Here is a 121,896-nt window from a genome sequence, read left to right as displayed (position 1 = left end):
GATTAAACTACAGGTATGACCAGCAGCATGTGTACATAACAACAAAACCTTCTCTAAAGATATGCCACTGGGCTATAAGAGCTTGAGGATTTATCTAATCTAGCAACTATTTTCAGCTTGCTCAACTAAGGCAACAAGGAAGTCTAAATGAGCTTTCAAACCCCAGACTTTTTCTGACCATACTTTCTCAGTATACCCCTCCAAAGACTGTATCTGCAAAATGCATTGAAATATTTTCCTGGGCTTCTCTACATATTTTACAGCTCTTTATACATTGCTTTCTTTGTGTGAGGATGAACCTTGCTGTTTAGTGAAATGTTGATCTACCCAGAACAAATATAATAGACATTTAAGGAGTCACAAACAATCTCTAATACTGTTGATGAAAAACTGTTAGATCTCTAAATGAAATCTCTTTACTTTTACTCAGGCCACAGTGAACTTCAAGTTTCCCTTAAAGAGATTTTACTTCTTTTTTTTCTCTCTTTTAATAAACTACTGAGATCTGTAGCTGCATAAATTTCTATTTTTACCAAAAAACCCTGCCTGTGTTGTGGGAGATGTTTCAAAAAGGGGAGTTTGCCACTGTTGGAATAATCCTTTTTTAATATAAAGGTGTTATACATGTTTCCTTTACATAAGAAGTTAGAAGAGAAATCAAACAAACCAACCCCAGTATGTGACTCTCCTCTCTCCCCAACAGGATGGCTTCATATTTACTTCTCCCTCATTTCCCCCCCTTATTTGTTTAGTAATATTTAAAGTCCTAATCTTCTAGCTGTTTCTGCCTCTTGCTATCCAGATCCATCTCTTGATTGACCCTCTTTTCTCTCTTTGCTGTAGGCATTAGCCCCACTTCTACTCCTGTAAGCTCTGCTTTCTATTCCTCTTTCCTTCAGCCACTTCCTTCTTGTGCCCTTGAACTCCATCTCAATTCTTGCTTTTTCTCTCTTTCCTGGTATTCTGCAAGATTCCCATCTGAGTCATTACAGCAGCTTTCCTTATAACCCAGCAGAGGCAGGATGGTCACTGTGACGAAGACGAGTGCCATTACCACCCACACTTCAGAACCACTGGCCATCAGGGAGCACCTGGAATTATCTGACTCAGCGGGTCTCGGAAGGAAACAGGCACCCTTCTCTGATCAATGTGAAAAACATGGAGGCAAAAATAAAGTAACACAATTTCCACCATCTTGAGTCATCCTCTTAGAAAAAGATTACACACTGGAAATACTTACACAATAATTATTCCCTAAATTAGCTGGCAAGAGACACCCAGTCCTGTCTATTGATTTTAGTTACCTAAGTAATTTTAGATTTTGTAGGTTTTTTGCTATGTCCCCTGCAGTGCTCACACTGAGTGATCTAGATTCTTGGTGCCACGTAAATGAATTGTTTTCCAGTAGATTATAGCTATGTAATCCTGCTATGAACAGACACTAATAGAACCAAAGAAAGAATCTGTGCCATTCTACCATTCCTGTCAATGCAGCTGTAAAAATGAGAAAGTGCAACTTCATAACACTTTCTGGAAAGATTTCTTGGCAGTGTAAAACTGTTTAGATCCATGGCTTTTAAAATTCATATTTTTCGTCAAAATTTGTTTTGAATAAAAATTAATTTTTAATTCATTGCAGAGTCTTGTGGTGTCACTTATTTCCCCATAGGTGTACATTGGTATAGATGGAACACTGTTGATATTTCACTTCTAACATTGCAACAAGTGCAGCATCCGTGTAAACCCGCACGGTGACATGGGTCTGCACAGTCAGGCTGACAGAGGAGCGCGAAGCTCTCGCCATGGCAGCTGTGGAAATCACGGATTTAGAACTTAATGAGCTTGCAGCCATCTCTGCAAGCTGAATCTCCAGCTGCAGATGTGACATTTGGCTTGGCGGGGTGGTTGTCACTTTTCCTTTGGGTAGGTGTGTGTGTCATCACCAATACATGCCTTCTAATATACTAATTGAAAACCATTTTAATCCTTACTAAAGCGCTGTTAGCTTTATTAGAGGAATGCCAATACCGATCAGGACGTTCAACCTCTTGCTTCATTCAAAGATATTTTAGAGGGAAAATGAGGATGTTTACGAGAAGATGGTGTTAGTATTTAATCTGCTCGTAGCAGCCGATCTCCGAGCGAGAGCAGCGGTCCCGGGACACACCGCCGTGTCCATGGCGCCCGCACCGCTCGGCCGCCATTACGGATCCCGCCCGTCTCCCCGGCAACGCTCCCAGCGTGCCCCGCGCGCCGCCGACCCCGGCGGGCCCCACCGCCGGCGGGAGGTGAGAGGCGCCATTTTTAAATCGCTCGGGCCAGCGGCAGCCACGCCTGTCTGGGCTGTGGGCGGGGGTTCCGCTGTGCGAGGGGGAGCCGGGGTGTGCGGAGGACCAGGCTGTAAGGGGGGAGCCGGGCTGTGAGCGGGGCCGGGATGTGATGGGGGCTGGGCTGACCGCGGCCTTTCTGCGTGCGTGGGGCTGCACCTCTTGGCGAACGGGGCGGGGACGCCCCTTGGCCTTTGCTCGGGCCTTTGCCCGGGCCCGGGCCGTTGTTCACCGCGCAGTCGGGACGGGGGAGCCCAGCGCTCCGCTGTGCCCGCTGCTCCGCCTCCGGGAGCAGCTGCTGCGGCCTCTGTGGCCTGCTGGGTTCGGCATCGCCTGGCACAGTTAAGGGGCAGGAGGAGCCCCCTCACTGCGGGCTTTCAAATGTTTGTACGCTTGTCTTCTCTGCTTTCCTCCAGCGATCCTCAGTCACGTTCGCTATGAGGGAAATTACTGGTTTTCTGTGCTTCTGGATATGTGTCAGCCGTGTTACTTTTGTTCCTCTCACCAAGCTCCTATGTGCATAAGTCAAAAAATTTAACAGTAAAAAGGTCATGATGACTTAAGCAGCTTGCTTGGCCTCTCACTCGATCTTCATCCACATACTGTAGAGCGTATATAAAATCACGTTTCTGCCTACGGGAGGTGTGGGATATGTATGCCAGTGTAAACCTGTGCCTTCCCTGAACATCTCGATTTTTGAGTCATTGTGAAAGGGAAGTGATTTCTCAGAAGAATTTTGGTTGTGGACTATAGCTGTGTTTGCAAAAAGCATCCATTTATATGCCTGAGTAGAACTTTGAATGGGATTTTAGTGAGCGAAAATTTATGTGTATTTGAAGGTTTCTTGCCATGAAAAAACAGTGGAAAACATACATGGCATGTGTAGACTGGCTACTCCTGAGTACAGCTCAATTTACTAGCTGTAGCTCTCATTCAAAATTTTCAAAATTTAGTTTGATCCGTAACTACTGTCAGTTTGACTTGGTAGTGTATGTGGCTAAAGCACAAATTTTAACCCTGAATTAAGAGAGAACCTTGGTTGTTGTTTTTCACCTAGTAAGTCATTGGATCTGTAGTAAAAGATAGAAACTGAAAGGGTTGTAACGTGTCGTGTGTAGGGATGGACACTGCAGTAATATATATATAATATATATAATATAGTATAATATAATTGTTGTTGAAACTTTTACCTTGAACAGTGTTGTGGAGGGAGTGCTAGTAGCTTGCATGAGGCTGATGTCTTCTTTTATGCAGCTGGCATACAGATATTCTTCAGTATTTCTGCACATAGATGCACAAAAGTGTTAAGTGTTTGTTTTCACTGGATTCTCTGCAGTAACATCTGAGCAGTGTCTAGGTTATGGAACTTTATATAACAAAAGTTTCCTGTTTCTCTTTGGTTTTGCTTCCCTATATTTTTTTTAAGGTGATTGCTTAGACTTTTGCGAGTTGCTGATGGCAGATCAGTAGAATATGGACTTTTAAGGTAAAATGCTGTGTGCTGTCACATTTCTCAAATTACATTGAAGGGAGTTTGAAGTTTTTTTGTTACACACCTGGTACTCATGGGAAGTCTGATCTCTTATGAGTGTGTTGCATGTTTGCTTAAGATAAGATTTGTTTCACTGAATCGTGACTGTCTAAAATCTGGATATCTAGTCCAAGGCTGTGATTTTTGTGAACATCTGAGCTCTGTGTTGTGCCAGCTCTCTGCTCCTGAAAGGAGAAAGGCTTGCTCCTCCTCCTGTCTGTTTACTTGGCTCTTTGTTCCTTTCCCCTAGTCCGTACCAGCTGCCCACTTTCACTGATGATGTCGCTTGCTGGATTTTTCCATGAGCTCGTGTGACTCACTGACCTCACAGAAAAACTATTGAGTGTCTTCTGCTTGTTTGAGTGTGTTGGCTTCTTGAGTTAAAACAGTTCATGAAGGGGTCTGATGAATGACAAACACAGGAACGGGGATAAAGAAACAAAGAGTGGAACCCTCCCGTTCCTGGGGACAGTGAGCTCTTGTGTTGGATTACACTTTTGCATTAGTTCATTATCTGGTCTTAGTGTAGAGTTTTGAGCAGGGATGAGAAGGGTTGCTTTCATGAGGCTGTGCTTTCCTTGAGTTTTTCACTCTTTCAGGCAAATTGTTCGTTTCAGAAGATCTTGGCTAATTCAATTAGAAAAAAAGAGCAAATAAAGAGGTCTGGAGTTGTTATAGAAGCAGGCAGAGGAATTAGACCATGAGTTGTGTGAAGAAGCTCTTTGACTTCCACAGATTTTACTGAGATTTTTACTGCTTGAGCAAAACCTGGCACAAGGCTGAATACTGTCAGTTTTTTATTGTTAGTTGCAAGATTATATTCATTGTATCATCTAGCTGTTCAAAACTGTGCACAAACACAACAAATTTAAGTGTTTTAAGTGTGGCTGTGGTATAGAAAAGAGAGCCATGAGTGACTTATGTATGGCACTCAGAGGAATTACCAGTACATGGTGCAGTCATGTAATTTGGTATGCCAGGTGAATATGAAAGACGCCTTGCTGTTGCAAACAAAATGCCATAAAAACTCATATAAAGAAAAAATTCATATTGATATAGCATATTTTTCTCTGAATGCAAGTATTCTCACTTTTAAGAGCTTGTAGCGAAGAAAAAGTTTAAATAATATAGCTGAAAAATCTTGCAAAAGAAGAGCCCTCTCATGATGTGCAGCTATAAACAGGAGAGATGTATAGTAGGTCATTCAGCAGTGTGAGGAGAAATAATTGCAGAAGAAAGGCAAAACAAAGGTGATTCTTGGAAACGTGATTTATTTACTTCACTTAGCTATTCTACAGTAAGTATTGCCATTTTACCTATAGAGTGTGCATTTCTTAGGTTTCAGGGCTCTGTACCAATGCCTTTATATTTACACCTGTGGAAATGATGGTAAGATTTATAGTATGAATTTGGGGTGACTGATGCAAGTTTGCGGTTTGGTAGCTTGATAAATTTAGCAATAGATGTAGAATTAAGCTTAGATGTGATGGTGGGTTCAGTTTCTTTAAGTATGTTTTATGTTTCTCCACTTCTTGAACACATCTCCAAGACAGGAAGGACCTAATGTTCTTTTAAAGTATTTCTCAAAAATTATGGGTGTAGTCTTTGTGTAATTTTGAAGATTCTTTAAGGCCTGTTCACTGACTGTGATCAACTACTCTTAGCCATTAGCATTAGAAGAGTTGTTGGTAATATACTTGAAGCATTTGTATCCCTAAATGTTGTTGACTATTGAGAGTTTACTGCCAGAAATTATTTTGTGATGTGGGGAGAAGAACCCCAAAGCAGCAAAAAACTTTTTTGCATGTGAATAGGTTAAATATTGAAAATTGCTCTCTGTGTTTTCGTGGAAAGAGCTCTCATGAAGTAATGAAATCTTGTCTGTTTCAGTTGTCGCCAGGAATGCAAATCATGTCATTTGCCGCTAGATGTCCCTGCAAGCCAAAAGAGTTTTGTTTCCTTAAATACAACAGGTTTTTGCAGTCTGGAGCATTGTTCTGTCAGCTGCAATTATCTCCCTCTCTTTTCTCCTTTTATCTTTTCCATGCAATCTTCATGCATATGAATACGTGGCCAGGTGTGTGTCTTGCTTTGTAATTTGTGCACTTTTTGATGGTAGCAAAAGCTGTGAGGAGAGAATGTACTTCTCACCTGCAGCAGCTTGGAAGAGTACAAAAGGCTGTGTTTCAGCTTATCTTTTGGCTGATGTGCTCTCAGAAAATGTAGTGTTTTCTTGGTGTCTTTGCCTTTATCTCCATTATGCCACTTCAGGAATGTTTCTTACTCAAGTAAGCAGCAGGATTCAGACCCGACTTTTAATGCTGTGTTCCTGATTCTGAGCTTTGGCTTACAGTTTGATAGTTATGTTTAGTATCTATAGCATATGAAAGCAAAGTACTATTGCCTGGTTGTTGGGGTATTTTTGTTGTTGTTTTTGTTTGTTGGTTTGTTCTTTTTGTTTCTGTGGGGTTTTTGTTTGTTTTTAATAGTGACCATGTTAATCCTGTTGATATGCTTAGAAATTCTTAGGAACATGCTGCCTTGAATTTTCTCTGTGTCCCAGAGCTTTCCTCTCACATGATTTATTGTCTTTAGCATCACTGACCTGTTCTCCTCATCCAGCTGTTGGTTTAACAATTGAAATTGTCTTTATATTGAGTTTGAAAATTGCTGTTGTCCTTTGTTTCTCAACAGCCAACAAAATTCAGGGATGAAAAAGAGATTGTATTGATTAGAAGGGTCTTCAGAACCCATGTCATTAATGTTTGAAACTGGCTGTGCATTTAGGACAGGCGCAGAGGAGAATGTTCTTTATTCTGATTTCTTTCTCTTCATTCTCTCAGCAAATTTGGGTAAAGCAGAATACAAACTTGCTGTTGTTGCTTTGCCTAGACTAATGTTATAAGTGGTAGATTTTTCTCTAACCTTTTCTCATTTTAGCAATGAAGGAAGAAAAAATGGGAAAGAAAGTCTTTTATTTACGTTTTCTTGTCATTATCATATCTTAGTGGAATGGGTGTTTTTTTCCCATATGGAAGACAGATTTTCATCTTGCTTATAGTTCAGGGGTTTATAAAATCAATTTGTAAGTGTTTAAGATACATCCATGAAAGAGTGCAGTGGTAGAAAACATCCATGCAAGTGGTATTTGTAGTGATGATAGAGATTTATCATTGTTTCTGTTTGATTTTTACTTTGTACAAAGCTACACTTTGCACACTGCAGACATGGACTTCTTAGGCATCAGTCCACCTATGCAAAACGCTAAAATGACAGAGTAGTTATTTTTAAAGCTTTCTAACTTCTCTAAAATTCAGTTACAGTCCTCCCTCCCCCAGATCCTGTAAAAGTGTCAGTAGTGATCAGATCGCTAATACCTGTTGCTTCAACTATCAAAAAGCACTACTGAGGCATATTAGAATACTTCCTTATTTCTCAGGAACTCTTGATTTTCAGCTTTCCTCACACTAATCTGATATCACATTTTGCAAAAGTCTTTCTGAAAGGGTCTCAAGAAACCACAAGAGAAGCTTTGAAAATAAGGAAGTGATATATTTCAGGACTGAACTGTGGGCAGGTGATTCCAGGCTGTCTCTGACTCTTAACTGTTCTCCAGAGATGGCTTGATAGGGATTCAAGAGAATTATCTGCTTTTCTTCCAGCTGAAATACTGGTGTATTGATTAATTCAACGTGTTAGGATAGTGTGGCAGACTTTCACTTGAATAAGGAGTAAGAAAAACTGTGTGTCTGCTGTGACCTCTGCTAGAACTCTGATTAAAAAGGCATAATTAGGGCATTGTAGTTGGAGTCTCAGTGTATAGCATAAGTAAAAATAACATTTCATGTAATCTTTCAGATAGTAGTGCTTGTTCTTATTTTGTACTGACTCAAATGACCTTCATGTTTAAGTGTATTCTATGCCCCAGAAGGGCTATTACTTCTCAGGGCAGGCTGCATGAACAAAGAGTTGCACTTTCAGTAAAAGTTTGTAACCCGTGTTACAGCAGAACCAGGATTCTTCTGCACTTAAAGCAAAAGCAGTGTGTGAAACCTTTGAACTGTGAATGTACTTGAATGCTAATTACATGTCCTTGTATTTGTTCAGGTGTCTTGATCTTCTGAGATGTCAGTGGAAGGAGTGGATTGTCTTGTAGATTAGTTATACATTAATCTTGTCTTCTCCATACTCATCGTGAACAGCCATCATAAAATGGATGGTTTGGGCAACCTCCTTCCTTCTGTGGGTGAAAATGGTGATGCAGCTAATTCACAAGAAATACTAAAACTTTTGATGGATGAAAAAATGCGAAGTGAACACCATAAAGCAAATTATCAAACTCTAAGGGCAGAACATCTAAGGTACATCAATTTAAATAAGTTTCTCTCTTTGAGTTGTTAAAAGGTGAAGCTAAATGTCAGAAGGGATTTATTTGTATATGTGAGATGTGTGTTAGCTATTTCTCTGTGTAAGGACAGATTTGAGTGTTGTTCATATTAGAAAATAAAAAATTCAAAGTACCTTAAGACATTGCAGATGATATTTCTGCAGTACTTTTTATGCTTGTAAGTATCGGGTCACTTTTCACTATATTACACGAAGAGGTTATTAATAACTTAATTCTTATTTGGTGTTTGGATGTTTGCTTCTGTGTGTGAGTATTTTGAGCCTTAAGGTCTAATTTTAAAAGGTGAATATAAAGTAAGTATGTATTTTACCCTTCAGATTACAAGAGGATTATACCAAATCACAAGATGAACTGAAACGGTTGTTAGTTGAAAAACAGACTGTACATGACAAATTTCAGCAGCTTCTTGCTGACTTTCAAGAGCAGTTGCTGGCTAAAACACAAGAACTGGAACAACTGAAGCTGCAGGTGAGATAATTTACTGGCAGGACTGAGTATGTATTTTTAACCTGTAGTAGGGCTATGTATATTTTTCTGGTAATGCAGCATGCATATACTCAGCTTGGATATATTTCAGATATCTTGAAATTCACCCAATACAAGTAATGGCTCTTCTCTAGAGTGACTATGGGTTGAAATTACTGCTTCCTTGTTTAACTGAATCATCCAAATCCTGTTGTTAGGTGCTGTGTAAGACTCTCAGTCTCCATTTATGCTTGCTCTGCTGTTAAGGGGAGAATCACCTGCCTTGGAGGGTAACTTAGTTGCTTAAACCTGTTAGGATAAGTGACTAGAAAAATAGATATTTGTTTCTTTTCATGATGATAGCTTTCTTCTCTCTTTTTCTTAAAAAATCCCAAACCAAAATCAAACAAAAAAACCTCCTCAACATTTAAGATAACTTGGGTGACATTTTATGTAGCTGCTTGTTTCCTTAAAGTAATGCAGAACATATTCTTAGGAAACAAATATAATCTCTAACCAAAGGCTCCCAGACTCCGAATGGAGAAGATGCACCTCAGTATCATAACTAGAACTAGTTTCCAGGGACTTCAGGGAACAGATAAGTGAAAAAAAAGTAGAAACTGTGACATATTCTTATTCTTAGAAATAAGAATATGTCACAGTTGTGGATGATTTTTTTTTTTTTTTGTTTTAAACTATGTTTCTTGATAGTTTGCTGCGTGAACCATACCAAGAAATTGTAACAAAATACCATACAGAATGGAACTTAAGGCTAGGAATCTTTCCTGATTTTTTTTTTTTTTTTCATTCAAACCAGTACCCATGTATCCGTTGGAGAACACCAATGTGTTTTGCAAATAATTGTTTGGTGTTGCTCATTTTTGATCTTTCTGGGTTGGTTCACTTACTGTTTAAGTTAGACACTAATTCTTTGTCTTTTTTATGAGACTGCTTTTCCTTCCCACATCTCCCACAAAGGGTTTAAATCTCTTGGCAATTCAGCCTGAAATTTGTGTTGCTTCTACTGATAAATGCTTATCCAAATATTTCTGGTATATTCCCAGAATATTTTTAGTTCACTAATATTTTATTTGCTTCTGTAACTACTATTGAAATTTCTTTAGAAAAATGTAGAAAATTAAGTAGAATTCCTAACATCATATTTGAAATACTTTATTCCCAGCTATATGATCTATCACAGTGTAAATAACTGAATATGACTAATTATTTGTGATACTTTTCTGTTTTAAGGTGCTCACTCCTCAAAATTTAGAACGGTTAAAAGCAAAAATGTATGAGGAATTGGCGTCTCCTATGAGAGAACGTTATCAGAAGTTAGAAAATGTAAGTCATAAGTATTGAAATTTTATTTAATTTACAGTAGTGATTGCTATTTTATAGTTGACTTAATACCTTAGGAAGTTAAAGCTGAAAGGGGAGCAAAGTATGACATTTGTCTGGTACTGTTGTCCCAGGCAGGGAAGGTTGAAATCATGGAAGAGGGAGGAGGTGGCATTCAGTTCATCAAAGATACCTTGTGAAACAATAGGAACATTGCATGGACATTTAAAGGAAATAAATTTGAAAACTTTTAATTGATTGATTTTGGTTTTTTTGGTTTAACTTAGGAAGTAGAAAAATACAGAACACTATATAACAAACTTCGTTATGACCATACTTTTCTGAAATCAGAATTTGAGCATCAAAAGGAAGAACATGCACATATTTTAGAAGAGAAGAAAATAAAATATGAGGATGAGGTACGTGGAATATTATAGCAGCTTAGAAAGTATCTCTGACAAAGCTGCTTGAAAACTGTTGAGCTGTTGGTACTTGAAGGGTTGTCAGTTTGACTCCATTTCATGTTTGTTTCTATTCTCTTAATTCTTGAAGCACTTCTATGACTTAGCCTAAGGCTGCCTCTGTATATTTGTTCAGTGATGGGTTGCAATATTATTTGTGCTATTGAAAGTAAAAATAACTTGCTTTCTGGTAAATGACTGCTAGTATGTTTGCTTAATGCTGGTTTTAATCACATTTGTGATGCAATTTGTGACATTATGCTAATTTGAAATTAATAAATTATCTGAGTAACCAATTTAAGTTTAGAATTCAAATCACTTATGTGGCAACTTATTGAGGAAGATATTTTTAACAGCAGATAAGGGTACATCTTGCAATGTACCTGTCATGATCTTAGTTTAGATGAAGATGATGATAATCAAAAGGATACTGAAAACTTTCATAACTTTATTTCAATTGTATTAGCTCTTGAAGAAAACCATTCATTCATTTATTTGGACTTTCAAAAGTGTGTGTAGCTAAATAAATTGCCAGCTTATTTATGTTTTAAATATATACAGCATTGTAAATGAGTTGCAGATGTTATTTGCATATCCATTTAAGTATTTGTCTGGAAGCATACATTCTAAGATGCCAGATTTGAATGTATTACTCCAAACATCAGACACAATTCAAAGCAATCATCACTTTCAAAATCAATCCAAGTTTGCAAATGCAATGCATTAAAAACAGAACAGTTGTCCTTCCTGGAGCTAAACCCACATGCTGCTTTACAGCCTGCCTCTCTCATGGGCTTGTTGAGTTTTTGCTAGTCCTACAGCTAATTAGCACACTTAGACAGAATGAAACTACCTTGAGCCCAGGGCACAGTGTGATCTGGTTTCTCTCAAAGGCTTTTTAACATTCCATGTCATTTTGCACAAGGAGGTTATAAAAACATCCTAATTCTTAAATGATAGCTTGGGCATATCATGCAATTGAATCTCCTCATAAGAGGCATTTGGAAAGCTTTTGCTGCAGAAATCAGGTTTGTTCATAGAGAAAACTGGTGAAACTTTTAAAAGGACTGTTGAAGATCAGCATTTGGACTAGTTTCTAAATATGGAGAGAGTTCTTACATACCTTTCTTTCTTGCTTTTTCGCCTCCACTATTCTATTCAGTCCATGTAACCTATTTTGAAATATAACAATCTATGTATCTATAGGTTTGTTAATTACATTCTCCAGATTGGTTTGTACCTTTTGTACTACCTTGTAAGAGAGAGCTGGGTTTTTTGTTGTTGTTACTGAGTTTTTGGTTTGGATTTTTTGGGATGTTTGGGTTTTTTGGTTGTTTTTTGTTTATTGTCTGTCGGGGTCCAGTCATGTTGGCTCTCTGGAGTTCTTAGCAGATTTGAGTTCTGGTGTAATTATAAAATAGTGGAATCATAAGGTACGTTGAAAGAGATTCTTTCTAGTCTAAAATCCTGCTTAAAATATTGAAATGTAATGAGATCAGGTTGCTCAGGTCCATGTCCAGCCAAGTCTTGAACATCTGCAAGGATGGGGATTCCATAATTTTTCTGGCCAGACTCTTTCAGCATTTAATAATCTTTGTGGTAAACTGTTTTTATAATACGTAATTGGAACTTCACATGTTCCAAATTGTGCCTGTTGCCTCTCTTCCCATCACTATGCATTTTCTCTTCTCTGAGCTGAGGCTTAGTTCTCTCAGCTTCTCCCTATGTGTCATGTTCCCCAACCCTCTGAACTCTTAGTGGCCATCTGGACTTGACACAAACTCCAGATACACCTTTACCAGTACTGGAAGGGGGACAAAGGATTGCTTTCCTGGATCTGCTAGTTATCCTTCTGCCAATCTGCCAGGATTGAATTGCATGCTCTGCTGACTAATGTTTAGCTTGTTGTCCACTAGGACCCCCAGATCCTTCTCCATGGAGATGCTTCCTAGACAGTTGCTATGGGCTGGTACTGTTGCATTGGGTTACTCCATCTCAGATGCATGACTTGCCCTTCTTGTTTGAAGAGGACCCAGTTCTGTCCATTCCTTCAGCTTGTCCAAATTCTTCTGGATAGCAGTTCTGCCTTCCAACAGATTGACCATTTCCCCCCTGTTTGGTGTCACACAAGTTTGCTGAAAGTGACTCCATGACATCATCCAGCTTGCTAATGAGGACATCAAACAGTATTGCACTCTGTAGTGTTCTCAAAAAGACCACACTAATTAGAGGCATCAGGTGGTCTTGCTTTGAATTTCCTACTCCAAGCAAATGACAATTTAAATGTCCACTGCTGCTCTTTTCTGAATTGTTAACTGCTGTAATTGTTGCTGCCTGACACCGACCCAATTTTATTTTTCTGATTAACAACTATTAGATTGCAAGACTGGATAAAGATAAGGAAGAACTTCATAATCAGCTGCTTAGCATTGATCCCACAAGGGACAGTAAACGTGTGGAGGCACTTTCTAGAGAGAAGGCACAACTGTGTCAGAAATTAAAAGCATTAGAAGCAGAAGTAGAAGAACTAAGAGCAGAAAGACACAATTGTGTTGTGCAAGCAGAAAATGTTCAAAGAGTACAAGCACGACAGTTAGCTGAGATGCAGACCATGATGCGGTCTCTAGAGGTAAGACTTTCTTTTATTATTTTGCCTCCCTGTAGAGTGTAGTAAGAATAACACTTGGCCTGACACAGTTGTCACTGAAATCACTGATAAATTTGCCATTGACTCCACAATTAATTGGAATTTGTACATTTCAGATTTAAAATCAAATTGTAGTTGACTGGGAGTCATGCACTGCCAGTTCAACTTTGGAAAGTCTCAGCTGAGAGATTCTGCTGAATGATCTCCTTTCCAAACAAGCGAGTCATATCCATATTCATAGTCAGTAAGAAGGTCATGTCAGCACTTGCCATGTAGCTGGAGTTAGAAACCAATATGTTAATAATCTGCTGCAGTAAATTCTTTATTCTTTTCAAAAATGTCACACGATGCTCCTCTCTTTGATCCTTTCATCTGTCATCTTTTTTGCTTACCTATGCCTCTTCTTTCTCCAACACATTACTGCAGTTTTTTAGTACTTAGCTGTTGCTCTCCCTTACTCTCCCTGATATTTCTGGTGTGTTGCACTTTTCCCAGGATTCCACTGTATTCCTCATCTGTGGTCCTCAGACCTTCTGTCAGTTCTCGCTACTTCTTTAGGTAGTGAGCCTTTTAATCTAGATTCTTTGCACAGTTGCAGCAGGCAGATAGATGGTTCATTTTCATTTTTACTATTATCAGTGCTGTATAAGAATGCTCTGATCTCAACTTAAAAAGTGTTGTAATCTTCTTAGACAGCCTTAAAGAGAGCCCTGCCAAAAATAGAAGTGTTCAGAAAAAGGAAGGTGAAATCATATATTAAATTACCTTTTTGATATTCAGTAAAGATCAGGGTCTTGTCTTGTAAAGATCAGAGTCTATAATACAGTAATTGCATTTTATTTCCTCTCCAGGGTGTTTTCTTCTGTTAGTATAACTGCATAGGCCAGCATATTACACCTTTTTGAGCACCATTTGTAGTTACACTGTTTACAGCCCTGTAATTTACTGGTAAGCACACCTGCTGCCTCCTAACCAAGTCAGATTACCACCACCCCTTATCAAGGAGGATTGAAAATGGGATTGATTCTCTGTAGGAAGTGTTAGTAAAAATTGTTGTGACTTTTGAGTAAAATTTAAGATCCTTGTTGTACTGGAATATATGGTTGAGCAAAGATGAATATTTATATATTATATTATACATTATAACGAGTCATTAATAGCTGAAAGCCCAGATCAAACATTTCAAATGAGTAACAAGAGGCAACCCAGCTCCAAAAATCTTAAAAATACTTCCTTCATTCAAGGCAGAAAAGAAGTCTGCTGAACTACAGGTTGATCGAATTGAGAAAGAACTGCAGGCGAGTCATGAGCAAAACATTCTCTTAACAAGCAAACTTCACAAATCTGAACGAGAAGTCAGTTCCTTAGCTGCTCAAGTAAGTACTTTTATGATATGTGAAATATATTTTTTCACATACTGTTATGTTTTTCTGCTTATATTTTACATTAAGAATAAAGTAACAATGTCTTCTGCTGTGACTTAAAATAGGTATGGAATTTTCTCCTCAGTTTCAGTTGAAAGATAAAGAATACATGACTTTACAGGAGAAATGTCATACCTAAGAGTATCTCTAAAGATTGAGGTTATGGTCTTACTATTCCATCTTCTAGATATTTTTCTTGAATGTTTTTAATGTTCATGAGAACAGCCAGCCTTTAGAGCTTTAAACTAATGTTTCTTCCTTTTTTTTTTTTTTTTTTTTTTTTTTTTTTTTTTTTTTTTTTTTGATGGAACTATGGCTTCTGGAGCTCTTAAGTGTCCTTGAATGGGCTGTGTTAGCTACAGGAAGCAAGCTGCATTGGAGTTACTTGTGGAGATTTAGAAGTAGGGTAGTCATGTGAGCATAGCCTTTTTCTTGGGCTAATGTCAGCATAGCTTGTACAGAAACATTTCAGTACAGAATTGCATCACAGCATTTTAAGTCGACCATTGTCTTAAAACATATTTGAGTAGCTTTGTTGGGTTGGCACCAGATCCTAGAGGTTTTGTTCTATGTTTGTATGCATTTCTTTTTTTTTTAGCATTTTTACAGTGCATATTTATGAGTTCTAAGTATTAAATTTTGGTCATTCATTTAAAAAGTTGTAATTTACCATAGGAATAAGATATAGCTATATCACTATTTAAAACCTCTTTGTATATAATAGGCCATACTTGGCTCCCATGAATGCTAAAGAGGAGGGGAAATCTTCTGTTAAACGTTTTTTAGTCTTCTCCCAGAATACATAGAAGATTGTTACAGTCTTTATTTTTTGTATCAACTGGTCTTCTCTGCTCTCCTCCAGAAGCAGGACAAAATAAAATGTTCCAGTGATGTTTCTCAAAGGGAGGAAAATAAGAAGCTTTACTATACTAACCTCCACCTGCTTCTGCTCCCACTCAAACCTATTCCTGAGCACAGGTGCATGTGTTTGTCTTCTGGATTTTCTGCCTTAAAAAAGCCACCTTAAATCTTTTCAAGTGGTCCTGAATTGTTACAACTTAATATATAAGCAACTAAATCTTCTGTGTAGTTACTTAATAAGCTACTGTGTCATTCTTAACCTTTTGCCACTTGTATATGCTAGCAGGTTGTAATTACATTTGTCATTGTGAGTGGATTTTCATTATAAGTGCTTTCCTCCAGATATTTAATTCGCATTGACCGTGTAATTACCGCATTCAAATGCCTAAACTATAGAAAATTTTCATGCAAGCAGTAATTTTCTTTGATTTGATGTTCTTAAAGCTCCTACTTTTATGAGGCCATTTGATGTGTCTGTAGAGCAGTATTACATTTAAAATGCACTTTAAAACTATGAAAACCTGGATTTTGAGAAAGTAATGTAGCAGTCCAGGAGTAAGTAGTTACCAAATTGAAGTTACTTGGGAAAGCAGTTGATATCCTGGCTTTGGATATCACTGTTTTGATTTGCTTACAGAGATCAAATTTAATTTTATTTTAGCTTGACTCTGAGGTATCTTTAGTCAGAAGTGAAGTGTATATATATACAAATTTATTGTAGTTAATTTGATGACGGTTTCTACTAATTCATAGGTAAAAGAACTTAAACATTCACATAAGTTGGAAGTAACAAATGTCAAACTGGAGGCAGCAAGAACAAAGAGTGAAATAGAAAGAGAGAGAAACAAGATTCAAAGTGAAATGGATGGTAAAGTATGAAATTATTTTGTAATTATTTCATCTGTTTACTTCTAGTTAGAATAATACAATTATTTTCTCTGAACACTCTCTAGCAGCTTTCACCTTCTACTTCTAGGTCATAGATCTGACAATTCGTTTGGAATTTGAAATAATTATATTGTTTCACTTGCTCTACTAGGCAAAGAACAATCAAAAGCAGTTTTTCATTTATGTAAATTACTGCATTTGTAACACAACTTGAGCATAATCTGTTTCAAATTATATACTTCATATAGTTGGTTTTTTTTTCTATTATTGTTAAATTTTTGAGTCTTTCATACTCTGCTTGAAACCTTATTGTGCCACAGAGCTTCAGTGGTTGGAGGTTTTCTGATTCTGTGTCTGTGGAATTGATACAAATTCCATAAGGCTGCCACATGAAACAAAATACAGTACCTAGCTCATTCTTTGAAGGAAACAGGCATTGCTCTAAAATACCTGATGCAGCTGAGTATTTAGGCAACTTGAAATAGCTTTCTTGAGTGAAAAGGCCAAAACTTTCTAGTACTAGTTGTGTTTAAACCACTACACAGCTTCAAAGAGAACTGTCCTCACTGATTGACCATAGCCCCAAAAGAATACCTTTATCTTCCTGAAATAATTGTTTCTGTTTACTTGCTTTAAGTTTGCTAAGAGCAACGAAAAAGTGGTATTTTCTGTATTGATACTATACTTACAGTGTATTGCAAACTAAAAATGTTGGGCCCTGTGAAATATGAAACTGAATACAGACAAGATTCAAGTTATCCTGAACTTCCTGTGGAATTTCATTTGCATCACTGTGTTAGCTAAATAACCAGAAGTCACTGTTAGAGCAGGTTGGCTTATTTGCCAGAGAACACAGGTGTCAGTCACAAGATTTTAGTTTGTATCATTTGTCCGTGCCTATAGAGTCATAGTTTTAGAAATGCCTTATTTGGTGGATTAAAATGTGAAATTTGTTGTAGCCCAGTTACTGGTTTCACTGATAACCAGTTACTGTCTACTGTAAACTTTTCCAGAAAATGAAAATTTTCTTGCTTGACTCTTGCATAGCTATTGTGGAACACTTTTTAAAATTTTTAAATTCAGACACAAGTGCTTTGTATAAATTGCTCTAGAGTTTAAATCTGTAATAATATCAACTGTTTAATTACTTTTGTTTATTAAAGAAACTCTTGTAGAGAATGATTACAGTGTAATGGTTACTTTTCAGAAGTCTTGGAGATATAACTGTTATACTAAGAAAGATCTCTTCTGGTCTTCTTGTTTTGATTTTTTCCACTTCCCCCATTCCTTCTGTCATTTGAACTGAGATTTTTAGTTCCCCTTTATGAATTTATAAAGTTATTTGAATATAGGATTCTAGCAGGTTCTTATCAATAATGACATGATTAACTTTTTTAATGTATAATGCAGGACTGCTGTCCGACAAGGAAATCCTTACTGCAGCTGTTGAACGTCATAAAGTGCTGTTAGTAGAAAAGGATCGGGAGCTAATTCGTAAAGTGCAAGCTGCCAAAGAGGAAGTTTTTGACAATATTGCAGCCTTACAGAATGAAAAGTATGTCTATTGATTTCCTCCTCAGCTTCTAAAAGAGGACTGTTTTGTGTTACTTTTAAAAATGTCACTCTTAACTCTTCTGGCATTTTGTAATGATTCTTTTGTGCATGTTGAATAATGTCTTAGGTTAGAACTTGAGAACAAATTGGCTGATCTAGAAAAGATGAAAGCAGAACAAGATTCTTGGAGACAATCTGAAAAGGATCAGTATGAAGAGAAACTACGTGCTGTGCAGATGGCAGAAGAATCTAGCAAAAAGGAACTTCAGCGTTTACGGTAGCGTGGCTTTTCTAATCTTAGCACAAATTTCTCATTTTCCCCCCTTAATGTCTTTACCGTAGACAGTATAAAAACTTACTATTCATAGACACAGAAATCTTCATTATGAAATGTTCATTATAGTAGATTAAACAAAATTATCTTTTGCACTATGTAAAACAGAGCGCAGAATTAAAAATCAGCTGTTCGAGAAGATAACACTTTTATCTGAACCTTTAAGCGTTATTTTCAGTGACCGTTTTGAAGTAATAATTGGCAATACACGTTTGTTAAAACTGGTTCAGTGCTAGCTGCTGGCATAGCCCCAGTGTTAGAGTAAACCATTTCTCTTTCCACAATGGTACTACAGCAGCGACTGGCAAGCTGGGATCCTAACATGATGTCTCTGAGTTGGTTATTATGGTTGGGAGTTTACTTGGCTTATTCTAATTTTTGTATGAAGGTCAGCATGATAAAATGAATCATACTCCAAGAGTCTTATTCCTATGCGAATTCTAAGAATAAATAGAAATATATTTTAAGTACTTTTTTAGTTAACTATTTATCAGCCTTTCAAATATGCTATTTATTTGTCAGGCTGATTTGTCCTAATTTATAGTATCCGTATTTTGATTAGATAAAAATAAGGATGTCTTACACAATTTTAGATTAAAAATTCAACAGCAAGCTATGCAGACAGAAGAGCTGGAAGAAAAGAAATGTGAAAATGCTAATCTTAAACAGGTAAGGTTTTATTGCATTGTAATATTTTATAGAGAAATACATTCTTTCCTGTAGTTTCCATGTCCTGTGTTTGAAGATTAGATTGAATTTTTAAGTTGGCTTTTTTCCCCCTGAGGGACAAAATGTGTACTTCAGATATTTAAAGGAGAAATGTTCAGGAATCAATCGTGCTTTCCTGGACCTCTATAAATGGATTACAGCTTTTTGCTTCATGTGTTTTGTGGCTACCAGAATTTCAAAGCTGAATGTTTATAGACTGGTTTATTGAATATGGTTATGCACTATTTAACTGGAGATTCAGTTGCCATGGAGACTTATAAATTGTTTCTAGGTAATGCTTTGCATTTACACTGCATCTCTCATCTGAGGTTCTTCAAGTGTTTAACAGATGTTTCATAAATGAACAAACTAGTGTAAAGAGATATATTTCTATTGCAGAGTCAATTGATGGCAGTGTTGAAAATCAAACCTATTCTTTTTAACTCTTGCTTGCCTGTGATGTTATTTAGTAGATAATAAAAATAGCTGTGCATCAAAGTATTCTGCAAGCTGTGTGCACTTGAAGTTCAAGACAATTATTTTTTTCCTCCAGAAATCAGAAATTGAGGGATCTAAGTGTCCATGTGGGGGAAAGAAAAAGAAAGGGAAATGATAATTTCTATATGCTGGCTGCAGAGGTTGGACTTTTCAGTGCTTCCTTGTTTTGTGAACTGATTGGTACAGTCACTATTGGTTGTAACACATGGTGGTGTATTATGAGACAGAAGAGCCTGGATAACTCCACAGCTCTGCTACTAAGTATTTCATGGTCTTCGAGTTCTGTTCAGCCCTGCAGCTGAAGCATTGGGTTTCTGAAGTTCTGGGGGACACTTCAGTGACAGAAGAGTCCTGCCTAGCTTTCTCATTTTAGCTACAATAGAAACCCTTTGTATCATAGTGGTTTCCTCTAAAGCTTCTGGGGAAACTGTTGAGTAAAGAGAAAAGAAACAAATAAAAAAGGCTAATGAAAAGCTCAAGCTAGTTGGTGTCTCCATTTTGCATTGTCTCAGTATCTCAAAATCAATTGCTGGTTATTTGCATACCTTCTGAAATGGAAAAAAAATCTTTTTTGTTTTGGTAGCAAATAAATGATATCCAACTACAGCTTGCCTCACTTTCTCAATCAGAAAATGATTTGTTGGAATCTAATCAGAAGTTGAAGGAAATAATAGAGAGATTGAAACAAGAATGTCAACATGCAAGGGCTCAGGCAGAGAAAGCTCAACTGGAAACAGAGAAGTAATTTTTTTCTTTTGGCTTTACTTTTCATACGGCTTGTGTTCTCACGTAGATTACTTAACTGTGGACTGTAGATTCTGAATAAAGTCAAAGTTAAAATGAACAGGAAATAATGGACAGTTGTAAAAAACGGCTGAACATTCTGTGGAATGGTGTATATGAAAGCTTTCTTCATGTCAGCTTTAAAAATAGGAGTTAGTTTCCATTCCATTCCACTGTTAAAATTAATTATTGATTTGTGTGATACACTACTGGCATAAAATGAAATTCTACTTATACTGAAGTGAGTGTCAAACTTCTATAGGTATAAATGGATCTAGAGTTTCAGACAGTTCTTTTAAGAGTGTTCAAGCTGTATGGTGAAAAGAGCATTCAAGCATTGTATTATACATGATAAGGTTCCATGGTCTCAGTCAGCATATGTGTGAATACTTCTTTCCCTTTCCCACTAGCTACTTTTAGCCAATATTAGGTAAGTAAAAGCTTATAGAATATCTTCTAGTTCCTCTCCTCAAAATTAAAAATCCTCACTGTCCTTTTTTTGCACACCATCAAAATATGACAATAAATGATGAAGGAAGCCAAATTTTATTCAGATCCCATATAGAAATGAAGACTTTCCTGCAATTTGAAGATTGATTTGTTAGTCTGAAATGGCTTTTCAGAATTTCCTCGTTCAGTAACCAAATATTTGTCCAACTTGTGTTGGATTATTGTGTGGTGGATGCTTTAAAAATCAGTGTCCCAGATTAAATATAAAATTACCAAAGGGTATAATGTAACTTAATTTTGTTTTAACATCTCTTTTGCTGCAAATTGGTACTGCAATTGCTACGTTGTCATTAGTTTAAGTAGTGCTTTTCAGTTTAACATTTGAAGAGATTGTTGCATTTGAACTGCAGAGTAAGTCACTAGCACATTAAATACTTTGCATGTTTGCTTTAAGGAGGTGTACTCGCATGTTGAGTGAGATCGTTGCTGTTATTTGAATGAGACTGTCATTGTTATTTACATATTTATGGATCACAAAACAGTCAGGAGTAGGTTTTTCTAGAAAGACAGTGGAAGGAACTTGTCAGTCCTCAGAGATCATTGTACAAGTATGTAGGTACTGAGAAATGCACTAAGGCTGATACAATCAGGCTACAAACCTGCTTCATTTCTACGTCCTGCAGCTCTGTGCCATTGCTACCCTGGGAGCTTTGGGTCATGTTTCCATTGTTTTTATGTGAATCTGTGAGTGATAGGACATCTTTCTCCAGTTCAGTAAATTCTTATGAACTTGAACACCAAAGAGTTAAGTTGCACCAAAGCAAGAGGAAGTGAAATAGGGACCAAAAGATGAGAAAACATAAGATAAAAAGTTTCAGATAAATAAAGTTGTACCAGTTCAGCACTGAGCAGCAGCTGCATGTCTGGCTGTGTCAATCTTAAACTTGGAAATGAAAATGTGAAAGGAGAAAAAGAGCTGAAGGCAAACTATAAGATTGATACAGATCAGAGATGAGCTCAAACAGTTATTTGTTTCACATTTTGGGAACAATGTTACTGACATTTAAACAAAATAAACAACAACAACCCCCAAAATACCTCAAGAAACCCTCACACCCACCTCAAGCATTTTCAACCACTGCCTCAGCTGAAATCCTTTTACTGCTAAGCAGTGCTTGCCCAGAGTGTTTTGGTTCTTGGGTGCTAGTGGTTATTTACAATCAAGAGTGAGGTACAAGCCATGCTACGTCTACTAAAAGAGCCATGACAGGTGACACATGGGCCAGAACTCTGTTTCCCAAATGAGAGTAGATGATGCCCAGCACTTCTACTGTGGGGAAGGGAGAGGTGGTTTGGTGAGAAATTTATGGAGATGCATTCAGAGTCCCTGTAGGGAAACTGCATCTGCCCAGAACTGGAGTACTGTGGATGTGCTGATACCAAGCCTTAATTTTCTTATAATCTGCTACATAGAATCTCACCATTTTATTTTAATTTTTATCAGTAATGTAATTAAATATGCCACTAGTTCCTCTCTGCTTTGACTTACAATGCAAGTCGCCCAAACAAATAAGGCAGCACAGAGAAACTGGCTCCTTTCCTGTACACTGCTAGAGAACACAGCCTTATTTTAGTGTTGTAACCATGCAAAAGTCTAAACAGGTAATATATGCCATTGGTGATGTGTGTTCAGCTGGAATGTTGTCTAGAAACCATATTTCTGCGAGTTTCCTGTTGAACTGGTGTTTGATCTGGTTGGGAACATGTCCTAAGCAAGTCTGTTACGAAGACTTAGTAGATCCCATAGGGCAGCACTTATGTCAACTATTATGACAACTGATATTGGGAATAGGCATCTGCTCTTGTGTTCACTGTGATGGATTGACTTGAATTGAAGAATTTTCTCTAGGTGGTTTGGCAGCATGCCAATCCAACAAGGCACCAACAATTAGCTTCTTGGAATCAGTTTTCAAAATTTATGTCATGGTTGAAGAAATCCTAGGATAATGTACAGGTTCAAATGTTGTCATCACAATTAAATTGTTAACATAATCAATTTTACATCAGATCCTTTAAGTGTATAAAATTAGGAGTTGTGAAAAGATGTATCTGTTTTAAGAGCCTTAAGGCATTAACTTGTGCTGCTTTGTATAACCTCTTAATCTTTTAACCTGATTTTTCCACAGGACTTCAGAATACCAACGTATGGAATGGCTGCAGGAGAAGCATATGCTTACTCAGCACATCACAGAGTATGAAGAGAAATACAAGCAAATGAAGAACAAGCTATGTCGAGCTGCCGTTGCTCAGAAAAAGGCATGTTGTCTCTTCCTTTCTGAATGGTCCAGACTGTGTAAAGTTCAACTTTATGTTGGCCAGCTAGAATTGTTTCAATGTTGAGTTTATTTGCCCTCTACTATATATAATAATTAAATAGATTGGGTTCTTCAAGATCAGCATAGAAATAGGTTGAAGTGACATGCAAAAGAATATTACAGCTGACAACTTAGTTATAATGCCATCAAAGATTTTGTGAGACTTTGTTTGCACATGTGTGCATTGATGGTTATTTAAGAGGTGAACCCCTTGATGAGGGAGGATGATGCTTCAGATACTAGACAAATGATGTTCTACTTTTCCTTGATGGTGTATTAAAATTTTATTTCTTCTCCTAAGCTTACTTTTTATGAAATAATTTGAAAGGAAAGGCAAGTTGTTTGTAAAACTTCAGGATTAATTAGTGGTGTTATACATTGAACATAAGTTATTAAACCTACCAGTATCTCTTAAGGTCATGAAAAGTTAAGATTAAGATGAGGAGAAAAAAAAAAAAAAAAAAGGAAGCATACTTTTTTGGTTATGCTTATACTCATTTATACGTGGTCATTTAAAGGATGACTATTGTGATTCTCAGATACTGTGAACGTTTGTTAGTACAGCTGGTCACTGACCAGTGAGTGACTGGCAGCTCTGCCTCTTTCATTCACAACTATGGATCATTTCCCATCTCTTCTTCTTCCCAGCGTGGCAATCTAAGCACCTTCAAACAACACAACATCTCTCCTTAAGGAAGGAAAATCCTATAGTGTCACAGCTTAAAACTACATACTGTTTAGATTAAATTTTTACAGGATCTAATCTACTGAGGTATTACTCAGCTGTTTGAAACATCTGTTTGACAGAGAAAGACTCTCAATGACAATAAACAAAGGAGGATGAGTGAGAAAATAGAACTTTTGGAAGCCAAGATGGAAGAACTAGAAAAAGAAAATCAAGTGTTAAATAGGTAATAAACTTTGCTTTTTCTTACCTTGAAAAATTATATATGCTCAAGATATGACTTAGGAATATGAAGTATTTTTGAAGATACAGGTTACCTAGATTAGTGACCAGCGTCCAGTCTAATGGCTTTTACAGCACTAGAATTCTTTGAATAGATTCTGTTTAGGATGGGCAGCTGCGAGCTTATGAGACAACTGCAGGGCTGTCTCTTCAAGAAGAAAAAGAGGCAAAATATCTGATAGGAACATTTGCAGGAATCCCTTTAAAAGAAGAAAGTGAACAAAACTTCATAATTGCAAGAGAAACAGACATGGCGTCCTCTTTGAAAGATGAAGTCCTGGTTTTTCTCTCTTCACTGAGCCTTTGTGGAGGGCTTGATTTGAATAACTAATTTAATGTGTCTTTTCTGACTCACTACTGTCAATGATATTGAAAGGTTAATTTATTTTATAAATGAACTCTAATCTGTAATAGAGCAGAGAGCTAAATATGTAGAGGGACATTTAGACAGACATGTAGGCAAAAGAACATACACAGATCTACATTCCAATTCTTCTAGGTAAGGATAGGTAGAAACTCGGGGGGTGTTTAAACAGCAGAGAAACATGGAGAGCTGTGCTGCTGTGTTGGGATAACAAGGATCTTGAGCAATAAGAAATCTGTTATTTCTTAGACAGAATGTTTCCTCTGAAGAATATGCTCGCCTCCAGAAGAGGCTAAAGGACTTGCAACGTCGGCACAATGAATTCCGGAGTATAATTCTGAATCCTGACATACCGTCACTCAATCCAGTCGGTATTGCGCCATTGTCTGCCTTGCCTCCTGGGCCTGCAGCGTCCTTCTCCTTTCTTCAGGTGGTGATATATTGCAAGTTGTGAAAATAATACAGCAAAAGAGGGTCCTTTTTTACTGACCTTAGTCTTAAGGAAGGTGTTTTTCATCTTTGAACAGAAGTAAGAAATTTTGAGTTATCTAGAGATGTTCCCTTCCTCGAAATAGGAAGGAGTACTTGAAAGACAAAGAATATGTTACAGAATGGAACAACCAAGTAGTTTAAAGCCAGTTCTCCATACTTTATCCTTCCTCTCAGAGGCTTTAAGTGGCTCCTTCTGAGCAAGAAATGCTAATGTTGTTCTCGCACCATGGTTTCATTATTACAAAGCAGTATTGCTGCTTTTGATTTCTTGTGTGGTTAAAAGTGCCTTAGGCTGAGCTGCTGAGGGTGAAAATCTCTCTTGAGGTTGACCAAGTTGACTTTACAGATCCAAGGTTACTGAGACCTCAGATGTGTGTGCTCCTTCATCTGAGAGGAAGAACAGCTGCAAATGTATTTCTTCCTGATGCTGTTTATCAAGGCTGTCAGAACAATACCCACGAAACACTGACAAGTAAAATTTAACAAATAAGGATGTTTTGGACTTTACAGTTTTTATTTTCCTTTAAAGAAAAGGAATGTATTGCTCATTTTGGTCCCTTGTAAGTGTGCAAAATGTAATAGAGCCACTTTTTTTTTCCTTTTAATTTCAAGGAGGAGCAGCATCAAAGAGAGCTTGCCCTGCTTGGCAAACGGTTGGAAGAACTAGAAACCAGACAAAGAAAACAGCTAGAAGATCTTGGACCATCTAGGGACCGGGTAATGGTGGAGTACAGGGACTTGGCAAGAAATAATATCACTGGAGAAGATGAAGCACAAAGTGAGGACTCCAAATAAAATCTGCACACTCGATGCTGTTAGCTTTCAATAACTTATCCTTTGTACATGCTTTTCATATCTTGCCAAAAACATGGTTGTATGTGCCTGAATAGCATAAAATATATTCTGCATAGTTACCCATTTGTGGCTCAATTGTTGAACTGCTGGGTCTAAGGACAAAAGTACCTTTTTGCATTGGGAATCATAAAAAGAATAAGCAGAGTTGCCATTCATGAGAGGGCTCCACCCTGAATTTATGTTACCAGTGCTGTGATATTTAGCATAGCAGCAGTTACAGGCTCAGTATTGTGATTCAATTGTGGACAGTTTGTTTCTGGTCCGCTAGACTTCCCACTTCTCCCAAGTGTCCGCTCCTCTGGGCATGTGTGGGGGAAGTTAAGTCCCTTCCACTCTAAGCCAAGAGCAGGTTTGGGATGATTTGGTGAAGCTGAATAGCCACAAATATGTAGGACCTGATGCTGTGCATCTCAGGGTCCTGAGGGAACTGGCTGATGTTGCTGGGTTTGGAAGTCATAGCAATCAGGTGCTGTCCTCAGTGACTGGAAAAAGGGAAACATCGCTCCCATTTTTAAAAAGAGGAGAAATGATGAACCATGAAACTACAGACCAGTGTGCCTGACCTCTGTGTCTGGGATGATTATGGAGCAGATCCTTCTAGAAGATGTGCTGAGGCAAATAAAAGACAGGAAAGGCAGCCAAGGTGGCCATCATGGCTTTACTATGGGCAAATTGTGCCTGAGCAATATGGCCACCTATAATGGAGTCACAGCAATGGTCGACAGGGGAACACCAACAAATGTCATCATTTAGATTTCTGTAAGGCCTTTGATATGGTCCCACATGACATGCTGATCTCCAGATTGAAGAGAGATGGATGTGATGGATGAATAGCCATTCAGTGGATAAGGAATCAGCTGGATGGACACAGCCAGAGTTGTAGTCCATGGCTCTGTGTCCAGGTAGTGGATGGTGATGAGTGGGGTCCCTCAGAGCTCACTCTTGGGACTCCTGCTCTTCAGTACCTGCACTGATGACAGACAGTGAGATTGAGAGCAGCCTCAGCAGGTTTGGTGATTGGAAGCTGAGCTCTGCAGTTGACACAACAGAAGGAAAGGATGTCATCAAGAAGTGAGCCCATGGGGACATTATGTAGTTCAGCAAGTCCAAGTGCAAGGTGCTACATCTGGGTAGGGAAAATTCCAGATGTGAGTATAGATGGAAAAGTAGTCACTGAGAGCAGCCCTGTGGAGAAGGAGTTCTCATGGATGAAGGGCTGGTCATGAGCCAGCAGTGTGTATTCACAGCCCAGAAGGCCAACCACATCCTGGGCTGCAGCAAAAGCAGCATGGCCAGCTGGGCAAAGGAAGCTTCCAGGAGACATTATTCTTCCAGTACCTAAAGGGGGCTATAAAGAGGAGAGGGACCTTTTCTATGTCCAACGAGTGTCAGGATAAGGGGCAATGGGTTTAAACTGAAAAAAAGCAGGTTTAGATAGTAGTAAGAAATCCCTGTGGGCGTGGTGAGGCACTGGAACAGGTTCTCCAGAGAAGCTGTGGATGCCCCATTCCTGGAAGTGTTCAAGGCCAGGTTGGATGGGGCTTTGAGCAACCTGTACTGGTGGAAGGTGGGTCTGGCCATGGCAGGGAGATTGGAACCGGACGATCTTTGATCCCTTCCAGCACAAACCATTCTGTGATTCTGTGAACCATTGCCAAGACTCCTTCCTGATAAGGTTTGTTTTTCAGTATTTTTCCATAAAGTCAAAACATTAAATAATCTCAGCACAAGAAATTTTTGAAAATTGTTCTTCAAGGTTTGGGTTGTTTAAAATGAAATTGACATTTAATATAAAAATTTAAAACAATTTTTTATAAATCCTTTTACACTTACTTGATAATATTGTCTTATTCCTTCAATCTGAAAGTTAATGTATCCTACTCTGGGTTGCAGTTTTGATCACTAACAATGCTGTAATCCACATCTAGGTTGGTATTTTGATGCACATAAAAAGCATAGAATGAAATTTTAAAAGCTCTGAAACTTCTATTTGCTACCCTTGACAGTGTGTTTCTTGTATTTCTATCATGAAAATAGGCAATTTTTTTTTAATATAATATAGCAGAGATTAGTATAAACTGCCTTCACATTATGTAAATGCAAGTCTGTACTTGTTCCTACTCTAATTTTTTAACTTTACTACAACAAAAATATTTATTCTAGGTTGATTTTTTTTTCCAGTTCATTATCAATCCAGTAAAAGAAATTTGTGAAGGATCAATTATTTAGCTACAATTTTTACCCAATAATCCAATAATGATGACTTTCCTGCAATTGTAGGAATTTTTTTTTATCTGGGTTTTGTTTGTTTGTATTTAGCTTGCTTTCAAAATACTGCAACAAAAATACAGGACAGTGAGAATACACTGTGCAATCTCTTGTAATAGGTTATTAAGTATTGCTGTTAGACTGTAGGAATAGTGACAGAATGACACTGGCATTGACTCAACTCTTCTCTCCAGAGGCTGCATTTTTCATTTTCCATAGTGTGTAAATATAAGGATTTCTCTTGGTTCCAGCTGGGACAGGGTTAATTTTTGCAGTAGCCAGGGGGGCCATGGCTGGGAGCTGGGGTTATTCTACACCACCACATTGTCTAGGGCCAGAGGAAGGGGATCCTTCTGTGTCATGCAGCATGCCAGGCTCCACGTAGTGAGAAATCACATGTGAATCTGCCTCCCTTCTACCCTCTGTCATTAGTACTGTTGCTGTTACTGATAATTTTCTTATCTCATTGCTGTTTCCAGTAACTTGTTCTTATCTCAACCAATTATCTTTACTTTTTCTGCCTCCAATTCTCCTCTCCATGCTGCCCCAAGGGAGAGGAGTCGAGGCCGTGGGAGAGCAGAGCATGGTTTCCAGTGTGTCAGTGGGAGCACTAAAGTGGGCAATACCATTTCTGAACCAGGCATGCTCTTTCTTGGGGAATTTGTTAAACTTCTGTGAGGAAAACAATGTAGCTATTAGAAGTAACAGAAGCTATGTCTTCTGCCTTCTACAGTATAAATGTGTACAAAGTAACTCTCTGTGCCTGGGCCACCAAATGGGATGGTCACAAGTATCTACCAACATGCAATGGTTGCAAAGCACAGCTGTCGGCAGCTTTGTGTTTCCCCGGCTGCGGCTGTGTCAGCAAGGTACTCTCTGATGTCAGGGGGCAGGAGAAGTTTATACAAACCAGGTAACACTTGGAAGGCAGAAAAAGGGTAATAGCAGGAGGAAAAATGATGATCAGCACCTGGTCTGTGGGCTGTCTTTCTCAGTTTGTCTCAGTTTTTTTTGCATGAAAGCTTATTTCCTGTCCCTTGTGCACCTTCTCCTGAAAGAAGGATTATTGGGTTATCATCCTTTTTAACACTTTTAGCTTTTTAAAAGTATCATCAACCTCAGAGCCTTTAAGCAGTGCAGTTGAAATGCAAATCCTGAAGGCTGTGTGGAGGTGTGGCAGGCACTGTACAATCAGCCTGTCCCTCGCCTGTTGCTTCTTCCCACAGGTGGGAAGGCAGCTGGGAACCCTCCAGCCCAAGGAATCCCCCTCCATTCAGGCTCTGCAGGAGGTGGAGTTTAGGCCAGTGCTCCCCTCCCCAGCATCATCAGATGTTGTATTCTACCTTCCTACTCTTCTTCCTCCCAGTTTCAGTGTGATGGAAGTGTGCTGTGCTGACCTGCATGGCCCCGTCCTGGAGCCTTGCAGGGCTGGAGCTGCAGCACTATTTCTCACCCAATGTCACCCCATGTCTTACACTCAATTTCTTGCATTGTTACCAGCTGTGTTTGCTTTCTTGTAACCATTTTAAAGTACACAATCAAACTAACCTCCAAATGCTTTTATTCTAGATAAACCCATACAAACACCAACATGTATTTGTCATTTGCACTTCTTTTAACCATTCATTTTAAACAACAGATTAACTTCTGTACAACAGGAATTACTTTACACATTAGTAAGATTTGACTTCAAACTAGATGACTGCAAAATAATGCTCTGTAAGCTAGTGTTAGAAACGCGCTGTTTGCCATAGCAGTTTGCCTGTAAACATGGAAAAGTTGAAGTTTGCTTTTCATTTCTGAGGATGCGATTAGAACTGTTGTGTTGTCATAATACCCATAATAGTCAGAGGTGATTCTTTTTCTCTGTGTAACAGTAATGGCAAATTGCAGATATGGAAGGTGTACCAGTGTTTTGTGTGCTTACCCAAACCTACCAAAAGAGCCACAATCACTTAATTATACTTCACATCACTTCGTGAGATCCACTTGATGGGTTACAAAGTCCCAGTATGACTTAAAAATGGTTTACTAACAGAGTGACGCTGTTTAGGAGGCTTGAATAAAAGGCAATAATCCTATTCCAGGCTGTAGGTAAAGCTACAGGGCCTGCTTCAACACATACTTAATCTCTAGAAATCATTAAAGCTATTGTAGCAAACAAGCAGTAGTACAAATACAGAATAGGACTGATTTTCATTTCCTCATCAATATAAACACATACAGTGAAGTTCACAGGATCAGACCCACGCAAACAGATTATATTTTACAGCTTTTCAAGCAGAAATGTTGGAGTTGTTTTTTCTGCCTGTACAGAAGGTTACTGTTGAACAAAACTATCACAGTTCATTTGACTGCACTGCCAGCAAATACCTGAAGTAGAAGAGAACTAACTGGAAAGTGTATTCCACTCCTGCCTCTCCTTCAATATCAATTACTGTGCTTTTTCTATTTATTTGATGCTGCTTTAAAAGGTTAGATTAAGAACAATAAAAATCAAGCCCTTACGTGCAGGTATTCCAAGCTTAAGTGCTAGTCAAGCCAGAGTCCACTCCTTTAGGACAGAGGGCAAGATAGGTTAGAGGTGGGTGGGTTTTTTTCCAATTAAAATTAAACTTATCAAAATACATTGTGCCAGGCAGAGAACTGCTGAAAGTACTGCAACACTGTAGTGCAGTGTCCTGAACAAAGCCATACATTCCATCAAGTATAAAGTGTAAACTTAATAGCAAGTGTAAGACTTGAATTAAAAAAAAAAATAAAACAACAAAGCCATCACAGTATGGGTTGGTTGGTGGCTGCCCTCTCTGGTATGCAAGAGGAACAACTTGTGCAATCACATGGTGGGGAAGGGGCAGACCAGCAGGACCGTGGTTTTGTGTTTGCTTTTCTCCACATTAACAGCCGGCCATGCTTTCTGCCACAGGTGGTTGGTGTGTGCTGGCACTGGCCGGCCATGGGATTGCTGCCTTTGTGACCAGAGCAGGCAGCATCAGCACCAATGCCTGAGCTCCGGGGCTCCTCCAACGCAGCACCGTGTGACCCTCTGCTGCCTGTGAGCCCTGTGCAGCTGCCTCTGGCTGCTCACAGCCCCAGCACTGGCTTTCTGTACCAAACCTGGGCCATCTATGCCATTCACAGCCCATGGCACCTTTCCCACTGCCAAGGCAGGTGACAGCTCTTCCCTCTCCTGTGGGCCACTGTGCTGTACCACTCACCTCCAGCAGTGGATCCCTCCAGAAATGTATAGAAATGTATCTCCTTGTCATGAATGCCTTACCTCAAATGCAAGGGCACATGACAGCCTCAGAACATGCCTCCTGTGACTGAAGCAGAGTCCATGGTGACAAACCATTTCAGCTCTGTAGTAGAGGGTAGGGTTGTGCTGGTGCTGTAGCAGAGCCGGAGTCACAGCTGCTCCTCTGTGGCTTTGCTCAGTAGCCACTGCACCAGCCTCATCCCAGCAGCACAGCCATGTCCTTGCTTTCCAGTTGGGCTGACTTGAGCCAGCAATGCAAATGTAATGGATACCTTCCTTCCAAAATGGCCAAGCCTCAAAAAACCCCAGCTGAACTAAGGCAGACTGCTCCTCACCCCAACCCCAGCACGTTTGTATCAGTGTCTCAGACACCAGTCTTCCTGTTCTTAAACATTATTAAACCAACCTTTGACCTGCCCCCCCACATGCTGGCTTTAGGTTTGTGAGGCCCTTGTACCCAGATGGCCAGGCTGGCCAGTACTGTCGGCACTGATGCATGAGCTGATCATGCACCCGAGTACAGGTTTGTGCACCAAAGTGCAGCCACTGTCAGCTGCATCATCAAATTACAACAGTGTCCTGATGCAGTGCAGTTTTAGCCGTGAAGATGCTCACAAGTGTTTCACAGCTTATTTAAGGATGGAAAGGTCAAAAATGTAAACACAGACTGATGGTGGCTGAATGCGCTTCTCCAAAAGCCTCTCCTCACCTCTTACCCTCAGTGGTTCGCTTGACTTTGGACATGGAATTTCTAACCTAACAAAGGGAAGTCCTGCCATGTGGCATTTGGCCTTCCAACCTCAGACCCACTGTTTCTGCTAAAAACACTTATCTTAAGTGGCTGTTTGGTGCCAGGTTGCTACTGGGTTTTTTGATGCATTTGGGTGTCGGTTTTTGTTGTTTTTCTGAACAGGAACTAGTGAACATTTGACTGCAAGGAAGGAAACTGCAGCTGACCCGTATTCTGAAGCCGGAGCTCACCCTCACAGTTTGCCAAGCTGCTGAAAGGATGTGGTGAAACATCAGTTTTTTCTCTTAAAAAAAAGAGGTAAGCAACTTGCAAGTTCACGTGGGCAACTCTGAACTTACAGTGTATTTTGCACATCTCCTATGACCTTATTCTAAAGTAAGCAAAAAGCTTACCAGACAGTATATTTGAACCAAAGGGTTATGTGTGTTCAAGTACCTAAAAATGCTGACCCTGCCAACATTAGGTCACTTTCACATGCCCCTGTGTGAATATGTAACCCTGCCCATATTTCAATTGTAGATTACTTGGAATGGTCAGAGTGGAGAAGAGTGTCCAAACGTTTCAAACCCTGTACATATAGTCAGTCAAAACAGTTTTGGGAGCAGTAGCGCCAATATAAAATGCCCCACAGTGATGCTGTGAGTCAGTGCTCTGCTCAATGCCATTTGCATTTTTTCTTTTCATCAAATAAGGCTTTTACTTGCTGGAGCTGTTTCTGGACTTCTTCAAACCCCCGTTCTCGCTCAAGTTTGCTGACAATCTGTTAACAATTAGCAAAAGAGAGAATAATTTTTTTAATGCTTATTTTACTCACTATTTTTTAAAGCCTGCTTTTCTGTACTCTTAACAACTACTGACAGAAAAATCCATTGAGTTCCTGCCTATCTGTAAACATTATTTTCCAACTTTAACACTTTATTTTGGTAGTTTTCCTTTCAAGTTTTTCTGATCACAGGATTTGTAATATTTCCACAAAAGAATGACTGAGCCAAGCAAAAAAACCCCAAACAAATTCAATACATCCTCATCTCTCAGAGTGCGAGGCAAGGCCAGTGCTCCAGTTTTTACCTTAGAGATTTGCAAGTGATATTTTTTTTTCTCTTCCTCTGCCCTATAGGCTGAGGGCAATAAACTGCCTCTTTTCCTCAAACTCACCCACTTGGCTACGGCCCAGGTGATAGAACAGAGCACTACAGCTGTCTGAAATCTCTGCTGGCAACGCTACACAGGGACAGGTCTCAGTAAACAATGAAAGAGAATTAGCTGCTCCCAGTCAAAAGCCAGAGGGGGAAGAGCAGAGGGAAGATTTCCTTCTAAAGCTGGGCTAAGTTTACCAGTACTAGCTTCAAAAGAGCAAAAATGGGCACTAAGAGTAGAAGTACACTGAATTCTCCTGTATCAGTCATTTTAATGAGCTTAATAAAGGGTGACACCATTTTGAGTATCATCCCAAGCTTGTTTCAAGAGGCAAAGATTTGATGCTGAAATCCAGGTAATTTGGGATGTTAGAGATCAGAAGTGGTAAACCAGCTAACAGGTGACTGAGAGCTGGATGACTACAGCTAGTGCTGGTGCTGTGCTGCTGAGAATGAAAGGGAGAAAGGCTTGGTTGCTGGGAAACCCAGACAACCTGCTGGAAGCCTAAGGGGGCCTCCAGGCAACACACCCCAGCTGGCTCTTATCTCAGTCCCTGCACAGGCACACACAGCCTCTGTTAAGGATGCTGAGCAAAATGGAGTGGAGAATCCTATCATGCAAAGTGGAGGACAGGGATTTTCTTAGAAAGCAGCTTAGAGGTAGCCTGTGACTAAGTATTTTCAGCTGAGAAAAGATTTCTTTTGTTAGTAATAGCAGGGACTGGAAACTATAGCAGCTTCTTTTTAAGAGAAAGACTATTAGAGGAGAGCATTAAGACAGCTATTGATGGGAAAGGAGCTCTTGCTGTAAGGCCATGTGCTCCACTGAGGTGTTTGCACTGACTGTTAAACTGAGAACCCTGGTGCTGCAGTCCAATCTGATTTCTGAACCTCCAGGGAAATGGAGCGTGTGCACAGGAGTTGTGACAGGCAGGCATTTGCAGAGACTCTGCAAATACAGTATAACAAGAAGCCTCGACTATATAGGGACTTCCTCAAAACTGCAGGGAAAATGTTATTGCTACTGTGTCTGTGCAATACAGTAGTGACTGTAAAGGTGCACTGACAAACCTTTGGCCTGTGGCCCCTCGGAGGGGTGGGGGCTCCAGCCCTGGGGGCTGTGATCAGCAGCAGGAGCAGCCTCCGCTGCATTAAGGAGGAGCTGCCTCTGGAGTGACAACCAGCAGGCTGCACAGCAGCCCAGCCCTTGGTTACTGTGTCAAGCCTCACATTAAGGATTAAACTGAAATTGCAGATGTGCTTACCTCATCATAGTATTTCACTATGTATTTGTAGATTTCAAACAAGGCCACTTTCTCATTAAATTCATTTTCATGTTTCTAAAACAGACAACAGTTCTGGTCAGATACTTCTCTTTAAAAGAAAAAACAACTTAACATGAAAGCAAATAAAATTGCTGTTTCTCAACCATACCTTAGATTCCTGAGCTAGAAATTCTTCAACCTCTGCAGTGGTCAATGGAGGCAGATCCCTGATGGCTTTGTAGTACGCTTTCACCTCCTTCTTGTAGAGTGGAATGTCCTTAGCATAGAGAAGTTTATTTGTTGGTGCTTCCTTAAAAAAAAAAATTGAAGCCTTGTAACTTTTCACAGCACAGATTTCCTAAGGTTCCACCTCCACACAGTTAATTGCATCTAATTGTGTCTGTGTGACTCATTTTTCTTTGCTGTGGTTATATGCAAGGAAGCAAGGTTATGAAACAAAGATGCAAACCAGAGGCAGGATCTCACTAATAGTGTATTGTGTTTCATGACAGTTGCCATGTAATTATTTCTATTGACATCAGGATTGATGACCTTTTGTCCCTCAGAACAAAATATCTCACTTCCTCCTTACAGGTCCCTAGACCTGAAAGATTATGAAAACTGAACCAAAGGGTCTGAGGCTGATACCCAATTTATGTTCAGGATTCAGCAATACAGCTGAAAGGGAAGTTCCCAGCAGTGACACACCAGAGAGTCTTGTTAGATGCTGTCCTGGCAGAGGTTTCCCTAAATCTCTTTGGTCCCTACTACTCCTTAGCCTCAGGGGTTTGGGAGCATGGTGAGCTGACTGCCAGACATGCACAGCCAAAGGGAATTTTTTTTCACCCAGGACTTCAACAATCCAGGCCAGCACTGACCTATCCAGGAGCTTTTGGCTAATTCAATGAAATAAGTGCTGATGCTTGTGACAGGAGCCGAAGTCCCACCTGGAAAACTGATTTTCAGAATGTAAAAGTGGGGGCTGGTAATTTCCCGTTTAAGTTCTGGGCAATAAATGACACAACCATGTGTTATCTTGTCACCACTGTTTCCAATATGTGATTAAGTAATTTAAATGTTTGTTTTCTAAATGGCTAAAAGATGTTTCAAGATAAAAGCCTAAAAATCATGAAAGTAAATATGTTTTGGTACTAAAAAGTCACAAGATGCTTACTGCACTGCAAACCTTTATCAGGTTTCAGCATCCCTTTTCAAACAGATATCAGGAGCTGTTGTTTCAACAATACTGCACAGTGGATTTTAAGCACATAAACCTAACAACCTAACAACAATTTTTCCATTAAGAAAGTGATGTGATTAGCTTTAATTTATGATACTTCACTCCTAAAGTAAGATAAATAAGCACACTATTTGTTATTTACCTTTAACAGATGAGCAGTTGGATCAGATTACATAGGATATCAGTCCATTTTTATATAAATTCTTTTAGGCTACAAAGTCTCTAGTCTGTTTTTCTTGATATTATGAACCTGAACAAAAGCTTCCTGCTTTGGTCCAAAGAAAAGGAAAATATCCTGGGGAAAAATGAAGTATTTCTGATCCCCAGAGTTCTGGACACTATACTAAAGAGTTTTTGAATGTAAGATTCCTGAACTTGTTGCTTCAGCAAATAATTTTGTATATAAAAAGGGAGCAGCTAATATATGTGAAAGGAACTGTTTCAAACTTCAGAGGTCTTTCAGTATTCTTATAGCTTCCACTAGCTTATTGTGTGAGTTTTCTGCACACTGGTGTGTGGCAGGCAAAATTGGGACTGCTTATCAAATAATGTTAATACATTTAAGACCTTTGTTTAAAACTACATTAAAACCTTAAAATTTTCACCTTCTGCCACCTATTGTGTAAACACACTGTGCAGAACTGAACTGCAGAGAAAACAAGCAGCAGTTAACTATAAATAAGGCATTCTAATAGCTGTATCTGTCTACTGGTGAATTCTTCAAAGTCGCAGGAGACAGAGAAACAAGGAACAGAAACCCAGCTTAATTAGGCCTCTGACAATTCTGCCCCCAGTATCAGCAGATCCAGGATTTCATCATCTTAATCATTATACAGTTGAAAGAGACATCAGTTGAGAAAGCAGTAGAAGTCTGGAGGGGCAGCATTACCTTCCCCAGTGTCTGTTCTGCGAGAGAAAAGGCATCCATGAAAGCTTGTGCGATTACAGACAAACAGCCATCTATGTGTGAAGTCTTCTTAATATCAAAGACAAACTGGGGATTCTTCAGTATGTTCACCCAGAAGCGAAGAGGAAGACTTAGACAGGAGAAAGAACAAATATCTTTAAAATCAACCTCTCAAGTAGCACATGTGCTTTAAAATGGTCCTTAATTGCAACTGCACTCATGGAACAAAGCACATTCCTTGCTGCTTCTTCACTCTAAAAAAGGGGTCAGGGAACAAAGGCTACAGAGCAAACACATCTGTCAGGCACCCTGTTTCAAATAATACTCTCAATCTGCAGCTACTTCTTTCAGAGTGTGAAGTCGGTTTGCAGACTGCAAAGACTTGGAAGCTCTGGTGGTTTGTGTCGTATTAAATCAATACATTAAAGTTACTGTTATCCACAAAGCAAAACCACCTCTTGTTCCCATACGTGCCAAAATCTTATTCTTCTGATCACACGTGACACATTCTATTTTTGCAACTATGTTTTCAGAAAGCACATGCACCCCTGCATATATCTCGTGGTTATATATAAATATATATATATATATACCTGTTGGTTTTCCATATGTGGACCACATCAGGATCAGTAATTTTTTTGCTCTCAGCCTGGGCATCCAAAAAGTCAAAAAAGTACTTGATGGCAACAGGCGCTTTATTGTTGGGCAAACTCCAAATGCTCCTGAAGAGCTTTTCAACAACCGAATGAATAGCAACCTGAAAAGTAACAGAGTTAGTATTTTGTTACTATTACACAAGAAAAGAATAGGATATTTTACCTCAGAGAGCTGTGTGTGCCCGGAGACAACCACACACAGAAATTACAGTATGCTTGTGGCAAACAAACATCAAGGCCATAGGTTATTGGCAAACAAAACAGTAACAAAAATGAAATTACAATACACCACCACAAGCTCCTTCCATACCTCACATGTCCTGCTGCTCTGCTCTCCTGATTCTCCTGTAGGAGAATCATGGTGAACTCTGTGATACATCACAGGTGGGAAGAACCACTTGGGCTAATAAAGACAACATCAACCCTTCGGATACTGTTGCCACTGTTGCTAAAAGCATTTGGAATTTGTGACTGGAATTAAGAGGGAGGTGAGAAAAAGCAGTTTAGCCAGTTTCCTAGGGCACTGGTCTTCCAGGTGCCATCTGTGACACATGCTCAACACATGTGCTCATCAACAGTTCAAAGCCAAGTGGGTCTGGCACTTGATCTAATTCTGGGATAACAGCTTTGGGTGGTGTAAGACACTAATATTAGAAAGAAGAACTGAAAACTGGGTATTTCTCATACAAAAGTGAAGATATTAGATATTTGGCTCACTAAGGGAAGAGTTTGGTTGCTGCTGGACTCACTGACATAATCACAGAGTATTCATAACTAGAGGCAAACAAAGCAAAACACCGTTCTGCGGTTTTTTTCTTCACATCTGTTTAGAAGCTCAGTTCAGCCCAATCTTCTCTCAACAAGAAGGATTTAAGCATATCCCAGGGCCTTGATGAATACTGGCCAATTCATTTAATGTGGTAAACTCTGCAATTGTGTCTGTGTTCATGTATGAGAGGGGAGCAGAGAGAGATGGTGAGATGCAATTTCCTTCAGTGCACAGCCAATCATGAGAGGAATTTCACAGCAAAGGATATCACAGCTCTGTTGTTCAGGGCAGTGTCCTACTTTGGAGAAGGAGATGATTAATTTAAAGCCCTTTAAAGGGACTGTTTCTAAAAAGCCTGGTCTCTTCTGTAACCTCAGTCTTCTACCATAAGACATTGGTTTACTCCAGCATTTCCTGAGGGCTCATGTTAGTTTTCACAGGTAATGAGAAATGGCCAGTCTTCACTCTTACTGCGGGGACTGTCCCAAATTACTTTGGATATTATCAACCACTTAATTAAATAATGATTGATAGCTTTTTAAATGCAATAAGGCTCTAACCATCATCCCTTCAGGCCTCTTGCACAGCTCTCAGTGTTGTGCACCCATTAATATTTTATGCAATATGCTGTTGCAGAGAGTTTTCTAACCATTTTGAGTAAGTCAGAAACAAAATGACCTCACCAGAGAGAGTGAGCAGGACTTACTTCTAAGCAATGCACATTGTATAAATGAGGTAGTTGTACTATAAATCCTAAGGACCTTTCTTTTAAAATTAATCTAGTTGTTTTGAATGCTTAATCTGAAACCCTAACAGATTATTTTATTTCGTGGGCAGTATCTTGTGAAACTCAGGCTTCAAAAGTTGCCTCTAAGCTGGGCAAACTCTAGAGCAGAGTGAGGAGACTGTTGACTGAAAACTGTCATTCTTCTCACTCTATGGAACTCTGTGGTGGAACTCACTTTCCATAAGCTAAATAACAATCTGTTTTCTTTAACCTGAGAAAAAAGTTGTGCTTACTGAGGAGATACTATGTGTAATCATACAATTTTAGAACTCTAGTATTAGAAAATCTGAAATGTGTCTGTCTTTGCAAATATGGATCATACCCCGCAGTTAGCACAGTGATTTTTATATGCTACCTTTTTTTTACAAAAGGAAAATTTACACACAGGAATTCTGCACAATTTCTGGTCTAATTTGTCTTTCTCTTATGCCAAACTAGCCAAGCCAACATCAGCCCTCCCCCAAAATAAAGCTTTTACAGTTTACCTTGGTTGACAGAAGTTTTGTGAGATACATTTCTTTCACTTTGAATTTTTGCTTTCCTTTGTGACCTGCTCCCTTCACATCTTTGTTTGCTTCCGAGTCTGGTAAAATCTGTCATGAAGAGATTAGAGAGATAACACAGATCCAAATACAGCTCAGTATGAAATCTACCACTTAGCAGTGTAATGATTCAACTCACCAAATGACAGTGTTCATCTGAGTAGTCCACATCTAAACAATAAAAGCAGAGAGCAAACATCCATGAATGAAATGTACAGCTACAAGCTTGTGAGTTCTGCTGGGCTCTGGGCTGTGCAGCAGAGTGCATTCAGGATGCCAAGCAAGCAGAGTCAGCGTTATCCTTTCCTGCCTGCAGCGTGGGGGAAGCCTCTGGGAAATGCACAGAACCTGTGCACCTCCCTAGTGCCAACATGTAGCTCAGGACCACTAAGCTATGGCATCCTATCTGCTGCTGGGGTAAGCTGGCAGCAATCACAGCTCCTCTGAAAGGAGGACAAGATGAGATGATTGCAGTGGTTTAAGTCTCTAAGAGTGCTGAGTGCAGGTGGGCTGAGGTCAGGCTTGAACACAACGGCTGGGAACAGACAACCTCAGGTTTGCTAAGGGAGAGGCCACCCCAGTGAGATGCAAAAGTGTCCTAACTTTGATAATAAGGAAACACATGTTAGGAGTGTGTTTCTTCACAGGGGCTACAGAAAGTTCTCCCCTCATCCACCAGCTCGGTGGGAGCAGCCTGCATCACAGGGCTAGGTGAGATCAACTGGCCCCCTGTAAGCACCCTTTATCTCCTGACATGCTGTTGAGACAGCTAAGTCAAAGTCAAGAGAATAAGGAAAATTACCAAACAATGGGGGTTTTATCATTCATATCTCTGACAATGCAGCACTATGTCTGTGACACACAGTTCTGGGCACTCTGGAGAAAGAGAGACATGTTCTGTCTCTGTCATCTGGGCTTCCCTGTCCTGCTTTCCTGCCTATGAGCCTGTATCTCTAAGCAATCATTTGCTGAGGACTGTAAGCCCCTCTGTCCTTCTTTCCTTTGCCTTCTTTCCTCCTTTTAGGCCCACTGTGCCTGCCAGAGACCCAGAGCCAGGGATCTTCATTTGGCTCAGCTATATCAAAGTACCGGTTTCTCTGACCTTCTATTGACCAAGATACAATCTGTCACAGCTCAGTTCTCTGCATTCCCAACCTTTCTGCACAAAAGTTTGTTACCTGATCGGGTATTTGCCTTCTTTTTAAAGACTTTTATGGTTGCTCCATTTGAAATCTGAAAGAAAAAACAAACACATCATGCTGAAACAAAAGCGCTTAGAATTCACAAAAGCCTCCGTTTCATTTCCTCTGTCCCTCAAGCCATGGCAGTGCAGGACAGCCCAGCACAGAGAGCACGGCCTTCAGCACGCAGCCAGGGCTGGACTTTCAGGCGTGGGCAGTAGCTGCACTTTGTCAGCATTACCCAGCCAGGTGGGAAGGCACCTCTTCCAGTGCACCAGCCTTTCCCTTCCTTCGATTTTTCTGGTTCAGTCCATATGTGGACATTTTCATGTACTGCTCTGTGCTGTTTCTTGCATGCATTCTTCTATAGATTGCTCAGGTTAAATTCTCTGCATCCTGTGCAATAGGATCTTATGGGAAGGTGAGGCAGAGGTGCACACAAAGGTGAATTCTCTCCTGGTCCTCTTTTTTTCTGTTCAGTCTGTTCTACCCATGTCCTGTGGAGGGGCCATGTCGAGGGTTTAGTCTGGTGCTCCCAAGAACTATTTTCAAACTGAGCAAAATATTTATACACCATAAGATCAAGATCTGTATCCTACCATCTTGGGATTTCCAGGAAAAATCTACCTCCTCCTTCCCTGAATTTAGAGTGTTGCCAGGATGTTATGCATTATCTTTAAAACAAACTGGCAAGCCATGTTTTTATTGTCAAAGAGTAACTAAAAAATGGCTCCCACTGAGAACTACACCACTGCTCTGCTATCAAATGTTGAGTCTTGCCAAGTGCTAGTGTACTTGCCTCTATAATTACAAAAACAACCGGCCAGTTCTAGGAAGGGATCTTTGCCAAAATAATTTAAGTGTTTTTTAAACCTTGGCAGCCAGCCTGGTGTGAGAAACCAGTTTAAACATTAAGATACTCTATCAAAAGCTGTGTCTTGTGCCAAAAAAATCTGCACTTATTCTTGCTCCTAGAAAGTAAATGCAATCTATTTTATGGGTTTTTTTCAGAGATTCCATCTATCATACAGACTTTCAGAACTATTTTAGATTGTACAGAACACTTGAAAACCACACTAGGAATATGTTCTAAGTCTGGCTTGTGAGAGGATACAAACACCCAGACAGTCCTCCCACTTGGCCCTGAAGACACATAAACAGGAACAGCAATACCCAGCAGCTTACCCCCTCCTGGAGCAATATGGGCAACATGCTGCCTCCATTCCCTCCCCAAGAAGTAGGAGGGCAGCTCAGTGCTGAAATGTGTTGACTTCTGTCCTGAGGGAGATGGGCAGAGCTCAGAGGGAGAACTGCGCTTCCCTCCAGGAAACAGAGGCATTGCTGCAGAGCAGCCCCGACCAAAGCCTGCACTCCAGGTTTTATTTTTGGGACAAATTATGCTTTTAGCAGCTAGTTGACTATGCTTTCTCTTCTTCATCATTACTGCAGCAGCCATACTTGCTGCTTCTTTTAGTGTGATCCAATTAAAAAAAAAATTAAAAACCCTCTTTTTTTTGCATCTTGCTGTCTAAATAACTTTTTGTAGTGGGCTGCTTCCATGGACACCTCAAAATATCTTTGCTTTATCAGGTGCATTATTGAGGGGGACAAACAGGGAGAAGAGAGATCTCTTCCAATCCAGACAACATGAAATACAGCTACTTTGTGAAACAGAAGACATGGTAGTGTGGCTCTATGCCTCTTGTTCCCCAGGCCTCCTAATCTCACTGTAATCCAGCCCTTGCCAGTGAGCTCCTGGGATCACATTCAGTTTTGCTTGATGGGGTTCTGCCCGTTCCTGGAATGTGTGATACTCTTATCAGTTGAGAAACTGGAGATCTGTGACTGGACAGCAGATCTGAAAGTGACTGTCTAGCTCTCTTCTTGGGTGGGGAATAGGATGTCAGGATAACTAGAAACTTTCTTGTTATGGTTTGTGGTTGATCTCATGGAAGTGATAGTACAGACCTCATAAAGAAACATCTCGATAAACCTCCTAGGAGCCAAAAAATTAGAGCAAAAGTAGCACATAGGCCAGAGGCATAAGAGAGTCTAACAGTACAGTGGATTTTTTTCTCTTCACAAACACTACACAAATATGCAAATGTACTGTTCTTGCATATTATAAAAATCAGTGTAGAAACGAAGTCTACTTTTTCAAGATTGATTGATGACTTGAAGACCTTCACAATACAACCCTCATGTTCTGGGGTCTTAAAAAGATTTTATGGTACTTTCCAATTTCAAACACCTGGTTACTTTCTAGCATTTAAGCCTGGCAAACAAAAAGAAAAATTCAGGCTTGCCATAGAACTCGAGGCATTGCTGAAATGTAAGTTGAAATTTCTCAGGCAATGTTACTGCCCTCATAGATGATACACAATGTTCCTTTATCTTGCTACGTAGATGCTTTTACTTTCCTTTTTGTATCAATGCATACAAGAAAATAAACTAGATATGGCTAATACTTGCCACTAAAATACCTAAAATGCCACTGAGCTTTCGCCTAAAATGTACATTATTTTGTCAGTGCCAGAAAATGTGAACTAAAATAGCGAAGAGACATGCAGTACAATTTCCATAAGGCAGCTGCTAAGCTATAATTAGTGTAGTTACAGCTTTGCAAAACAACTGAGCCTCCTACCTAACTTCTATCTAACAAGAAATCCTTGCCTGCAGAAACCCCAGACAAAACAAGGGCTGAGACAAAGATACCCAGGGATGACAGAGACCAGTGGAGCAGACTTATTTGCCATGAGGCCTGACACCCATGAGCCACAGCATGGCCATGAGCTCCAGACATGCAAAAGGCCACTGGGAAAAGCAGGGATCACCTGCAGTAGGTGCCTGTGGCAAAGAGGGCAGGTACTGCCACATTAGGCAGGAGTTCAAACACCTAATCTAATTCAAATCTACACTGACTTTGCTGCACAGGCTCAAAGTGCAACACTACAATGTCCTAATTCATACAAAATCTCTACGAGGGGAGGGGAGGGGAGTGGAGGAGGTCACACGTTCATCTATAGACAAGCCAGGCACAGGAAAAGCCACTGGATGGTGACTGAGGACTTCTGGATTCACTGCTGATCCCTGTCAGGATCCCTGTAAGGAGAGCAACAAATGCTTCCAGAAATCCAAATGAGCTTGCTTCAGATCTAAGCAGCCTTGTCCTCTGCCCAGGATACAAAGTCCTGCTAGGAATCCTTGTTTCTCTATAGATGGCACGGTATTTGCTCATGCAGACAGCAACAACAGTTGTGTGTTGGCTCAGGTTCCTCAGCACCATACTGCACTGCACAGCACAGACCTATGGCAGCAAAACTTAGAAATAAATAAAAATTTATGAACATGTTAAAAGCCAGACTTCCAAATTCAATGAGGCATGAGGAAAGATCTGTAAAAGCACTCAGCATGATAACCTCCATTTCCAAAACCTATCTGTAAGCATCACATGTGAACTTCTATATCACCTGAGGCCAATCACCTGCTGCACATTTTCCTCCAACATCTCACTCTCTATTTTGACTGGTGTCACTGAAAACTCCTTAGAGAAGCAATGTTGCTTGCTGTGCTTTCACAGTGTGCTACACCCAGGAGGGCTCTGCCACCACTTGCAGTTTTGTGTGTTGTTGCAATGATGGACAGATTATTGCAACATTGCAAACAACTGCTTTACAGGTGCAACTGAGAGCAGAGGGGAAAACTTATGGCACAAGTGCCAACAGCAGATGGAAGCAGAAACAGAGAGAGAAAAAGACAAGGAAACTGACACAGGAGGTATCAAGAGGGAGAAAAGCCATCAATCCTTTTTATTCTGACTCGCAATGAGATTTCAGAAGTATCAATACTGCCTGTTCAGATAATCAAAATATGAGGTGAGATGAGGTAAACTGTTGCTCATGGTGCAACAAAAACTCAACAGCAGGGATTCAAAAAGACCCAAGGCAATGTTCAAAGCTGGAAATCAGATTCTGTTTTAAATGAAATGCTTGACAGAAGTAACAGTTTACCTGGTATGTTTGAACCAAGCAACCCTGCAACAAGGAAACCTCTGAAAAATAACAGAAAACATGACTCATTGGCAAGAATGTTGTGTGCCACACAATTCTTTCCTTCTGTTGATGATGCTCAGCTATGACTTCAAGCTATGCAGATCACTTTTGAGAGCTGTGGAGAAACAACTGAACTCATTGGTCTGGCTTCTGTGCTTACCTCGTAATGACCGATGGTATTTAGCTTCCTTATTCCATCTTCCATCACCTCTGAGGAACCATCAATATCTAACAATTCTCTTTGCTGCTCCTCAGACACAAGTTCTGCAGTATGACAGAAAACACAACAGAAAACAATTACACCCCAATGGCATTCTCACTGTACAGATATTTGCAGAGAAAAACAACACCTAACTATTTTTGGACCAGTGACTCCCAACTGACCTACTTCTCTCTCTCCTTGTGCTAGGTCACATGAAATTGCTCCCACACCTCTGATTCCTTTTCTGGGGTGGCAGCCTGGGTGGCTTCCCTTTCAGCAGGTTTTTGTGCTTCACTTTGAGTTCGTCAAGGCAGAATTTTTGGAGGTGCTTTCACCTAATCTCTATTCTGCTGCACAAGTGTGCCTTGGTGTTAAGGTTACATTGGGACTAGAAGCAAGGTTCCACAAGACACTTCTAAGAGATCACTAAAATGAGCTGTACAAGACTGACATAGTACTTGTGAAGGGTGGTCAGGCACCTGTAAAGAATATAGATATCAAGACATCAGATATGAAAGTAAATTATGACCACTTTCCAACACAGAGTCTGAGGAGGTGAGGAAGTGTGGCTGACCCTCACAATGAAGTATTGACATCTCAGGAAACAAGTCTAGGAGGTGACAAATGCCAACAATACAGAGTTTGTTAGGTTTCGTGGTAGGGTACATGGGAAGTGATTTGGTGGTGGTAGCTGCAGATCTTGGGCTCTTGAAAACCCAACAAGGAAAGGTGGTTTGACTCATCTGCTGGAACAGCCTTATTTACATCTGTAGATATTGTAGGTGACTTTGTGAGTCACAGGCGAACTATTACATAAACCTAATCTGACTGTGAATAAGATTTATTTGAAGGCTCTTCTGATCAAGGGCAATGTAGGCCTGTAGGAAGGAAGGAAAGGAGGTAGGAGGAATAGTAGATAGGCACTAAAATACTTGATAATCATGATATGTCATCTTATCCACTGACAAAATGTAACAACCAGCTGTACTTAAGGGCCAGCCACCTTACTTACCCCAGAAAAGGAACAGAGAAATTATAAATGCATGATAAATAGCATCTGTTTGTTAATTGCAATGCTGAAGTCCTTGCAGAAGTGAAGCAGTGTTCTAACTGATAACATAAATTATCTAGTTTTTGCCTCGAAATTCCTCACAAAAGCTACATTCTGTATGAACTCTGAAAATAATCAAAGCCAAAGGTAGGCATTCCTAATAAGAAAACTCCACAACAGAGCAGTAAACTCCATGAAGATACAACATAGTGACATTCTCTTACCAAGACCAATTTCATCCAGCTGAAGACCATAGAGAAAGCCATTCTTATTAAAGAAAGCCTGAAGGCTCTTCTCCTTGGCTTGGCCTATGGTGTCGCAGTCCAGAACATTAACTGGAATAGTTTGACAGGCATCTCCACTCTCATTTTCTGGGATTTTTTCAAAGATAATATTCACTGTCTAGGGAAAGAAACACATGTTATTCTGACTTACAGAGAACATCTGGTGTAGGAAACCTACAAACTCCTGACAGATTTTCAGCACCCGAGAGATTTTCAGCAAATTTATTACTAAAGTTGTTTCAAATAAAGATCATTTGAATGAATTACACAAAGAAGCATTTAGAATTCTTCCTGTTCAAAAAAAGAAATATAGATATATATAGCTATATATTTCCAAGAGTGTATTTTGTCTTCTGCTTTTGTGCAAATGTGTTTCAGCGAATTACCAAAAACCAACAAGAGACAAAGAAGAATTACAATGCATGTTCTAAAAAAAGCAGATCATTTATGTAAAATGAATGCTTTAACAGCAGAACTATAAGCAACAAGAGATCTGATAAGGTTGCTGAGTACGTAGTCACAGTAAGCATGATTGATTCTGAGTGGATAGAAAGCAGTGTTAAAATGCATATTTACACCAGCAGATTATGCTGAGTGCCTTATATCACACAGAAAGTACACCTCCCCTGGAGGTGTCTGCATCTGTGTGCATACAGCCCTGTCTCTGGAGGCAGCACACACAGGGCTGCCACAGAAGCAGTGAAAAAAGAGAGTGTGTTGCAGCAGATAGAAAGTGGTACAGATCTGCACAGAAAAGTGCATTGTGTTCTATTAGTTGTTATTTCAGGTCAAACACCCATGTCTGGTTACAGCACCCCTGCCCCTTAGCTCACAGCTACTCTTGGCTGGGACACAGCTCCTCTGCTAGGCTGCACACAAGCTGAGTAGAGGCTGGAGGGAGGTGCCAGTGACACTGAGTGACTATCTCCAGGGAATGGTTTTTTTGTCAGGGCATATTTTTCTGATCAGGTCAGGCAGATTAACTGCTAGAAGGCAGGGAATAAGGGATGAGCACAGAATTGCTAGTGCCAAGCAATAACATAAAAAATTTCCAATGCCACTGCCTGCTCTGTGCAGTGAAATCACTGTCCAGTCCCATGGATACAGACCTTCTGCTGGAGATGTCTTGGGACAGAATTAAAACAAGTGTTTTAGGTACCAGCACTTGATTGCAAGTGGCATAGGAAAATAAATGTACTCAAACCATTCTGGCTGCTGAACGGTTCTGGTATAACATTTATCTTCTGATTGAAATGAGAAGACTGCAGGTGTGACTCTGTGAAGGACTGAGCATTAAAACAGGAAGCAAGTAAACCATTATTTTTCTCTGCTGTCATGTGAAGGACACAACGTCTGTCCAGGTTGTTGCAGGGACAATTTTTCTATCTTCTTAGAAAAATGGGTAGTTATTAATAGCTGTAGAATAGCATTTTCTACTTATTACCCAGCAAGAGCAGAAATTACAACATGCTGCTGGTGAAAAACATAATCCAATGCAACAAAAATCAACTTTACTGTCTCTACAGAAGCAAAGGGAGTATCAAAAACAGGGTTGCAAAACTATGAAGATCATGATTTGCAGAAAGACTAGAATGTAACTGAAGTAACAGGGAACAACTGAATCAGGACACTGAGATGTTTAATTGTGAGGAAAATGAGTCCATGGAAAGGACAGATGGAAATAGAGACAAGGATATATGGGAATTGCAGAAGGAGAAGCAGCCTGGACACCATGCCTCAGGTTGGGATTTCATGCAGAAAATTAGTAAAGAATATATTGGCACAGCAAGGAGGGAGTCATGCTTGGTTAGGCCCACAGACCAACTGAACAGACAGCAGTCCTGTCCTTGACTCTGATTGCCCTGAGGTCATGGTTTTGTAAGATTAAAATGTGGACAGGGACTAACTGTATTTTGTCCTTGGAAAACTCATTTTAATCAGTCTTTGCCCCTTCTAGTCTCTGAACTGATCTTTCTGAAGTAGCTCCTCACACTTTAATTGATTGTGATTCGGCTCTACATTCTTGGAAGCATTCCTTCCTTCAGATGACCCCTTCCTTCTAACGTTGTTCCTACACTGCAATATTCATGTTCCTGCTTCTGCTTCATTTTCCACTCCTTTCAGACCTTCAAGAGGAACTGCCTATTTCTCTTGCTCCTTTCCTTTTCATACTCTCACACAAGCTGCACAGGAATGTGCAGCCTCTTCAGCCCTCGGCACATGAGAGCCCTCCCACTCCACTCCACTCCACTGTAGGATGACACGACTGTAAAAAGTGAGTAGTCATCCTTCATGTAGGTGGAATACAAGTCATGTATGGACTCATTAAGTGAAAGTATCCACAGTGTGAGGATAATAGGAATGCTTTATAACTCAAAGAAGTGGTCAGATGGGAAGGAATATTTAAACAACTAAAAGTCTCTAAGCCATGAGAGCCAGATGTTTTGCTGATATGATTTCCTGCAGAAGTTAATCTTAAGTGATAAAGCAATTGATGGGGAGCTAGGAAAGCCAATTATTATTAAGTTGTCCCTCTGCAGCTGAAGTTTTCATAAATCAGATTCAACCTGTCTGACAGCACAATCCTTGGCTTTAGAAACCATTAATCAGAAGCTGACAGTCACAATCACTATATTTAGACACATAGTGTAGAACTAGAAAAAGAAACAGAAGTTATTGGAAAATTATGAAAGCCCTTTTATGATGAGCGCTGGAGGTCAGAAAATATATGAGAAATCACAGGAGGACATGTGAAAGTCACAAGCAAATATCATCAAGCCTTTTTCTAAGCTCTCTCACTTTGCAGAAGAAACAAAAATATTATTAACTTAGGGAAAGGTTCAGGAGAAAATTATAGGACCTGGTTCAAGCTAATAATATCTAGAGATGAGACTTCACACACTAGAAATTATGACAGCAAGACAAAGTCACAGTACTCTTCAGATAAGCTTTAACATGGGTTGCAAGAATTGTTAAAGGCTACTTGAGAAGATGGCACCTGCAACTACTTGTATAGGAACTAGCTTGGAACCTAGCTACAAGACAGGAACAAACTTAAAAAAACGTATTTTCAGCTGTGCAGTCACAGAAATAATGACATTTGGAGACAGTGTTTGCAGATGGCTTTTCAGATTTGTAGTTCCCCTGAAAATTAATTTCACACAATTAATTATTCAGCAGAGCTATTAATAACCGTGGCAGATAATAAATGAGATGTGGTTTAATAAAGCAATGTGATAATATCATATTTTCTTAGAAATAAAGAACAATCATGTGGGCTATTCAAGGACTCTTATTCATTACCCTATGCATCAGCTACACATCTGAATAAATCGTATTTCCACTTATCATACAAATGGAAAAAACCCAAAAAATCCCCTTTTGATTGGTGCAAGTTTGGCAATTTATGTAAAGAGTCAGTACCAGGATATACCATGTAACAAAACTGCCTTAAAACTGCTCCTGTCTCCCAGACTATGAAATACAATCAACAGGAAAAATAAGATTGTTTGCATGATCCTTCTGCAGCAGCCAGAACAGTCACCTGTGAAGAGGTTATAGAACAGTTATAGAAGAGTTAGCCAATAAGCACAGAAAATGGTGCAGGAGTTAAATTTATGCTAGATGGGCACTGCACAAAGGAAGGATAGTGCTGTTGATGCTGCAGTATATGACACTCAGTCTGCCTCTAATCTGAAGGACTCTTCTGTAGCCAACATCTGCACTGCTCATTTTGCAGGGAGGGTTGCTATGTTCTTTTCTGCTGACAAAAATCCCCATATATCACATGCTTTTAATAGCTTCCTTATCTCTCACAAAATGTGACTAATAATACCACAACCATGATGTCGTATTAGGAAATTGGTTTCCTAGTCTCTGCTTTACTCCCTTACAGCCCACCCACTTTTTTTTAACACCCCTCTTTTAACTCATAAAGCAGTTGAACACCTTAAACAACCTTCCACTACGTGGATTTGCTTCACTTTTAATAAAAGGCAGTTGGCTGAACAGGTGAATTAGATAATTTCTTCCCATCTAAAAATGCAAACACATTTCAGCAAAGCATTCAACAGCCTAAATGCCTTTTTAAAATAAGTAGTGACTACTCAAAAGAATGCCAGAGCACCAAGTGTACCAAAAGAAGTCTCCCCTGGCTTCCCACAGGAGTTATACTACTCAGAACGTCTCCCATTCCAGGCTGGCATTTTCTATTCAAAATGAAACTCTTCAGTGAAACGCTAACACTCAGCTGTGGAGTGCACTTCTTCATCACTCATTGAACAAATTATCTGCCGAGGGGTGCAGCTGCTTGTCTGCCTGTGAGAAAGCAGCTTGCTTCCTCAGCCTGAGAAAAGGATCCATGACACATTCAGGTCTCTTTCAAGGCAGCTTTATTTCTCAGTACTCAAATATAAGCACAGCATGAAAGAGCACAGCTTCTCAGCCCATACTTGACCAATGCTTTTAGAAGTATCTTTCCTTCAATTCCTCCACTTGAGTATGTACTTCAGCAGCCTCACCCTTTCTAGCAGAGAGGGTTAACAGTAGGGCACTGGGTGATCCAAGGTCTGTGGCCTTTTGAAGAAAGGCATGGGGCCCTGCCAGGGAACAGCTCTAATGCAATTCAAACACTACATGCTTCTAGGTTCCCTTTTTTCCTGGTTACAAATGGCCTGACATTTTAAAAAGCCTCTCCTGATCTGTGGAGCTCACCCTGATTTTTAGGAGCCTGTCTGTATCATGCTTTTACTGGTTTGGAACTAAACTCCCACTCCTGAAAGGAGATTCTCATGCAGAGCACCTACACCCTTGTTTGTATCCTGTTACTGATTTCAGAATTGCACTCCCTACCAGATGTATCCCGGTAACTTCAAGTGCCTACACAGCTTAAAAAAATCTGGATACTAAATGTCTGCAGATTTGCTTCACAATCTCTATATCACCCTCTTTTAGGCTGCATTTTTATGCTTTGTTCTGGAGAGGTAGCTTTTAATGTACTGCTATTGTAGGGCTGGGGAAGGGGGCAAATCAAAATACCAACAAAATACTGCAAGACTCAGAATGTAACTGCTGTGAGCAACTGTACAAATGCACTTGAAACCAGAGATCAGAAAATTTATTCCATTTAGAAAACAAAACCTGCAATCCTTTAGGCAGAAATGTTCTTCCACAGTAAGGAGAAAACACTTGGTTCCCAGTCTGTAGGCTCACAGGTCCTGCATGTCAATGCAGTGCATCTCAAGTAGTGTTGAGAGAAGAAAACTGACTACTTTCACTTCAGCCTCCTGTTAAATGCTACTTTTGAAGGGAAAATGTACACAGCTGGCTTGCTTCCCCAGCACAGCACAGTTTCAGCTTCCAGTGTAAATCTCAGATACACCACCACACAAAACCCTTTCCCAGTCCAGCCAGAACTACAGTCCTTGAACTTCATCTCTGCGATTTTATTGCAAGATTCCTCTCTCCTTTTGTGATCGTTTTAAAGGGAACATTCAGCACCTCTCAGCTAAGCCCAAGGAATGCTGCACGTAAATGGGGAAAGCTGATCTAGATTAAACCTACAGCTGTATCATTATCTCCTATTCAAAAGCAGGAATACAAAGTACAAAGAGAGGAAATGAGGTTCAAGAAAGGCTGTGGACTTTCACTTCCTCATCCATCTGCAGTGTTCCACAAGTGATAGCAAGTCCTTCAGACCACTTACCTTTTCTCCTCTTCACTGCAGTCTGACCACAAGACCCTATCAGTGACTACATGCATAGAAATAGCTCTAGAAAAAGTATTTTAAGTTCTTCAGAAGTTTCAGAGTCAAGGGGCCCCCCATCCCCCAAGGGGCTCCCAATTTGAATGTGCACTATGAATAAGAAAAGTCAATTACTTCCACAGGACTAGACATTCCTGTGCAGTCTACTAGTAACAGGCATATTGAGCTTGCTTGAAAATTGTTGCTGAGCATCAGTACTGTGTTTTGCATCCTATGGATACATATAGTAACATATTTAAATTTACTCTGGATCTCAAATACATGCCAGAATGCAGCATGCAAACAAAGAAACCAAAGATCCTGGATTATGTATTCGATTCGAACTTCCTTTCCAAATGCACACTCTGGTAACTTAGCTTGAAATACCTTCAAATGCAGCCTCTTCTTACAAAGCAACAGCTTTGTAAGAAGAAGATTTGACTATCACTTTATCAATTTGAAGCTTTCAGTGGAAAATGAAAATTCAGAAATGATTCACAGAAATGCTGCCATTTCAGTGAGTTTCCTACGTGGCCCAGTGAGATAAGTCCAGTGGTCTGCTGACCAGCCAGATTTTCCAGGGTCATGTAGTCTACTCCACTATACGGCATCTTAGTACCTCCAAGTTCTTGCTTCAAAACAGAAGACAGTTTCCATGCAGACCTGGAAACTTCAGCCCTACCAGAGACTTAGCACATGGGCTCTGAAAAGGACTGAATTCTCCTCCACAGCCACCACCAGCACTTGAACTGTCCTTGCCATGCCCGTTGCTGCCTGCCAATTTCTGGTCCAAGGTGTGAAGCCACTGTTCAGCAGCACTTCTCATACTCCTCTCATTATGTCAGGTAACTCTGAGTGGAAGCCAGGAGTTAAGAAGCAAGGAAGCTACAAAAATTACCGGAAATACACATTTTAAAGTTCTCAAACCTAAAATCACTTGGAAATTCTGGAGCAGAAGAGTTATTCTGCAAACCCGTTTCAGACCTCCTACTCTAAAAGTCACAATTTTTACATAGTCCAAAGCGCAATAACCCTGCTATCCCTTCTCCTCTCAGTGTCAGAATGACAATCAGTAAGGGAACTCCAGCTATCAAAGATGTTTGGGTGAAACTGGAAAACAGGAAGTACTTCTTAGGTGCTTTTCTCAAAGCAAAAAATCTATGGTAAAGTTCAGAAGCTTAGCTAAACTTCCCAGATATCTTGTTTCTAACCAAGCAACTAAGTAAAATCCACCATGCTGTAACCTTGTTAATTTGGTGCTAATAATAGGGAAACCCACAGCAAATTATTGCCTGAAGATTAGCCACACGTAAACACAATAGAAAAATAAAATCTCTGCATTCCATTCTTTCATTCATTTATAAAGTGTAGTTTGGTTTCAATTCTAAGCATATTTATATTTTCGTAGTATACTTTAAAATACGAAGGATTTTTTAATACTCTGAGACTTCATTAAAACTACTCTGGTGATTAATGCATGCTGTGAAGTGAGGAATAAGTGCTATTTTTGAAATGTATATCAGTGAAACACCAGCTAGTTAGACTCTTAGCATGTTTGGAAACTTTGTCAGCAACAACAATTTTACTATCTGGGTACTTAACCACTACCTTAGTGTCTTAAGAGCCTTATTCTAAGAGCTTCTTAGAAACAGAGAAAAGATTACAGCTGTTTGTGCCTGGGGGGAACACAAGCTGGCAAACATACCACTGTTTTGAATTCAGACACTTGCCACAGCAGCCAGTCTTCGTTAAGAGTATACAGGGCTTTGCAAGTTATTGCGTCAACGGGTCCTTTGTTTATCCTCTGATTGAGGGTTGTCACCAGCAAATAGAAAGGTTCACCAATTGTCTCCTAGGACAGGAAAAAAATGCAAGAAACGTTTATTTTGGTAATCATTAAATGAGCATGAATAACTAGAAAAAAAATCAGTGTAACAAATAGTGTTACTTCCTTTTAAGTAACTCATTATTGTGCAATTAGAAAAGAAAATCCCTCCAAGCAGATTTATCTAGTTATTTGTTTAACCTCCATCTTTTGCTTTTCAGTGTGAAAGTCTCATGCAAATAGCAAGGGACATCTGGAGTGAATGGCAAGATAGCTCACAGCCCCTTGCTGTGCACAAGTACACTGCAGACAAGCTGCTCCTACTCCACCTGGCAGACACTTCCCAGTTCCACCAAAGAGTGGGTGGGGGGTGAGGCATGCACATGTTCACATGCATACTTCAGCTACTTCTTCCATTTTCAGTCCTTTGAGAAAACAAGCTAACAACTAGTTTCCTTTTGAACGTGTCTCTCTTTTTTGTCTCTGAAAAATGTCTTGGGAGCAACCTGGTGGGACTTACCCTGGTGTATCAGTGAAAGAGGAAATGAAACTGGGGATTTTCTCTCCTGCCTAAACCCCAGGGCTCAGGAAAGCACCTGAGAAAAGAAGGATGTATCTCTATTTCCATGTGACACCATTCCTTAGCAGCCTGGCTAAGGCATCTCACTAGCACAGCTCTGTAAAAATGTCTGCTCTATTGAGAATATATCTCTGACAGTTCCTTGGCACTCTCCTCGGTTCCAGGAAACCGCTGTGAGCTGCTGAGCCTCAAACAATTCTGCTGCTGTATTAATGCAAGCACTGATGAGAGTGATACCAACAGCGTGATAGCATCACATCGATAAGAGAGACAGGAAAAGTAACCAAGCACTGAAACCAAGAACAAAGTGCTATCAAGTTACCAAAACAAACATTCAAATGAAACAAAATTCTTATTTTGTATTCATTTGAAGTAATTTAGGTCTTGAAATCTGCAATACTGCTTGGAGGATGAAAAGTTTGGAAAGAAGTTTAGTTTTCCAAAGGACGGTATTCCTTAAATCTCCATTTTTTTGGTAGCTTTCCAACAACTTGCATAGATGGGTACAGCTGCATTTTAACAAGCATATCAGTCTTTTAATGTGACCACAATACATCTTACTGGGCAGAAACGTTTGGTATGAGAAAAGGATATGCTGGAATTACAAAAGTACCCAAATCTTGCCCAAATACATGACACAATCATTGCTTGGGCTTGGAGATGTGCTCTTTTCCTGCATTCCACCGATAATAGCCAGCTAAGTCACCTAAACTAGAAGAGAGCACGCTCATAATGTTAAATGCTAGATTGAATGCTTTAAACTGATCTCTCTAACAGCTCCTATGGAAAAAAATCAATTAAAGAAATTCTCTGCATATCTTATGTTGTGAAAAGACTCCACATACCCGGAGAAATCCAGAAAGGCAGACAGACATCCAGTTTGTCAGCAATTTTTCTACCACAGATTCAGTTCGTCTGAGCAGGAGCTTAGGCTGTACATTGCTCGATTGCTCCATCAAGTCCCTTGTCAATACTTCCAAAATATGGGTCAGATAAACTAGCTTAGTTTGTAATGCAATAGTCAAGAATGATGCAAACAAGCACCTATGGGGGGGAAAAAATAATGTTATAATAAATGAAAACACACTTTAGTGCAGTTCATATCCTAAGCTTTCCCTCCTCAGACACATAAACTGTCCACTTTTCTCTATAAAAATATAAAAAATGCAAGTCCATCTGCTCTTGTGATTATTTTTTAAACACAGAACGTGTGTCTCTAAATTTAATTTTGCAGAACAACACCTGCTTCAGTGACAGAACATTTCTAAACTGTAGAACTGTTGATCTAACTGCAGGAAGTGTTTACAGTTTTGAACTGAGCTTTCCTGCTCCTTTGCTTCTTTGTTTATATGCACAAACATTCCAATTTCTCTTTAATTGCTTGTTTTAATGGCAATGTTTTTTCTTCCTCAGTGTGTGCAGATGGAGAAGGAAAAATGCTCCAGAGTATACTGCAAGCTTGTTTTGCAAAAAGTAGAAAATACATTTGTGTGCTACAATCCATGTCATTTTTGCCTCATAATTCTTTTTCTTGAAGATGATAAGCATAATCATACTATACCTGTCTTTCACTGAGAAATTTTTCTGCTTTTCAAGGGTGTGAATGAGAGTAACAAGAAAGTTCTTGTTACAAATTAAAGCATGCAACATGTTGAAGCTTTCATCCTTGCTCGTTTGGTCTCTGCTCTGGAATAGTTAAACAAAAATAATAAGCAAAGTGTAGTTTGGCTATGATGGATTTTTAATGCTCAAAAAAAGATGGAAAGAAACACATGAGATAAGATCCTGGCCTCATTCAAATCAGTGGGAATTTTGCATTTCTTTAAGGGGGGTCTCAGGATTTTTCCAAAAATGCATTTTTGTTTGTGTACAACACAGAATATACATGTGCAGAGTATGCGTTTTCTGCCCTGTACACAAAGCAATGCCAATAGTTAAGTTTGCCCATTATTTTCCATTATGAGATTCTCTGTTATTTAAGTAAGTCAAATACACATGGGATAACAGCATCTTATACTTCAGGCTCCTTTTACATACAAATCCATGTAACCCTCCTCATGGAGGAAAGGGAACATAATGAAAATGCAAGCTGATGCGGTCTAGGAAAATACTGAGAGAAGGGATACAATCACTCTTGAAAAAAAAATTAAGGCATATCACACTACATTAGCTTACCTGTGGCATTTCTTCACTGAAGATGGATGCAAAGCCTCCTGACTAAAATATAAGGGGATATTTATCATTCATATGTACACCAAAAGGTTCTAACACACGTACGTTTAACAGGCCAAGCATGCTCCTGATACTATTTGAAATAAAACAATGGAAATGCCGACTTCCAGCGGATACAATATAAAAACAGACACAGTAACTTCTGCAAAGGTGCTGCCAAAGAACCCAAGAAAATGGACCGGGTATGATCTTCAGTGTGCTGTGTGTGTTACTCGATACTGCTGAGCTGCACTAGCACAGCAGTCAACCAATGCTCCCCAGGAAAAGCTGTGTGCCACTGTGTCACATCTGCAAATGTGCTGGTGTGCAAGAGGTGCTGCAGGCTGCATCCTTCCTGGGTGGCAGCCTGCAGCTCTTGGTATACAGGGCTGCTCTTAAGGAAGTGACACTCGAGCTCATCTGCTTCCATTCATTTCAAGGCACGCTATGAATATTCACTAATGAACTCTCCAGGAGGTCCATGCTGGCAGTCTCCACTGAGGCACAGGTGCCACCTCACATCCAGTCCCAGCAAAAGCTCTCACACAAAAGTAAGCTCCCAGTTCTCAAACGCTTTGTCAATGCCTCTTGAGCAACAGATCTACACTACTGTCATCTGCTTTATCTGTCATGCCCCTAGCTTCCTTACACAATCACAGAATGGTTTGGGTTACAATAATCATTTAGTTCCAACCCCACTGCCGTGGGTAGGGTTATCTACTAGACCAGGCTACTTAAATCCCCATCCAATCTAGCACTGAACATTTCCAGGGATGGGACACCTACAATTGCTGTGGACAACCTGTTCCAGGGTCTCATCACCCTCATCATAAGAAATTTCTTCCTTATGACCAATTTAAGTTTATCCTCTTTCAGCTTAAAACCATTAACCCTTGTCCTGTCACTACAGGCCCTGGTTAAAAGTGTGTCTCCATCTTTCTTATAAGCCCCATTTAAAAAAGGCTGCCTTCCTTTCTGAACAGTCACAGCTGGCTCAGACATTCTTCATAGGTGTCCCAACCTTCTGAGCATTTTCATCACCCTCCTCTGGACTTGCTTTAACAAGTCCATGTCCTTCTTGTGCTGGGGAACCCTAAGGCTGGATGCAGTGCTCCAGGTGAGGTCTCACAGGGGCAGAGAGGGCGAATCACCTCCCTCAGCCTGCTGGCCCCACTTGTTTTTGATGCAGCCCAGGGTATGACTGACTTAGGGCTATGAGCACACACTGGCATCTCACATCTAATTTTTCATCTACATACCTGATTGTTCATCCCTCCCTTTCCTCATTCCTCCTGCTCTATTCTACCCTACCAAACTCTTCTTCCTCTTCTTCCACTGGCTATTCCCATTTCTCCAGAACTTCTGTAGCAAACCTACCACTAACTACCAATAAAAGACACACACACACACACATACACAATGAAAGAACCAGAACTCTGTTAAAGGTTAAAAATGTCTGTGAAAGGGGAACAAGCATTGGAGCATTAAACCAAACAACATGTGAAATTGAGAGAAAACAGAAATAATTAGACAAATTTAACAAGCAAAGCAAAAATCAGGCTTAGCATCAAGAACATTTTAAAAATAGATATAATATCCATTTAACACCTACAAGCATTAAATGCTATTAAGCCAGATTAAATATAGAAAACTGAAGCAGTGAGAAGTAAGAATCTCAAAACAAAGATTGGGTCTATCACTCTTAATTTTAGGTCTGAGAGTCCCTCTTTAAGCAACTTGTCCCATCCTAAGGAAGATGCCTCAGACAAATGGGATAAATAGCTTTCCCGAGCTGCTCATCTCTGCACTGACTACAGAAGATGCTCAGTGAACAGCTTCAATTTCCATACTTAAGTAGCTTAGATTAGATAGGACAAAGCCCATCAATCACACTGGAGGGCACAAAGAGTGCAATATGGACATCATTCAAACACATGTGGTTAGTGAAGGAAGTGGTGGTTTGTCACTTTGACCCTTCTGTCAACCCTTCTGACACTCTGTTGCAAAATATACCCCACTGGCTTTTCTGTTCATCTATAATATTTGTTCAGTGGAGCACTGCTTTTCTGCCACATTCGTACAGCACAAGGCATGTTTGGACACTCCTGCAATGTAAACAGTAAGCACTTAGCAGAAAAAATTGGTATACAACATGTTAAGTAGCTTGCCTGACACCGTATGTTTGTAGAGAGCTAACAGTAGCAAGTGTACCTTTGTGAGATAAGTATTTCAAACTGAGATAAAATCCAACTGAAATAATTTCCAGCATGTACAGTGACATGAGACTCACCAAGGCAAAACAGAAGCCCTTCCCATTTGTACTTTACAGAATGAAGCAGAGTGGCAAGATTCATGCCTTTTTTTTCTTAACTTTTTATTTGCATAGAATGCAGCATTTCCTCTGAGTCAGCTTCTACAGACTATTACTGCTTTGACAAGGGAAAGTATAGGAAAAGGTATATTAAGAATAAAACTGCTATTTTAATGCTAATATGGCTAGCAACAAAACAAACAGAAAGGAAAGAGATGCAGGAAGTAAAGTGTCCTTTCCACTTTCTTCAAACCACCTGGTCACCCTTTAAAAATTAGGCTGGGGGCATAATAGTAATACCAGCAAAGATATTCCCAGTGTTCTCTGGTGTGAGAACCAGACTCAAGGATTTTGCATATGTGATTGCTAAATATTATTCTGCCTTAGTGTCAGGTATTTGGTGTTGTACACAAACCAAAGTCCCTGATTCTGCACTATCACATGTATTTAACTTTATCACAATGAGCTTTTACTAGGATCACAAACAGTGATAAAAGTGAAGCAGTGTGCAGACAAGAGTGCAAGACTTGGCTGCAGCAGTGATGAGTAGTACATGAAGCCTGGCAGATAATTCACATCCATACCAGTTATGCCCTAAACTAACCAAGTTTCTACTTACTGGTGTCAGTCATACAGGAAAATATCACCAGTTGAGATCACAGCTTCTGCCAATTGGATAAATGCTCATAAGCACTGGTTAACATCACGATATAATATTGAAAGCTGTGGCAAAGGCACTCAGCAGCACCATAATGTGCCACATGAAAAAAAAAATTAGAGAAGTAAAACATTCAAGAGAACACCTCCTTGGTCATCTGATGCAGTGGCACAAACTGCTTCAACAACACTGAAAATATCTGCCTCTAAACTGGAAAATACTTAAGTACTTATGTCATTTCTAAACATTTAAGCTGCACCCCCTTGAATCAACATCTTACCATTTCTGTCAGCACCTTGGTATAGAAAGTCAGCACCATCTTAGAGCCATTTCTTCATCCCACAAGTCTAATTAGGAAGTGTCATGATGTTAGCTAGCATGTTAGCTAGCCTGACTGATACTTTAATTAACTATAGCATTGGAAGTGAAAGCATGGAAACAAAAAAAGCAATGGATAAATTACAGCTTAGTTAAGATGGCCTGAAAGGCAAGCAGCTCAGTGAGGCTGAACAAAAAATGGATACACACACAACCCTTGAAGATTCAAGAATGTTGCTTTATCTACAGCATAAAGGCCTGGCTAAATATAGAGATATAGAGCTTTAAGTGTTCTTTGGTAATTCTTGATTTAAGAAAAGTTTTTTGTGAGAAAAAAGTACAATTACGGTGTAGTATTTTCTTTAGTTATTTGATCTTATCTTCCTCAGTTTTTTTACTATTGGTCAGGGCTGACAACTGAAAGACTTGTAAATATTTACCTCTGGAAAGAAAGTTCTAAGAGCGAAGTGTTTGTAGTCAAGGAAGGGAACCGTTCCAAAACTATCCACAACATCTAATTCATCCATCTGCAGTTCAGCAAATCCTGAAAAAGCACCCCCCATTCCCACCCAGAGAGTTAGTTTAGTTGACACAAAATCAGCTTCACAATTATAACTTGGCCCCAGTAGATATTTCTTAAAAAAAAGTTTCAGGGAAGAGGGGTTGCTTTTACAGCTGAAGCTCTTAAGAGCTGGAAAGTAGCAATCTACATTTTTGTGGAAAGAAATACTACATGCAATCCTATTAGCTCAATGCTATCTGCTACTGCAGTGCATACAATATTAAACAGGAACTCTGATACAACACAAAAATATTCTAACAGCTACAAAATGAAAATGTTAATATAAAGTGAGCTTCTTGACAGTTTCAGTTCAGAAAATATGCTGCAGACTTACCCTCGCGTATTTCCTTACGAATCTCATATTCCAGCAGTTCAAGTTGCTGACTCTGTTTACGAGTTAACTCTTTGGATTTGTATCTAGTAACTATAAATGCCGCTAAAAAGGACGAAAAAGAGACTCTGAGTATAGAAATCACAGAACAGAAAACTCCTATACAAGACATATTTTATTACCAAGAAACAAAAAGATTAATGTACATTTGCACAATTAGTGTTTTACTGTTGTCCCTGTGCTAGTACCCATGAGCCCTAGTTATCTGGATCTATACCCCAATGTTTAGTAAAAATCATTCCTTTTAACAAGGTCTTGAATTGTCAATCCAACTTTATTTGAAAGTGCAGCAGGCCCTGCTATATACAGCCTGCACAGTGAGACACAGACTCTAATACTTCTACTAATAGCAACCTACTTAAAGTAGCACTGATTAAACAGAAAAATCAGTTGTTTTGAACAGAAAATCCACTTACAAATTGTTAACTTTTCTAAAGCTAATTTAGACAAAATATAGGCATGACGTATGGTTCCTTTTTAAAATGAACTTTTTAAAAAAAGGAACCAACCAAATGAACAAACCCCTACATTTATTAAAAGGAAATTTATCAAATATATAACCAGGTAAAAACAGTCAGAAAAAAAAAGAGACCACCAAGAAGAGAAGGGGACAACTATTTACCTCCCTCAGTTTAGTAATGACCCACAAATTCATGAATGATCCAAATGAGACTGAACAGAAATACCACAAACACTGCCTGAGGATAAGCAGTTTGCTAGGGAACATCTGCCTCAGGGACAGGAGGGTAGCTGAGCTCTGACAGCTGGAAGGGACCAAGCTGTGACACAAGGATGTCAGCTCTGTGGCTTGCTTCATGAAGAGAAAGTGAGAAATCCCAGCAGAACAGACAGAAGCACTGTCTTGTAACATGCTTGTGACATGCTGCAGTCTGACAATTCGGACTTCACCACCAGAACAGAGTTAACTTTGTCCACTCTTATTTGGAGCAGGGTAAAATCACCAGACTGTTTGTGACAGTTCCAGACATGTGAGTATGTATAGTGTTTGTGTCAAGATCATACCCTTCAGCAAATCAAAAGCTAATAATACATTATTGTACCTACCTATAATGACACCCACCACAATGGGTAGCAAAATAAGAACATATAAATATATGTTTGATGATGTTGGTTTGACTTCATGCTCAAAATTTCCTAATTTCACCTGAAGAAAAGCAATGGCTGTGTTAATAGAGGGCAGGCATTATAATGACATTTAACATTTATTTTTAAAAAGTATTTAAGGCACATAAGGACACTGGTAGATTATTGGGAAGACAGTAGAGGCTCAGCAAAATTCATATGAACCAACATTAACTTACCTTTTACTGTATTTGATGTTTAAGCAGGGTAACAGAGCAATGATGAAAAAATTTGGAGGTCCTTATGTGCCACCAAATTTTGTCATGCTCTTGCTGCAAACTAGAGCCCTCAAATGAAAGGCAAAATCTGGCCTCCAGCTGTCCAAGTGGCTCATGCACTTGGTTGCTGCTAAAAGTTTTGGCATTTTGAAATAAGGAAGGCATGTGTTTGCACTCACAGTGTTACTCTGCTGAGCAGAAAAGTAAGATAAGACTCATAATAAGAACGAGGGAAGTAGAATTTTTCATAGACACCTGGCCTCTTCCCTATTTCTTCATAGAAGAAGAAGTTTCAACCTCTCTATGTGGGATGTTGCTCCTGAAGGTTGTTAAGAAAAAATGCAACATATGTTACGTGTACAACACGTACATGAACACGTTACAATACATGTACAACATCCCCCAAGAGGGCTTGTCAAAAGCAGGACAGGCATTAATTCTTAGGGATACATGAAAGTGCTGAACTTTGCCAAATGCCAGACTGAGGCATTCACCACTGATAATTATGGCAGAAGAAATTTCACAAAGGAGGATCTGAAAGAGGACTGCAAAAGCACATAAATAAAGGGTAGCTAAAACTATAAACAGGCTAGACACAAAAATATGTTCTGACACGTAAAAAGAATACCACCAAGTGCTAGGGATAGAAATGAGCTTGAGATAATTGAAAAGGAGGGTTGAGTTGAAATTATTTTGGGTTACAGCAGGAAAGGCAGAGATCTGGTGATTGCAATCAGTGGCTTGTCACAGGAGGTGAGCAGCTAGGGCAGCTGCAGACTGCCAACTGGATACTCACATCACAGCTACACAGACACAAGCAAGCAAAAAAACCCCACAGGGCTGGAAGGACACAGCCTCTGTGTTTCTGGGGCTACAAAGAACAGAAGACAAAGCAGACCTATTTCCTTCATCAAATGTTACTTTTTCCTCCGATGTTTCAATGTTTTCTCAGTTCCTATGCAAAATTCTTTTGGTCTGTGGCTTCCTAGGATCCCATTAGCCTTTTTCAAGGCTCAAATGCATTAGTGGCTAAATACATTACCCATCCTGTGACTAATACATCTACTTTTCTAGACTTGTCATGTCCAGCTGAAGACTTCCTAAATCAGAAATTTCTGTTACTCATCCTTGTTTATTGAAAACTGAGACAAAGCATTCACTTAATTTTCTGCTCATATTTCGATTATCTTTATTCTTCACCATAACCTTCCTACCTAGTGGTCCCATTTGTTTCCTTATCTTTTATCTTGCTTATGAATCTCAGACACCTGCGATTAAGGTATATATGAATTAATCTAATTCCTATTCCTAGATTAATTTAATTTTTCCACATGACATTATAAAACCTTCTCTGGACTGATAATGCCTCTGAGCGTTATGTCATCACCAAGAGTTATTACTGCATGCCTTACTTTTGTGTTCAAGCCAGTGGAGATATTAAAGAATATCCGTATGAACATCAGCATTGCTCAGGGTCAGCTCCCCACACATGGCATTTGGTTTTTCTAACCCCTGGCACCCTCATAATCACCATGTTAAATAATTTACTGAATGAGTTCCAGGTACATGTGATCTATTGCTTTTTTGTTGAGGAAATCACTCATCTTAGGAAATAAAGATATCTAGCATGATTTGCTTTCATTAAAAAGAATTTGACAATTATCCCATTTTCCACTTCCAAGTCTTTCATGAGTAATTCAGAATACATTATAAAGTTTTACATTCAGCTAGGATTAAATCAGCAAGTCTCCATTTGCCTAGGGTTTGGGGTTTCTTCCAATTTAAAATACTGGTCTTTTATTTGCTGCTCTCCAGTCATACAGTGACAGTAACTGCAGTTTTATTTAAAATCTTTCCTACTAAGCCTATAGTGTCATGTGTCAGTTCTCCCTCAGTGCTACAGCAGGCATGATCCTGTTCCTGCTGTCTTGTGCCCTTTGATCTATCTGAATCTTGCTTCTGTCATAAGAATGGCATTTTCTACTCTGACACCTTCATGCAGACTGATCATTCTGTGTTTGAACCCAACTCAATACCTTCTTTCTTCTGGAAAACTAAGGCAAGAGATACATTTATTCTTGAGGCAAACTTATCTTTTATGCCTATCTTATCCTTTTTTCAGTGGCTCTACTTCTTCTATGATGATCTACCCATAAGGTTTAAAAAAAAACATGCGAGGATTTGCTACTTCTATATTTTTCTTATGTCGGAAAAAAAAATTAAGGTACTAGAAGTGCAATGTTACATGATAACTATGGCATTTGATTTGCTTTAGTAAAGTGATGACCTTTCTATGACAGTCACTTCTATGAAGTTTGCAGGATGAGCATGTGATAGAGCAGGGCAACACTGATTTGTAAATGCAACACCAAACTCAGAAAGGCTTTTCCACACCATAACTGGCTCAGACGGCAGGATCCACAGATGGGAGATCAGTTAAGAGTGATAAAAAAACAAGAATAGCTTTGTTAATCTTTACTATGAGCCATATGCCTTGAAGCCAATAGAGTTATTTCAGTTTTATACCACCACACACTAAGAGTCTGGCAATAAGAGTCTGGCATAATTCTTCTCCTTCGTAAATGGTAATCATAGCATTTAAAAAAATTTGTATCTTCATCTTATTCATGGAGTAAATATCTTAAGATGCAATTCAGCTTTGACATCCATGCTAATGTCCTTATATTTTAGCCTGGCTTTGTGCCACATGCTCAAAGCATTTCAGCTTTCCCAGTGCACATTGAATTTCACCCTCATTTTTTATCCAGAAATGCCTTCTGTCTAAGTGGTGATCCCTGAGACAGATCCTTACCTACTTTAGTAGGAGAAAGTGACTGGGAGTACACAATCGTTTTCCTCATGGCCGCACTGAAGAATTAGATTGTTTACAGACCTAAGATGAGGGGCTCTCCTGGAGACAGTGATGCTGTGCCAGTGATGTCTGTTCTGCAGACAGGAGGTGTGGCAAGCTACTGATCTCCTGGAGCTCAGCAGCAGCAAGTTCAGCTTGGCCTGCAGAGCTTACCTCTGACACCACCCCAGTAACCAGACAGAAAATGAACTCAATTCTGCCAGTGGTACCTAAGCTAGGCAGGCATGCTTAGGCATGAGGAAGAAAACTGTACTACCAAGTACCATGGCAGCATTAATGACACATTTTACAACACTTGTATAACTATTCAAACGCTGCTGAATTGCAAGAAAAGGGATTTCTACTTACAAAAACTTTCACTGTGGAAAAGTCAATCTTGTCGGTTCCTTCCCTTTTGAATTTGCACAGTATGGTGCTACGGTCTGGCTTTTTGGTAATATTTTGGACACTGAACCATATCTTTTTGGTCTGTGCACCAGTCATATATGACAGATAAACCTCAACCTCCGTTTTAGAAATATTCAAATTATCATTTTCTTTCTAGAGGGAAAAAATTGAAGACAATGATCAGTCACCAAATCCAGTAAGAAAAAATTATCTCCAAGCACTATTTTAAATTAGGTACTGTTGTTTATTATCTCAAAACTTACATATATTTTTAATTCCAGATCAGGATCCAGTTCAGTGTGCAGCTGGTAGTTAATGAACACTGGGTCTGGGTGATAGTGTAATTTGACACATGGTATAAAGGTAGTATCCACTTTTAACATCATATCAACAACTTTACCCTCTGTTGCATGGCTCAGGCTTGGCGTTAAATAATGATACTCAGATGCATTTCCAGGGCACCGTGAGACCTAGAAATGCAATAGCAAAGCTCTAATAGTCCTTAAATACTCAACAGTGGGTACAATTACAAACAGAAACACTCAAACTCATTGTAATGTCTTCCTGACTTCACACAGATACCTGCTAAACCTCTTCTCTGAGATCAGGGTTGCATGCAGAGCACCTAGAAAAAATTCTGTGTTGAGCCCATGTCTACGTTTAAGTGTATCTGTCATACACTCTGCACACTCCTTTAAGGCAGATTGCTCACTGCTAAGATAACTATTTCCTGCAATAAACAGGAATTGTGACAATGAATTTTCCTTCTTTCCCCTCAGTGCAGGTGATAAAAGAATAAGACGAGCTCTCCAGCACTCCTAGGCATTTACTCTTTCTCACTTAACTCCTGAGAGAGGGGGTTGCTACAGATATCGTAGCATTGGGTCATTGTTTACTCCACTGGGTGATGCTGCTGTGTTCTGGGCTCTGTGCTGCAAGGGCCAACAAAGTGCTTACCTCCTCACAACCTTGGAGAAAGGGTTTCATCCCAACATCAGCTCCAGCCTGCTGCCCCTCAATGAGACAGTGGCACCATTTGGGCTTTGAGCAAAGCGCCAGAGGGAAGTATAACACCCTCTCCTCCAACACACCCATATGTGGAGACTAGGGAGACTCAAAAAGGACAGATTTGGAACAAGTCCCTAGATCATAAAAAAAAAACCTCAGGGAATTTTGCAGGAGAGCAGCTTATGTGTATTTGTGCTTCTGTACTAAGGATGTAAATAACTGTAATCCTGTAAAGTGGTCATATTTATTTCAGCAAGGTGACTGACATGTCCCTGCAAATGGTTGGAAATTACTGAGGTCTCCTCAAACCTTAGGAACAAAACCTAATGCATCAAGAGACCTCTATTGGGTATTATAAAGGAGATTCAGACTTACTGTGAGGTTTGATCTCTGGTCATCTGAAATAATCACGCTGTCCACCACATTAAAATTTCTACCAGTGGTAGTAATTTTGCGACCACCACTGCAAAAACCAAAGCAAAACAAAACAAAAACAAACGTAAGGAGAAAGGGAGGTTAATATAAACTGTTTTACCACAGACATGTCCTGCATTAAGGTTTCAGTTATGAGTAAACTATTCAAGTGCATTTTGCTTTGGTAACAGACAACATAATAAAGTCGAACTACAGAACAAGATCATTTGAGCTATAGGGTGTACTTCCACTCTTTCCTTATAATATAATGGTAAATACTTTTGCTACCACAAAACCACATTACTTGATTGCATACTCATGTATACTCCTTTTCAGGGACTGTTCACCTTTTTTTTCTATTTATGCAGCCAAGGAACGAGACCGTGATTTAATACTCTGTCTTGAAGAAAGAGCATCATGGTGTTTCCCTGCCCCAGCACAGCCCTGCCTGTGCTTAATTCTTGCCTTCTTCATGACAAACCCATCGTGCCAGGCACCTCACAGGAAACATTCTCAGCAGTGTTCAGACCATCTGTCTCAGCACACAATGGTGCTTGTGTCTGAGGGCTCACAATCTCTGCTGTACAGATTTGGAGTGGCTTAAGGTATTATTAATTTCCAGCTGCCTGAGCTGCCTCTCACCTGAAGATGAGGGCATGCATCCTGGCTGCTCAGCTGCTGCAGCTGCCAGCCCAACCCATTACCTCAAATCCTCACTTGACAAGATATCAGATTCAGAACGTGAGAACAGGTAAAAACTGTGAAAACAGAGAGACAGGTGGAAAGCTGTGCCAGAGAATATCTTTAAAACAACCCTGTAAGTCTTTCAACAGAACTGTGAGTCTCCCACAGAACACAGCAAAGGCTTGGAAAAGGCTCTTTTGGCTTTAGGGAATCATATTTTAAAGCAAGTCTGTGTACATCAGTGCTTATTCTCACTTCACTTCCAGTCCACTGATACTTTATACTGTTTTGCAGATGAAGGCTATATTAGCATCAAGAAATAAAAGTTAATTGGAGTTAGAATTTATGCATGCTATCCATATTTTGGGTTTAGGTTTAGTAGGAATAGACTACTTTTTACTTCTATAAAGGAGACCTGAGGTGGGCAGAAGAAGCCTACAGAATCCATCTTGCAGCTACTGTGACCCTATCTGTTAAATCATTAAATCATTTCACAGGCTTAAATTCATCCAACACAACAGGTTACAGTCATCTTCCAGGGTTGCTTCAGCTGCAGTCTAGCCAAGGAAGAAGGCTCATATTGGATCAGTGCAACTACATTTGAATAAATACACAGAAAGTACAGAAAGACAAACTTACCTGATCCAGGAGGTATTTGGTGTAATTCTAGAACATGATGGCAGAGAAACATAATGCAGGGTCATTGGTGGTGAACATTTTTTCCCATTAGCCTGGATACATATACTTTTGGCCTCTTTACGTGTTGGTGGGAGAGCAAATGTCATTTGCGTATCATTTAGCACATTTCTGACTTTAATGCTGGAGAAGAAAACAAACACTGAAACACAGATGCCACTCATTGGTGTTACTACACGAAGCCTATAGCCTACAGCAAGTGATAAGGAGAGAACTGAATCTCTGTCTGAGCTGCCAGATGGAGGTGGAAAGAGAGCAGGGAGTTGAGGAGACAAAATAGGGCATCTTTTGAATGAAGTTGCTAAGTGACACAATAATCACAGAAAACAGTATAGATAATCAGCCCTGGGTGGGATGAGGTTATGTAATGCAATGTGTGATTTTGCTGTTTACTGTGTACTTCTCTGTGCTACCAGCATAGTCCATGAGCTAGTCAAGAATGAGAATCTTTATTTTCCTTTTCTTTCTTCTTTTTCTTTCCCTCTTTCCTCCTATTTTTTCACTCCTTCCTCTTTCTCTCTACTTCTTGTCTTACTCTCCTTCTCTCCTTTTTCTTCTTTGGTCCCCTGAAAATTCATGGTTGAAGGGAAAGCTGAACACTACCTTTTCAAGTGCTAGCTATGTAAAATGGGCTTCCTAATCACAGGCAGCTATTGCAGCTGCACCTGAAAATAACTGATTCAGAGTAAGACTGCCTAATTATCTAATTACACTGTGTGATCATCAACAGAGAAAAACAGGAGCTGTTGTATGAGAGATTTCCTTCCCTGGCATAGTGTCTGTGCTAGGATTCAAGCTGAGTCCTAGAATATAGGAGCAATATTTTGAAGCAGAGGAGATTCAAACAAAAGCTGAAGCTTTCCTGTGACCTAACTTCTTGGTACCTGCTAGAAGGCACAGAGAGACACAGATACAAAACTATCCTACTGCTACAGAGAGAACTGACAACCCATGCAACCCTTGTGTTGTACCCAAGCACCAAATTAATTTCCATTCTTCGGTAATTTAAAGTGGTAGTATAACTAAAGGAGGGCAGAGCATCCCCTGCTCTGCCGAGGAGAGGTACATGACAACTGTTCACACAACCATATTGCTAGAGCAAAATGAACATAATTTTCACCATGCAAAGTAAATAGTGTTATTTTTTGGTTTAACTCACACGTCTGGTTTACAGCCAGTGATTCCAGTCAGTATCAGCTTTATGCCTGATGCACGTGTAAAGTTTTTTCCTTTGACTGTTATTTCACTTTTGCCTAATGTAGAAATCCACAAAGGTTCAATGGATTGAATGCTGATATGCTATTAGGAAAGAAAGCAAAACAAGATCTGGTTATGAAAAGGCTGGGCAGATAAGCAACAGCTGCAAAAACAACCACCACTCAGGAATGTGGATTTTATGGCACTGGGATACACTTTTATTAGTAATTTCAAATCCTGCTAAACTTAATCCTGGGAAGTACTGTCAGTCACAACTTCATTACAAGCCAGCTATTTTTACCTATGTATTTTATATTTCAATTTATCTCATAACAAAGTTGCCCAAAGGAATCACAGTCTGACATGCTGGAAGGTCGGAGCATAAAAACCCAGCTTGAAATGATACATTTCATGGGACCCCTGAAGAACTAAAAAACAAGGCAAGCCAAAACCCATGGTGCTGTCACTAAGAGAGATCAGATGAACAAATGAAGGCATCTTTTGTGACCTGAAAAGGGGAAGCAGGGTCAAATCCTCAAATGAAAATTTGAGAAAGCGCCCCAGAATCAGCTTTACTAGGAAGTCTTTTCAAAGTCATACATAGAACTAAAGGTACAAAATAACTGCAGGGGAGTCCTTTGGCATCTCATTTTTACGCTAAGAAGTTCTCTAGCATTTAAAAATAACCCTAGTTTGCCCTGATGTTGTCACAGTCTTGCAGAAAACCGGTGCTTTTCTTTGTCTGTATTTACTTATTCTAACTTACTAACACATCTGAGCAAGTGGAGATATTTTTTCCCTACTGTGTTCACTTGATACTTTTGACAGCATCTCATGTTTAATCAGTTTTGTTGCTTCCCCCAGTTTTACAATCACACAGGCAGTTTCCTCTCTGTCTTTCAGAAAACAAACTGAAACATTCAAAAAAAACAGGAAAATACGCATGTAAAACCACAAACTGTTTGGGACGTTCTCACCATTTTTACCTTAACTTTAGACTGCCTGCACTACTAGTTTAAATTGAGTTTTTAGAACATTGTGACTGATTTTTGCTGTGCACCTGTGGACACATAGTTCAGTCTTCCTGATCCTGTTAAGGGTGCTGGTGCAAAGCCTCTAGGAAGTCCATCCCACAGGTTTTTCTCACCATTAATCATTTCATGTGCCCAAAACAGCACTAAGACTTTGAGCTCGTAGCCTGAGGGGACCATCAGTGTCACAACACTTTGACCATTTCAAAAATGTCCCCGCACATTGTCCCCACATGCTACCATGGTTCACTGAATGCCAGAGCACTTCAGAGCAAATGAGGGATCTGTCACTACTGATTGAAAGCTGCAAGTTGTGCCTTAGGAAAAGGCCAGAGAGTGCAAAGGCTGGGGCCAGAGGTCCTGCAAAAGGGCCTCCAAAATGACCTTTCATATGGATAATAGAGGAAGGCAAAGGAAATCCCTCACAAAGAGCCAGTGGGGGAAAATTCATTCCCATGATGATCTGGAAATCAGTTTAATCCTTGGCACAGGACAACTGAAGCAGAAATCTAAGAGATTAAAGTCAGCAAACCACTATTGCTTTTCTTTATCTGCATCCTGTCCTTCTGCTTGTGTCCAACCTCCAGTGCACCAGGAACAGCCAATATCCTCACACAAATCCAGAAGCCAAATACCACAGAAAGGAGGAAAACACTGCTTTGGGTTCACACTGGTAAGCACCAGGGAGCCCTGAAGCACCAGAATACCACAGTATCACACAAACACATGGAGATCCCCCAGGCTGCATCAGGGCTGTGAATCCCAGTGAGGGAAATGCCAGGCACCCATTGCTGAGGGTGCAGCGGGATGCTGCAGTGCTTCAACGCTCCCACTGGTCTCTTTGCCAGGCCCCACAGACCACAGAGTGCTTCAAATTACCTGCCTTGCTTCTTTTCTTACACCATGAAAAAATAATGGAAAGAATTGTTCACTCAGAAAGTTTCAGTGCCCTCTGACATCACACTACACAGCGCAGAGTCCCTCGCACGGCATCCTGCCTTGGCCTCATGGAGTCAGTGCAGTCACAGCACTGGTAAGATGACCTCAGATACTCAGGAGTCTGATTCCCACTCAGCTTGGCCACCATAATCTGCAATACTTGCCTCGGCAGCCAAAGAAACCAATAATTTCCTCACAGAAAGCAGGAAGGACCTAATGCCCTCACTGGGGTCTGCAGTGCTCATTTCCCCAGCGCTAGGCAGCCACGAACCTTCTAGTTGCTACATGGCAGGGGGAGCAATGCCCAGCGGCAAGAGGGGCCACAGCAGAGAGGCAGAAGGATTATTTATAAAAATCACTAGTTGTGAGGCATGTGATGAAAGTATAAACATTCGAAGAGACATTCAGAAAGCATGCATCAGGTCCTCAGGTAATGTAAATCAGCACAGCCCTGTCAGCTTCAATAGAATTCCATATTTCTGAGCTCCAGCCTCCTCCCCGCTCCCCTGGACAGCCTAATGCCTCCCTGGGGCTATGTGAACCGTGGCAGTCACATCCTCAGAGGTGTGGTTAGCATGGCTGCAGGTCTCAGAGAGGTGTCTGGCAGCAGCCCAGGTTAAGCAGTGTCTGCCACCCTGGGGAGTCCCTCTCTGGCACAGCCCCTCCTGCATTGCTAACACAGGGCCCCAAAGAACTGGACTGGGGAACTGGCCTGGATGAAAAATGACCTGCAGAGAGATAATGGTTATTTGCAGCCAAATCAGCTCCCCAGCCAAGCATACTCAACCCAACCGCTCCAACTGCTGCTCTGGGAGGGGAGGGGGAAAGTGCATGCATAGAAACCAGCAGCTGGAGTCAGGAGGAGGGCTGGGGCTGGCACTGAAAAAAAGTGTATTAATCTAAATGCTCAGCTGGGGTTGTGAGAAAACACAAATCCTCTTTCTCCACTCTCCAGTATGTTCTCCTTAAAGCACAAGCAGTCAAAGGAGAGCAGGATTTCAAATGCAATTTCAAGCTCTCTGAATGGATCAATCACTTCTAAATAAACATCTGCCTTTGCACTGCCTCTGGTGCTTTCACTGCCTTGTCCATCACTGTCTTTCCAAGATAAGGCATGTGGAAGAAAGCCATCTCCTAGGCAATTCCAACTATTTACCAATGTCAAATTAATGCACTTGGAAGCAGAGCAAAGAAGAATTTCCTGTTACACCAGACATAATGCTTTAAATGCAGATCAAATCCAGAATATTAATGCTTAGAAGCACGAGTATTACAATCCCACGCGTCTCATGAAAAACAAGATGTATTTTGTGATTTTATTTAAGAAACATCAGCTGAGGAGCTGAATTTAAGAGGTAATCCCTGTCTTGAGAGGTAAAAGTTTGGGTAGTTCTAGCGAAATACTTAGAGATTAGAACACAGTCACTATTTATAACAACCATGCATCACTCACAGAAAAGCAAAAACCAAAAAGTGTAGGCAGCAAATCTCTATGTACTTACTCATCAGTCAATTTTCTCTCCACTACTCATTTCTTTCCTAACACCTGCATGTCATAAGTAACCACTGATAAAAAGATCACTCAGTTTTATGAGAAATAAAAACATTTTGGTTCCATAAAGAATGAGGGGATAACCTCGTGGGCAAAGGGTTGACCTATGATTGGAAGATTAAAGGGCTGGCTCATGAGACAAATCATTTAGATTGTATGAACACATACAGTCTATATGAATTCTGTAGAGAATTCAGTAATCAGATTCAGCAGGTACTTTGGCAGCACTAGTGACACTTCTTCCTTCCCAGTGATCCAGCTTGTGTGGATCCATCTCCAGTTTTGTCTACAGCCTGGAAACAAGGAAAATTTTTCTGAAAGTGTGAACTAGAGATTTACTAACACCCATGGATTTCAGTTCCTGGACTCATCCTCTAGCCACTTCTCTGTTACACAGAAACTGGGTGGCACATCCTCCACTTCCTTCTGCTCCCCTGGCAGCTATGTTTCAAGAGAAGCTGTGATCTGGCTGCATAAAATCAGGAAGAGGTTTGAGACTCCCAAGCCTAGTTTCCCAGTGTTGTCTGTGACAGCAGAAGTCAAACATGCTTTTAAGTCCTGGTAAGATATTAAGCCTGAAATATTCTCCTTTTTTTCAATTGTTGATCAGCTCATATGTTCCAGCACTCAGTGTGCAGGTCCCTGTGGAGTGACTAAATACAGCATATAGGGACTTTGGCATTTAAAGCAGTGTTGTAAACACTGCATCTAGAGGTAGCACATGACAATTGCAGTGTTCACTGTCTCAATGCCTGCGTCTGAAACACAAGTTATTGCTCATACCTTTTAACACCAACAGAGCACTATGAAAAAATAGTATCAATCCAAACTCTGCACTACCTTCCTTTGTAAATGACTGCCTCCTCATCCATAGCTCTATCTCTTCTGCAAAATCCTCTCATTTTAAATAAATTTCTCCCCCAGCCCAGAGAGCCTTAATAATGTTGATCTTAAAATGCTAACTAACCTCTGCTTTCTGGACAGTAGTGATCCCCTTGGAAGCAGTTGCATTGCAATCATCCTGAAAAAAAATAAGCATTTCAACACGTCAGGATAAAAAAGAGACGGATTGCTGCTGAGATGCAAAAAAATACAAGGAAAAGGCATCACAGGGGATTCCAGCTCTCCCCAGCAAACTTCACCTGGCAGGTGGTGACAGGAGAGACACGTATCCATTCACAGCTGGCACACTCACCCTTGTGTATACACCGTGAGCAGCTGGTAACACAGAAACAGAGTTTTTGTAAGACACAGGAACTCAATCTAGATTCAGTCATGAATGTCAAATTTCAGCTGACAGAATAAAGCATCAACCAAAGGGAACAACCAGGCAAACATGTAATGAAATGGGTAAAAGTCCATTCACCCTCCAAGCCTATTGTTCTGCTGTACTTACTCTGAGAAGAAATTTAGTATGTAATACAATCTGTATTGAGATGCTGACAGTTATTAATTTTAAAAAAAGCAGGAATCAGAGGAAACACTTTGGGTTACATTTTACTGTGATTTACTCCAGTACTTGAGTGGCCCAGTAATACTTTTTAACCATAAAAGGTGAGAAAACCATCATCGATTTTTTCCAGCTTGTCTGAACCTCTTTTCCATGCATGTTGTGCTAGAAAGTATTGCCAGTTTGCTCTTGCCTTCATCTACCAAAAAATATGACTGCTGGGAGACTAGTTTGTCCCTATCTTGCTTTGCAATGCTTCTATCAATATGGAAGAGAGCCAAGTGCAGCACAGTCCCTCTCCAAACATGCTGAGAAATGCTCTGATTTAGAGAAACCTCCTTCCCCGTGTTCATCCAGAGACAGGGAAGCAATGTGCCACTATCCAAAAAGAAGAGTTTTATTTCATCCCAGGTGCTTATGAATTAGTCTTTTTGCATGGGAGAGGAGCATTCTGAATGGGAACACTGTAGTTACCCACAGCATATATTAGCCAGATCTTTCAAAATATTAACAATCAACTATCATAAAGTGTTAGGCCATGTACTGGGCATGAATGCTTCCTCTGCCAGCTCTCAACAAAGAATCTGAAAAATAACGTGTAAAGAAGAATAGGTATTCATTATTCCTATTAGCAGATTAGATGTTACTCTCTAGTTTAATTATATTCATGCTACTTATGGACCATATTTAAATTACATCTGGGTCTAACCTAAAACAGCTTCACAAAGTGATTTTAAAGAATATATTGACTCCTCTAATCTAGGCCTTATACTGAGTACCAGGGGCCCACCTTTTACCCAAGGACAAAAAGAATTTTAATGTCATTGTGACATCCTTTATTATCTCTTCAGGCACTTGTCATAAATTTAGTCATTGTAATGACTCTCCTACAGTTAGTTTCCATGGTCCCATTAAATAAGAGTCATCAGAAGTAGCTTTTTAAGGGGAAAAAAAAAAGAGAAGGAGGAGGAAGTGGGTCAAAAAACTAGATCTGACTATCTTTAGTGATATGTAGTTCCTTGATAAATAAAAAAAAAAAGAATGATTAATTACTTCAGTCACTTCCCCCCTCCCCACATCAACCCCACAATGAACTTTAACAAGAATCAGGCTCTTACTTTTTCAACTGAAATGTTTGTGTGATATTCCAAGAGCTTGAGGACAGGGATGCTTCGAGAACTAGACAATCTGGAAAAATGCACATGTTAGGCACATGCTGGATATTGCAAGAAATAACTGTTTAAAAATAATTTGAGTTGAAGGCTCAAAGTAGCTTTTCTGTACTTGGTATACACCTTCTCTCATACATTCACTCACACTTTTGACTGATAAAAATAACCAGATTTTGTCCTTCCACAGCACTCTTCAGCTGAGTTATGCCAACGCTTTATACACACATATTAATCAAGTTTGATGCCACATGCCACTACTGCATGACAAATAAAAGTAATGTTATTGTCAGGCTATAGATAAGAAAATGCTACTGTGAAGCTGGGATAAAATCATCTCTCAAAAAGCACACAGTGATATATATACTCTGGTATAACCAGACCCTGAATTCAAGTCTTCTAACACAGCAGACTGTTCTAATGCAAGAGTCCTCACCATACCATACTTCTCTCTCTTTCTGTCTCACAGACTTGGTTTCAGAGTCTCCTTTTGTAATCTATGCAGTAGCAATTTTCATCCTATTTAAATCTTTTATGATTGCATGAGTCAATTTGCCATTATTTCAGCTAGCAATTACTATACCAACAATTCACTGGCAGCTGTGGTATGAAAGAGTATCTTCTCTTATGAGCAGAATACCACATCAAACAGTAGAATTAGATATATACCACTTAAGCCATGGTTTCTTTCATCTGTATGCCTGCAGATGTGTAGTCTGTGAAATGAATGGCTGCCTGAGATCAAATGAAACCCATATTAGACTTTTCTGATTTCTCTATGCTAGAAAGTAGCTAGCTTTTTAATCCAGAAAAGTTACACAGATTTGAAGTGTATCTATCTTGCAAAGGTAGAGAAACCTTTGTCTTTATCACAGGCTGGCTTGTTCAGATGAAAGCCAGCTTTGGCTACATCTACATTGTTAATGTAGGTGTCTCCTACCTCCACGGGGCAGCGTGGCACTTGGGTGCTCACTGCAAAGGTCATCTGAACTGCTTGTTAGAAACAGTCCTTGGGACCATTCACATGTCCAAACATCTTACTAAATGGATAACAGTGTCTGACTTTAACAGCATTTTTATACTTGAAGATGTGGATGAGTACAGACAGACATTCTGAAATCCTTCATCAAACACCTATTTGCATCTCCAGAAATCTAGTTATCAGCAGAAATCTGAAGTGTTGACACAAAATTGCCTAAATCAATATATGAGAACGGTCTCAAGCCATGAGCTACAGAAAAAGTAAAATAGTCCTAGCATTTTACTAGGAGTAGTAAGTAAAAGTAAGGAATTGATCTCCTCCTGGAAGAACTTGTCATTTCTTTTAAGCTTGTATAAATACTTTAAAAACAACACTGTCAAATATGCTTTCCTGATTCTGCCTGTGTTGAAATTAATGGAACCTATTATTTTCTGTATGGTCTGGGCTAACCTTTTAAAATGCATTAGACTGCACTGAGTAGCAGGTATTTTCAAAGTGTTTCTTACAGTAAATGTTACCTAAAGGGGTTTTGCAAGTGCATCCTCTTGTGAAACTGAGGTCACTTTACAGGAAATACTACAAGTAGTCTATGCTACTTCACATTTGAAATATCCACTAAGACACCTCAGCTCACAGGAGCATGTGACTGGCCGTAATACTGGCAGGCACAAGCTAACCTTACAGACTTCTGGTTAACACTGCCAAAGGGCTCAATTTTGGCACAAAGCACAGGCAAGGTGAGCTGGCTTCCATAACAACTGATCTCTGAAAACCTGCTAATGGAATTAAGAGAGAGCTTTAGTCTGTGAAGACAGAGAACCAAACTATATAGTCCATAATTACAAGGAAACATGGCTTTTGGGACTGGATCAATAAAGGACATTTCCATCTTAAAAATCCACTAATGGTGTTTATTAAAGACAGCTTAATAGATCAAAATGCTCATGGATATCACTCCAGCTGTCACCTTCTAGTGACAGTCTTTCCTTCTCAATTCCCAATGCTGGACAGGAACTTGACACAACACTTCCATGATGCTGGAGGAGTTTTTCCCATACAGCCTCCTGAGAGCCAAATATTCCAAAGAACCTTCTTCAGGGACAAGGGTTCCCAAGAGAGAGAGAGCTCTTTGTAGCACTGAGCTCTTCAGAACGACAGGTTCTTGAAAATACTTGGTAACATTTCATTCCTCTTCCTACACCAAGGTTTCATAAGAGAATCAAATTCATGCACAATTTTCCATGTCCTTTGGGCTACATTACTGAGGAAGATATAGAGGCAAGGCATTTGTCTGAATTTTCTTTTTCCTCTTCAAGTCACTTAAGAATATGTGGGAATCCCTGTGTTTGCTATCCGTTCCTTAGTTTAGATTAAAACTCTCTCGCATTCTAACATAAGCAACTTTAAGAAGTTATATGGCCAATCTCTCTTAAAAAAGCTTTGTGCTTCTATTCAGACTCTTGAAGAAATGCAAGGGGGACACTGCCCTGCTATTAGTCAAATAAGACTTCACTATGAAGGATTATGATCTGATCCTTGAGACCAAAGCCTAAAGAAAGCTCAAAAGCCTAGACATTTAGTAATTCACCATCTCATTCTAAAACTTGTAGCTGCCCATTAGATACACAAACCAGATCACAAGCATCGTGCATCCAATACAAACTACTCAGGTATCTTACTCTGAGAACCATTGGTGAACAAATTAGTGTAAGAATTATTGCAAAAGGATTCAACCAATAATTCAGAAGGATGAATGAAATCAAGTCAAAAGAATGTACCCATCAAATTGCCCCCAAGCCATCTATTTTTCTGCTAATCCTCTGCACTGCACAATCACTTTCTCACAGTGTCTAAGTTAGGTTGAAACAGTTAATTAAATGTTAAGATTATTTATTGTACAGACATTCATAATTATATTCTCCTCTCATTTATGCTAGTACAGTTTCTTGCAAAAACAAATTCTGCTTGCAGATTAGAGAAGAGTTAAGATGGGTTAATTTGTCAAGGCAAAGCACTAGACCAACACTGCTTCCATTGCTCCAGCCAGTTTGATTGTCATTGCATTTATCTTATGTTTCCTTAGACAATTATTAATGGCACCATGTAAATAACTATTCTAATGCTAAAGCACTGCACTGCCACAGGGTCAACGGAAGAAGCTGCTTCCAGCCACAGGGCAATGTTTGTTATTACTTCTACAAAGGATTCCATATTAACAAAACTTTAATCATCAAGAACACTGTGAGTAAACTCAAATCACTCGACAAAATATGAATTCTTTTTCTTCAATGACATTTAATAAAAAGCATTGTGTACTTTCACACCCATCAGGCCTGTATTTATGCAGTAGTCCCCAGTATTAAAGGACAGTGAATAAGCATTAAATTCATGTAACAGTAAAACATACCGTTATCAGTTATCATCGGAGTGGATAGATTGCAGAAACAGGATGAATTTTTCAGCACTACGTTTTCATAAAATATTTCAACAGCTGTTACAATTTTTATCATACAGAAAGTAAGAATTTTGCTTACATTTGCAGTCACAACAACCTATAAAACAATAAAAACAAGAATAACACAGGGGGGTTTTGTTATACATGCTAAGTCATCACCTTGTCTTTCCAGAAAACGACAAACTATGAAATGCACAAAACAAAAATTTTTGTGGTGAAAGCAGACAATTCAGTAGGTAAACTCACAAAGGAGAGTGACTCTCCCAATTGAAGAAGTGATACAGAAAGAGTTCTGAAAGTAACAGCAATGCTTACTTCCAGAAATTAAATGGATCTGTATGGTATGTTAGCAAGCAACCTTAAATAATTTTAGATTTTAAAACTAGAATTTTGCTGTGTTATATGCTGTCATATTCCTTTAAAAATATTTAAGTAAGAATCTTCACATAGAGAGATCATTTATATCCATAACCAAAGAGCACTTAATTATGAAACAGAACTTATATTGTAATGAATTATCCTTTGTTTCTGGCTGAGAGTGCTTTACAAATATGATTACATTAGTGTATTCAATCAGGAAATCAGAAACAATAGCATGCAGATTAAGTGGCCAGTCACAATAGTTGATAATCAAATATTCAAGGCTGTGTGTGCTGTGAACAGATACAGAGTAAAGACTAGTATCAAGCACTTAAGAATTTGTGTTAGCATATGTGTCCCAGTGAATGTTTTCTAACTTGTTACAAAGCTCAGAACTTCCATACTGCTCTTGATATACAGTTACTGGAAATATTAAAATAGCTGATACAGTGATTCAATGGAAACATCGCCTGAGTTAGCATAGTGAATATTTGAATTTTTGACTTAACATCATGAAGTATAGCTTCAGGATACATTTCATAGGAGAGGAGGAGAATATCTATCTAATTCACACATTCAGTTTACTGAGATTTCCAAGATTGCCAATTGCTGGGGTAAGAGGAACTACTATATGAAACATGGTGACAAGACAAGCTGCAATAAGCAACAAAATTACATGTTTTAAGTCACAATAAACAAACACATATAAAACTGAGTGTACATACCTGATATTTGGCAGGGAAACTTAGCAGGATTTTCAGATCTTTATCAGGTGCATGTGAAATGTTATACCAACCATTTATGCTGTTTGAATGTGTACAATTTTCTTTTAATGTGCACCTAAAAGTATACATAAAATTATACTAGCCTCCTTATCGTGCCTTTGACTTCAGACACTGTACTTCAACTTATCTAAAGTAATTGATTTTTTACAGGAACACTATTGGGTTTTTTTAACAGGAATATGGTTATAACTGCAAAAAGCTTTAGGAAAACAATCAGTAAAATCTTCTGCCTATCAAAATTAATTACAATGCATTGATATATGCTTGAGGGTTTTGATTAAATCAATGGGACTCAAGAAAATATGAGATGCTTGGCCAGTAACAGTGGAATTGGTAGCCTGGGATGGAATTCATCGTCCCCATCTTGACTGCTTCATTGTACAGCTCTAGATCCCCTCGTTGGCCCCCAGCCCCCCTCTACACTCTTTGGGGAGAAATACGTTCTTTAGGGTACAATTCACCTGCCCTGCTTTAGACATTCATACAAAAATGAAATTAACCACACTACAGAAACTGCTTGTTCTCTCCAGAGGGTATAAGAAGGGATGGGAGTGAAGCTCAAATGTAAAGCTATACTATGAATGTACATAGTTGATGAGATGCATCCTCTTCCCTAATATCCTTTGCCACCCACTGATACGAATGGTAATCCTTCTCTTTTTTGTCAGTGCACTTGGTAAAAAACACCAGATTTGAGAAAGTTCAAAATAGATTTCTCTGTCTTCAAGCACAAAATTCATTTCAGAATTAGGATAGCTCAAAGTAAATACAAATGTTAGAGATGCCAAATCCTAGGAAACAAACTGTGCAACAAAAAATTCAGGAAGAATGAGGAAACACTGGGATACAGAAGTACTACAAAGATTACACATATTAAAGACATGTTATAAGAAAAAGACAACATAGGCATACAAATTAGATGGACAATCAAGGAGTTTGAAAGGTGAATCCTTAAAATGCTGTCTGCTATCAACAGTTAATGAACAATCCATAGATTAACTCCAAGTAATTTCATATTAGCAATTAAAGACAAGTAAGTGCTAACTGAATATATCTTAATATTTTAATATTAAGATTGAATATTTATAAATAAATGTAACATTTAATAGTTTTAATTCTACTTTTCTACCAAATGTAGAAGCATGTTCAATCCTATGAACAGTGACATCTGCCTTAATGAACCATTCCTTTGCTAAAAACTGGAAATGAGTTCACAGTTGTAAAGTATGGGCCTTTTTCATGAAGAGCTCACTGTAAAAACATATTTCACAAACAATGTGTTTTCTCTCCAAAATGAAAAACATATTCAACAAAAATATCCACCACATTCCTAAATGCCCAAAATAGCCCCACAAATCTTAGGAACCATAAAGTCACGTTCCCTGCAGATCAAGATGTTGGCAATTGGAATGCAGTTAAACACAAGGTCATTTCCTTTGTGGTCTAACTCAGGAAACTGAGTTCCTGCTGCACAAGAACCTGGTGGGGCTTTGCCTCTGAGTATATTCAGATCATAATGATACTGTAATAAAATGGGACCATATATGCCTTACATATTTCAAACTACCTGAGCTAGGGAAAATTTCACTCTCATTTATATCTCTCTTCACCCTACTGAGATCACAAAGGTTCATCAGCATCACAATTTTAGAGCCACAGAAGATGGGATCCATCATCAACAGATGTGCATAAACCACATTCTCAGACATGTACAGGTAGGTAATTCACGCTGGCAATGAGGAAAGACAAAAGAAAGACATTCTACAGTTTCTGACAGGGTAAGGATTATAATAGTAAAGATGCAAGGCAACACACTTGCAGTACTTGGCACTAAATAAGTGTATGCATTTCAGTGATGCTAATATCGAAACACTAAAAAAGAAAACTGTTTATCAAGCTGAATATTTGCAACTCTCCCAGGAAGAAGCTATTTGCTTTCTTAGACTGTAAAGGGAACACAACCAGTGAACCTGTTTCCCTCATTTGCAATGAAGAATCTGAGAGTTTAACAGGAAAACCAGTAAAGCCACCCAGGGTTATGCTTGTCTTTGTGTGAGGGGAAAAATGCATCTTCTGTTGCTCTAAAAGCTGACCTTTAACACTCTAACAGTGTGCTGTGGAGAATGGTCATTTTCATACAAAGCAGTCACATCTGATGCCCCTCAGCATAAATTCTCAAAATTGTCCTGCAAAGGCCAAGAGCAAAATAATTCCACTCACCTAGAGATGAAATTATTCTGTAACACCCCTATTTTTAGAAAATTTTTATTTTGCAAGTACCTTGAATGAATGTAACAGATAAATATTATTTGTGAACCATATCATTCTGAAAATTAACATATAGATTCTGAAAACCAAGTCTGGCTTTCTTGGAAAGGTGAACTGGACCTTATACAAGTATGAAGGTATAAGGTATGAAACTATTGGATCAGATTTCAGACATGCATAGATATGTGTACAGAGAAAAGCAGAGTCAAGTTGTTTGTTTTTTTCTAATTCCACAGAAAACTAGTTCTTTATACTACTAAAGATTTCTCTACACAATTGGAACTGAGTTCCTCTTATTTCACTATGATAACACAATACTTATGTATACTTCTTTGTTTGTATTTACTTAAGTCTCTGCTTCACTAATCTTTATTAACTACAGATCCTAGCATTGCCTTCTCTGTCCTGCAGAGGAATACTGATTTCCTCATGGAATGAGAACATGCTGTCAGAGAAAGTTGTGGCTTCCTTCTTTTTCCAAAATACCAACCCCTGAATGAAGTCCACAGACGTCCGTCCCACACATTGACTACGTTCAAAAGTAACTCTGGTTATATTAGATAATATGTTGTGTTGTTTCCATATGGAAAATGTACGTAAAACAATACCTGGTATTGGAATTGTATTTCAGCATAATTCAGGTAAATCTGATTGATCTACAGAAAATCTATAAACATTAGAAGAAATCACACAGTGCTATGACTAACTCGTTTGAATGATTGCAAGTGAAAAGGACAATTAATATATTTCTCCCCATGGAAGAAAGAGTAGAAATACGAACAGTAGAAACATTTTGTTTCATTTTGTTGTCACTTGCAATGAGATGCACACATTTTTCATTAAAGGATTGGATTTTAATTCACACCATCCTTAAAATACAGTACTAACGTCGCTAGTAAATTTTACATAAAACTGGAGTGTGTATTTTATTTTACAGAAAACTTATTTACCTCTAAAAGTGGAAAACATATCATTGATCTCAAAATTATTATGGAATATATTGCTTTAATGGACACGTACAGACTTTGACTCAAATGCTGGCTAAAAATATCTTCCTCTTCTCCTAAAGTTTCACTCAGAGATGTCTCTTCACAAAGCCAAATATTTAATGACATTAAATATTTAATAGTGAAAAATTATTTGGGTGTTGAACAGGACTCATACTATAGTAATTCATTTTTTCTCCAAAAAAGTAAATTATTTCTGTTTCAATCAAATGGAAAATTTTGGTGATTCCTCTCATAAGCAGCGGATTTACAGAATATTAAGTTATTAATAATCTCTTTATAAGGTAATTAAAAGCCTGAAAAGCTTAGAACTGTAACATACACAGTTTCTAACAAGGGAGCTAAACAGAGTTTGAAGAAAACACATTACAGAATAAATACCCACTCTCTTCCAATAACTATCTTTGCAAACATAAAGCAGCAGATCTTCAGCAAGATTACGCTAACACCAAATGGGCAAGAAACCAAAACCTTCTAAAAGAGGCTACTAGTGGAATTCCTCAAAAATCCATCTTACAGACACTTCAGTTTAAGATTTTAATGACTAGCAAATTGGCATAAAAGAAGGTTTACACTGTAGACATCTGCTGATGATACAGAGTTGGGAACATTAACATGCAAAGGAAGATAAGAATATCACACAGGAAAACTTAGATAACCTGGAATTGGAATGACATTTCAAAGCATAAAGTACAAGAACATGTACCTACAGCAATAAAAATCTCACAACCCATATGTGTTATAGACTGGAAACTCATCAGTTGGAAAGACAACAAAGAAAGAGAAGGACCTGGGGGCATTAGTTGATCATGGATGATTGTGGCCCATCAATGTGATGCTGTCATGAAAAAGACGTTTGTGATGCCAGAACACACTAAGGTGCTTCCTGGACAGACTGATTACACAACATTAAGCAAGACACAGCTGAAATCGCTTCTGGAACACTTTGAGAATCCTGGCCATCTTTATCTTAAAAGAATGCATGAATTTTACAGAAGGATTACTGGAGTGGAGGTAAAAAAGGAGTGTCTCATGTGGGAGGACCTTAGTGAAGTTCACTGTTTAAAGCACACCAAAATGAAAGGGGAGAGAGAGAAAGAGAGAGAGAGAGAGAGTGCTTTCACAGAAACACTGAAGAGGTGAGTGTGAGGGACTTGGGAGGGGTGAACTTATTTATGCAAAGGTGATGTTAACACCAGAACAAATAACTAGAACCTGTCCATACACGTACACATGGCAAAAATGAGCAGATATATTTTTACCAGCAAAAAATGAGACTGCCAGGAAGCCACATAATCTGGGCAGGAAGGACAAAAAGCCTGTCTACATTTAGGATGATCCTTTGCAAGTTTTCACTTTTACACGATGTGGGTGCTTGCAGTTGCTAAGACTAGGACTGATAACCCAGGAATTTCTCCAGTCTAGACCCTAGATGTAAAATAGATTTCAAACCTGCTTCAAAGTAATTTTTGAAATTAATGATTCAAACGTGGGAATGAAGTATTTAGAAGGAAATTCTCCTTTGGCCTATACCAAAGTCAGTGGCTCCAAAAAAAGGTACTATCAATACTGAAGACAACTAAAGCCTTCTTTTCTCGTTCTCATATACGAGATGCTCCCAGCTATTAAGATGTTTCAAACACAAGTATACAATTTTATCTCTCAATCTGGAAAACAAAAATATCTCTCTAAAAGCAAAATTATTTATTATTCTTAGCCAAACATATTTTATGGGTAGATCTCAAAAATTTGAGGGTTACATAGTCTTTCAAAAGTGCTGAGTTCCCTTTCACTTGACAATGTGTCTCACATTTATGGCTATGACTGATTCCACAGAAAATCAGTAGATACAATCTTGATGTTGAATAGCCCCAAGCCAGTCAAACTGTACACTGACTAATAATGCTCTGCTTTTATATGACAGTCTAAAATACTAAAAGATACCTTTGATTGAAAGAACACCACCCACAGTAGGGGTCCTTTGCAGATAAGCATTCTTGCTCAGAAGCAAATCTACCGCAATTTGCAACTGGTATTCTTCTCACCTGAAACCAAAAAATGCAATAACACCTTTAATTAATATAGCCTCCATAAACAGAGAACTTGAAGGTTACCATTAAAAATCTGATAGCAACCAAGCACAATCCCTCTGGGGAAGTCTCCTTATAGATTCCCCTCTGCCAGAAGACCTTTGGATAGAAATATGCAGCCTATTTTGCACACACTGTATTTTGCCATCAGATAATGAAACACCTGTGACAATAACAATTTGGTTCTACTACTCAAAGGCCAGCATGGGCAGATTAATGCAAGAAAGACTGATCAGCATAGTGAATTATAGATAATAATAGAAAGGAGATATATTTTACAAATAATGCTCTGCTTAGCAGAACACCATTTTCCTCTCCTCAGAATGGAGATATTTAAATGATTGATGAAGGTGCATCCAAAAATGCATGCGCATAACAAAATGCATCTGTGTTTGCATCACCATGTCAGGTTACTGCATGTGCACACTAGAACAAACGCATGCAACTGCTTAGCATGCATGAAAATGCCATTTCAGTAAGTAAATGTAGATAATTGTGGCTATATTGTATGTATCTATACTTGTACATTCAGCTTGAATATCCTAGCCAGCCATTTTCAGAAAAGGAAAGGAAAAAGAAAAAGAGAAAGCTGATTACAAATACTGAATACAGATACAAATAATGTGATTTATAACAATGTGAATCAATGATCTTAGTAAGAAAAATTAATTCAAACCGTATTTTACAAATTTGCAAGAATTAGAAGTTCCTATATTTTGTCAACAGAAACAAGGATACACTGCTTCCTGCAAAATTATATTTACTGTTTTATCCATCCATATATTGCAAAATTCAATTTATCTGAAAGTGTGTGAGATAATTAATTCAGAAACCAGTCATAATCCTAGATTACTACCAAGTTAAAGAAGACAATGTAGAGTCTTATTTCAGCTCCAAGAGATGATCAGAGAAGTGCCTTTATTCCTAAAAGCTGTTGTTCCTCTATAACAACTTGGTCTCTTACCAAAGCTAAAAAAAATTCAAGTCTTACTTTGAATATCTATGTATACTTTTGACTGAGATTTCACTTCCTTCTATATTTGTGACAGATGTTTTACATTAGTCAGGGTTTCTCCTACCAACTTACCCCTGCTCTGTAACAGCAGGCTAAAACACTGTTCACTGCCAGAAAAGTGATTTTATTGTAAGTGATGGTAATTAAGTGCTGGGTGAAATCCTGTTCAGTTAAGATGGACAGCAAGCCTTTAAGCTTTCAATGCCATCTTTCCCACTGCTGGCGAGACAAAGGGATTTTCTGATTGCTGCTCAGTAGCCCTGCTGCAAGATGTGCTGCAACAACTGCACCGGCTCCTGGGAGCCGCTCGCTGCTTGACGTGCAGCTCCAACACGTTTGCTCATGGGCAGCAGCTCTCAGCCACTGCTGAACTCCTTGGCCTCACTGTGCACACACACTGCTCACTTCTCACTGTCCTTTTGTTTTGCTCTTTTGAAGTCTATGCCTAACTGAAGCAATGGGAATTTTATCACAGATTACAGCTTTATCACTGATTTCATCAGAACTGAGACTTCAAAGCCATCTCTCAAGTTAAGGGATTTCTTCACTTTAGAAATTCCTTAATTGACTGACAAACCCTGACCTACCAACATCTGGATTGCTTTGTCTTCAAAGAGTGTACAAGTTCTTTTGCTATCTCTAAGCTTGACTCTGCATGAGCTGCATTTTCCTGCCTCCAGGAAAACCAGAAACAAACACTCCCTTGGCAGAACAGCATAAAATAAGCACGGAATTAAGGGTATTGCTGGATCATAGCAACACTGGGCAGCACCATGACAGCAGAAGCTTTGCAAGCTCTGCAGGAGTGCAGCCCGAACTCGGACAACATAACCAGGTATTAGATGTAAAGTTGGCAACTGCAGTTTGCATATGAAAAGTCTAACTCTGACACAAACAGATGCTTCACTTATAAGGTGGTAGAAATCCTTAAAGTAGTAGTTTATATGAATTTATTATTTTATTAAATATTGTACTTACCTTATTGGCAGAGGGCAGATAGATGTAGTTATTATTCACTGGATCAAGTCGTAGTTTGGGGAAAATGGAAGTTTCTTCCTCAATTTCATACAAAACCTCTGGGCAATTAGATTTCATATCTTCATTAAGAATAGCCTAAAACATGTGTAATTAAATTATTCCCATGTTCTTTTATTGATCAGCCAACATCTTAAACTAAAGCCTAATTTCAGTTACATCAAAGCTTCTGAGATGAACTACCATGCCATGATTCAATTCACCTACTGCACTGGTTCTCATACTGGAGAAGGACGAAGGAAAAGACCATAAGAACAGAATTTCAACAAAATCCATCCCAGACACATTTAGCACTGAATTTGGCACTGGTTTAGCATATGAAACATGCTTTTTACCAAGACTGTTACTGATTGATTCAGAAACTGAATGTGGAGGAAATGCCTCTATCCCAAAATCACAACCTTTTCCTCCTATCAATGGAGAGGCAAGTATTAGCCTTCAGAAAATAAGCTAACATTCAGACACCCATAAAATAAAAAGGAACTTACACAAATTTCTTCGTGGCTTCTCTAAGTATACACCTGAGATGATATTTCCTTTTCTTACCTTGCCCAACTCTACTGTTTTCCACTACCCTTCACACAGAATTCAAGGGAAGTAGAGATGACAGAAACTTCATTTTGCAAGTCAATAAGCACACCAACATTGGCTTTTCATGACTAAACAAGAGAGATGTGTTCACTGTCTCCACTGTGTTAAGGAGACATGGAAGACTTCAATTTCATTTTTCATTATCAAAAGCAAAATTAAATCAAATGGACAAAGGTTTTCAAGGTCTCTACTATATTCCTCTCAAAATGTCTGCTTAATAAAGACAAAGAATGAGAGTCATCCTTTGCAGTATAGACAGGAAATGCACATTCTTGCAAAATCCAGAAAAAATTAAAAGCATAAAAGACATATGAGCATAAAAGAAAATGAGATGACTTTCACTTTCAAGCAATGGATTTAAGTTAGCGTAGGTCAACTGTTCAGAAACTAAGACAAAATTAATCTTGACTTTTCTCTTTAATGGACAGCTTTTCACATCACATAGGCAAGCAAACAAACAAACAAACAAATATACATGCTTCCAAAATCTAACAATATTTAATATTTCTACTGAAAATCAAAGCAACAAGGCAAAATAACTGAGAACTCCACAGTCTGTAAATTAATACTGTGGGCATGAACATTTTAATTAAATGTTTACTTGAATTTTAGCAGGGTACTTAATTGCTTTTGAAAGTTATCTTGCTCTCCAAATGAACATACAGCAGTTATTTCACAAACAAAACCGAGAGATTCAGGGGATCATATTTGTTCTTAATACACTGAATAAACCAAGAAATATTTACCCACTTGAACACAGCAGCAGCTGGTGGAGAAGGAAAGAATTGCCACACTCAGCTTACCTTCAGTAACTGTCCATCATCTGTTCCCAAAAAGAGAACTATACGATTCAAAACAACTGTGCCATAAACAGCCACTAATCCAGAGTGAATCAAGGTAGGTAATTTCTTGATTGATTGTGCCTCCTGAGAATCAGACATAAGAAAAACATATTAAAAAATCATTCACCTATACTCGAAAACTTTGAGGAAAAGAAAAATCCTTGGAAAGATTCTCGGAGAACCCAACTTTAGACAATACTTTGAGCAACATTCCAATTCTGACTCAATTTCAGAGCAACACATTATTGGAAATTACAAATGAAACTAGTTTTTCATATGACAAATGGTCATATCTGTAACAAATATTACATCTGCTACAGTTAAATCACTGACTTCAGTGGGATACAAACTCAGCATAGCAGCAGTAAATTACTTTGCAACAGGATTTCTTTTTTTTGGGACATAAGTCCTGGGGTTATTCTGAATTTCCAGCTCTTCTCAATAAGCCACACTTTGCCATCACCTGAAGGCTAGATACACTCAGCAACCACTTTCCAAGCCATGCTAATATTCTGGAGAAAGAAGGCACTTCAAACAAACTGTGTCTGTGTGTATAAAAAGGCAAATCTTCATCTTCCTTGACACTCAAGGAAGTAGAGACTTGTGTATTACATAAACATAAAAATGAGAAAAAGCAATATAAAGTTCATGTCATGGAGAACATAGATGAGCTTTAAAATCAGCATGTTACCCTCAATTCTCCATCTCACTGGACGAAATTAAGTGGCAAACACATGTAAACTGCTCATGAAAAAAACATCATGCAGGAAGTCTCTGTATCTTGTTGAACTAAAACCAAAACCAAATAATTCTGATTGTAGATGATTGAGTGTTGAAAGGGAATCTACCTGTGTGAGAATAGGACCATGTACCAGGGGAACTCCCTAGAAGCCCATGTGTCTCCTTAGTAAGCAATAACTCACTTTTTAAAGTTCTCTAATTCCTCTAAGTCAATCTCTGTGGTAGACATTACTAAAGGTATAATCCCAACTACTCTCCAAATGAGTCCAACCCCAGCCAAGCTTTACTTCACCTTCCCTGTATAATGTTTTCCAGTGAGCTTAGTTAAGGCAATGATGTGCCTAGAAAATGCTCTGTAAATCTACCTACCTACATCTTCATTTGAGTCATGCTCCTCATCACATGAACATGTGGTGCACATACACCAGTGCTGGCACAAAGGAGTGGCAGGCATGGAGAGGTAGGAGACAAGAGCTTAGATAAGACCAGGTCCTTGGGAACAAGCCCTGTAGGTTAGCTTACAAAATCCAGAATTTCAGTCTCAAGGACAGATTCCTAAACCTACAGAGACCCTCTGAGTGCAAGAGCCTATTTCACTTTAACGCACAAAACGAAGTGTGGAATGGACCATCAAAGCTGACGTTTAGAAGAAAGGTGAAGGCATTTCTCAAAGTTATGAAGCAAGCCCATAATATGGTAACAGCTGAATTCAACTCTCTTGCATGCTATGATGCTGGCTTAACCCTAAAAAGTCTTTCCACTAGAAATACTTTTTTTCGGAACTGCAATCCTAAGCCAATTAAAATGTTCTTCAGTCATCCGAATTATTTTAATTAGATTGAAAGAACAGCCACTTCGAAAAAAAGAAGACTTCATTAACTTTCATATTTAAAGCCACTATTTTTTTTCATGCAGCAGGAAGAAGACACAGGGAACTGTCATGCACTGGCACAGAACTTCAGTAAAACTCACTTGGCCATGAGAATCCAGTACCCTGGAGGTCTGTGTTAGATAGGGAAGTGGGGCAGGGTGTAATTGCAAGCATTTTAAGGTGGAAAAAGTTAGCTGACTTTACTAATAGATCAGAAGGTAACTAACTCCAGAACTAGTCACTCAATGAGTCTTCACTCATTGTTAGGGAGTGAGGGAAGGTTAGGGAGTGAGGAAGTGGAGCTTCCACACTTTCATTTCCTCTAAAATTAGGAATAGTTTTTCTGCAGTGCACCATGTAGTAGTGTAAGAGAGACAAACTACACTAGGTTCCTCGCAGACTCTGTACAACAAGATCACAGAAAAGAGGAGTACTCACCCAGTTTCTGAAAAGCTTTGCTGCCAGATTTTATTTTGGCCCACATACTAATAAAATAACCAGTGTCATATCAGTGCATCCTCCTCATCTGACTGAAGAACCAATACTGACAAGTATGGAAGTCTCCTCCCCTCCCTCTGCTTGCTAGAGGGAGGGTCAACGTGACATTGAGCTAATATGGATAAGAACAGGGGGAATTCAGACGGTGGACAGTCACAAAACAATTGCCTTCTCTCTTTTACAACCCATTTCTCCAGTTTGCCCATTTCCTCCAGGGTGCAGCTGCTGCTTTCATCCTTCTGTCACCCCTTTTCCACATCCATTTATTGTTTTAACAAGCCCTTATACCTCTTCCACTGTGACTAATGGGGTTACAGCACTGTAGGGCTTTCCCAAGCTGCTTCTTTCACAGCTAAATCCATTCTTAAAAATGCATTTACAGTCTAAATTTCCTTTACACTTGAAGAGTCATTCATCTCCTTGGTCATCTGTTTGTCTATCCTGTAACATTTTCAGGTGCATACAAAAGCAAGAAAAGTAAAAGAAAAGATAATACCACTCTGTAAGACCTTCTTTTTTTTTAATTCTTCAGTTCCATCCTCTGTTCTATTCTACAGTCCCTCTACAGTCTACAGTTGCTTGGTTATTGGCATGGAAGGTATTTATACTCATTTTCTATTTGGCATTTCATTTTCAGATGTATCTCTGTATGACTCCAGCTGCAGCAACCATATTCACACTTTTACTTTCTGTCTTGATTTCCTCCTGATTATTTTACATTGCGTGCCTCAGAGGAAAGGGCAGCCTTTTTAGCTCATACAGCACTCATCATATGCAGCTGTCCAAAGAGTAAAAATAAAGGGTTTGAGCATCTGAGTGAAAGAACAGATGCAGCTATACAAAAGGACATGAGATTTGTAAGTAGCATATAGCAATGGTCAACACAGAAACAATAGATGCTTTTCCCAGGGGGGAAGAACTTTTGTACCCTCATTCTTCTTTCTTAACTTCACCATCCTTTAGCCATCTGCATCAATGTTTACTATACCAGAGGGTAACAAATATTGGAGCATACAGCGAGCCTTTATTAGGGCTAAGGAATGAGGAGACGAACTGTTCCAAAATTTTATTTCCAGGGAGTTTTTTGATTTGTGCATTGCCCAGCAGTGTTAGGTGGACAAGGCTGTCCACCTAAAATCAAGGATTACCAGAAAATCAGTCTTCAGTGAGACCTTGCAAAGGCGAATCCTGAGGCTCCTGATGCAAGGCAGGAAGAACAGTCAGAGGCTATGGTTGAGTGAGATGCTGATGGAGACTCCTGAAATGGGGAAGCTAGAAACCTGTGACTTCTTGCAGCAGCAGAAATAGCCCTTCTCTGCCCTCAGATCTATGTTCACAGTAGTGGTAAAGTGTCCCAATAACCAGTGAGGGAAAACAAGCTCCATTAAGGAAGGCTTTGAAACCAACTGAGCTTGAACAGCATGTTAGCAGAGAGCAAAAGGAAGTGGTGGGTGACTGTGAGGGATGAAGGCACACACTTGCTAAACATGCTGTTACAATAGGTTGGGGCTTCTTTTAGGGGACCCTATCCATTACAGAAAGAACTTTCCATTCCTTGGACCACTACCCACTGTGGCACATCCAAGTGGACACCAAAGACATGGCCTAGTGTAGATCAGGACTATGAAGCTCTGGGGCCAAAGAGAATAAGATGGGACCCCAGGCTATGTTAACCTGTGGGGTCAGACAAGAGTGATGCTCTTCTGGATCAGCTACTCAAAAACAAAAAACTGACTGAAGACGTGATAATCCGAGCTGAGAGCTGGAGACCAGGCTGCAGTGTGTTCAGGGAAATGGTCAGCGGGATCCCCTGAGAGTCAGCTTTGAAGGGAAACAGAGCTCAAGTAAACGAGCAGGTCTTTCAGACAATCTTCGTCAAGCACAAAACTCAGGAAATCAAGCAGACATATCACGAGACGGCCTCTAGCTAAACAGGGAAGTCATGATTGAACTACACTGCAGAACAACAGCATAAAGGAGAAGGAAGTCTCTGGACACGCCGGAATGGTCTTAGGAAAACCCAAGCTCACCTGGTTTTGGAACTGGGAAGGTATGGTATGAACAATCATATCATACCATAAGAGCTTCTACTACCACATGAGCAATAAAGAATAAATAATGAAAATGCACACCAGCTGCTGAATAGCTCAGGATATTTACTAACAGTGGATGCAAACGTGGCTCTGGACTTCACCAGCAACATCTTGTGGTACTTTGTACACACAGAGTTCAAGGAAGAGATAAACTACAAGTATTGGGAAAGGATTAAGCCAGAGATCTTTAAAAAAATCTCAGTTTTTACAAGTTTTAGGGAAGACAGATGGGATCTGTAGGAAGATGCTGAGAGACTGTCTGATGAAGCTGAAAAGTTATTCTCTCCTATTTCAAAAGGTGTGGAGATCAGGTAAAGTCATCAACTGAATAAAAACAAATACGGCACTGATATTAAAAAAAACCCAAACAATATTTTTTTCAGGGAACTACACATTAGTTGATCTCACTTTTTTCCTGGAAGAATCATGAAGAAATTTCTCTTTGAAATCATTTCTGGACACAAGAAGACAAACAAAGTGACAGAAAAAAGCCAGCATAAATTTACCAAGGATAAATCACGCCTGACCCATCTGAAGTATTTATAAGACTTGTAGATGTGGTGCTTAGGGATATGGTTTTGTGGTGGATAATCTTACAGGTCTTTTCCAAAAATGGGCCGGTTCAGCCTACAGAAGAGACAATTTCAGAGGGACCAAAGAAACAAAGCCAGGCTCTTAACCAAAGTGTACGTAAGGTGACAAGATAATGACACAAAGTGAAACACTGAAGGTTTCTAGTGAACAGGAGATGAAAAAGCACCACTGTGAGGGCAATCAAGCAGAACAGGTTGTCCAGAGAGGTTGTGCAGTCCCCATCCCTGCAGTGTGAGAGTTGACAAGTCTTCGGCGGCTTACTGCCCCCACTAAACAGGGATGAACTGAAAACTCATTGTAACAAGACAGAAATATTCACTTCAAAAACCTTAACTCTAGAAACCCATCAAACATCAGATGCAACACTAGCAGTCTGTAATACTCAGGAGATTGATTTTACTACTATAAAATTAATTACAGGGACAATTTTGATATAAAACTAAAATTAGAAGTCTGTAATTCTTTCCTTAAATAGAAGACCGTGAATCACTGTGGAATGAGTTACCACACAAATTTAAATGTTGTTCCTGCAAATTAAAGGTCGTAATTAAACTTGACTTCAAAATAATGTCATTTTGGTAGAGCTTACACCAGCTAGGATTTGTCCAAGGATTCCAAACTATGTTTGATAAATTACATACCAACTCTCACATGTATCTCCCAATGAAAAATGAAAAAGTTCAAACAACAGACTGTTACAAGTCTTTACTTGCATTAAATAACAGACGAAAATCCAACCAAGATAGCTTATCTTTTAGTAACTATTACAACTACTTAGCCTTTTCACACAATAGAATAAACAACTTAATATAAACTACAGCAATTCTCTGGGATTTTCTGCCTGAAAATTTGTGAATCCTTTTCTTCTCATGCAACTTTTTTAATGGCAAAACCAGTTTCCAGGTTTCTCATTATTGTGGTTAGGTCTACATCTCTCTCCTGTCAATGTTCTCCAGTTGGAACACTTTTCCTACTCATCTACTTGGCTGTGACTCAAAACATCCTGGCTTGTCTGTGAGAGACCTGAGATCCTTGTAGGTCCTGTTCTGTCACAGAACAGACGAAAAGACTTTCTTAAAGTTCACTACCTCCTGCAGCAAGTTTGTGACAAATTCCAGCATTCCTCCTGTGTTTTTAAGTACTCAGTCAGGTTTCTGAAAAGAAATTGAGAATGAGATTTGGCAAATTCACATTTATTAACTAAGGGAATTGTGAAGAAGATGCACTTATGTATATGTAGGATATGCTAGAGAGTCTAGTAACACATACACCCTGATAGTGCATGTAAGTAGATATATTCAAAACTAAGAGACACGTGGATCAAAGAAAAAAAAGGGGAATATAAAAAATTTTTTCAGAGTAATTTCATCTAAAACACCACTTGCCTCTTGCTAGAGAGGGATCACGTCTCTGAGAATCAAGTAGTGCCAATGTCCTCAATAAACACATCCAAGTAGGACAAACTTCTTTGTGCATACTACTGCACAAAACAAAAATGGACTTACTTCTCATATGGAAGAATTTGTACAGAATTTGTAGCAGTCACATACTTTTTGATGAAGTTGCTAAGCAAGGATCTTAAAAATTACTAGTTTTCAATTACAGACTCTAATCCAGCATTAAAACTTAATGCAAATAAGAACTTTGGCCTAAGAGGCAAAGCGAAGCTAAAGAGATTACACACCTACAGTGCGTTCCAATAGGATGCAGAGCAATTTGGTTCCAATCCAGTAAAGTACTCAAGTACATGCTTTACTTCAAATGCATGGGCATGAAGATGATGGAAATACTTATATATGCCTAATGTTAAATATGTCATTAAGTGCTTTACTGGGTTAGAGCCAGAAAGCTTAATACCTTACAGGAATGAGTTTGGAGTACACCATGTAACAATGGCATAACAGGGAATTCAGGACCACAAATACTCTGGGCTAAGCCCCTCTTGCTGTCTTATTGAGAAATGCAATGTGAGTGAAGAGGGGTAAGAGGATGTCTTGCCTAAAGGTAACCAGAGTAGTAACAGAAATCTGAAGGATGACAAGATCTGAAAGAAAACAAACTGCCACTACTCCCTAATGTATATGCTTACTATAAATTGTATTCCTGCAGTTGTATTTTCAATTCCTACATAGTCCATGTCTGTCCATGTCCATAGTCCAATTCCTGACAGTCCATGTCTGGGATCTACATATCTCATCACATCACACCTAAGCTCCTGCATTCAAGGGTGCCCAGCAGAGAAGGCTAATACCTGCAGCACCCTACAACACCCAGTATCTGCAGTGCAAAAGCCAGACTGACATTCAGCACAGTCCATTCACCACAAGCACCAGCGAGGTCTTGCACTTAAAGCACTCTCAGTGCTGCAACACATTCCTTTGCTCAAGACCAACACTGTCTTGCAAAGACTGGACTTTAAAGCATGTCCTAAGTACTGTTGCTTGCTGCCATTCCTACACATCCTAGCACCATGTACTCCTGACAGCTCTGTGCTGTGAGGCACTCCCTTCTGGCCAGAGCCATTGCTAGGATTGCACACACTGCTGCAACCTGCACACTGATGGACGTGTCACACTCCATCTTCCTGTCAGCTCTGAAGCCCATGTGTTTCTGAGTCCAAGAACAGCATATTCCACGATTTGCAGGGACTCCCATACTTTGGTGAGAGACGGTAGAAGGATCTGGTCTAAAAAAACCCAGAAGCAGCAGCATATGGGCCTGTCATCTCCAAACTTACTCCGCAATAGCCTAGCCTAACCTTCTGTAGTATAAAAAATATTAAAGCTGAACTACATGCATTTATTTCTATGTTTATACACCATAAGCACATATAATTAGCTTAAAAAAGAGAGCTAATTAGACATGTAATGTTATAGGTCCTATTACTTCACTGGACCCACGTGTCCTGCTATCTCACAAAATATTAAAATACCACTCTTCTCTCAGTGGTAAACTGCATTTATTGTGCCAAAATATTATGATCAGTAACATCATCATAGTTTAGGACATAAGGTTAAGTAAGCAATCCTTTTAAAGTTTATTACAGTTGAGATTCTTCTACACAAATATAATCTAAATTTCCAGGAGGCATGAGCCTTTTGGGACACGAAAGTAACTGTGGAGTCACAGGAGTCTGATCTGAATCAGACCAATCCTGAAACAAGTGGATCATTGATTTTTCATATTCAGGCCCTGAAAGGCAACGGGGACAGGGAACTGCCCTGTTCCCAGAAATATGTGCCTCACCTTACCCACATCAGGTTCCTCTATGAGATCTATGAGGCTCCTCTGAAATTTCTTGCATGAGGCTTTGTAAAGTGTTTAGAAAGGATCTACTGCCCAGGGAGCTTTCTTTTTCTGTAGTGTTTAGCGGGCTCAGAAAGCACTTCACTAAGAAACTTCTCAAGTAAGTAGGAACAAACAATACAAACTAAAATTTCAACAAGCCAAGAGGTATTTTGGGATCAGAATGAGACTTCAAATTCATTCAGGAAGTTTGCCTTGTGGGAGCACAGAAATCACACAGTAAGCAGTAAGCTAGCACTGGAAATCAAAGGATTGGCTTTGGCTCCGTAGTGAGTTTTGCTATTTACTTCAGCACAGTTGTCTCACCCACATATGGGGTTCTCATTCACAACCACGTCCTCTAACACTGGGAATAGTCTCACAGCTCAGTAGAGAGATGAGCAGACTGAATCACACGTGCCCTCTGGTAGTCTGTTTGGAAAAATCTCAGCATTGCACTTCTCTATGAGTTAGATTTGGAAAGCCAAAGAGTGACAGTAAATCTACTGCACCTCTTTCAAGGAATTTCGCAGAAACTCTTCCTATCATAACACATCAAGGATTCAGAAGTTTAGCTGCAAAGACCCCGGATAGTGTGGGAACTGCAAAAGGCTTAAGGCTTGCTTTATGATGCCTTGCTTGATCCCCTATGGTTCTCCTTGATACTTTCAGTGGTCCTTTTGCCATAGTTCTGGAAAGTCTTCTGACTCCAACTTGAAAGCATGGACAGGCCTTTCAAAAGTACCTTCTTCATTTGAATGACATTTTATCTTCCTGAATATAAACTTTAGGTAATTTACTACTGAGGCCACATCAAAGCCAGCAGCCTTGCCTATCCCACCCTCCATGTGCCCAGCTCACCCTGAAAAGGAGGAAGGAGATGAAGAGTGTTACTGAAGTAGGTGACATGGGGAACTCCATGGGATACCACTGTCTGTGAAAATGTAACCAGTGCAACAACAAAGAGATATCACCTATTGTTGTCTGCTGCACACAAGGATTTGGGGAGGCGGCTGTGAAAGCCCTCCCAAGCAAGGCCAATCGTGAGAGGCCTGGGAAATACCTACCACTGAAAAGCAATCACAGATAACTTGTGATAGGGATAACAGTGCACACAGCCCAGTGCACAGAGCCAATTTGATGGGCTTTTTTTATATTTCTGATGTAGCTGCAATGACATGAGATGTGAATGCACAGAATAAGATAGGAGATGCTTTATCTAGGCTGTAGGGAAAATAAAATTAAATACGACTAATCCTAGGCTGGAAAGGACACATCGAGGGAGAAGCCTAAGCCTCAGGTCTGACCCAGCATGCCCTCAGGTGCTCCCTCAGATGCATCTTTCCCAACAGGTAGGTGAATCGGGTAAAGGATCAGCTTTTTAGAAACAGAACGAGATGGAGAAACCACTAGAGCTGACAGAGCCAGGGCTGATGTGCAAAGCCCAGTGTGGCTCTGCAGTTTCTCACTAACTTCACGTGCCTCCAGGTCAGGGACACCCCATGAGTCATGCACAGAGACACCAGCCACAACAACAACAGTGTCAACGATGCCCAGACTTACACAGCTCTTCCCATTCATATTGAAGTGTGTGGATGCACAGGCTTGCTCCTTCATCTCCTCCATCCCAAAGATGCAGACGGCAGTGCTGTTCCACGCCTTGGCGTTGTGGCTGTGGCGGAACACACCCACCCACCAGCCTCGCTCACCCTGGCGAACAAGACTGGAGGAAATAATGAGGCTCCTGCACCCGCAGTCCAAATAGACGTGCCCTTTCAAAGTAAGACCACTCTCTGAAGGGCGCAGCTGGCTCAGGACAGCCATGCTGGGTGGCTCCGTGTTATTGCCCAACCTGGCCTTCAACGTGTAGTAGGGAAAGAAAAGGTGATCCCCCCACTGGAGCGCGTCAACAAAGTGCAAAGGTTCCTCCCTGCGTTTGATGATGCCCAGCTCCTCCGTGGACATCAAGTTGACCATGCTGCGCACCGTGATGACGGTCTCCTTGTCCGACTTCGAGGGCTCGCAGTGCAGGTGGTTCGTGTCAGCGCTGGTTGAGTAGGTGGCCGCCACGGCCAGGTACCAGGCGCCGGCCTGCTGGAAGACGACGCCGGCGGTGGAGCCGTCGGGCAGGCAACTGACCACCTCGCTTTGGTTCAAGCGCTGCCGGTAGGACGGCTGCTCCCACACCTGGCAGGCGCCGCCATCCTGGGTCCAGCCGGTCAGCAGGACGCCCACCCCGCCGGCCTCCTCGTAGTGCAGCAGCAGGTTGCTGCGCATGCCGGGGGGCTCCCCGCAGCCCTGCCCCGCCGCCGGCACCACGCGGCGCCGGGGCTGCAGGTCGGGCCACAGCTCGTAGAGGCAGCTGCCGCCCGCCACCAGCACGGCGCCGCCGCTCACCTCGATGTTGTCGATGGGGGCCCCCGGCAGCTCGAAGCTCTGGGGTCCGGCGGCGCCCGCCAGCGCCGCCAGCAGGGGCAGCGCCCAGCTGAGGGCGGGCGGCGGCGCCGCCATGGGCGCGGGCTCGGCTCGGCGCCGCGGGGCGCCTCAGGCGGCGGCGGGCGGCGGGCGCTGCTGCGCCATGGTGCGCGGAGGGGCCGGGCGCGCTGCCGCCGCTGCCGCCGCCGCTGCCGCCTCTCTCCCTGCGCCGCGACCGGGCTGCGCGGGCGGGGAGTTCCTCTTTCGGGGCGGGGAGGAGGGGGTGCCTGCACGGGAGAGGTGGGCCGGGCTCCTCCGGGAGGGCTGCCGAGCCACCTCGCCGCCGTGCGCCGCCGCTCCCCCTCCGCCCCCCGGCCCCGCCGGCCCGCCTTGCCGCGGACGGTGGGCGGCGGCGGCGCCGCGGGAGCCCACCTCGGCCGCCGGGGGCCGGGGGCGGCCGCCTCGCAGCGGCGTGGAGGGGCGCGGAGGGGAGCGAGACCCACCTCGCCCAGCCGCGCTCAGCACCCGAGCCCGCACGGGGACCCCCTCCGGGGCACCGGAGCAGGAGAACCCCTCCGGGGCAGGGCGGCCCCCCCCGCACTCGCTCTGCCTCGCTCCCCGCCTGGCTGAAGCCCCCCGCGGGGAGTGGGCGAACGGGGATGAAGGTGCTAAGCGGGGGCAGCCGGTGGCGGGGTCCGCTGGCGGTGCCGGGTGTGGGCGTAGGTCGGAGTCTGCTGGGCACCGGCAGCGCCCGCTGCGAACCTGGAAACCCGTCTGGTCCCCGTTCAAATGCACCGCAGAACCGCCCTGCTAAACAGCACCCCCGTCAAACAGTCGGCCGATGCCGCCTTGAGCGGGAACGTTGAGGGGTCAGAGATCCCCGGTTAGATCTTGGTCTTGCCTGAGGCAGAACAAAGGCTCTCGGCATTCTCCCGAGTCCTGCAGGGCGCACAAAAATCCTCTCCCTTTCCAGCTGCGCTGCTGAGAGATGGACGCGCATCCAACGCGCGCTGGGGACAGGGGCCCTGTTGAATGGCACAACTGATTTACTTCATTTCCCGCTCTGTCACTGCTGGCTGAGGTTCAGCACAATGTGAAGTATAGGTTTCATGCTGAGCTTATGGTAAATTATCGTTTTGCTGAATTTTAAATAAAAAATGAAAAGCAGCAAAGATGCCTTTCAATGTTCTCTTTTGGGTGCCTCTGGAAACTCTTGGGTGGGGATAGGTGTAGGGCCATTGCCTCACTGAGAAGAGGATGTAATATTCAAAACTGAGAAGTCATCTGACCCTCCCCTGACACTGCTTTTATCTTGAAGTAGCTGGATAGCAGGAAAAAGTGGGACTGTAACAATTAGAACAAAAGTAACCTCTGTATGAATCAGTCAAGTGCAACATTTTCAAGTAGGAAGTGCAACAAAGTTAAAAAATTTTGATTCTTTCTCCATTACAGTACCCAGCAGCAGTTACTGTGCAAGAATTGATGTTGCTCTGGTCAACAAAAATATTCAATCATTTTATAGTAAAAAGGGTCCAGGACAAATATTCCCATGAAACCCAGAGCTCTCCACAGCCCATCTACTTATCTCTTGTATAGTGACTCCAAAATGCACCCAAAATCTGCAAAATTTTGGATCCTCCCTAGCAGAGGATGTGGAAGAGCATCATCGCACAATTTTTCTTCTTGCCAGATGCAAAGAAATGTGGTAACACTGCCTGCAGCTAGCCGTGGAGGACTGAGTTTCTAGTCAACATGTAGGCATGCCCATATCACCCATATAGGTTGTGTACGGAAATGTCATTTATACATACATCCTTGCAAAGGAGGCTGAACATGTCATAATGAAGTGCATTGCACACTACTTTGCCTTCTCGTTTATTTTCAATTCAAATATAAAACTGTCAGTGATCTTCCTCTTGCTTCAAACTGATGAGGCTAAACAGCAAAGCATATCAGCATCCCTAACTGCAAGACATCTCTTATTTTGATCACAGAACATGTCCAGCTACAGGTTGTCTTCTGCAAACTTCTCTCCTTTTGCAAAATCACTGAGTTCTCCGTGTATTGCAGACACCTGTTTCTCAGGCTTTATGTTTAGAATAAGCCACAAGTACTTACACTGAATGACTGGTTTGTTTAAATGAGTGAGGCCAGGCTTGTTCTAGTCTTAGAGAACAGCAACCACATCTAGGGCTGCAGACCTCTGACTGCCAAAACTACCAAATACAGCGTTTTGCTTAATTTTTTGTCCTGGGAGGACTGTCATTGTCTGTCACGTGAAAACAGTCCAGCTGTGTGGGCTAGCAGGTTCTGCCACAGTGGGATGGGATGGGACGGGATGGGATGGGATAGGATAGCATAGGATGGGATAGGATAGGATAGGATAGGATAGGATACGATACGATACGATACGATACGATACGATGTCAGATCCCTCCTGTCACAGGGACAGCCATCAGAGCACAGTTCTGCAGACTGTTCCCTGCCTGTCACTTTTCTATTTCTGATTTTTCCTCTCTCTTTCCAGCGAAGCAGTAGCTTGGACCAGAGCCCCATCTTGCAACATTTAATTCTGCATACGCTTCTGAGAGCCAGCTTTGCACTGAGAGTTAGTGCATAGAGTTTTGCTCATGAGTGACCCAATTCTTGAAGTGGCAAAGTAGTTCCAATTCCTTTCAAAGCCACTGAAGTAAATAGGAGTTTCTATCTTCAACATGTTCTTCTAGAGATACCTATCTGAATACCAGGAAAGTTAAGCTTCTACTGCTGCTATGGAAACAGAAAGGAAGGCTACAGGTTGATTTTGTGCTGCTTCAGAGTGTAATATTTGTTATTAACACAGAAGACCAGAAAACAGCATGAACTGATGCTCATGTTGGAAATAGATGATCTTCCAAGATACCTTCCAACCCAAACTATTCTATGATACTTCTATAAAATCTAAGCAGACAATGGCAAATCATTTTACTGTATTCCCTTGGCTGTCAGCTCCATAATTAGAGTTTTTTATCCTGTTGTTGTACTGTGTTTTATTTTTCAGGCACTGAGGGGAGAGCAAACAAGGTAGTCTGCCTGTTAATGTTAGACTTTACAAAGCATTGCTGTCTAACTCTGGTACCCCAAGCAAAATTTATAAAAAAGCCAGAGAAGCAAATTGAGCTTCCGTTGCTATCCTAAGCAACATTTATGTGTTTCAGCATGTCATGCTAGATCTGAAGTTAGAATGTGAATCACACCAGGACTTTTTCTACATCTACAATTTAAAGAGTTCTCATTTAGATCTTCAGCATTGTTAGGCAGAACACATCCTGAATTTAACTTAAGTTTACTTTTCTACTATAGTTCATGCTTCTTTTCTCCTTACTTCTCATCTGCATGTTAAATTTCTATGAATTTATGAATCCACAGACAATCTTACAAAACATTACTAGTAAATGAGATTCATTTTTATGCTTAATTTATGTAGCTTCACTTTGATATTTCCCCTGTTTTGAAGCTTCAAGACCACTTAGGGTTTTATTTGTTTTGTTTATTAAATCCATGTGTTTGCTTTAGCTTAATTCTGAAATTTTTTTATGCTGTTGTTTATAAAGTAATAATAGGTAGCATTAATGTTAACAGGCATTTTATCTTTGGTGTAATACTTGAAAGAATCGTTTTTCTCATTATATAGTTAAGACAATTTTCAACTGCAACTGCATGTTGACAAATAGAAAGGAAATGCTGGGCAGTTTTTCAAAAAGCTTTTCTGAAAAGGATTTCTTTCCAGAAAGAGGCATTTGAATACTGAAACTGGGTTGTAGATTTGGACTTTACTTCTGCTTTTCAGTCTCGTTTCTTTTTGTTTAGAATTTTTTGTTTTGATTTTTGTTTGATCTAAAAGTAACTGACCATTTTGCATTTTTTATTGGTCTTCACGATGAGGAAATGGCAGATTCAAGAGCAGGACTAGGCTGTTATAACTCTTTGGGGATCTGTATGGGATGCTATCAGCTGCAGCCAGCAGTCGTATTTCCATGGGTTCCAAGGAAAATGTTGCTTTGCTGGAGTCCCACTAATGCATCTGATCCACTTGCCCAGGGAGATGCTCCTTTGTGATGAAATGCTGAGCTAGACACAACTTCTGGGCATCTCTGACATAACTAAATGCTCTAGACACTGGTTAATGCTGCCCTTCATGGGACCAGCATGTTATAACTGTACTGGGTTTGTGTGGCTGGGTTTTGGTACTGGGGGGGGCTACAGGGGTGGCTTCTGTGAGAAGCTGCCAGCAGCTTCCTCCATGTCCAGCAGAGCCAATGCCAGCTGGCTCCAGAATGGATCTGCTGCTGGCCAAGGCTGAGCTAATCATGAATGATACTAACACCTCTATGATAACACATTTAAGAAGAAGGAAAAAAACCACCTTATTGCACAGAAAAGCACAATTACTTATCTGTGCAGATAAGCACAGTGATTGTGCACAGAGCAGAGCAGAGTGAGAATATGTGAGAGGAACAACTCTGCAGATATCAATATCAGTGCAGAAAGAGGGACAGGAGGTGCTCCAGGCACCAGAGCTGAGGTTCCCCTGCAGCTTGTAATTCACATCACAGTGAAGTAGCTGTGCCCCTGCAGCCCGTGGAGGGCCATGAGGATACAGAGATTCGCCTGCAGCCTTGGAGGAGCTTTTGGGTTACTTTTAAAAGTAAACCAAGCTCTTGACCTGGCTGTGTATTCTGTCAGAGATAATGATCATGCAGTGGAGGGGTCTAAGAGCAAGGTCTGAAGCAAGAGTAATCGATGTGTCTCTTCTTGTGTGAGCCAAAATACAAACCAGAAACTTCTGCATCAAGTCAGTTCCTCAACCTTACACAAATACACCATTTGTCAAGGAGAAATTTAATCTGCAGCATCTCTGTGCCAGTAGAAAAGATTAATGATCAAGAACCTGTTCTAAACTCCTCTTTTTTTCCCCTTTGTGTATTTACTCTTGCAGAGGAGATGCTCATCTGAAGGCTTACTAAACCATTGGTTGTCAACATGTATTCTATTTCAGATATCTACACCAGCCCATCCAATTTGAATGAGTCAGCTGTAGGAGAGTTTGTGTAGGTTTTCCTGCTTAGATCTAAAGAGATGCTAAATTAAGCAGAGGATTGTGGTATTAAGCTGGGCATGGGCCAAGCAGTAGCAAAAGAAATGGTGGATGAACCACCAAGAATCTGGGTATATCTCTATTGAGGTGGTGTTATGTGAACTGAGGCTGTGAGATGCACACATCCTTTTCATAGATGCTTTGAGTGTTTCTTAGTTGACCTTTTTATTAAAAACACATAATCTGTTATTACAGAAAAACTCCATAGTAGTGCTTTCCATCAGCTTAGCCATTTGCAGAGTCACCATCTGCCTAAATCATTGATATTTTCCTATTTCGGACACCTTTCTCTTATTCAGTTTTGTCCTCATCTTATTAATTTGTGTTCTGGTTCTGACCAGGACAGAGTTAATTTTTTGCAGCAGTCAGGAGCTGGAATAGCTGTGACCTAGACTAGCTATGACCCAGACTTTATTCTAGACAACCTCATGTTGGGGACTGGGAAGGGAGTCTGTTCCAGGGAGGAGGGATTCCTTCTTGCTGAGTAAATGTGGTGGAGGGAGCCATCCAGTATTGTTGGGGTGGTTTTCCATGTGAATAATTTCTCTTTTTGTACCCCCTGTCATTAGTATTGTTGCAGTTACTGTTCCTTTTCTTATCTCATTGCTGTTTCCAGTGACTCCTTCTTATCTCAACCCATGATCTTTGCTTTTTGTGCTTCCAGTTGTCCCCTCCAGCCCACTGCAGGGGGAGAGGAAGGGGCAAAGCAGGGGAGCGAGAAAACGGCATGTGGTTTGGAGAGTCTCAGTGGGGCACTGAGTTGGGGAGTACGATTCCTAAACCACAATAGTTTCTAAGAAACATAACATTTAATGACTGTATTGAGAATTTTTAATGCAGAAGTGTAGTAAGAACTTTTAAAAAAATTTGTACGTGACTTCAATAAATTTTCACCTAGTACGATTTGAAAAGTCTGTGTCATTCCACTTAGAATCTTCAAGTCATAGAATAGTTAAAATGCAGTTAAAATACATTCATGGAATTTATTTCAAATTAAACCTGGAATATTCACTCAAAGTTGAAAAAAACCCAGGTGCTCAAAGTTGAGGATTAAGATGCTGTAATCTTCCTCAAGGATAAACAAATTGACTGTGTTAAAGAATAATAATTTTAACTTATAGAACTGATGCAAGAGCCATCAGGTGTAGCATTATCACATACTGATAAGCTCCAGGACTAGAATAGTTTCTGAATGGATCAATTACTATTTATTTCCACCATTCTTTTCTGTAATTTCCCCAAATGGTACCGATTTAGTGCATGCCCACTGCAGGTGTGAGTAAACACCCTTACTGTTATTTATAACTCTGCCTTTTGGCTGTGGTCCTTAGTCTGGTCACAGCCAGAGTTCCATAACCTGAAGCAAAATTATTACTTGGGAATTGAATCAGATTACAGATAAATGCCATTGCAGCAGATGGATAGGGGTATTTGTTAAGTTTAAGGGTAAAAAAGGATATTAAGAACAAAGGAACAAGCCATAATTATATATACGTTCCAAAGTATTAAAGTACCCTTCCACTAATCCTGACAGTCACTTATAATACTAAGTCTTACTTTTCCTTGCCATTAGGCCCACTAGCATCAGCTGGATCTAAATTCAGTGAGTATTCTAAGTCCATCCTTCAGCAGTGTAACACTGATGTCACATCTTCTACTTTCTAGAATGTTGACTACAAGATGACAGTTTACCAAACCTGCTTCTGCTCCCTGTGAAGAGGTCCCATCTGAAACATGGACAGTGGCATTCAGTTCTTACCAAGTATACATGGTTCCACATATCCATATCAACAAATTAAAACACTTACCTATGTTAGACAAAGGTCGAACATGTCTGCAGAAAAACATCTTGGATTTTTCATCTGTTAGCAAAGATGTAAATAAAATCTTGGTGCTACATAGGTTAACACAGAGAGATTCGTGGAACTAAAATTATTTTTGAAACAGAAAACAAAATGTTTTTCCAAATGCATATTCATTTAATGAACTGTGTAACTAAGCACCTATTTACATATATATCTACTGCTGGCCTACTGTATTTTGAAATCCTGTTGGTGAGAGAAAGAAAAATAACTGTATTGTTTCTCAAAGATCTATGCAATTATTCTGTTAAATGAACGATTTATCAGAGAAAAATAACTTCGCAATTAGCTGTGTTTAGAAAGGCAATTAAAGAGGTTAGTTCCACTCAGGGGGTAACCTGAGAGCTATTCCAGTGCTAAGACCAGTTTTGATCTCGCACTGCTGGTGCTTGACCTTCCCTCCCTGACTCCATGGCTGCTTTCCAGAGCAAGTCTTCAAGGAGAGGTAAAAGCTGACCCAAGTTGAACTCCTTATTTGTTATATTGGCAATTGTTTTTTGTGTATCTCTGTCTCACTTCCCCTTTTCTGTTTGTCCTGAAGAGACGTTTGCATGGAAACAGGATGTTAGAAGCAGAGAAATTAGCCCAAGCTGCAGGATATTCAGTGCCTGCAGGCTGTGGTCCCCCAGCTGATAAGGTTTCCTTCAGAAGTCATCCAAGAAGAATCAGAAAGGCTGAAAAGACAAGCTTGGTCCATAAAACACCTCTGTTTCTACAAGAGAACATTTTTCAAATGTTGTTTGGGTAGGGACAATCTTTTAATGAGCATCTTTAAAAAAACCATTATCAACACATGAGCAGTATTTAGTTTCTTTTTTGTCCGTTTTAATGAAAATCTAATTAATTAAGTTGGCCAAATTAATTAAGCTAATGAAATTAACCAAGAGAACTTTCAGTTTTGTGTCCAGAGGCTACAAAGACATTTTTTTGTCAAATAATCTTCTTAGTGTTCCCACTCTGAGTTAATAGAAAGACCCAAGATATAAACTACCTTTGCCACCAGAGAGCAGCAGAATAAAGTATTTTAATTACAACTAGAATTGCTCTTAATTAGTAACACGTACTATAATGCAACAGCTTGCCTTCCTTTGTTGAATAACGGTGTCTCTGAGAGAAACAGGGACAGACCACTCAATGTGATACAAATTTACTTGATGTTGTTTGTTTTTTCCCTAACATTTCCCTTTGCTGTGTTCACTCTGAGAAGAATCTAATTGAATTGTCATTGTCTCTGATGATTTGCCAACAAATTTGTTCAGAAAAGCCTGTTAGTGGATGGTTGTACCCCAAGCATCATTGTACATTATTGTATGCTCAACCATTGTTGTACATCAATCTGGAATACCGTTTGGAAAGCCTGTCTTCAGTCTTTCCATTGTTGCCACTCTTGTGATGAAAAGTCCAACAGACAGGTTGCTCTGCCTCTTTCTTGCTTTCTTGCATTCTCTCTTTTGCTTTCTCTTTTTGTTCTTTCTCTCTCTTTTTTTTTTTTCTTTCTATCCTTCTTGCTCCATTTCTATTTATCTTGTTATTTTTCCCTTTTTAACCACCCCATATTTCAGGCATATTTATCTTCATGTTTATAAAAATGCTCTATGCTTCCTGAAAATCCCCTCTCTCATGGGAGATGTTTACAGCCCATTATATGACCATGTTCCCCCAGATTCCCCTATTCCTCTCCTTTCAATGTAGCACAATGTTCAGTGCCAGGTCTCAGCATATAAACCTGTGCTGCATGTGCTATTTGCCCTCTCTTTCAAATGAAGTCCACATTATGAATGTGAAGCCAGAGGATTCTGGATTGTCAGAGGAAAATAGGGATGGTGGATTCTATACCTGAATGAAGGTCAATGGAAGCAAGAAACCTTGAGGTATGTGAGATCAGTCAGCTTCCCAATTCCAAATGTCATTGAGCTTATTTATTATCTGCAAAAAGGTCTCCCATCTCTTCTGTCTTGTTACAAGTAACAGTGGCTTTTCTCATAATCTACAACTGCATCCAGGATCCCTTATGTTCCCCATATCCTCTAACTTCAGTAATTCACCAAATAATCTGCCAGAAAATCTCCTATCCAAATAGCTCTCTAGGTATTATAATGACACCACTTATAAGAAATGAAATGTTTGCTGTACAGTCTGAAACTGAAATAGAGCTTAAATTGAAGCACTCCATGCTTTAAAACCTTTCATTACTTAATCTGCATGGAAAGGACACCAGATGTTGTCACACTTCTCTTTTTTTTCCTTTTTTTTCATCAAAAGTATACTGCTTTTAATATTCTAGCTGAAATATACCAGAGGCAAGTACTCAGCTGGTATAAAATGTCACAAGTCTGCTGTGGTCAATGAAGCAATAGCAGTTTATCCCAAAGGAGGATCTGAAACAAAAGAAGATATTTAGTCTGAATTGATGGAAAAATAAAGTCATAATTTCTTTGTCTGCAAAATCAATGCCTGAAAGGTGATGGTGTTCTCTGTATCTCCTTATCTCCATAATCTCTATAAACTTTGAATTTTATGTCATAATCTCTATATTCTTTAATTTACCAAAAAATCTATTGTGAGAGTTCCCATCCAAACAATCCTCCAGACAACATGGCACTAAAACAAAGTTATGCATTTAATTTAATGCGCTCTATGAAAATATAAATTTTGTGATAATGATCCAGAATCTAAGAGCTCATCCTGATCCAAAATGTATATTAGTGAGAACTAGTTTTCTGCATAAGCATTTCTGTTACATATTTCTGTGACTTTTCAATGTGTACAAAAATCCTTTGAATCATTGTCTTAAAAAAAGAATAGATAAAATGTAGTTAGGCCAGGATTCAAAAAGACAGTTCAAAAATAGATCTGTTACAGGAGAATGTGGAAGTCAAACAGAGGCCCAAAAAACAAAACAAGAAGATTGTTTTTTACACAAGGAAGAGATGCAAAAAATACAGTCTTTGCAGGACTACTCTATATTAACATTGTTTGCCAGGCCATATGTCACCTCCTTTAGAAGAGTAGCTGTAATGAAGTTGTGAAGTCTCTCCCTTGTCAAGGTACTTAGAGTCTCTTAATCCAGGCTAAGGGAAACACTTTTCAACACTGACTCACAGGTGAAAGCAAAAAGTCAGCTTCTAACAGTCGTGTAACAAAAGTCTCCTGGGGTCATTGTTTTCAATTTTTGAGGGTAGGATTATAATTCAAAATGATCTTTAAAAATTGGAGAAGTATCTTGGGGGAAATGGAACAAAATTTAACACAGGAAAAGAAAAACCCACATAATTTATTTGGCCGTAAAATTCATGGCCAGAGCAATGATGCATGTTCCTGGAAAGTAGAGGATTCCACATGTCACTGAAAGGACTAGTGTTGCAGGAAAAAGCTTGGGAGAAACATGGCAACCCACAGTTTTATAGCAAATGATCCATAGGGTAGCCTATCACAAGCTGCAAAGGAGTCAACAGCATCACACTTGTGGAATATCACTTAGAGATAAAAATTCTGTGTAAGCAGAAGTACTGCCTACAAGAGCACTCAACAGTGGCAAGGCTATAGCTGATGTGTTGCCTCAGTTTTTGAGCTTCTCCTCTTTGAAGGAGGAGAACCAGTCAAAAAGCAGAAGAGTTCTTTGAAGACAATACTGGATTAATTAGAATTGGTTTGAATTTGTTTTTCTCCAGAAAAAGAAAAGGGTTAACTAAGGAGGGTTGCAATTATCTTCAACTATGCAACAGAAAAGGAAACTGTTTGTTCCCCTTGTCTGCGGTTGATTGCATGACAGGAAAACTACAGTGAGTAAGGTTCAGCTCTGACATTGGGAAATATCAGGAAAGTGGTTTCAAAGGATCAGTTGCTGGTCAGTGTTTAATAATGTCAACCTTGGTTAGGAACGGCAGGCAGAGTTTGTCTTGCCTGGGTGGTTCCACAGTGTCCCACCAAATTTGCAATTGGTGTTCTGACTCAGAATTGCTGCAAATAATTGGGCCTGAGACAGTTAATTCATAAGAGGAATAGGAATGACAGCATTTATTGGGCAAGATGTGTTATGCTTTCTTGTTTCATATCTTTATCACAAACTCCAGCCAGTAGTGTTCTGTATGATGATAGGATGGCATTTTCTTTTGTCTTGTTCTCTATTAGTTCCCTGTGTTGATCATTCCTTCTCCCCATTCAAACTGTTATTTTAGGGTTTTTTCAGGGTGGGGAAGTGAGGAAAGAGATTCTCACTCTCTCATCGTGTTGGGATTTCTCCATTTTATTAGGATTAGGAAGTGGTTCTAGAATGTCGACCTGGGGATGCTGGCCTCTCTATAACCACTGTGAGAAAAAGGAAAGTTCCTTCATGTTGTGACAGCTGCAGAGACCACTAAGCTTGAGCAATGCAAAAGAAGGTCAAGATTTTGGAAGTAGAACATTTGCATTCCCAATGCAAAGTATTGCATTGGGAAACTGATGAGAAAATATTTCACTCATACATTTTGTTAAAGGTAGAAGAATAATCTCAAATATGAAGACAGAAAATACTGAAACATGAAAAGGGGATGTGAATCTTCATTAAAGTACAATTTTAAAAGGAACACATGTTAATCAGTAATTTTTGAACTGTCTTTAACTAATCAGCAAATATTTTTCTGCATTTAATGGACTTAAAAAGGAAAAAACCTGACATTTGCTAGTAAGAAGTAGCACTGTTATTGAGACACTGGAAGAGTTTTTTGTTCTTTTTCTTTTTTTGTTTGGGATTGTAATCAGTGTAGAAAGTCCCTTCATGCCAGTCAGAGAACTTTGGAGACTGAAAATTTCAGTCACAACTAGAAATCATAGAAAATAGGGCTGCAGAGTACCTTGAGAAGTCTTCTAATCCATCCTCTCTCTCATAATGGAGGAAGAACTACAACTAAATAATTCTCAAGAGGCTTTTTTATCTCTCCTGTTTGTAAGAGTCATCAGTAGTGAAGAGTCTTCTGCCCCCTAAAATGAGCTGCTTCTGTGCTGCATTAATCATACAGGCAGAGCCTGAATGCATGAGCTGAACCTGGTGTTTGGTTATTTAGGAAACTCCCTGTAAGGATCCATCCTGCTCTTTAAGGGTCTATCCAGCAGCAGGAGACTGAAAATGGAGAATCAAGCTCATGATCCAGGCCTGTGAAAGTATCCATGAAGATGGGTGACTGATAGGAATTTGCTTCTGCTGTGTGAGGAGGAAACCCTGGAGAAGCAGTGGGAGTTGGAGATGTTTGCTTCTTCCTAACTCCAACAGCTTCCACTTAGGAAGTGAATGTTTGTACTGCAGGATGGTGTCTCAGGCAGAGGTTCCCAGAGGAGGAACAACCCATCGAAGTGAGAATTGCATCTGGAACTGTTTTGAGCAGCAGGTGTGTTTCTCTCTGGTGCTGAGGCCTGGTGTGGTAGGAAAGAGATTACAACTAAGAGGAACAACTGGAACAGAAACCACTTTGGAAACTTTCCTCCCAGGCATTTTCTTGGTGCACAAGGAACAGAAGAACATGACTCTTGCTGATGTACATTTTTAAGGCTCTTTATGGTGAGAGTGCTTGACAGCTTCCCCTTGAGCTTCACAAATGAGTCTGAGAAGGCAGCAAAGATTTGTCATCTGTCCTTAAAACCACAAGCCAGCAAGTGAAGTCTGTGCTGAGCCCTCAGACAGTGCTTGCTCTCACTTCTTCTCACATCAGCCAGCTTTTCCAGATTTTGAACATTGCCTGGTGCTTTCTGCTGCTGCTCCCCAGCTTTCTGCACACAAAGTTATTACTTTGAACTTCCACAGCTGGCCACAGATTGGTAAGCACCTGCACCTTACAACACCTGTGTTTATTATCTCCTGTGAAGGGTGTGTTGGCAGTTTTCATACTAGTACTGATCTTACACTGCTTTGAAAATGCTATATTACTTTCATGTGGTGTACTAAGAGCTTTAACCGAGAATATACAAACACATTAATTTTTATAGCAAGAGGCTTCCAGCTGCTACCATCAGACTAGTTGTCCCTCTATGGACAAACATCCCAAGGTTCAGCCCTGAGGGTTCCTGAAAGGGTCTTGAGGCTCAGTCCCCTGGCTCAAGGCCATGCAGTAAAAAGTCATGTCTTGGGGAAGTCCATGAGACTTTTGCTGACAGCAGAGATGATATGGCAGCAGAAGGTTTCCTACACATACTTAAGGGATAATAGCACCTCTCCATTTAGCCTAGGTCACAGCCAGTGCCACTGCAGCTGTGCTGATTCTGTTACCCAGACCTGGGGCATGAAACCTGCAGTGGAGAGGAGCATCAGCTGCCTTCATGCTTATGTGGGATGGATGCTTTCAGGGGACCAATATTACAGCCACAAATATGAAGATGCATGTCTGATTCATGAGGTGTGGTGTTACTGTACAACCTTATGGCAGCTTTTAAATTGCAAGCAATGTGGACCAGCAGATAGTGGAGCCTTTGTATCGATATTCTTGGTTGGCCTATTTGTTTTCCTACAAAATACGTGTGCAAACACACACATGAACTCACATCATTGTATGTAACATATATACATAAAATTTTATGTAAGATGCACATACAAGTGTAAGCAGAAATGTATGTAGTGGCAAAGGCAGAGTATTATAGTGTGCTATAGCATAGACTATATGGAGGAAATCACTGAAGATATTTTGCTTCCTATGAGGATCACATCCCTTCCCACAAATAGTTATATAATCTTCCCATGGCAACTGCAGAACTTGCCCAAGGAAATGTTAGGAAAATACGTATATTTAGCTGTTTCAGCGCAAAAGAGAATATTCCAAGGGTATACTTCAACATCTAGCTCTTTTAATATTCCTGAGAGAGGCTGGAAACAGTTTCCCCTTGCTTGCAGCTCCCTGAACTTAGCTGGAAGCTTTTTACCGGATGGACAGGAACACAACGGAGTTGGGAAATTTTGGGGCTAGTAAATTTTGCAGTCTGTATTTTAGCCACTGGGTGCCGCTACCAAATCACTTGTCGTAACCAGTTTCTCCAAGTACAAGATTGCAATTTTAACAGCATGCCTTGATTTACCTTAGCCTGTGACAGTACGTTGTGTGGGACTGCCTGTTATCCAAAGGTTCACACAATAAACCTTTTCTCTCCAATGCTGTCAATGGGCTTCAGTTAGCTACAGTCAAGATATTTCCTCACAAAAGAATCACGGAACTGCGTTTTATTAAGGTGCACAAGCGAAAGGGGAGCAGGATTAATAACAAAAAGATCTAAAAGAAAACTTTAAGAAGTATTTCATAAAGATCAAATATTTATAGAGGGTTAAAAAAACCCTTGATTCTTATGACATGAGAGGCATTTCCTGAAAATAAACTATGCATTTCTGCTATTACATAAACTCATAAAAACTATCAGTGAAACAAGATGAGCAATTAATCCTGTTCCAAATTGCTAACATGTCCTCCACCATCATTAGAAAAGTATTGTTTCAGGTATGCTTTTAATCAACTGCAGATTTTTTCAAACTGATTCTTCACATTATCCTCATTATTTTAAGTGACCGTTGTTCTGTTTGGAACTCCTGAATATAAATGCAATACTGTCACAGTAGTGTAATGATATATTTAGACCTGAGAAACCTTATTTGCAGTCCTCAGCTGATATGAAAATGAACATGAAAAGCACATATCTCAACAGATTCAACTACTTACTAAAAAGCCCACCCGCATTTTACAGTATCTTCAGATAAAAGAAGAAAATATGATGCTGTCGAGTCATCTCTCCAACAACACCTGAACAGATGCCAGCTGAAAACCACTGACAAATCACTCACCTGGCTCTCCTCTGAGAGGCAATGACAAAAGGAAGGGAGGACATGGCAGGAGTCCTGTATTGGATGGCCAGAGAAGAGGGGAGTGGTGATAGCAGCAGCACAAAGGACAAGTGACAGGATGAAAACCAGTGGGGTTTTGGAGATTGAGGGAAAGGCATATAATACTACTAATTTTATGCAGTGAGCCTTACAAAACATTGGGAGCGACTACGTACAATTCATGGTTCTGCAGGTGATAGAGACCACGTCCCCATCCTGGAAATCATAAATTTTTTCCTGGAAATCATAATCTCTTTTATGTTGCTGGCAGCTGGCCAAGTCAGATATAATTTCACTGATTCTCTGCCTGAAATCAATTTGTTATAGTGCAGCATGGTGAGGGCCTGACAAATAACCTCAGAGAGCTGTTCTTGATTGTGGAAACAGAAATTTACCTCTATTCACAACCAGTTGCTTTCACTTGCCTGATATTAACTCATGCAAGAATGACTTTCAGGCATGCATTTCAATGCTAAGACTTTGAGAAGAATTTCACATTTTTGTTAGTTTTATATCACCTTGTTTCACTTCCCCTGTTTCACTCCAACATCCTGGATTTAAAAAACTAAAGAAAAGGAATTAAGAGTGACTTCGTGTCATTTCTGTGCAAGGTACAGATCTGATGTTCCCACAGGAAAATGGTCTGCTCAATTCTCTAAATGCGAGCTCAATAAAAATCCCCAGATTCTCATTAAATGGCTGGAATGTGTCAGACTGTAGAACTCTGTAAAACACTGCTGAAATCGTTCAGAGAAAGCTCTAGCAGTCTCTTGTCTAATTTGTGTGTGTATATGCACATGTATAGAGGCACAATCCTTCTCCTGCCCTACTTCATGGAGGCTCAGCTGCTGGATTGCCTTTGGTTTCAGATCAGAGCACTCCATGGTAGTTACCTCCTTTCAAAGGACACGAAACACTTTGAGATCTGCTCCCCAATAAGAGGAAAACCCTCCAAAACACTACAATTTTCTTCTTAACACATTCATGTTGCTTTGGCAAGTCCAATCACCATCGTAATTTTTTTCCCTAGAGAGGTGCTATAATGAGGGTTTTTTTGCATGAGCTATTTAGTCATAGGTTAACCAACACCATGTGAAGTCATTATTGCTGTCTCTGAACTTGTGTCCTGAGGGAGCAGATAGCCCCCTCCAGACCCCAGAAGTTGAGGCAAACAGCAGCTTTTGAATCTGTTATGGCTGCTCCAGGCCTCTGCATCCTCTTGCTTCTCTCTTGTGAGGACCTTGGTGCAGGGGATTGGTTTCATTGGCAGCTAGATAGGCACTGGGAAAGAACAGGTACTCAGTTCCATTTTTAAGTGTAATGGGTGTTATGTTTTCCCAGACTGATAACCATGTTCTCTTTTTTTAAATAAAAATCTCTTTGCATATGTCATTTCTCACCTGCCTGCTTGCAGCAGGTGTAGAAGCAGGCTGGATTGGTACCATTAGATTTGCAGGTCTTAGGATGTGGGCTCTAGTTACTAAGACACTTGGCAGATGATTGACAATTGCATCCACAATGGTGAGAAGGAACAATATTCATTTAAAGAATTAAGCTAATGAAAAAAATGTGGGGGACAGAAGGATGGGGGATAAGGAAATTACACAGACCAACTGCCACAGGACTTGCTAGCACATACCTGTAGATAAACCATAGATACCTGTGCTAAACAAAGACAAGAATTGTTGTCCTTCAGAATTTTCCTGGTTAGAGCACTGGTCAAACACAACTGGGCATTTTTTAGAAGATCTGACAGAAGCAAAAGTGCAAATGCATGGAAGGAGGCTTGACTCAGTCAGTTATTTTTTATTGATGTCCCATGCAGGCAAATTGGCAGGAACTGAAATGTAAGATTTCCTGGGGAAAAAAAAACAACCAAAAAAACCCCCAAACCCCCCAAAACTGCATGGTTTTCTGTAGAGAAGACTGGATAATAAAACAGTGAGAGATCTACTAAACTTCTCAGCAGGGGAAGAGCCTGCCCACCTTCACATGCACAGCTGAACAAATAGTTTGCCTTCGCTGTGATCCAAAGTGTCTGAGCCTCCTTTCCACTATTCTGAACACGGCACAACAACAGCAGGCTTCAGCTCTCTCCAACTCTTGCAAGAAATCAGTGCAGTCACATCTCAGCTAAAGCTGGTTTGGATATTCCTGAAATGCATTGTCTGACTGAAATCATAGTCTGACTGCTTCTGGAGATATGTTCTGACTCAAAACCAACAAAAAGTGGAGTTTTGGGATAATCCCTATGCTTCAAATAGCCTCACTTACTCCATGTGGATGGTCCCAAAACTGGGGCCCAAAAGTAACTGCCATTGCAATTAGTGGCTTCAAGGGAACAAAGAAGGGGCTCTTTTTACTACAGTGAAACTGGTGAGATGATCTCTTTTCCAGACCTAAGCTCCCACTGGCCCAATAATAACCAATAACTGTGATTTCCATCACTTGCATCCTCTGGGAGACACTTATGTATCCCTGATTCATATTGCAAGTTTCCTTGCTATGTGACTGCCATAAGCCTGGCAAATCAAAAAGCGCTGACAGCTTACTGAAGGAGGAGATACTGAGCAGAGACAGACAGGAATTTTTCAACAAAACAACATGTCAGCACCAAAACCTTTAAAGGAAACAATAGAAGAGCCAGTGAAAGTTTAATGAAGAAGGTGTTTTGGAGAGAGGTACATCCTTGTAACACCATTGATGGGCAGGTACCCTCTGGGGAGGGATGTTATAGGGCAAGCAGGAAACTACCACTCATTGAATCTCTGCCTGGGTGTCTCTCACTGTCCTGACCCTCAGGAGCTGCTGCCTGCAATAGAAAATGTGGGCATACTTTCTTCTAAGCTGATATGCCAGATGGGTCGTCCCTTACCAAATTAGAAGATGAAGTGTGTTGGCAGAAACTCCTTGGGAAGCAGGAAATGCCTGCACGATGCTTCCCACTCCCTTCCTAGCAGATCTCACGGCCTCAATGCTGCCTCAATCGGCAGCTCCCAGCTTCCACTGGCACCAGAACCCAAAGCTCCTTAGTTTCCTGAAATTACAGAAACAGAAATGTACAGCTGAGCCCTCCATCGCCACCATTTTATTTCAAGTGCTTCCAGGCCCTCTTTGATTACCTGCTACAAAGGCAGTAGTACATATGGAGGTTTAACTTGATATGATATAGTTGAATCCTTAAAAGTAAATTGTTATGATAATACCCAAAAGCAAAAACCACCACCTCTTAAAATACTCTTTTCTTAAACAAGTGTCTAAATTTTGAATTATTTACAAGAAGTTTCTACAATGAGATATTTGGGACCAAAATTCGCGTTTGACAAAAAATAGGAGCTAAATTATATGTAGCATTTTGGTCATGTGGCACTGGTGTTATAGTCATGCTTCCAGGCCAGAAGTGTTCACCTGATTTCCAAAGGCACCATTGGAGAGGAACAGCCAGTCTATTCCCTTGTGGAAAGACCAACTTTCATGTATTAACTAAAGCACTCGCAACAGGTGTAAACAACTTTCCATTAGATGTAAAGTTCCTGGTACATTAGACAACATCACACTTTAACCTTCCAAGATCTAATTTAATTCCTAGGATCAAGAGCTCATGTTACTAATACATTTTGCCAAAACCCTGGGATCATGTCCTACATATTGCAGTAATTCTTTCCAGAAGAATTTAAATTTGTAAATAATGAAGAGCTCGTACAACTCCTTCTGTTAGCAGCACTGCTGGGCCTTTTGCCAGTTTGTAAGCTGAAGAATTTTGGTGTTTAGTGCTCCCATCTGTTCGGAAGGCCTGAGGGTGAGTAGTTATCAAAAGCAATATGTGGGCTTTTTTATTCCATGTCTGAGATTTTATGACATACTTTTTCACAAAACAGGCCACTGGGGAAAAGAGATTTCCCTCCACCCAAGTCTCTCTGCCTGGGGAACCTCTGAAGTCCCACATACTTGATTTTTGCCCAGTCTTGATCTAAACAGACCAAAATTCACACAAATATAAAATAATTCTCATCTGATACCTCAGATAGAAATAGGACCAAGTGTTTCTCAGTTATGAAAGAATTAAAATCTCAGGCATGTATATACTCAGTGCTGAGGAATTCAATAAACACAGCTCTGTTTGAATGAGGGTTTTGAAGGCAGCCCCACTGTCAAGGTATAAGGAATTTTTTGTTCCCCAAATAAACACTTCAAATGTGCCCTCCTGCTGCATCAAGATTTGGAAGGTGAGGGCTCCTCTCCCCACTGGGATGACTAAGTGCACAGGGGGACATGGGGCTGCAGGCAACCTTTCTGCTCCAGGGCACTGTCTGCCTGTGTGACTGAGCCTGTGAAATGGCATTCTCACTGAATGGGATGGGCATTCTCACTTCAACCCTCCTGGTTTGAATGCACTCCAAGAAAAAGGTTATTTTCCACAAGTAACCGTTTCATTAGGAGCCTCTCAGGACAGCTAAGGGCAGGTAGTTTGGCATCTAGGAGCTCTGTGTGTGCTGTGTCCAGTGGGCAGTTTGCTATCTGGCCTCTGTCACACAGTGAAGATGCCCCTCTCCCCTCCTCTAGGTCATCTCTGCCTGTTCCCCGGGGTCAAGCAAGCCAAGAGGGAGTGGAATTCACAGTGCATCTCCTGCAAGCTCTGTCTGTAGATTAATCACAAGACTAAGAGTTATAACAACTTCTGGCAAGACACGAGGTGACACAGTTGTTGATGGCTCCAGGGACAGTGGAGCCATCCTGCAGAAAGCAGAGGTGGGAAATGGCAGCCTTTGTAGAATCCACTTCCTGATTGATCAAAACCAGTTACTGCACCCAGTAAGCTCCAGTGAAATGCCAGGGTACAGGTAGAGTAATTCCTCCCTCTGCTTTCTATTTCTTCTGGAAGGTTTAACTTTGCACATTAGGAAACTGAACTCAAAAGTTGGACAAAACAAGGGGAGAACTCTGAGGAATCTTAGATTACAAATAGATTTTTAATTGTCATTTTTAAGTCTACAGTTTATGGACACCAGCTTCTTTGGGGTTTGCCCTTGGCCTCCTTTAACTCAGAAGACTCACTGTCAAGATAATAAAGAGCAGGATCCTAAATGTTTACTGACATTCCTGCTCTGTTTGTTTTAAATGCTAAGTGTTGTAAGTGTTTTAAATGTTGATAGTTTTTGTTAGGTTCTTCCACTAGAAAACTGGTGGTTTCCTGTAGCTGTGTTTTAGCATAGCAGAATGCAGAAAAAAATCCAAATGAACTCTGTTACTAAAATTAAAACCAGTACTAAGAAAACTCAGAATTCAAACAAGCTTCACATTTGGAGAAGCCTGGCATGTCAGGCACAAGGTGATAAAGAAGAAATGTAAAATCACGAGCCTGAGAAGGAGCTCCAAGGTACCTTTTTTTCGCACCTTTTTATCTCCAAATCAATCAATTTCCATATTCGTTAAATATAATCTGCAAGTATAACTCTACAGTTGACTCAGAGTACCACATTTGACTGGTTCCACATAACTTAGCCTGCATTTATTTTACCATATCATTACAATTATGAAGCCAATTTCATTCAATCCAGCAGAAGCCCATTGAACATTTTGGAAGTCAGGCCAGCTAGTCTCAGTAAAAAAGCTCTCATCAGTTAAAAGTGTCAGAGCTGCTTTTATTTTCCCTAGTCACAATGCATTCCAGTCCTAACAAACCCAGCACACAAGGAGGTTTATTACCATTTTGCTCAGTTAAGAAACAACAGGAGTCTTCCATGTCAGTGCAGATCATCTGAAACTCCTTCTGCTTTGTATTTGTTATCAGATTTTCTAATACACCACAACTAATTAGGCCCTTGCCTTCCAGACCCCAGTTCTTCTACTGCTGCCCTTCAGTTCCAGTTGTACTTGTCTTATGTGCATGGAATTGAATAAGCTTGCTTTTGTTAAATTTCCTGACTTAAGAAGAATTGTTTGGAAAGTGATGAGAAGAACCTAAAATCAGTACCTGAGTGAGATTTAGGCACTTACTCTTTTTCAGGTAAATGAGAGGCCCACATTTGAAATACAGTTGAAATTCAAGGCCTTTAGGGCAGGAAATTGCACATTTAGGGTTTTATTCTCAAGCTGGTAGAAATCATTGTAACTGCAGCCATGCATCCGGCTGGAATAATGAGTAACACCGCAGCCGACCACACGAGCGGCTGCTGCTGCTCCCTGCTCCAAGGGCAGTGCTTGGAAAAGCTGGGGAGCCTGAGCTCCGTCCATTCTGGCACCCTGGCAGATTAAAGAAGCTCAGCAGTTGGCACCTCAGCAAACGTGGGGTGCAGGAGGGGTCATCATGCCCTGGCAGGTTCTGCAGCCCCCGGAGCCCACTGAGGATGGCAGGGACAGCTCCCATGTGATGTCTTTTGGGAAATGGTCATTTTGCCATCTGCTGTGGTTGTGGAGGGCAGGGTCCAAGAGATAAGGCACAGGTTTTGGCTCCTTGCCACTTGTCTTAGGTTGCAATACAGGATGTGACCAAAAGTATGTATTCTATCACCATCTGTTGAAAACAGATGGGGCAGTGATCCTTATCTCTGTGGGAGATATTCTCTGCTAATGGGCCATCAGTTAAAACCAAGTGGAGCAGTCATTTTTATCTTTTCCATAACTCATCCTTCCTCCAGGAAGATATAGTCTGTTAATGGGCCATTGAGTCCCACTGTATGACTGACAAAATTATATCATCCCATTGGGAGATGCTCCAGCCAGGGGCAGGAGCCAAGCCTTTCCTACCTAGATAAAAAATGAGATCTGGAACACCAAGACAGCCTTTTTCCACTGGATTCCAGAGGAAAAAACAGACCTTTCCACGTCATCACTGGACCTTCGGAGGAGAACTGCACCCTTCTACAGGAGCACTGCTTCAACTGAACCACATCTGTCCTCCAGGAGGACTGCAGCCACCATTTAATGGGACTGCTACCAACACCCTGACTGACAGGGTGTCAGATTGCATTCTGACTCTGTCAGTGGTTTTGGGTTTGTTCTCTGTAATACTGTATTTCTATTTTAATTTTCCTAGTAAAGAAATGTTATTCCTATTCCCATATCTTTACCTGAGAGCCCCTTAATTTCAAAATTATTATAATTTGGAGGGAGGGGGTTTACATTCTCCATTTCAAAAAAGAGGCTTCTGCCTTTCTTAGCAGACACCTGTCTTGCAAACCAAGACAGCAGTGCTGGGAAGGCTGGCAGGAAAGCAATCGGTTCAGGTGGCTGCATGGCTGCTTTAGCAGAGTCAGCTGTGGTGCTGCCAGCGGGCTGCCCCCGGAGTGAACGCACACAGCACTGGCACAGGGAGGTGTCAAAAGACATTTTATTTGCTTGCTTGTTTTTGTGTTTGTTTTCAAAGGGAACCACCTTTTCCCCTTTCTCCACGGGGTCTCAGCACGGGCAGAAAGCACGTCTGTGAAGCAGCGTGCCCTGCCGTGAAAGGCCTCACAGAAATGGCCATTCTGTGATTGCAGTGATTAGGGATGGGGGCATGGAGTGTCCTGGGGGAAAGGGAAGGTCTCTGGAAGTGCAGCTAAGCCAAGTGAAAGGGTCTCTTTCAGCAGCCAAGAAAGCATATCAGTATTCACTGGAAATATTGTATAGTTTAGAAAGTTCGACTTCCTAGAAATTAATTGAACATTTATTTTCTGAGTATGAGCACGGAGGATTCAGTGGACGAATTTGTA

The 121,896-nt window shown here is 40.2% G+C and overlaps 2 protein-coding genes across 7 annotated transcripts; one reads left to right on the top strand and one right to left on the bottom strand.

The window, feature by feature from the left end:
- Positions 1 to 2,238: 2,238 nt before the first annotated feature.
- Positions 2,239 to 25,796, top strand: CEP83 (centrosomal protein 83). 6 transcript variants are annotated; one of them, XM_088165060.1, is made up of 16 exons: positions 2,239 to 2,288; positions 7,966 to 8,219; positions 8,584 to 8,734; positions 9,983 to 10,075; positions 10,360 to 10,491; positions 12,911 to 13,162; positions 14,425 to 14,556; positions 16,219 to 16,333; positions 17,764 to 17,908; positions 18,035 to 18,184; positions 18,835 to 18,910; positions 20,031 to 20,188; positions 22,867 to 22,996; positions 23,863 to 23,966; positions 24,636 to 24,816; positions 25,491 to 25,796. In XM_088165060.1, exons 2-16 carry the CDS (start codon positions 8,071 to 8,073, stop codon positions 25,671 to 25,673), a joined length of 2,151 nt encoding a protein of 716 aa, XP_088021186.1. In that variant the 5' UTR covers positions 2,239 to 2,288; positions 7,966 to 8,070; the 3' UTR covers positions 25,674 to 25,796. The 6 variants fall into 6 exon arrangements, with proteins under 6 accessions (XP_088021186.1, XP_088021188.1, XP_088021189.1 ...); XM_088165059.1 differs by lacking the exon at positions 2,239 to 2,288 and adding an exon at positions 2,300 to 2,400; XM_088165062.1 differs by lacking the exon at positions 10,360 to 10,491.
- A 3,749-nt stretch (positions 25,797 to 29,545) lies between these two features.
- Positions 29,546 to 99,465, bottom strand: PLXNC1 (plexin C1). The gene is made up of 31 exons (XM_014888463.2): positions 98,518 to 99,465; positions 88,834 to 88,956; positions 87,383 to 87,517; positions 85,244 to 85,344; positions 79,965 to 80,079; positions 78,832 to 78,976; positions 75,392 to 75,461; positions 73,966 to 74,041; positions 73,791 to 73,844; positions 69,264 to 69,403; positions 68,048 to 68,227; positions 66,686 to 66,773; positions 65,566 to 65,772; positions 65,264 to 65,455; positions 61,748 to 61,847; positions 60,626 to 60,727; positions 60,170 to 60,273; positions 56,407 to 56,448; positions 55,793 to 55,917; positions 55,077 to 55,275; positions 53,532 to 53,678; positions 46,024 to 46,201; positions 44,707 to 44,810; positions 40,492 to 40,546; positions 39,453 to 39,484; positions 39,257 to 39,364; positions 37,153 to 37,316; positions 36,542 to 36,689; positions 34,582 to 34,722; positions 34,413 to 34,487; positions 29,546 to 32,771 (listed from the first exon to the last, which is right to left on the bottom strand). The coding sequence occupies exons 1-31, from the start codon at positions 99,463 to 99,465 to the stop codon at positions 32,667 to 32,669; spliced, it is 4,503 nt and encodes a 1,500-aa protein (XP_014743949.2). The 3' UTR covers positions 29,546 to 32,666.
- Between the last annotated feature and the right edge of the window lie 22,431 nt (positions 99,466 to 121,896).

Source organism: Sturnus vulgaris, chromosome 5 (genome assembly GCF_052056855.1).
Source record: "Sturnus vulgaris isolate bStuVul1 chromosome 5, bStuVul1.hap1, whole genome shotgun sequence".
NCBI lineage: Eukaryota > Metazoa > Chordata > Aves > Passeriformes > Sturnidae > Sturnus > Sturnus vulgaris.
The sequence above is the reverse complement of the archived record's forward strand: the minus strand, read 5'-3'. Positions and strand labels throughout refer to the sequence as shown.

Coding starts and splice junctions, on each gene's coding strand:
- CEP83 (XM_088165060.1), top strand. CDS start 8,071: ATGGATGGTTTGGGCAACCTCCTTCCTTCTGTGGGTGAAAATGGTGAT. Junction 17,909..18,034: donor GCAGCCTTACAGAATGAAAA/GTATGTCTATTG, acceptor ATAATGTCTTAG/GTTAGAACTTGAGAACAAAT. Junction 22,997..23,862: donor CTGCCGTTGCTCAGAAAAAG/GCATGTTGTCTC, acceptor TCTGTTTGACAG/AGAAAGACTCTCAATGACAA.
- PLXNC1 (XM_014888463.2), bottom strand. CDS start 99,465: ATGGCGGCGCCGCCGCCCGCCCTCAGCTGGGCGCTGCCCCTGCTGGCG. Junction 65,773..66,685: donor ACCAGAGATCAAACCTCACA/GTAAGTCTGAAT, acceptor TTGCATTTCTAG/GTCTCACGGTGCCCTGGAAA. Junction 53,679..55,076: donor GCCTTTCTGGATTTCTCCGG/GTATGTGGAGTC, acceptor TTCCTGTCCTAG/GAGACAATTGGTGAACCTTT.